Source organism: Ictidomys tridecemlineatus, chromosome 6 (genome assembly GCF_052094955.1).
Source record: "Ictidomys tridecemlineatus isolate mIctTri1 chromosome 6, mIctTri1.hap1, whole genome shotgun sequence".
Taxonomy (NCBI): Eukaryota; Metazoa; Chordata; class Mammalia; order Rodentia; family Sciuridae; genus Ictidomys; species Ictidomys tridecemlineatus.
In genome coordinates this window covers 159,732,372-159,876,550 of record NC_135482.1, presented here as the reverse complement: position 1 = coordinate 159,876,550, position 144,179 = coordinate 159,732,372, and the positions used below count along the sequence as shown (strand labels likewise).

Here is a 144,179-nt window from a genome sequence, read left to right as displayed (position 1 = left end):
ATGGATTAATGCCATTATCAAGAGAGGGGGTCCAGATAAAAGGATGGGTTAGGTCCCATCCCCCACTTTGCCCATCCTTGCCGGGTGAAAACCCTCAAACTTGGACTTCCCAGACTACCAAACTAAGAAAGAAACTTCTGTTCTTTTAAATTACACAACCACAGGTATTCTGTTATAGTAGCAAAAACAGAGCAAGACAATTCCCCTCCACCCATGCGCCCCACACAGCATATAGGTCAGTGCTGTCCAGTAGAAATACTATTGGAGCCGCAGATGTGATTTTAGATATTTTAGTAGCTACATTTAAGAAGTCCAGAAGCAATAAAAAAATTAATAACATATTTGATCCAATGTATTAAAAATATCATCACATCAACATATTATCAATATAAAAAGCAATCAATCAGATGTTATACAGTTTTTTTTTTCATGCTAAGTCTTTGAAATTCAACGTCTCTTTACACTTACAGTGCTTTTTTTAAAAAATTTTTTTTAGTTGTAGTTGGACACAATACCTTTATTTATTTACTTTTATGTGGTGCTGAGGATCGAACCCAGGGCCTCGCATATGCTAGGCAAGCACTCTGCCGCTGAGCCACAACCCCAGCCCCTACAGTGCTTTTTAATCCAGACACTAACAACAGAGAAAATAAAATGTGGTCTGAACAAAACAATTAGGATGCGTTCAATAAAAAATATTTTCTATTGGTTCGGTTTTTAAATTTATTAAAAAAATTAATTTAAATGAAAGCTTCAGACCTTCTTTTGATGTAGCTGCATTTCACGTGTAACTTGAGGATGAAAGAAACTGACAGCCTGGGCCTTGGGGGGGGGGTGTTAATTCACACAGAGTGATGTGTCCCTGCAGTGGTGGTAGTAATGGTAGTAGCTGTCTACAGACATCACAGGAAAGATGAGGGAGGGATTTGGAACTTGGAGAAAAGCAAGAAGAGAAAGTCCAAGGTGGCTGGTACTCCTGTCATAGAAATTCATGCCTCAGGAAAAACTCCTTTCAGACAGACATGTTATAGACTCAGCGCCTTCTGTGCGTGATCAGCTGTTTAGAGTCTGGTCCTCTGCTGAGCCGTTGGCTCCAGGAGGGTAGGAAGTGTGTCTCTCCTTCTCTACTGTGTGTGTTGAGTCTAGTGCCTGCAATTGGAGGGCTCAATTACTGTTGAAAGAATAAATGAGAAAGTCACTTTAAATCCCTCAAGGCCAAGGTGGAGCAAAGTACCTGGGATCCTGCCCATGTGTACAAATTGGTTCCAACCCAGACTGACATCTGAGCAAGAGGGCAAGGTCAGCTAGAGGCCTGCTGCTTAGCTAAAAACAGGGAACTACCAAACTGGGCAGGATGACCCCATTTTACAGGTGAAGTACAAGAGGCTCAGTGGATGATATTACCTCGAGGAGTCCTGGTCCCCTACAGAGCCTCACAGCTTCCACTGACACTGAGGCAGCTCTCCTGCAAAGGCAGGCCCTGTTTTCTGGGTCTCTCCTCTTTTCTTTCCTCCAGGTACAGGGAAATCATGGCCAAGCAGGTCAAACTCTTACTGGGCAATGGGGAAGTGCCCCTCACCGGGGGAGCTGCTTGGTGCCTAAGGAATCCTGCTTCTTCAGGGGACAGGGCAACTCATCACAAAAGCAGTAACTCTGGATGAGAGCAGGACAAGGGCAGGCACAGCCAGAGCCGGGTCCTGCACCCGCCTCCTCTTTCTGTCTCTGAGCTCTGTTCATCCCCCTCCCTGCAGGATCCACAGACCACGGTAGGTATGTAGGTGGTTATTTCCTGCTTTTTCTCCCACCCCAGCCCCTCTCCAGGTGGAGGAAGGACTCCAGCCCTTTTCTTCTCTGCTGGGGTCCACAAGGTCATGGAGGTGACAGTCAGAGCTGTGGAATCAGGAGGCCGCCTCAGAGGCTGGTGGGAGCTGCAGAGACCTGGCGTCATTCTCCTGCCTCCACACACCACTGGGTCTATTTTGAGTAACTTTCAGAGTGAGCTTTTCCTGGCTTGATCTTTCTCCCTTGGGATTTTTTTTTTAATTTTAATTGTGGCAAAATATACCTAACAAAAGATCCATCATTTCAACCATTTTTTTGAGGGCACAGTTTGGTGGCATTAAGCAAGTTCACATTGTTGTACAATTGTCACCTACACCCATCCCCAGCACCTCAACAGGAACTCTGGACCAAGGAACAGTAACTTCCCATTCTCTCCTCCCCAGCCCACGGCAACCTTTATTCCACCTTCTATCTCCATGAATCTGCCATTCTAGGCTCCTATGTAAGTAGAGTCAAAAGACATTCGCCCTTGAGTGTTGGGCTTATCTCATTCAGCGTAACATCTTCAAGCTCCTTGTATGTTATACCTTGTGCCAGAATTTTGTTCCTTCCTTTTTTTTTTTTTTTCTTTTGGTACCAAGATTGAACCCAGGGGCACTTAGCCACTGAGCCACATCCCACCCCCCACCCCCACCCCACCCCCGCCTTTTAAAAAATATTTTGAGATTGCTCAGGGCCTCTGCAATTTGCTGAGACTAACTTTGAACTTGTGATCCTCCTGTGAGAGCCTCCCAAGCCACTGGGATTCCAGGTGTGCACCATCACACCCAGCTAGAATTTTGTTCTTTCTTAAGGCTGATTGATATTCCATTAAATATATATATATACACACACCACATTTTGATGATCTGATGGACGTTTAGGTTTGCTCCACCTCTTGGTTTTTGTGACCAGTGCTGACACAAACACTGGTGTGGGTCTATTTGTGTCACTGCTTTCAATTCTTTTGGGGTTATACCCAGAAGTGGGATTGCTAGCGCATGGGTAATTCTATGCTTAATTCTTTAAGGAAACATTAAATTGTTTCCCAAAGATTTTAAATCTTATTGATCACCTAAGAATTGTTTAACAGAACCGAATCTCCTCAAAACCTCAACAGTATCCTCCAAAAGAGATTTGATACAGGTCTCTGCCTTGGCGCTTATTATTCTGAAGCCACCAGTGGAAGAGGCCAAAGTCACCTCCTTCCCTACATGTGTGGAAATCCAACACCCGAAGAGCTGAAAGGACCAGTCCCCTTCACTTCACAGGATGAGGAGGTTGTAGTAGAGAGAGGGGAGGAGGCTGCGAAGCTTGGCTGGCTTCTCACCCGAAGCCACCTACCCAGAGAGCCTGGCCACCTGTATGTAGTGGCTCTTCCCTCCCACAGTCACTCTTCCACCTTGTCGTGTTTTCTGCATGTAATAGTCTAAATTGATCTTCCTCATTTATGTCCTTGTTCATTTGATCTCTTCTCAGTCTATGTAAGCAGGGCTGGCACCTTTTCTGCCCCAGCATCTAGAACTGTCTGTGGCACATTGTTGGCACTCAAGTATTTTTTTTTGAATCAATGAATAAAATATAAATACCTTATTAAAATATATAAAGAGTCATAAAGCTGAGGCAGGAGGATTGTGAGTTCAAAGCCAGCCTCAGCAACGGTGAGGCACTAAGCAACTCAGTGAGACCCTGTCTCTACATAAAATACACAATAGGGCTGGGGAGTGGCTCAGTGGTTGAGTGACTCTGGGTTTAATCCCCAGTACCAAAAAAAAAATGTATATAGAGGCTGGATACAGTGACACACACTTGCAGTCCCAGGCACTCCAGAGGCTGAGGCAGGAGGATCTCAAATTTAAGGTCAATCATGCAACTTAGTGAGACTGTCTCAAAATAAAATCTGTCTCAAAAAAGGGCTGGGGATGTGGCTCAGAGGTACAGCCCCCCGGGTTCAATCCCCAGTAATGCCAAAAACCAAAGCAGAACAAAATCTACATACATATAGCTCTCATATTTGTGAGAGAGCTATCCTGAGACCTTCACAATTCTCCCAAGCATATAATCCTTCCAGTAAAAACAGCCACTTGTTAAGAGGCAGAGGAAGCACACCACCATGCTCACTCCAGATGGACTTCAGCTCCCAGTTCTTGCAGTGGGTCCAGGGCACAAACACCAGCTCCACAAGTACCAGGTTTCACCATTTCTGCCACCCTGGCACAGATGCAGAAGGGTTAATATCCCACCCCCCACCGCAGGGCTGTGCCCTCAGATTGAGATCACACCCATAACTTTTTTTTTCATTAAGATGTTGAGTCCTCTTGTTTGTTCTAAGGATGACAGTAACTGCTTTCCAAGCCATGGTCTCTTCTGGCATAAAATGCTGCAGGTCATGGGAAGAAGGAAAAGACCTCAGAGGTGAAGTCATCATCCATGAAACATGAAAACCAGTTCCAGACTCTTTCTGAGTTGCCTGTGGTCTTGCTGTGTCCTCTGCCAGGCTACCCTGTCTCCTTTTGCTGCGGTGACAGTGGGATTGGAAGGGACCAGGCAGGAGCAAGTGATCCAGCCCAGAGGGCATCAGTGGTCAGCACCAGTGTGTGGCCTCTCAGGGGTCCAATCAAGGTGACTCCTAAGACTGAGCCAGCCCTGGAGCCCTGGGGAAGGATGTCACATCTTCTTTCTTCATCTTGTGCATCTCGTCGCCTTGGCCAAGCCCACTCCTCCCTCCAAAGCAGCCCCCTAGGTCACTGTACTCCTCCATGATTCTACTGACCTCTGTAGAACCCATGTGCTTATTTATGATGGGCCTGACTCCTGCAGGGCAGCAGAAGCCTCTTCTGCCTCTTGGTGAGCCATTCATGCATTCAGTAAAGAACAGGAGTGGGACTCAGCAGAGGGTGTCCACAAGGAGCTCAGGTGGGGAGAGGAGTGATAAGAGAAGTTGTAGGGGAAGAGGAGCAATGGAGAGTCGTGGACACTAAGGAAGCGGAGGGCTTTGGGGGCAGGGGAGGCCACCAGACACAGCAGAGACCAGAAGGCAGCAAAGGGGGGTTTTCAGATTCAAGAATTAGGAAATCATCTGAGAACTTGGAGAGGAGCAATTCTACTGTAGTCAAAAAGAGAAAAGATTGATTGATAAGAGTTAAGACGGGAATGAAGGGTGATAACCAGGCTTGGTAGGATGTCCTTCAAAACAGCTCAGAGTAAAGTCAGCCCTCTGCATCTGTGGCCTCCTCATCATCTGTGGATTCTTATATAAGATATTCTGAGATATAAAATATTCTAAAAATCAAGTACTGAATATGCACGGACTTTCTTCCTTGTCATTATTCCCTGAACAGTATACTATAACAACTAATTATAAAGCATTTACAATGTATCAGATATTATAAGGAATCTAGACATGATTTAACACATCCGGGACAGTGTGCATAGTTATATATAAATATAACATCATAAAGACAGTAGAATGAATAGGACATAACTTTCCCATGTTCTTATATGAATACACGACCAGTGTAACTCCACGTCATGTACAACCACAAGAATGGGAAGTTATACTCCATGTATGTATGATATGTCAAAATACATTCCACTGTGATGTATAACTAAAAAGAACAAATAAAAAAATTAAAATATGGCATCGTGTTACATGAAGGACTTGGGTACATGCAGTTTGTGATCCAAGGTGTCCTGGAACAAAACCCCCTAGGATACCAACAGATGACTGCATAAACTAAAGCACTTTAGCGACCACGTATTGTAAACTTTAAAAATATTCATGCTTTTTGTCTCAGGGTTTTATTTCTACCCGCATGGCATATAGACAAAGTTGTAGGCATACGGCTGTTTATATCACTATTTATAATCTCAAGAAAATAAGAACACCTAAATATCCAACATAGGATATCAAATATGAATGATTATTTAGCCGTTACCATTGTCCATTATTATGAATATTTAATCACCTAGGATCAAAATATCATGTTAAACTAAATTTCGGAGTATAAAACATTCTACTCAGGATGAGCCAAAATTTGCAAAATAAAAATTGGGTAGAGTAGGTAGGTCTATCCCAATTTTTTTATTTTGCAAATTTTGGCTCATCCATTCATCCATCCAACCATCATTCATCCATCCATCCGTCCATCCGCCTACCTACCGTCTATCTGTCCCATCCCACAGATATAAAGACCGAAAGGGAAACCAACTAAGACATCAGTAGTCAGTGGTTTTATCTGCATTGTGGGCTTACAGGTAATTCAAAAAATATTTTTCTGTGTTTACCAAAATGTCTGGAGTATTTATGAGTCACGCTTATAATCATGGAACCAGAAAAAGTTGCTTTTAAAAAGGGGATGAGCCAAGGGTGAGGAAGCAGGAGTAAGGGATAACATCTTTTAAGACATTCAGACGTAAAAGGGTGAGGAGAGAGAGAACGGCAACTCAAGGAGTGGTGGGTTTGGGAAGGCTTGCTTTGGTTTGTTGTTGTTGTTTTGGGGGAGATTTGTTTGTTTGTTCATTCTTATTGCTCTTGTAGTGCTGGGCATCAAACCCAGGGTCTCACTCATGCCAGGCCAGTGCTCTATCACTGAGTTTCATCCCCAGCCAGGACTTCGTGCTATTTTTAAAGGTAGAGTACTATAGATCATTCTTTCCTGCAGAGAAGAAAGCAAGAATGAGGGTGAAACCCAAGACCCCAGGCAGAGTGAAACCCAAGACCTCCCGCCAAGTCAGATCAGCAGGTCCTGGGGAGGAGAGGTAGGCTCTGAGCACAGTGGGCAGGCTCATCTTTCCTGAGAGGAGCTGGGAGTGGCCCGGTGCCTAGCAGAAGCCAGGGTGGAGCTGCACTTGGGCTCAGCCAGGAGGGAGGCGCCTCACTCTGCCTGCATACCCGCACCTGGTACACCTGGGACAGAGCCTTCCTGTCCTCCTTAAAGCACATTCAAGCACCCCACCTCTGTGCTCCCACTTTTCTCCCTTGCACATAATCTTGTACGAGCAAGAAGCATGGATGTAGCACATGACAGGTTGCAGACCCGTCCTACCCAGAGGGAGCCTGGTGTCCCTCTTGGAAGTCCCTGCAAACCCCCAGCTGGTCTAAAGGTCAGACCATGATCACCTGCCCAAGGTGGCTCTCCTCACAGCTCCTATTCTGTTAAAGACTTGTCTCCAGGAACAGGGCTGAGACCAGACGCATCTCTGACTTCAAGCATCTTGTCTCCTCTCCTTTTGTTGGCTCCTGTGCCATTTCTTTCTCCCTCCTTTCTTCCACTGGTGACCTTGGGTCCTAACCATCTCTCTAGGAGATGATGAAAATCCCTCCCAGTTGGTCCCTGCCCCTGGCCATCCACACTGCCCTGCTTTCCTTGGCTTCTGGCCTCTGGCTGTGTTGTGCCCTCTCTTGAAATGCCCTCTGCCTCCTCTCAGCCAATTCCTGTCCTCCAGAGGAGACACAAATGCCCCCTCCCCAGGACGCTTCTCTGACCCTCCACTTGGGTTCAGCCTGGTCCTTAAGGTCCTGTCCTGATGTCTGTCCCCACATTGAGCAGGCCATGAGAGTTTACTTCTCTGGGTGACCTACAGAACTGTGTGGATGGGAGCACAGCTCCATTTGTTGGCTTATCCCTAACATCTGACCAGCGCTTGGCAAGTGTTCCATGTGTGATGCTCACAACTTATTTCACTCAAGAAGATCCCCAGGGGATGGGAACTAACACTTGCCTTATGTCCTCCCCTCTGGGCACTGTACAAAGAGAGGTAGCCTAAGAGCTTTGATACTCTATTTCCATAAATTTCAGATCTACACAGGGAGGAGGTGTTTAACACCCTTTTGCCGAGAAGGAAACAAACTTAGAGTGTGAATTAGCAGTGTTCATTGGAAGGTGCCCAGTCGGCAAGCATACAGCTAGCACCCCGGGCTGTCCCCACAGGCTTGGAGGATTTCCTTACACTCTCTAGTAATCGCAAGCAAGCTGCTTTGCACAGAAGTGAGGGCTTCTAACAAATAACCTTGTATCACCCACACATCTTTAAATATCTGTTTCCTATCTTTACACCAGGCTGAGAGGTCCTTGCAGGCAGGAACTGTGTCATTCATCTCTGCAGAATCCACAGTTCTTGGCATATTGTAAGTATTTTGTAAATATTTACTGACTTGGATTATCCATCAAATTATTTGTTGATTTATGAAGTGAAACTCTGATGGTGAATGTTCTGGAGTTAGGGCAGAAAGTATTTTTGAGCAGATGGTCCATTCCTGCACCCATCAAATTATACTAGATGGGTCATTTTCTAAGCACAGGGGCTAGCCCAGAGGCTATAGATAGAACAAATTTAAATTCATGATGAATTCATTAAAAATTCCAGGACAAGAAATCTTTCAGGAGCGGTAATGACATCCCCATTTAAAACTAAATTAATTCTGTATGGTTTAAATGTTATTATAGTGAAGTGCCAACGAACATAATTGTGATGAGGCCCTGCTTTTGAAAGGAATCCATTAAGACAGTCAATCACCATAGCTGAGCTATTCATTAGTACTGCTTGACATCTCCTATGTGGCGTCACTTCTCTCAGTGACTTTTGTCAACTCAGTTTTACGGAGCACTTGTTCAAAGGACGCAAGGGGCTGGATGCTTAGGAAAATGCATGACCCCTGATGGGTAGACCCTCAACTATTAGTGACCAGCAAATTCCCTTGGAGCTTGTTAGGTATACAGGGATTCAGTCCCACCCAGCCCTCCTGCACCAGAATCTCCAGTTTAACAACACCCTGGGGATCTGTGTGGTCATAAAAACTTGAGAAACACTGTGGAAATTACCATCATGAAGGTGGCAAAGCAGGACAGTCCTATGAGTTAAGGCTTAATGACATAAAATTCTCTCACTGAGGCCTCCCTACCACCTGGTTGACTCCTTGATCCTGAATCTCTCCAACCGACCATCCTCATCGTCTCCTGATTTTTCTTTAATTTTCCATGAAATTTATCACCTTCTAATATACAATGCATGCTTACTTAATATATCTTGTTCATTCTCTACCTCCTCCTGCTAAATCCATGAGGGGAGGAATCTTTGTCTATTTTGCTTTCAAGTGTAGGCCCCAAGCATCACAGATTTGGGGCCTTCAAGGGCTGGATGCATCTGATGCTCCTCCAGCCCCCAGCACAGTGCAAGGCTTTCTAGATGCAGAACACATGTTTCTTCATAATCGGATGAAGATGTGGCCAGCTGCTTTCAGGACCCAAGATCCTTTCTTCACCAAGCCTTCCAGCTTGTGCCTGGTTCTGAATCAGTGGAGAATAACCTAAGGTCTACAGGTTGTATGGGGACCATGCCATCCACACTGGGACACTTTTGAGATGATTGTGTGTGTGTGTGGGGGGGGAGGGTCATGAATAATTAATTCTGCAGCAGGTTTAAATGAAAACCATCTCCATCAATTGTGACCTTACATATGGGGCCCACTGAGCTCTATCATAGTCTACCATCCAGTTCATGGTGGAAGCATTGGGAAGTTGTCTCCATAATGGTTCTTCTCATGTAGGCTCAGATTTTCATGACAAAACAGTGCCTATTTTCTCACCTGATGTTCTTCTATGAAATAGAGCTAAAGCTTTATTTCATAAAGATCATCTAGGTTGTAAACTCATGTTATTGTTTGTAGGGTATATTATAATGCTATTTTTATTGGATAGGAGGGGATGATGAAAACATACTTGTTTTTCCAGAAAGAGCTGCACATCCAAGGAGCCATCAAATGTAAGAGCGGGAACAGCAGAGGGGTAAGGTGTACCTATAGTGTTTTAGCATTGGGTTTGCCTCTTACCTAGGCATAACTTGGGCCTGTGTCTCAGAACCCAAACCAAACAATACAAACAGTTCCCAACCTATCTTTCCTTCTTTCTATCATGAGTCCCATATTTTAGGGGAGCATTTTATTTTATTTTATTTTGTTTAACAAAACACAGTGGAGGAGATGTCCTTACAAGGCTACCTTTAGGAAAGCACAGACCGACAATGAACCCTGTGGCTGGAACCCACCACCTTTGTCAAGGTAGGTTGTGCTAATGCTTGGTTTTGTTCACCTGCTGTCCTGCCTCCCAGCTGAGTTCTAAGGTCATCAGAGAAGAGGTCGTGGTCTCCGTTTTTGATAATCTGTCACTGAAAGAGGTGGGAGGATTTCCTGGAGCAGGGTACTGCCCAACTCAGACAAGTGAAGTCCCTGACAAAGATTTCAGAAATGAATTTAAGAACAAGTCAGCTGAGACACAGGGGTTTATTTAGGATTTTTTTTTTTTAATTTAGGAAAGCAGATAATACATTCAAGGGAGAATGCAGGGCATCTCGAGAGTGAGACTTTTCGGGTCTCAGGCTCTTCTTTTAAGGGAAATTTGGTGAGGGGTCAGCAAGGGAAGGCATGTGGGGAGGATATTAGTCTAGTGATCACAAGATGGTTTGTGGTGATGTGATTGTTCCGGGGTTCTTAGGCAGATACAGCCTTCATTATCTAAAAATTCCTTAAATTATAGGTTTCTTAAAATGTCTTAAAAATCTCTTTGCTTAAGTCTATTTCTTGCATGGGCTAATTAACAAGTACAAGGTGAATTTACAGTAACTCTAAGATTTACAGATTTCCCAGATATTTGAAAGTGTCAGAGTCTGGGAAAGAGAACTGGCTTGGGAAGTGAGAAGTCTGTAGGAAAGGTATGTGGAGCTTTAGTAGAAGACTTCCAGACTAGTGTTATTTTTCTTGTCCTTCCTTTCACCTTCTTTTATATTTCTCCTGGACTTATTTAGTTGCAGGAAACAGAATCCAAATCAAACCAGATCAAGGTAGACGAAAGTGTCCTGCTGGAATGTCATAGGGACATCTCACAGAAGCAAGAGTCGGAGGTGTCACCAGGCCTGCAGATATCTGCAGAAGGGTGCACAGAACGGTTTCATCCCTCAGAGACATGGGGTGGCCCTCATTTTTGTGTCACTCTCTCTTCTTTCTCTCCATACCTGTGTCCCCAACACAAAACCAATCCTCCCTTAGAGTTTATGTATTCCAGTGGGAGCAGATTGGTTGCTTGGTTTGAATGATTCTTTGCAGAGTTTATGGCCCTGTGCATTGCTGGATATTTCGCTACCCCTGGCCCTGCCCAGAGAATGCCAGGACAACCTCCGTCCTTGTGCTTCCCAGTGGACTGGGCTCAGTTATGACGATCCACAGGTTTGGTGCTCTGTGTGCCTGTCAGTGTTTTCAATGGATGGTGGATTTATGGGGTCATGACTCCAACATAAGTTGAGAAGTATCCGTACTCCATGCATTTCCAAATGACCCCAACTATGGGATGCAGGTCCAGCACCCACTTTCAACAGACTTTCAGTGTCTCTTATTTCAAATTCTTAGGATAGAAACTGATCATCTGCCACCATCAAATTGGACATCGTTCCACTCTGCCATGACTAAAAGTCTGGATGGTCATGAAACACACGCAGGTCACCACACCTGCCCCTCATAGGAGCTGAGGGCAGGGATCATTCCTGGAGAGGAAATTGCAACTGGGCAGTTACCCCAAAACAGTTTTACCCCATTTGTTCCTCTTCATTCCTAGATGTCTGGCATTGGGTCAGTGCCTATGAATATGTATGGATTGTCCACTGATTAAAAGATGGAACTAGCAGTCGGAGATCTCAGGGAGAGGTCTATTTCCCTCTCCCTTTTTCTTAGATTGCTAACCTCGCTCCTACCTTTTATTTTCTGAATTTCCACTTTCCCTCATCTTGCAATTTCCTACGCCTCCTCTAATCTTTTGTCTGTGAACATGTGATCTTAGTGGTTCCTCTTGCCTACCGGATAATATTAATTCACTAAAACTTGGATGGACTACTTCATCACAAGAACGTATAAAATTGCCCTAATGTACCCCTAGAATTAACATACTTTTTGCTTATGCGTTTGCCTTACACAGCTGTTCACCATTTGAAGAGGCCATCCCAATGCTCAGAAGATAATCAAAGAAGCTACTTAAGAACAACATGCTGCCTTTTTTGAAAAGGAAAAAAGAAAAAAGAAACCCAGTGCCCATGCTGAACTCAAATGATAATGAGCTCAGGCAAGAGCCTAATAACCAAGGCCTCCCGGGCCAGCCCACCCAGCTGGGAAATTTGCATTTTATACAAACCATTTTATGAGGCTATAAATTTCACAATTTTACCGTTACAGGTCTTAATCATGGTGCAGTCCATTTCTGTGTGTACCTTTGGTAAACAGAATTAAAATTTCCACAGGATCTGAAAATGGCAAAGTGTCAATGGCTCCTCTAGGTGTTGGTGGCTTGCTCTGACCTTTGATGAGTCCATCATTTTTTTAGGCATAAAAATCACAGTTTGGGCTGATGAGCCTAATTTCAGTCTCCAGGCAGTTTTCAGTCTGCTTTCACTGCTTTTTGATATTCATCAAGGTAAAAAAAAAGTTATTTGACAAGCAACCTGAGTATAAAAATAACTGAGATACCAATTAATAAATCCAGTATGTATTATAACACCTCCGTATCTATTGCCACTTCCTTTCACCCCTGGCACTGAGAATGGATCTCAGGGGTGCTTTGCCACTGAGCTATGTCCCCAGCCACTCCCCTTTTTGAGAGAGGATCTCTTATGTTGTGGAGGCTGACCTGGAACTTGCAATCCTCCTGCCTCAGTGCCCTGCCTCAGTAGCTTAGATTACAGGCATGTGCCACCAAGCCCTATTCTGTTGCCCCTCTTGAAGCATTCATGCATAATCTTCAATCACAACATGTAATCCATAGCATATTAGTTGCTTTGTTCTGTAGCTGGCTTTTAAACAAATCTGCTTTTCCATTTGAATCTTTTTCATAGAGATTGCTTTTATCTCATTCATTTGAAGTTTTGAACTTATTCTTTCTTATATTTGCTTATTTTTTAGGTCACACAGCTTTCTGAAGCACAGTCAAGCAGATTTCTTGGATCTAGGTAAGCATTGGACTCGAACATTATCTTCCAACTGTTCAATAACTACACTCAGGAACAACGCGTGCTCTCCTATGAGAATTCTTCTCAGTTTTTCTTTCCGTCGTATTTTCTGGATCAATCCTGTATGTTCAGGGGGTAAAGAACATAAAGTAAGGGATGTGTTACAAGACAAGACAATTTAACGGGCTGTTCTTGATTTAACCATGAAATGAAAGTTTGTGCTCCTTTGAAAACATCTTCTGCATGAAGTGAAGGCACTGATTGTTTCTATTGCTATTACCTGACAGAATTGATCAACAAATGCTCGGTGAATGCTAAACAGGAAATGAGGCAGCGGGCAGGCTCAGGGAACCGGCCTCTGTGCTGTCATCCTGTCTGCTGAGATCTTCAGGAGCTGGCGTTAGAAATCAGGGAGCACTCGGCTAAGGCTTAAAGACCCCTTTCTCACATCAAGAGCCTGTGGTTGATGGAGTAACGGGGCGATAGAAAAGGACAGTTAACTACATTTCCATGAGAACACCAGGAAATTGAAGAACTAGGGCACATTTGCAAAGGGTCTGACAAATCCTGCCTGAGTGAACTACAAAGCCATCTTGTCCTTACAATTAGGGCCAGAGGAGATGCTGAGTCTGTCTTTGAATTAATGTCCCTAGCTGATGTCACTTGCTTCATCTCCTAACGTGGGCCCTGCCCCGAGTTTATTCTCAAATGTAGACGTGATTTTACATGCTCTCTTTCAAACTCTTCAACATTGTCTTATGGTTTGCAGGAAAAACGTACAAATAAGTTGGCAAGACCCACTAGAGCTAGTATCGTTTTGGCCCTGGCCACCCCTCTGGCCATGCCTCAAAGCACTCCCTGTGGCTCATTCATCCCACTGTGCAGAGCTGCAGGGAGTCTCTGCTAGGTGGTTTTCTTTTCCTGTGTACATATCTGTCTAGAGGACTCTCCTATCTCATCCAGCTTCCACCTGGATATAACCCTGCAGCAAACTCCTATTGATCCTTCAAGACCCGGTTTAATCATTATCCTATGACCTTTCCCCCCCCTGACCACCAACCCACTCCCAACAACTGAATTAGCAGTTCCTTCCTTGCTGACATAGAGATGTATTTATACCCTGCACTTTATCATGGACTGTTGTAACTATTTCTCTCTTCAACAGGAGGGTAGTCATATAACAAAGCCACATGGAAGATTTTTTTTTTTCTTTTTCAAAATACCTATTCTTAGGCTGCACCCTTGAAAATTCTAATAGAGCATGTCTGGATGGGACCCAGGACTCTTATTTTTAAGTGCTCTAGGTGACTGATGTGTGTGTCTGGTCAAGAACTCTCCAACTGGTAGGCCAGCACCTCATTCAATGCTGAACCCCTGCACTTCACAGGGTGGTATTTGGTAGACTCCCAGCTGATGTGGGAAAGGGGGGTGAGAGGGGAGGAGGGAGGGAGAGGGAGAGGGACTGAGGAAAGAAGAAAGAAAGGAATGAGGAAAGAAGTGGGGAGACAGAGAAGAGTTTGAGGCTTATTGATAGAATCTTATTCTCTAGAGAAAATTCTAGAGAGAGCTTTGTAAATAGAAAGCCTCCTTGTTTAGCTGTAAGGACTGGCTCTGTCTTCCAAGATGTGAACCAGAGATAGATATACTTAGAAAGTCCCATGGGCTCCTGGCGAGTGTGTGGGTACCGATGACCATGGAGTCATTTCTGGTCTCCTCATGGTCTTACCAGCCCCTGTCTGCACTTCATGGAAAACACGTCACCAGCCTCCTCACTGGGCCTTTTCTGGTAGTTTAACACCCGGCTTCTACCTCTGTAGGCCATAAATGATTCCTAAGCCCAGACAAACACCTCCCCCCCTCTTCAAGCAATCTTTCAGCATTCAGGGGTCCTTTGACCACTCAGCAGAACACACGGATTTCCTCCTGGTCCTATTGGCCAGCCCCGTCCCTCATCAAGAGCCATGGTCAAGCTGACTTGCTCTGATGTCAGGGGTCTGAGCAGGGCCAGCATCCTGGGGGATCAAGCAGATGAGAGAAGACCCCTGAGGAGAATGGGAAAGAGCCCTTTTCCATCTTGGGAGGGGTTTTCCAGTCACAGAAAAAGTGGCATCATTTTCATCTACACTGAGTACTAGGACTAGGGCTAAGTACCAGGACTAGGGCTAAGTACCAGGACTAGGGCTAGGTACCAGGACTAGGGCTAAGTACCAGGACTAGGGCTAGGTACCAGGACTAGGGCTAGGTACCATGAACATCAGCTTCTTTCTTTGTGTGCTTTTTACTCTTCAGCTAAATAGGAACTATTTCTTATTGATATGTCCTTCTCATCAGCTTTCAAATGTTACCCCAAGAAGCCCCACCAGGTTGCCAGAGTTGGCCCCAAACAGGTCTTTCCCATCCTCTAAGGTAACTCTTCTGCACATCTGTTTTCCCCAATCATGGGAAAATAGACCTCAAGATTTTAGTAGCAAAGACGCCCCTATGACGAGCCTGTTCAGAGCCGTCTTGAATCGCTGAGGACTGTGGATTTTTGATTTTTAAATATATGCTCCGGTTGGGGAAGAAGAACTCATTGGGCAGGGCCCTGCATTTTAAGCACGAAACAAGATCTGAGGAAGAATTATGATTGTGGCAGCCGCAGCACAGCTCCACTTTGGGCCTCTGCCAGAGTGCCCGCCCCGAGCCCTCTTTGGGAGTCCATGCCATGCCTTCTTAGGTAATCAGTGTAAGAGGCTTTTATGAGATGGCAGAGCACGTTACTTAAAGCATTCCCATTTATTTTGCCTTACTTTATGTTTTTATTACATAGAATTTGAATTAAATCCATTTGGCAATGTTTTACCGTGGAGGGGGGCAGGAAGAAAAAGGAGTTAGTCATGGAGGGGAAGCGCAGGTGGTGGGGCTACTCAGACCCCAGTGGAAGGAACAGAGGCACCCCAGGCTGCCTCGGGTGGGGAAGCTGTGACCCCCAGCTCAGCTCAGCGAGAGAGGGAGCTTTACATTCCACTAGGACATCCTCCCTGCTGTAGTTTTTAATGATTCTTCTAAGGGCTGGCTCTGCTTTCCATTGTCCTTTTCAAAACCTCCATTGGTAACACTTGCCTTCCGAGTAGAGCCCCAATTCTGCTTCAGTGCGTCTTTCACCACCTGATTCGCCTTTCGTCTCTCTCTACACCTTGACTTGGGTCCTTGCTTTTTACTCTTCAGCTAAACAGCAACTGCTAGTTGCCTCCTGTTCACCAGCCTTTAAATCCTACCCGGCGATCAAGGCCCAAACAAAATGTCATCTCAGGACTGGGGGTGGGGTGCTCAGTGGCATAGTGCTTGCCTAGCAGGTGCAAGGCCCTTGATTCCATTCCCAGCACCCTAAGAACAAAGCAAATCCTCAAGTCATCTTAGCCTTAACATTTCCCTTAATCCTTCCACAAAGAAGTAGTTGGGCTGGGTGCAATGGTGCCTGCCTATAATTCCAGCAGCTTGGGAGGCTGAGGCAGGAGGATTATGTGTTCAAAGCCAGCCTCAGCAGGCTTTGAGCAACTCAGGAGACCTTGTCTCTAAATAAAATATAAAAAAGAGGTGGGGATGTGGCTCAGTGGTTATGTGTCCCTGGTTTAATCCCCTATACCAAAAGAAGAAGAAGAAGAAGAAGAAGAAGAAGGAGAAGGAGAAGGAGAAGGAGAAGAAGAAGAAGAAATTAGTTCTTGCTCTGAATGCTCATGGCATTTTATTTTTACTCTTTTGTGTGACTGTTATCACCATTTATTTTGATTTCTAGTACATATATATGTAATTTTTTTTTTCAGAATTATAAATCTAGAGCAAAAGTTGCCTGAATATTTTATCTTGAATTCACACTCAGCCTCTAGTCCAATGACTTGTGCATTGGAAGGACTCAATAAATATCTGCTGATGGCTATATAGATGCCAGCCCCAGTGAGCAATTTTAGAACTAACTGGTCCCAGACTGACAGCCTCTCTCTCTCTCTCTCTCTCTCTCTCTCTCTCTCTCTCTCTCTCTCTCTCTCACACACACACACACACACACACACACACACACACACCCCTGAGAGCCGGCCTGACAATCATCAGCCCCACCTCAAGCCCAGGGTCCAGGCCAGGCTGACTTACTGCAACGACAGGACCTGAACTTGTAAGGCATCTTGAAGAAGAGCACCAGGCAGACAAGACAAGACTCCACAGAGGGTTGGGAGGGCCATCTTCTCACCTGCAGAGTTTTCTAGATGTAGGAATGACGATACCACTTTCCCCTGTGCTGCAGTGAGTATTGGGATGAGGCTCATTTGGCTGTAGTAGACAAGGTCCATTCAGCCAGGATTGTCACATCAGGGCTTGTCCTGAGGGGTCACATGGAGCCGTAATTGAGCAAAGTGCATTTGGACTCACCTGGAACTGTACTGGACTCTCTGCAGCCTTCGGTGGAGCTGATGCTGCATTCTGGCCACCCACCTCACCTCTGGTTCTTTCCACCAGGTCACCAGCAGGAGCCTTCCCCCACCAAGGGTCTCCCCAACCTGCCTTCACTAGAGGACCTTTCAGCCATTGCTCTTGCTCCAGGTGGGTAAATGTGTGGTTTCTATCTTTCTTAGTTTCAGTTTCTGAGCAAAGGAATTAGACCAGGGCAGCCCACCTCTATAGGCCAGATGGCTGTAGTCAGCGCCTTCCTTTGGTCCAATCAGCAGAGGCCAAGATGCAAGGATACCTGGGAAGCCACTGGTCAGGTTGGCACCATATTGGACAGTATCACAGTGACCTTGCAGTGGGATAAGGAGGGAGGAGGGCATTCTGCCCCCAAAAGAGAGCAGCAAGAGAAACCTGGCAGCTAATTTCCCCAGATGTCTAGGCTCTAAAATAACTGCAAGGGATCCTAGAATTGTTGGTGCTTTTGTCTGAATATTTGTATCTCTCCAAAATTTCCAAGTTGAAATCTTATCCTCAATGTGATGGTATTAAAAGGTCAGACCTTTGAGAATAATTAGGTCACGAGGATACAGCCCTTGCTAATGGGGTTAGTACCTAAGAAAAGAAACTTGAAGGCGCCTGTTAGTCCTTTTCTCCATGTGAGGACACAAAGAATATGCCTTCTCCAAGGAACAGACCCTCACCAGACACTGAATCTGCTGGTTTCCAGCCTCCAGATCTAGGAGCAATGCATTTCTGGTGTTTATCAATTACCCAGTATATGGCAGTTTGTTATAGCAGCCCCAACAGACCAGGACAAGAGGGAAAATAAAAACTGACAAAATGCACACCTGTGATTCCAGCGGTTCAGGAAGCTGAGGCGGGAGGATCAAGAGTTCAAAGCCAGCCTCAGCAAAAAACAAGACACTAAGCAACTCAGTGAGACCCTGTCTCTAAATAAAATACAAAATAGGGCTGAGGATGTGGCTCAGTGGTTGAGTGCCCCTGAGCTCAATCCCTGGTACAAAAAAAAAAAAAAAACCAAGTGAAAATATACAAAAGAGACTGAGACAGAGAGATTTAGTCACTGAATTAGCAGCTAAAATCACAGGATAGTCTTCTGAACTGAGTGATAACTTTAATGCCTCATCAGAACCTCCAAGAGAGTTCATTGGCTGTACCTCTGTTTTAGACTTGTATTCTATCCTGGATCCTTGTTTTTAGAAAATTTGAGGTTTGGCCTTGAACACTTAAAAAAAAAAAAATCTCAGTTGCCTGATTCATGCCTGAGGCACAGCAGTTTGTAATGTCCCTTGCAAGCATTTGTGGCTAATGCTTGTTCCATTTTTACCTAAGAAGCTCTCTGTTCTTAGCATCTCTCTCCACTTGATCATCACAGATGGAGAGCCATGATTAGCTGTTCAGTCTGGTGACCACAGGCACTAGTTTCACTTCTTTTAGCAGAGTCAAGCCACCGCTCTCATGTATCTCTGAAAAACAGTGGCTAAGATCTGATAACCCAGTGCTTAGGATCATGGGGGCCTCTTGTCCTCCCCCCTCCTGCTTCCCCCATTGCTCCTTTCTCTCTCTCTCCCTTCAGGAATGCTCCGGTTGAAAGGACGAATCCCATAATGATCATAAGAGCCAACATCTATTGAAGGCTTAATCCATGCCCGGCTGGCGTGTAAGCACATTCTGTAATTAGCTCATTTAATCCTCATGACACCCCTACCAAGTGGGCACGAATCGTAGTATCTCTGTTTTACAGATGGGGCCTTAGAAGCAGAGAGTAGTTCGGTCACTTCCCCAGGATCACAGCCCAGGTGGGAGGATGTGAGCCAGGGGGGCCAGCCCCTGAGGTCCCTGCTGTCTCCACAGGCTCTCCTCTTACCGCTGTGCAGTCCTCAGTCAGGCTGGGAATGCAGTCAGGGTATGGAGGGAGAAAGCACATAAAGACAGTGCATGCTCCTGGCAGGGCCAGACTTGACCAAACTCACTAGGTATGTGACATGAAGCCAGTTACATAACCCTCTGGGCCTCAGATTGCTCCTGTGCAAAGAGAGAAATATAACAATATATCTATCTCAGAAGATTGTTGGGAGGATTAACTTGTGCCTGGAATACAAAATAACTCAATTAACTGGAAACAGCCAACCAAGTATTACCATGGTATTAGGTTACCAGTTTCCACCCCAGGGTTACCTGTGTCCCATCACAGAAGGGGCCTGCCTTCTGGGATAGATAGGACACTAGGAAACAATCCATGCTATTATCTTGATGCTTAGGGCTTTCTGAATTTTCTCTTCCAAAGGGATGCATACATCTTGAACGAGAGGGAAAAGATGAAATTTCCAGACTCACCACAAGGTGACAAAATGTTCTCAGGTTGTGGCATATTGTATTTATTTATTTAATTTGCACCACAATTGATGAGACAATGGACCCTATTATCCTCATTTTACAAACAGGAAAACTGAGGCATTTGCTCAACATTGAAACCTGGTAAGGTGGCTCACACTCGTGACCCAGAAACTTGGGTGTCTGAGGCAGGAGGATTGCAAATTCAAGGCCAACCTCAGCAACTTAGTGAGACCCTGTCTCAAAAAGGGAGTGCGGCTGGGGAATGTGACTCAGTGGTAGAGCATCCGTGTGTGGGAATTTTGTAGAATTCCTAGTACAAAAAAGAAAATCTTGGAGGTGGGACAAATGTTGATAAAAAGCTGAATTGGAGGGCATGGCTTAGATGCTGAGTCCCCAGTCATTAGCTATTCTACCTCTCAAATCACTAGGTTGCAACAACAAGAGCAGGAAGCCACAGGAATGTAGCCTAATAGCCACACTTACTCAGTGGGACTTCAATTTTGTGGACTTTTTTTTTCCCAATGAAGCAGCCTACCACCTCCAGCTCCCGGACCCTGGTGTGCCTGACACCGGCAGTGAAACTCAGCTCTGCTTGCCCATGGGCACCCTTCCTCCAAGGTCACCCCACATCACATAATGGGAAAAAGTCCAAATCGTGGCAGGGAAAAAGGAAAAATATTCTTTGCATGGACTGGAAGATTTAAATTGTTAATCCCACTACAGCACCAAGACAAGAAAAATGTGCAATTATTATGGGATATTCTGTCAGCTGATTGTTAATTTCATGCTATTTGCTATTTATGTTCTTGGAAAATTTTTCACATTCTGCTCCTCCACCCCATGAGTGGGTCATCTTGAGATGTCTATCACATTCCCCTTATTATTTTCATTTTTATGCCTTAAAGAACATCTCTCCTGGGGCTTGCATTAAGCTGTTCAGCCTCAATTATCACCTCTCTCTGGGCAGCAAAAATGTACACCTGAGCTCCCACCCTCAAATGATATTTGCCACAGGATTTCTCCTCTCTTTACAGCAAGGGCTGGGAATGGCTCCTCTTATTTCTCTTTTCTCTATTCTGTTGATGACAGAGGAGGACAAAATGAGGAGTCTCATGTTCTAAGGTCTGGTCACAGTCCTGTGTTCAACATCAGCTGCTATTTAGACAGAGAGGGACTATTTAAAACCAATCAACCAACCAACCAACCAACCAACATAAAACGTGAACAGTTATTTCCATCCCTGAAATAAGAATTAAACTTCCACAAATTCACGTAGAATTTTGTGTGGTTTTTTTTTTTAATAGAAATATGCTTAGAGGTCTTTGCCTGGGCATTGCAAGGTAGAATAAGTAGTGCACGTCACACCTAATCTTTCCAAAGATAGGAGACCCTCAGCCAATGGAGCTTGGGGCTTCACCTGGCCTATCCCAGCCTTCTCCTGCCTGGGAAGGGTTGCAATAACAATGGGCTGGGAGCTTTGCACATTTCCAAAGTAAGGGAGGAAAGTAGGGCCTCCCATCCCGGAATATTTGACAAATTCACTATTCAACTGATAATTAGCACCTACTGTCTACCTGACACTCTGCTAGTCAAGTCATGCAGATAGAACCAATAAAGAGACCCTTCTAGGATCCTAGAGAAGGAAAAAAAAATCACATTTCTGACTCCATTCTCAGAGTACAAAACCAGTAAAGAGATATATTCCTGAGCTTGATTATTGATAAAAAGCTGAATTGGGGGCTGGGGTTGTGGCTCAGCAGTAGAGTGTAAGGCCCTGGGTTCCATCCTCAGCACCACATAAAAATAAATTAATAAAATAAAGTTATTGTGTCCAACTATAGCAAAAATATAAATTTTTTTTTAAAAAAGAAGTTTAATTGCAAGTCATAGCCTAGATGCTCAGTCTCCTCTTACATCATGAACCTGCCCAACACATTAGCATAGAGCTAGACCACTGTGGCTTTCCATAAAGGGCCAGGCAGTTTGCTGGGATTATAGGCATGCTCCACCGAACCTGGCCCATGCTCAGTCTCTTATTCCTTGGCTGCAAAAGAGATGGAGAAGGTGGATTGACATGAACAAGTGAGTGAGGCTGAGAGCAGAGAGGCATGTGCCGGAACCTCCATAGGCAGCCTGGTCTGAAGGAGAGAGAAGGGCAGAGCCCAGTCCACTGGGCAGTATGTCAGAGCTCACACTGAGATAGCACACTAAGTGCTCTGCAAAGAATCAATCATTGAGGGTTGGGGGGGGGCGGCTGGAATGCTATTACACAGGGTCAGGAAAATAGAGATGTCCCTAACAAAAGCATTCCTTCCTCCATTGGAGGGGGCTGCCCAATAGGGAGAGAGGACTGGCTCTGTCAAACAATAATAAATTGCTTTACAGAGCAGGTGGTCTCTGGGTGAAGGGAGAAGGATGAGCAGGACGGGGCTTCTGGTGTCTGTTGCACGTGGGTGCTCTGCAAAGACTTTTTTTGTTGAATTGACATTGTAAGACTTTGATGCTAGGAGCCCCGCCTAAGGCAGGCTGATTTTTCTTTATGCCTGTTTCTTTTACCTGTGGAGACCCCGTCTGAGTCACCTTTTTGCTTCCCCAAGTCTCAGTTGTGAGCATTCCCCAGTCATGTTTGCACAAAGCCTGGTGCTCTCTGAAGCACGGCTCTCTGTAAATACAGTTTTATTATTAGAAGACGATGAATTTTTAAAATGCCAATTCTGGCCTTTTCATCACAGAACTTGAGTCTGCATATAATTTGCTTCTTCTTCATCAAACACCTTGCAGGCCTCAGCTGTGGGCTGAGGACGCTGCTTCAGGCAGTGGTCAAGGCCATAGGGAGCCAGGCAGGGCCTGAGTGTAGAGCCTGCCCAGCTAGAGTGCTGCAGCCCCCCTCCTGGTGAATGTTCAGGAACATAGTGTGACGTGTCAAGAGGAGGCAGAAATCTTTCTTTTATGCGAAGTCTCCTGAGTTTTAAATATTGTTCTGAAATTAACCTTTTTTTTTTAATTGAAAAAAAAAATTACAGAGCCAAACATGGCATGCCTATGGACTGGGTTTGACCTCTTTTATCTGCCCCTGACAATCGGCTTCTGATCCAAAGCAACTTTGCCGTGGTGTGTTTTAGTAGTTGGATCCTATGGCAGGCAGGTGAACTGAGGTCTCAAGTAAGTCAGCCTGGGTTGCCCAGGGGGCACTATGCATGCTATTGTACCTATTGTCCTTCAAGTTTTCAGCTTGGTACCAAGTTTTCCTTGTATGTTCGCAGTCAGAGGGCCTGTCCGCCTGTTCTTATTAAAGTTTAAGTGTGTGATTAGCATTGGTCCCTAGTCAAAGAGGGAGGTTGTTGGGTGAGGTACTCAGAGCTGAGCATATGCTGTTGAATGGTGCCTGTTTCAAATTCTGAGCTGACTGTGGATTGGGACGAATCTCATAACCTTCCTGGACCTCACCTGCAGAGGAAGGATGATCCAATCCCTGTTTCAAAGGATAACTGCAAGAGATACTGTAGGTAAAGCTTCTTCCTCGGTACAGAGTCAGAACCCAGAAAAAAAGGTTTCCCTCTCCCTAGTGCCTCCCCCCACCCAACAGGCAACCTCAGGGAGTGTGGAAGCCAGATGGGCAACTCCTGGGGAGGGAAAAGCAAGAGGCCAGACCAGCCAGCACTTTGAACATGGCCTTAATCCTCAGCAGATTGCTGATCTAACTGGAAAACAATTTGCCACATGCCTAACTGGCCTCTTTTACTGATGGGATCCCATTACACTTACCTTCTAATGGGGGAAAGAGATCTGTCCCCTTTAGGGACAAAGCATGGGGCATGGAGTCCTGCACAATTACCCTAGGATCAGATAGGAGTGGACCGCAACTCCTCCTTCTGAAAGGAGACGATTCCCCTCCTGCTCCTGGACTTGCGCAGAGCTGATGTGGCCCTCCTCGGGGCTTCTCTTGTTCTACTACATTTTTCAGTTGTTTTGGGACAAGTCTCTTTCCCCCATGGGAAGATAAGCCAGAAGAGAGTGGGAGTGGGGGGCCGGTGCTGGTCTGCATCTCATTCATCTTGTGTCTCTCTGCTCTGCCCTCAACATGCCTGTGACTACAGAGTCAGAATATTTAATATATATATATATATATATATATATATATATGTGTGTGTGTGTGTGTGTGTGTGTGTGTTATACATATATAAGCACATGTAAGTGTATATATACACAGGGTGGCACATCAAGAACAATCACAACATAAGAAGAAACATTTGTCATGCTGTGACCTTTCCAGTGACACCTGAACAAATGGCCAGTAACTATGTGAATATAATATATCATATTATAAATGTGTATGTGTGTGTGTGTGTGTATTTAAGTTTAAGAGAAAAAAGGGGGAAATCCTATTAAAGATGAGGCCACAATGTATTTCCACCACCGGGCCTAAGTTCTCCGCTATTCCCACTCTAGCTCTTACCTGTTGGTCCTTTCCATGTGCTATTCTACTTGGACATTCTCAGCAGTGTGAACTACTGTCCCTGTCCCTAGACTGGTGTCTGTCTCCCTCTAAACATTATAGATTCTTTGGGTGCTGTACAACTTGAGAAACTTAGGAAATATGGAACGTGTAGAAAAAGAACTGGGTATTTTTTTAAAATAAAATTTATTTAGGTAAAATTTAAAAATGTAAAAATGACTATTTTAAAGTGCACATTCAGTGTCCTTTTAGCACTTCCTGTTGTTGGGCCACCACCACCTCTGCCTAGATCCAAAAAGTTTTCAGCACCTTTACCTGCTAATCCAATCACTTGCTAGGTCCCCCGCTTCCCGACTCTGTATTCTGACTCCAGGGATTTCCTATGCTGGATATTTCACATAAATGGAATCCTACAGCCTGTGACTTTTTGTGAATGGCCTTTTCTAAGTTCATCCATGTTGAGGCATGTATCAGGATTTGACCCCCCTTTATGGCTGAGTGACATTCTATGGCATGCACGTGCCACGACTTGATGATTTATTCATCTGTGATGGACACTTGGGTTGTTTTCACCTTTTGTCTCTTGTAAATAAAGCCACTGTGGATATTCCTGGGGAACTGAGTCTTGTGCTACTATATTCTCAGGGCAAGTATCCTGCAATCAATATTTACTAAATCGTTGTTGAATGTTAAAAAAAAATGATGTGAAAAAATATATACTTTTTGTAAAAGATTTGAAGTTGTAAGCTTAAAAGTTTCTGTTACTTCATCTCCAGATCCAAGGAAAATTACTCCTAAGGTTCTACGTGTAAAAGGCACAAACGCTGTAGGTGTGGACAGCAATGCTAATACGGGTAATCGTAACGAAGAGGAAATTGAGGGTGACATTCCTTTTGTGGAGCTGGTAGTAGCACTGAACTTCGTAGACCCACTGATGAATTCATGATGGGAAGATTGGGCAATGAGACCCTCCAGTGTTTCAGATATTCCTCAGTTTCTGCAGAAATCCAGAAAAAGGGAACAAAAGGTCTATCATCGGAAAAGAACGTCACCCTTCTCCTATTCTTGCCCCAAGGGGCACTGGGACGGTGGCCCACAGAGCTGTCGTGTGCGGGATGCTGGAGCCACAGAAAGACTGCCATGGGATGGCGGTGTCACGCTGGCTCTTTGGAGAGAGGCAGGGAGCCAACCTGGAGCACCAGCGATCACATTCATTCTTTCATTCATATATTTACTTATTCACTCGTCAAACATTTATGGGCTCATGACTTCATGCCAGGCGCCGGGCGGGCGGCAGGAGGCAAACTAAGAGACACTCGGGGGAGGTGTGATTTTTTTTGTCTCAAAGATTAAATGGGAATTTAGCAGGATGGGAGGGGGGAGGGGGTTGGCAAAGAACTGAAAATCAAACTGGAGGGAGATGGAAAGGTAGAACACAGGGACAAGATGATTATTTAACTTGTCCTCAGGTAACACCATTCCCGATTTTAAAATAGCTGTGACTCTCTAGAGCTGGGACACATTGGAAGAAAATGATTTTGAAATAAAATATCCTTTTCACTCAAAATGTCTCAAGTCGTTATCTGACAAATGTTTGAAAAGGAGTTGAGATGATTTACGATTAATCTCTCTTATTCTCAACCCCAAAGAAAGCCCCGTTAATTCGAGGACGTAGCAGACACTTGGCCCTTGTCATCCCCTTGTGCCGAGCTTCCGCTAGCTCCCACCTGTAGCTCTGTCCCAAGGGCATTGTTAGGTAGTTCAGCTCAGTTTCCTGTCCAGGCTGGAAACTCGGGAGGTGACTCCAGCAGCCTTCAGCCATTGACAGAAAACAAATGCCCAACTTGCCCAGGTGGGGCGACTCTGAGATGCATTCTATACTTACTGGCTCTGGGGGACCCAGAGGGATGAGCCCAATTGCCCACATGGGTACCTTGCTCATGGCCCTCTCTGTCCTAGCTTTCTTTTATATTCTTGATCATTTTCTGTTATGGTTTGGATCTCAAAGGCTCATGTGCTGAAGGCTTGGTCCCCAGCGCAGCAATGTTCAGAGGTGGTACATTTGGGAAGATCAGTGAATTAACCCACAGCAGGATTAATAATTTGAATGGAAGCTGTAGAAAGAAGGACCTACTTAAAGGGGATGGGTTCTTGGGGGCCTGCCCTTGGGGACTCTGTCTTGTCCCTGACTCCTTCCTCCCCCTCTTTCTCTCTCTCCTTTCTTAGTTCCATGAGCTAACAGCTTCCTCTGTCATAGACTCCCACCACCATGATGTTCTGCCTCACCTCAGGCCCAAAACAATCAAGTCAGCTGACCATGGACCGAAACCTCTGAAACCATGAGCCAAAAATAAATCTTTCCTCATTTAAGATGTTTTCCTCAGGTATTTTGTCACACTGAAGAAAATCTAGCACTTTCCTCAATGACTTCTCCGTGTTTCCTCGGATCACCTCACAAGGAAATGATTTGCATTTAAATATTTGTCTCAGGGCCTGTTTCAGGAGGAATCCAAATGTTGGGGTTTGATTTGTGTCTCCCCAAAATGATATGACAAGAGTCCTAACCTCCCTTCCTCCCCACATGTGCCTGTGACCTGATTTAGAAATAGGATCTTTACAATGTGATCAAGTTAAAATGAGGTCGTCCTGGCTTAGGGTAGCCCCTAACCCAGTAGGACTAGTGTCCTTATGAGAAGAGGAGACACACAGACACACCCAGGGAGAAGACCACGTGACGAGGAGGCAGGGACCAGAACCCTACACCAGCAAGGTGAAGACTGTCATAGACGCCAGGAGCCACTGGAATCGAGGAGAGACAGATGGACGGGACCCTGGGTCAGAGCCTCCAGAAGGGACCCATCCTGGCTACCCTGGCTTTTGGACTTCTGGACCTGAGGACTGTAAGAGAACACATTTTTGTTCTGTTAAGTCACCGAGTGTGTGGCTCTTTGTCAGGGCTGCCCGAAGAACCCAATGCACCAGCTTTAGCCTGAATTTCCAAGAGGTTGGGGGTCCGTGGCCATGAGCTTCCTGAGCTTCTTAGTGAAGGAATCCACATTATTTCCGCTCTGCCAGACTGTGATGACCAGAGAGATCAGGCAGAAGGGAGGGACGAAGGAGGCGAGTGGACTTTTCAGGAATCTTCCTGTGGATGTGACCAATGAAGATAACGATGGGACCAGATCTTCCAGATAGGACAAGAAAAGATCAATCCTGTTGGGATATTTTCAGATCTTTTCTATACACATTCACAAAAGCCTGTGTGCACACGTAACTAGGCTTGAACATCTTTTAAAAGTACGTTGCTTGTCACCTTGCTGGCACAGGATTGACTTGCGGGAGTGGATCTGACTTTAAAACTTGCTTATGTCAAATTTTACATGGCAAACCTCTCTGCCTTCCACTTCCATTCCATTCCTGAGGAAAACAAAACAAAACAAAACAAAATCCCACACACAATCATTGAACGCTCTGAAAAATGGTCTCAAAACCAGTTTTCAAACCTTCAAATGTCTCTGTCACATTTTATTTGCCTTTATTGAGGCAGTTCCCTGGTCGGTAACTTGCATGTTCGTCTGTTTCTATAAAAAGTAAGTCTACGTTTCAATGTCTGACCTTGAGCCTGGAAGATAGAGGAAAGACAGAAGAAAATCAGCGCAACCTGATGAAGACACGGCACACCCGCTCCTGAGCTGGGGGAGAAGCTTCTCTCGTCCTCAGGACCTTCCGGGCTTCCTCCTGGATCCTCAGGGTAGGGACCCAGAGCAACACCCAGTGTGGGCCTGTGGCTGAAAGTGGCCACACAACTTGGAAGTCTCTTTTAAGGATCTGATCCTGCCATTCTGCAGACAGGGGTTGCCATGGTAACTCCCCAGGGAAGCATTCCGATACTTGGAGATGGTTGGTTAAGAAAATCTGTCCTGACAAATAGTTGGCATTTTAATTTAAGGCAGAATCAGAAACTCTGCCTACAGCTCTGAGCAACTGTGTGAGCAGGATAATGCGAGTGATCAAATTAATCCGTAATGTCTGTAATTAGATTCCCAAGGCAGAAAAGCAGGGGCCAACGCGGAGAGCCTTTGGTGGGAGTTCTCTCTTTAAGAACACAGAGTGGCCAACCCCCTCTAAGCACTGTTAGGGGCAGAGTTGATGTTGATTCCTCCTGGACAGGGAGACTGCTCTCTCTTCCTCACCCATTTACCCTCCCATCACCCTCCTTGACCCTCCCCATTTTTCCAAGTTCCCCTTCTCTCAGGCGATGTACCATATTGGATTCTGCATTCATCTGAACTTAGAGTTGGATCCCAGCTGCGGGCCCTGGTTACCCTGTCTGGGCCACAGTTTCCTCATCTATTACATAGAGATAAAGCACTATGGGGAGGATACTTGTAAACAGTAAATGAGCGACATCTACAAATTGCTTAGAACTGGAGGAGCACAGTGCTGCCCCTTTCATAGCTTTTCTTCTTTGTAGTCTTTGTGTAAAGAAGAGTGACTGTGAACTACATAAAAAATACTACCTACGTATCTGTGGGTATTGGCTAAAATAAAAGAGTTTTATAGTAATTACTTTTTAAGTTTATTTTATTGGTTTTTCTTAGTTTTTTATGACAGAAGAATCAATTTTGATAAAATTATGCAAGCGTAGGATATATCTTATTCTAATAAGGACCCCATTCTTCTGAGTGGGCCTGGTTGGGGTTCACTTAGGTATTTTCATATGTGTACATAGGCAAATTATGTTAGATTTATAATACTGTATTTCCTATTCCTACCCCCTCTCTTCTTTTCATTCCCCTTTGTCTAATCTACTGAACTTCTCTTCTCCCCTCCCCTCTGTTTTGTGGTTTAGCTTCCACATATCAGCAAAAATATTCAACCTTTGGTTTTTAGGGACTGATTTATTTCACTTAGCATGATGCTCTCCAGATTCAACCATTTACTGGTAAATATCATAAAGTCGTTCTTCTTTATGTCTGAATAATATTCCATTGTGTGTGTGTGTGTGTGTGTGTATAAAACAATTTCTTCATCATTTTATCTGTTGAATAGCAACTAAGTTACTTTCATTGCTTAACTAACTATTGTAAATTGTGCTGCTATAAACATTGATGTGGCTGTGTCGTTGTAGTATGCTTATTTAAAATCTTTGGGGTATATGGTGAGGATTGGGATAACTGGGTCAAATGGTGGTTCCATTCCTAGTTCTTTGACGAATCTTCATGACAGTAATTACTTTGAATGGAGGAGAAACTCCCGAGAGATAAAGGTGCAATATCCTGATAGAATTGGAATGGGCAGAACAGTCCTATCAATTAGCCAACAAGATCTTGCTATGACCCTTTGTGTGACTCCAGGCTTGGGGTGTGATAGGATGAAGTAAAAGTCTCACAAATAGCACAATAAGGTGTGCCTAGTGCTGATGAACTGTACACACAAAAAATGGTCAAAATGGTAAATTTTAGGTATTATGTATTTTACCATAACTTTTTAAGAACATGTCAAGATGTTTCCTGAAGATTTAATGTCCGATGAAATAGTAGTAGCAGTCACAGAAATACAGAATGCAATTAATGCATCCCAGTAAGAACAATGTCCACTTAATTTCTTTGTTGATAACAATAGCAACATGCTTAACCCAAACTCTGCAAAGAAATAATGATGCTGCAAATTTTGGAAAGCCAATGAGGGAACGAAAAGTCATTAAATCCCACAGATCACAAACTCCTCTTCAAATTCCCTTGAACTAGAATCTTATGCACACACAGCATTGCTAAGGCTTCAGGCTACCTTTAAAACAGAGACATTTGGTTTTTGCTCTGAATGTCTCTGTATTTTACCCCTAAAGGTAAATTGATCTCCATGGAGTTTCAAAGTCATTAGACCACTGTGTCTCTACTATTGGTTTTTGTCTGGGCCAGAAAATATTCAAGAGCTTGTGGCTTCTCCTGTCACACAGACACCATCTTCCAGAGACATAGCACCACTCTCTTCCCAGGAGGGGTGGCTTCTCACAGGTTCATGGGCTCTGGTGAGGTGCCGGGAAAATTTTTGTCATAAGAGTGACTTGCATGGTGGTCGTATTAAATTACCACTTAAAATGGCAAGTGCAGTAAATTATTTAATGAATCTTTCACTGTAGGGTTTAGGCTTCTGTTTTCTTTAAATTCAAAAATGGAAAAAAAAAATAAGAAAGCAATTTAAACAAGACACTGTTTTCCGAGGCTGTGACATTGCCGTCCCAGATCCGCTTCCAGAGAAACGCTTGTCAATCACATCACAGGAAGGAGCTGAAGGGAGGAAGAAAATTCCAGGGGAGCTCTGACCTAAGGCCTGAGGACAGGTGCCAGCCCTCACGGTGCAGCTCTGTGGTTTGGGAAGTGAATGAGGCCCGGGCACTGTGCGCCAGAGGTGTGAGGCCACTCATCCCTGAATAAGGGGGCACTAAATGTTGACCCTGCAGGGCGAGAATTACCCTGTTCCTATCACCTGGGTCCCTTGAAAGGAGGAGGGGTAGTACTTCTGGAGCTCCTTATGCATGACAAGTGGCCATGCGCCTTCTCTTTCTGAGTCCTCCCACCGACCTTGAGCCATGGGCACAGTTTGACTCTCTCCTGCAAGTGGAGGTGGCTCAGAGTGCATGAATGAAGTCCACCCAGATGGTCAACCAGGGACACTAGAACTCCAGAGCTTTCCTATTTCCATCCCACCTTCAAAGAGGGACCTCAGCAGCACCTGTTGGGGTGGAATCCAGGGACCTGGGGAGCAGCCATGAAATCTAATGCTACCAAACCAACCAATCCACTAGAAGGTTGAGTCCTGGGTGGGGGCAGGGGTGGGGGGTTGCTCTAGGATGAGACTTATGGCCAATGCTGGGCTGCCAGCTGCAGGGCACCGAGTATCCAGGAGGAGGGCAGCATTGGTGCAGATCTTGAGAAAGGTTCCTCCTGCAGAGATCTGGGACAAGCCAAAAATGGAAGGGCTTTGAGTGTCTGTGGTTTGGTATCCATAAAAGGCTGCAGGCTTTGCACTTTCTGTTTTCTGAAGTTATATTTTTTGTCTTTTGAACACATCCACTCATGGGAGGGGCACTACAGTGGGCCACAATATATATATATGTCTGCCTCCCCATAGTGATCCCCACCAAGCTCTGCCTCCTTGAAGCTGTGTGATTTAGGGCAAATTACTTTCCATCTCTGTGTTCAGTCTCCTCTTGTGTAAGATGGGCATAATAATACATACCTCATATGGTAACTGTGAAAGATACATGAGAAAGAAAGTTACTTAACTCTTGGCAGAATGTTACACATCTATTAAAAAACAGCTATTATTATCACTATTAGGAATGGATAAAAGCAATTCGCTTTTTCAATATGCCTTGGCAAACAGGCCTGGCTAGAAGCAAAACTATGAAGTAAATGAAATTAATTTTTGGTTTCCTTCCACTCCTAATCCTTATCCCCAAGCTCCAAAAACCAATGATTCTTTTACAAACTCATTTGATGGCAAAACCTGACATGAAATCAAGGGAGGCTAATGACAGACTTCATCTTGTGTGGGGTGAGGATCCACATGTGTGGCTGCTGAAGGCTTCCCGTGTTTGCCACTGGGGACAGGGTTAGGCCAGGGGACCCAGCTATTGGGACCAACACAGGTGAGAAGTTGTTGTGAAGGTGTTTTTAAGAGGTGGCTAACATCTGCCATCTGCCTGAAAGGTAAATAGAGGAGACCCCCTCCATGCCCTGGGAGGTCTCTACCTGGCTTTGCTAAGACTGTCACACAAAATACCCCAGACAGGGAGGTTTAAACAGCAGAAATCTATTTCTCACCGTTCTGGAGGCTGGAAGTCCAAGGCCAGATTTTCAACAGAGTTGATTTCTCCCGAGTCCTCTTTCTTCAACGTGTAGGTGGCTGTCCTCTCTCCATTCTCCTGCGTCCTTCCTCTGGTGTCTACGGTCCTACAAGGTCAGTCTCTGTCCTTATGCTCTCATTTAACCTTGATTAACTCTTTAAGGGACCTATCTCCAAACACAGTCACCTCAGGGGTTGGGTTTGCCACATAGGAATTTTGAGAAGATGCAATTCAGTCCGTAATAGTCTCGTCCAGTTGAAGTCTTTATAAGCAAAAGCAGGTTTTCTGGAGAAGGAATTCTGCCCCAGACTGTGACACAGAAATCCTGCCCGAGTGTCCAGCCTGTCCCATAAACTTGCCAGCTTCAGGTTTTGCTAGCAAATGGGAGTTCAGTCTTTAAGTCCGATCTTCACATGTGCACAGATGTGGGATAAAGTGTGTATGGGAGGCAGGGAGACACTGGTTATAGAGTTGGATTTTCTCCAGAGAACTTTGGTGGATGCACAATGTATTGGCAGTTACCTCAGTTTCCCTCAAGAACCCTATGACAGGAGGGGGACATTCATACGCCCTTATTTTCAGTTCAGATTTTGGCACGTCAAAGTGACTCTGTGACTCTCAGGGACTGCAAAGCTAGATGAATTACTGCCGTGAGCCTCTCACTTGGGGCTCTGCAGGGCTGTGCTGCCTGAAGGGTCAGGGTTCAGTCCTGGAGTAGATTGGCTCAAAGAGAAAAGTGATGGGAAGGTGGGCCCTGCAAGTAGCACCTTGAACATAAGCCCTGTCCCAAGGGACCTGGCCTTTGAAAGTGAGCCCTGATTGAGTAAATGGAAACTAATTTTGTTTCCCTAGATGACACATTTTCCCCATCTTTGCTGATCAGTGCTTCCTTTGACTTTTTGTTGTCCATTGGCCTTACAAATGATCTCAGTATGTGACTGTGAGCTACTAATTAAGTCTGTTAACCCTGATGAGTTTTCTCTGCCTCCAGCAGTGCTACAGAAATCAAGGATCTTGCTGGTAAGTGGCTAATCTGCCTGAATATGTTCATTATTGCGTGGGTTGTTAGGCTTTTAGAACATTCCAAGAATACCCCGATAATGAAACCTCTTCTTCACCATTGGTTTCTTCATGGTCAGGAGAGTGTCTCACACCAGAAGCAAACCTCCTTCTATGTTAGACATATGGAAATAAGCACTCACAAACTTAGAGTGGATAAATACATTTGCATGTTTGTATCAGTGAGGACTGGTTAAGTTATGCCACAGTAACAAGCAGCTCTCCAAATTTGGTAGCTGAAATCTTTTTAGCTGTGCTGGAGTTTGAACCCAGGGCCTCATGCATGCTAGGTGAGAGCTCTACCACTGACTCCCAGTCCTCAAAAGTCTCTTATATTCCATACTTATAGGACTCTCTTCTAGGTCATCCTCATTTCGGGACCCAGGATGACAAAACAGTAACTCTCTGTGCTTCTCTCACTACTGTGGCAGGGGGAAAAGAGCATCCTGGGGTCACTGAGACGAGAAATCGAATGCTCAACCCCTCAGTGAAGCACAGTCCTACTTTTTCAACTCATTGGCCAGAACAGGCCTCATGGTCCCACCCAATCCCACAGAGGCCAAGAAATAAATTCTTTCTGAGAAAGCCATGAGTGTGAAGCTTCGATAACTATAACAACACTGTGTTATCCTTTGTAATTTATGTATCTCCCTCTCAAACCAGACTGCAACTCTTCAAGACAAAGAGCTGTGCGTGATTCCCTTATTCTCATGCTACCAATCTTCCATGATTCCCAAAGGTGGTAGTAAAATGGTTGAAGACAGGCTGGAGGTGTGGCTCAGTGGTAGGGTGACTGCCTCGCATGAACAAGGCCCTGGGTTCTATCCCCAACACTGTGGAAGGAAGGAAGGAAGGAAGGAAGGAAGGAAGGAAGGAAGGAAGGAAGGAAGGAAGGAAGGAAGGAAGGAAGGAAGGAAGGAAGGAAGAAATGGTTGATGGATGAATAAATGTCCTTTTCTCTGGTTTCTTGGGTTTTATTTCAAAGGAAGGGGATAGTTCCCTGGCCACAATAGCCACCTTAGATCTTGTCAGAGAAGTTTTTAGGAGAGGCTATTTAATGTAGAACCCCAAAGAGCTCCTACAGAGGTATAAATGGCAAACCTTGCGGTCAAGTGTCACTCAAGGCATGATTTTGACAACTGCGTGTCTCAGGCCTGCCAAGTTTGGATCAGGATTCCTGTTTTACACACAGTTCTCTCTGGTGGGCCAGTTCAAGTGGCTGAAACATCACCATTGGAGAACCACTTGGTGGAGTCAAGGAGTGACCCCCTTTCAATGCTCAGCTTCCTGTGGGAGGATTAGAATTTTCAGAGGAGGAGAGTTGATCAAGTCCTCTCCACTGAGACTGCTCCCAGGTCAAGAGTGAGAGACTGGGAATCGGTGCAAAGCCCATGAATGGGAAGAGCTGTCCAAGCTCAGGCCGGGGTGGAAGAACAGGTGGACGGCATGGGCCCGCTAGGAGGGAGCGCTTGGAGGAACTGTGCCTCTCTCACTGTGATGTCCAGGGCAGCAGCAGGCCAAGGACATGCCCCAGGAAGGCAGAGGACCACAGCCTGCAGGTGCCAGGGCACCTGGAAGAAGACTCAAGGGAGGCTCTGGAGATAGAGGGGTCTGGCTCAGATTCCAGCTGCAGCACATTCCTGGCTACCTGACTTTGGGTGTGTTCTTAATTTTGTCTTCCAACAAATGGGCTAATACCTCCTCTCTGAGGCTGGTGTGGAGACTGAGATGGTGTGCATGAAGCTCATGGCAGGCGACACGTACTCCAAAAATGGAAGCAGCTTTTATTTTTTTCCTGCTCCATCTCCCTCCTGGCCCAGCCCCTCTCACGCACACAGATGCACACACAGACACACAAAGGCAAGGAGAAGATTCTGCTATCGAGATGTACCATTCTTTCTTAGGAGACTTTAGGAATTAGTGTTTTGGTCTATCCCCAGCACTGAAAGGAAGGAAGGAAAAAAATGGTTGATGAATGAATAAATGTCCTTTTCTCTGGTTTCTTGGGTTTTATTTCAAATGAAGGGGATAGTTCCTTAGCCACAGTAGCCAATATTATTCTAAAATAATAGAATGATAAAACTTAGGTTTCCAACTTCTCAATTCCAACATTTTTCTTTCAACTTTTTTGACCACAACCACAGTCAGAAATACATTTTAACAAAACCACGTGTGGGCTAGGGCAGGGGCAAGCCCTCAGCTCCACCTCATTGGACTGAAAATACCGGAACCACAAACCAACATCTCTCTCCTATATATCCAGAGGGTCTCATCCAAAGGCATACCAAGGAAACCAAGAAGAAGGTTTGTAAACGCTCAATCTAGAATGAAGTCTGTGGTCCATCAGCCATGGAACAGTGTGTAAATCAAGGTGCAGTTCCAGCCAGGTGTGGTGGTGCACACCTGTGATCCCAGTAGCTCAGGAGGCTGAGGTAGGAGGATCAAGAGTTCAAAGACAGCCTCAGCAACTTAGTGAGGCTCTAAGCAACTGAATGAGACTCCTCTCTAAATAAAATACAAACTAGGGCTGGGGATGTGGCTCAGTGGCTAAGCACTCCTGGATTTAATCCCTGGTACAAGAAAGAAAGAAAGAAAGAAAGAAAGAAAGAAAGAAAGAAAGAAAGAAAGAAAGAAAGAAAGAAAGAAAGAAAGAGAGAGAAAGAGAGGCACAGTTCCAGAAAGGGTCACTGTATTGTGGTGACACAAATAACCACAGCTGAACACATCAGGGGACAAATCTCACACACACCATGACTACAGGAAGAGGCACCTCTCAGATGGAGCTACAGAGAGCTCAAAGACAGGACAAACTAAACATCTGTCCTGAGATGTACATGGGGGAGGGGTGTAAAATGATAAAGAGAAAGCAGAGGATGATTATTCTCAAGATCAGGACTGTGTTGCCTCTGGAGGGAGAGAGAGAGGGAGGGGAAAAGGTGAGGAGGTGACTTCCGGGTGACAGGCTCTGTTTTGGTTCTCCCCTGGAGTGGTGGAAATTCAGGTTTCTGTTTTATTAGTCTCAAAAATATATAAACCGTATATCTGTAGCTGGGAGTTTAATATATTTCACAATAAAAGTAAAGGTTAAAAAATAAACAAATACATTTTACGTCTCACCTCAATACTCACGTTCATATTTCGGTGCATGTGTACACCATAGAATAAAAATGCCACAGAGCAACTGACCTTTATTACATGAAGTGCAGTTATGTTTTTATTCGATTCTATTTGGTTCAATTCTATATATATATTTTAAATGCCCGTTGTAAACAACTAAACTGATTTCAGAACCCACTAATGGATTACAACCGAGAGTTTAAAGAACACTGCATCCCACTAATGAAAAATACCAACGTTCCCCTTTGCCTGGATCAGAAAAGCTCTTCCAAGTATTTGGCAAAGCCCAGCTTGGCACTGTGATCTCAGGAGGGATTTACCTCTGTATTGGCCGTTTGCATTTCAACAGCTGAGCTTCTCCTCTGGGAAGCCCAGTCAATAAGAGACTGAGGGAAGTGTGGCAGAACCCCTAGAATCCTCATCCTCTGATTCCAACAGCTCAGGAAAACAGCAACAACAACAATAACAGACTACATGCAACAGTTTGGGGCTTTGTTTCTGGGATGAAATAACAGTATTTCCAAGACACAAACCCAAGTGTATCCTTAGGAAATCACTATTTCCAGATGCAGTAAGGAGCGGGAGCTGCAGCCGGGGCTCCAGAGGATGAAAAGGGCGGACAACGGCAAAGGAGCTGTCAACAGAGCATCCCACGGAAGAGCCCTGTGTTCAGGGGCTGTCTGTTGTGGTCAGATTATGAGGAGGGAGCTGCTGGTGGGTGAAAGAGCCACTCACTGGCCGGATAACAGCGGCTGTAGAATCAATAGACAGCTCTGAACACCCCTTTAGTGTCTAAATGACTCACAACCTTCCTCTCCTGTGCTTCAGCGTTAGCAGTGCTTTTAAGATGAGCATGACCCCGCAGAACAAGCCACCTCCCTCCACTCCATTCCCCATCAGTCACTCTGTGGATCTGGGGTGATGGAACCTGCTTGGATTGTCTCTCACGCCTTTCAGGATCCTTGGGGTAGAGCCTGCTGACCTCTGATTTCCTTGCAAAATCCCAGGTTCAGCAAACAGTGACTCCAGAACCCGGACAGGCCAGAGTGGAAGTGAATGCCTGGGGGTGCTCTTTCCAGGTCCCCTAAACCTCTAACCAAACCAAACATGGGCTATTGTTGTAGGCGGCCTCTGCCTTGGGCTGGTCGCAGACTCTTCTCCACGGAATGAGCAGAAGATGGTGGGCCCTGTGCTTCTAAGTACTTGGGGACATCTCTACTCTATTCAAGCTTTGGAAAGGTAAGCAGAGGGAGCAGCCACGTGTCACTCTCCAGGGGAGGTCCTCGAGCATCCAGACTCATATACTCTGTTCCTGTCCCATCCTCCAGGAGGCCTAGCACCAGGTGTCATTCTGATAAACACCTGGCTAGCAGATAGGGTCACAACCTTCTGTGTGAGTTGCCACAGGGAAGAAAATCTGCCAGGCTCCCAATGGTTTCTGGAGTGATTTGGGGCTAATCTCGGGGTGGGGTGGGTGGGACAAAGGCAGGAATGAGAAGACACGAGAAAGAAGAAATGACAGAACTCCCCATTTACCAGATTCCCTTCATGATCAACTAAACATTTCTAGCCAGAATAATAAAACTTAGATTTCCAACTTCTCAATTCCAGCATTCCTCTTTCTAAATAGGGAGGAGAAATGTCCTGAAGCACTGTGAGTCCTCTGTCACCTCACACGTACAGAGGACCATCCCCAGGTACTCAGTCCATATATACACAGGGCCTTCATTTTGCATCAGAGTATATGAGAGATACAGAGAGTTGGTACCTTCTGTCCTCCAGAGGTGGCCACAAGGGAAGGTCCACTGAGATGATATACAGATGTTCCTGCAGGAAACTGCCTGAGCTTCCAGGCTTGTGCTATGGGGAGGAGGTTGTGAAGTTACAGCCACGAACGTGTGTGCATGCATGCAGGTGTGTGCTTCCTTTTATCCATAAATCAGAGAGAGAACAAGTGTCAGAAAGACCCAGAAGGAAAAGAGACCTGTCTGTGAAACTAAGTGCATAATGGGGAGAGAGGTTACCCCTTTCAGGGAAGGGCTGAACCCCTGGGTCTCTCCTGTAAGTGTTCTCTGGCCAGTCTCCTGATGGGCAATGCCTGCTTCTTACCTACTTCATTGGGAGGGCTCATATAGACATTTTCCGTAGCCCCTAAGAGGAAAATGTGAGCTTGAGGAGAAGAGTATGTCATAAAATCTTTATTCAATAGACGTCACAGTAGGTGCACACTTCATGGAAAAAACGGAAATTAAGCTGCTGTGGCTTTTTCCTATCCTACTTGTAAATGTATCCAGAGGGTAATAAGCCATAAACACATCCAATAACTCTAATAATTGAATAATAAATAAGCACCGCGTCAGGGCAGGCTGCGTGAGAGAGCATTGCCGACAAGCTGGGGCAGCGCCTCTCTGGGGCAGCGCGAAGGCAGGTTGAGACAGATCGGAGGGAAATGTTGGGATAACCCTCTATAGATTTCTCGACCTGGGCATCTGGCCAGGACAAGCAGGCACAAGCACACGAACTCCTAGATGCACAATTAGCACACACCATCAGCCTTTCTAAAGCCCCCAAATAACCTGCTGTAAACGTGGGGGCTGTTTCAGCGTGGGCCTGTGACAGCCACCGGCTGCTTCGGGACAATCGCCTTGAGTATTCAGACCATCACAAAATTGGATGGATTCTGACTTCAGCATCAATCAGCTCCTTCATCAGGAAAAAGAAAAATGTGTGTGGTGGGGGGGGGAGGGAATTAGGTTATTGAGATGGAAGAATTAACATAATGGAACGGAATGAGGAGCTCCCTCCAGTGTATGAATTCACTGCCATCTCTAACTCACTCCCAGCCTCTTTCCTCTTTATGATCCAGGGGGGTTTGGCCTGATGATTTGGGCAACATGGGAGACTCCATTTAGATTCAAGGTAAGGGAGGGTGGAACATTCTACTGAAGAAGGAACTCCCGGCAACTGGGTGGAGAGGCGGGGGCGTGTGGTGAAGGGCACAGCTCTGGCTTCTGAGGGAGGGGCTTGAGGAGGAGTGCCACCTAATTAGAGGGGCAGGCAGCATGCCCCTCACTGGAGCGTCTATCAGGGAGGGGACCGCTGTTTGTAGAAACACCCTGAGCTTGCCTCTGGCCATCCTAGGCCCTGGGAGAGGGAGAGGGGCCATGGTGCCAGTAAATTATGGTGCATCCTATTAATGTTATTAGATGTCCTGCAGAGCAGCAGCCACAGGCCAGAGTGTCATTTAGAAATGGAAGCCACAGTCTCTGTTCCAGCCCACAGTGTAAAAGTGTTCCAAGGCCCCACCCGCATTCATCTAACAGTTCTCGGTATTTATTTTTACACACTCAGCACAGTACCCTGAATACAGGGCTTTGGTAAAGGTTGTAGTTGGTGCCAGAAGGAGAGAGAGGGAGGAAAAGAAGATGGGGAGGAGAAAGGAGAGAAAGAGGAGAGGGAGGAAATGAAGATGGTGAGGTCTGGGATCTTTCAGTTTAATACAATCTTTTTTTCTTTATTTTTTGGTACTGGGGATTGAACTCAGGGGCACTCGACCACTGAGACACATTTCCAGTCCTATTTTGTATTTTATTTAGAGACACAGTCTTGCGAGTTGCTTAGTGCCTCACTTTTGCTGAGGCTGGCTTTGAACTCTCAATCCTCCTGTGTCAGCCTCCCGAGCCACTGGGATTACAGGCATGCACCACTGTGCCCAGCTACAATCTTTTTGCAGAAAGGGGTAAATTAAATAAACTACATACTATTTTTTTGTAACCTATAAAACACTACTTTCTTCCTCAGCTCAAAGCTTCTAAAAATATGAATTTTACTTCTCAGTGTTGAACATACAATAGTTGGATGATGAACACCAGTTGGCTGATTTTATGAATCCATTTGATAGATTGTAAATGGAAAGACTAAGTCTGCTCCATCACCAGGGAGCTCGTTAGCCGTGGAGTGCAGAGAAATTGTCTAGGCAGAGTCTCAGAGGGAGAACAGGTCTTTGAGTAATGAGCCTTTCGATTGAATTGCTAAATCCACCTCTTCAGCTGGGAGGGGTAGAATAAGAAGAAATCAAAGCCATGAGGTCAGAGGCAACTCCTTTCTTGAGAAGGGAGAATGACGCACAACCATTGAACCATTAGGAGCTTGAAAAATGAGCTTTTGTTTTCTTAAAGGGCTCCAACTTCCTGTTGTCTTTGTCAGTGGAAGTGAGTAAATTTCGAGAGCTAAATGTTCATCATTCAGTGACTTTTTTCTTTCTTTTTCCTTTTTGTTTTTCTTTTTTTTGTAGTTGTTGTTGGACATCTGCTAGGTACCGTACATTGTCAATGCCAAGACAATTTAGGATGTTGGCACCCTCAGAGAGCTTGCAATCTAGTAAAAGTCCAAAAATGTATTCAGATATTTCTAAAACACAAAGCAGGGTAAGGCAAAATGCCTTTAGAGAAATACAAATAGAGGCTAGCAGGTGCTGAGGAGGAAGAGAAAAGAATGTGCCTCTCCATTTTTTACATCAAATGGGAGGAGGGGAGGGGTGTCAGGTCGCTGATGCCCTCTCCTGAAGCCATCTGGCACCGCAGGTGTGTGAGCAGTGTGTCCACCTCCTGCTCCAACCCCTCTGGCCCGTGTGCACTGCTATTTGCTACCCTTTAAGAAATGGAGTGACTATGGGCCTTGTGCTTTGTGTTTTAGGGCCTAAAAGTCTGAAACCACCTCAAGGTCTCTTAACATTTGTGTAGTCAGGAGACTCAATCTCTGACTAAAAGTCAACAGTCGAAGAGAGGAACAGGGTAACTTGATGATAAACCACATTTCTGCAGTGTCTGGCCTGGAAGTGCAGGCTGCTCATCCATACATGAGCACTCAGGGTGAATTCTCCCAGAACCATGGAGAAATAGCCTCATTTCAAGTTCTGCCATTACACACACAGAAAATATCAGAATTTAGGGTTCACTAATAGGAAAAGAAACAAGCCTCCCTTGCTGAAATACACACATGCATACGTATGTGTGCAGAGGCAGCCTCAAGGATTCTCAGTTCTGCCTTCAGCGATGTCTCGGACTTCTGGATTTTGCCATCAGCCCCAGAATCTTCTTGATGAAGTTAGGTTAACAAACCTCAAAGAAATATTGCCTTTATGATAATTAAAGTTTCCAGGGTCCCTGATGGAATTACCTGACTGCTTTACTGCATTCACGGCAGCCTGGGATCCAGATTCCTTACAAAGAGCTACCCGTGTTAGTGGCTGCAAGGATTTTGTTTTACACAAGAGAGAGAGAAAATCAATCTGCAAGGTCACCATCAACACTGATGTTTAAATGCCAGTGGAGGGCAAAAATAACAGAAAATGCTGGGAACAATTTTCCTTCCTGGACACGCCTGGGGGCCTCAAGCATACCCAGCAAAACCCTCCCAATCAGGGCTGGGCAGATTAGAGGGCAGCCAATACTAATATCTAAGAAAGCACTTTTCTCCTTATTTTTAAACCCAGAAGTAATCATGTGCTCACTGTAGAAAAACAGAAATACAGATGGTAAAACAAGACAAAGCAAGCAACCAAAATTCTACTACCTAGAGAAAAATCTCTGAATATTTTGCTGTACAAAACTTTGCATATATGTGTAGTTTTCATAGAATTAATTCCACATATATTCTGTGATCTATATCCCTCTCTCAATATGTTGATGAATATCTTTGCCTGTATGCACATGCCGATATTCATTCTACACACACACAAGCATATCCTAGTTTTATATTTTAATGGTTCAATAACAGTCTATTCTCGAGGTGGACTGCAGTTCATTCATTGGATCTTATGTTTTGTGGGGCATTTGGGTTCTTACAGCTTTTGACTAGTAGAGGAATACCCTAAGGAGTTTCCTCATGCAGATATTTGCATATTTCTGTTAGATAAGTTCCTTAGAATGGAACTTCTAGGTACCTCTGCCTCTTTGAGACATTTGCTACTTATTTCCAAACTCTGTTCCAGGAATACCATTCTGACAGCCACTGTCAGCAGCTGAATCTGAGAGTACCTGTTTCTCCAGACTCGGAAGGGGCACCTTCTATAACCCCCGCACATGGTCTTTGCCCTTGGCTTCTCATCCAGGACGTGCTCCTTTTCTGACAGCAGATTACAGAAAAGGCTCTGTACCGCTCTGTGTGTACCACACAAAGAAAGATGGGCAGGCAGCCATAGCTGGAGGAAAAACTGAGATGGGCCATTAGGACCTGGTGAGATTTTGCTCAAGAGAAAAGAGAGGGAGGTGGGGACGGAAAAAAAACAAAAAAAAACCAAGGTGTCATCCTCAGAGACATGTGGCTCAGTTCCCCTGCCCTCCTTTCTGTTTGGAAGCAGTCCTACCTTGCGTTTATGTAGCTTCGCTTTTCTGAGAAAGCTGAATCACTCCAGCAAGGTTTCGGCTTTCAAGTCTTTTCCAGGTTCGAGCATAATTGGCCCTGGCTGCACTTTTACACAGATGACTGTAGCAAATCTTCCCCACTCCTTTGTCGGCACCGGAAGGATGACCTGCTTTACTACAGTGTGGAACCTCCTGCCCCCAATCCAGGGCTCCCTTTAAATATCTTCCTCTTTCGCTTTTTGTAAGAGATAGGAATAAAAATACAAAGTCACCCCAGGATCTGCAGTAGAAATTACCTTTTGAGATGCTTCTTGGTGTAGTTGTTGTTGTCCTTTGTTTTATTTCCTGAACAAGCACAAATAAGGGGCTGGGGTTGTGGCTCAGTGGTAGAGAGCACTTGCCTAGCTCTGGATTCGATCCTCAGCACTGCATATAAAAAATAAAGGTCCATCATCAACAACAGCAAAGCACAAGTAAAAGAGACTTAAGATCTAGTCCTAGCTACTCAGCAGAAGCCATGCCCCAGACTGCATCAGTAGGACCCCAACCACTGTACAAGTGAATCTTTGGGGTCATGGCTACTGACTTGTCAGGAATTTCCCAGGAGAAGACTGACCAGGCTTTGGACGGTGCTTTAAGGTGGTTAATTGTATGTGTCCACTTGGATAAGCCATAGTATTCAGATATTTGGTCAAACACTAGATGCTTCCGTGAAAGTATTTTATTTTGTGGTGCTGGGGATTGAACCCAGGGTCTTGTGCATATGAGGCAAGTACTCTACCAACTGAGCTAGATCCCCAGCCCACCCCTGAAAGTTTTTTTTTTTTTTAATAAGATTCACATGTAAAAGTGGATTCCCTTGTCATAATGTGGGTGGGCCTCATCTATTCAGTTGAAGTCCTTAAGAGATAAGGACTGGCTCCCCAAAGAGGAGGGGACTCTGTCTGCAGATGACATTTTGGACTTGAACTGCAGCATCAGTTCTTCCCTGGTCTCAGCCTGCCTTGGTCTCAGTGTACCCACTCAGCCTTCCCTGGTCTCAGCCTGCCTTGCAGAGTTTGAACTTGCCAGCTGGCTCAATCTCATCAGTCAATTCCCTAAAATAAATCTCTCTCACTTTCTCTCTCTTTTTCCTGTGTCCTTTCTGTTCTCTTTCTCTGGTGACCGCTGGCTAACAGGTCCCTTGCCAACATGGTCAAACAAGAGTGACGATAATAGTGCTGTTCTCGACGCTGTGCTTCATCAAAAGCCCAACCTTAGGAAGCTGGCCTGTGTGCTCCTCTTCACAGACATGGGAGCTGGGGTCCCAGAGGCTGGTCTCCTGGCTTCCAGCCTCCCTGGTGCCACTCCAGGGAAATAGCACCGAGGAGGGAGCCTGGCCTTCAGACCTAGGTTGCCCTGACTTGCCTCACCCTCATGTTCAGGTCACCCTGTCTTGATGTCAAAGTGGTTTAGCATTTAAAAAAAAAAACCACAAAAAAACATTCAGTCCCAGATGGATACAAGCAGGGCTCTAAATTTTTCTACTTTGGGGCAGGTGAAAACCACACAAGATGACTACAGGTCCTGAACACAGTCAATGGGGTTTGGATGGAGAAAGAGTCTTCCCCTGAGCCAATGTGTTAGATCTTTATGCAGCTTGAGAATGATTTAGAAACTCAACCTCTGCACACCATTGCTTCAATTCTCTCCCTTCATCTCCTACCTTTCTCTAAGGCCCATCACAAGTGGAGCAGGGCTCTGCCCAGCATGGGAGGCCTTCCTCCCTTCCTCCTCTTCCTCTGCCAGAAAAAAAAAAAAAAGATTTGGAGGTGGGAGTCTCAGGGAGGAGAGGAGGAGGAGGAAGATCAATGTTCTCCTCTCTTCTCTCCTTCCCCCTTAGGTTCAGACACAGTGAAAACATAATAAGCGTCTTTCAGCTCTGTGAATAGATGCTTCGGTAACTCACAGGAAAACATCAATGTGTTTTAACACTCAAGGGGATAAAGCTGTTTGGAGACATGGAAGGGAAAATGACAATATGACAAGAGACACTGGGCTCCCATTTGGTTCTAGGCAGATCGTAATGTGAAAAACACCATTTGCCTTGCGTTGCTGACACCTTAAGTGCTGTGGACTTAGGCACCCCCAGATAATGTTTGCTATTTTGCAATCTTCCTTCCTATTTTCCTAGGAAAGATTTACGGAATCATCCGGCCTCTTTATTTCCACCATTCTCCCCTCCCCCCACCCTCCTCGATGCCAGAAGCAGCTGCTGTTGCCTTGGCAACGTTACAGAATAAACTTGTTGCTTTTGGACCATCTGTACCCAACCTGTACTATGTGGAGGCTGATTGCTTCCTTTTCCTGTGTGTCATCTACCAAAAGTCAGGATTCCTAGTCCAGATGCTGACCGGCCTGAGCACTTCTGAGGGCCAGCCGGACTGCTCTCAGCCTCTCCGAGCCCAGGGCAGCGCTGATCCATTCCTTTGCATTTGGGTCTTTCCCATAAGACCCCTCACAAAATACACACCTGTTACTAGAGAGACGAGACCCATCGTCACACTACAGTCCAGGGGGATCAGTTAGTTTTCTTGTAGAAAACAGAATCTCAGTGAATGGAAGGACAGAACCTGTATAAAACAAGAAACAAAAAACCGCGAGTAAATTGTATGATTTTTCACTGTTATTTTTGTTAACTAATTTTAAAAAATTTGTTCCCTCTCATCCAAAAGACATATAATGTAGTGATTATAAATATATGCTTCTTGAAAGAGATCTAGAAACCACAAAAGAAATTTTTTTTAGATGACCAACAGTCCTGCTACCCAGAGACAAATGCTGCTACTTTTCATATGTTTTAAATCCAATTTTATATTCTGATTTTCCTAATTTAATGGATGTTGGACACTTTTGCATATTATTTGAAATATGATTCTCTCCCCACCCTCTGCCTGATTGGTCCCTCTCTGTCTTTGCAATATATTTTTGTTCATTCAAGAACCCAGTCTTTTCTCCTATAGTTTCCTACGATTTGGATTTTACTAGTTGGATTCCCAGGTTGTTGTTGATCATGTTCCTCTGTTTCCTATAGTTCCTAAAACTTGGTAGCTGAACCTAGAGGTTTGCTGGGTGCACATGGGTCACTTAGGTGAGCCTGCTTCATAAGCCATGTTTTTCCCTTCCGGAGGGAAGGGTTCCCTGGTTTTCTCTGTTCTGTGAGGGCAGCAGCCATTGATGATCACTGCCCAGACCCATTCCTTCATTCAATTTTTAAAAAAATTCTTGTTTTCCCTTTATTTATTTGTTTACAGCTGGAATGCTTCTACAAAGAGAAACTTCTCCTCAATCACTAATTATATGGAGGTACAGCTCACACAGGAAAGACAGGATATATGCTGAATTTATTTCCTTTATTAGCCAGTTACCAAACTAACGAATTCAATGCCAAACATGATCCAAAAGGAACTAATTAGTTTTTTAATGTCATTATGGATTAGAACATTTTGATATATTTTAATCCACTGCAGCTATGATTTTAATGATGCTCCAATTGTCCCATCTTCAGCAATGACAGCCTCTTCACGTTTGGCTTCTGAGTCTTTAACAAGACTCTACCATTTTTTTCCTAGTTTTTTTTTTTTTAATTTTTAAATTGCTTCCTTACTTTCCGTGTTGAGAAGATGTTTCCAGGCTTATCCCACACATTTTCTGCTCCAGATAGAGAACTATCCATTTCTTGATCTCTAGTTTGTTGGGTTGTTGTTTTAAGTGGGAAAAGGTATATGCAAACCATGGTCTGGCTCCGATGATACTCATTGTTGAAGGTCTTTTCAGTGGATCAGACTAAGTAACATCCTTTCTCCTTCCTTACCTTAATCTCTTCTTCCCTTCCCCTTTCCCTACTTCTCCTCCTCCTTCTCTGCCTCATCTCCTCTCTTCTTTAACATAAAAGGTGTACACTATAATCATTGCAATCAAGTTTAACCTCGTTGACCTTATACCTGTAGCTCCTTTCACACCAATGACACCCACTTAATTACACATTTGCTTCATCAACCATATTCACACATCAAATTATCCCCAAACCTGGTGTCTCCTAGCAATGATAACACTAATAATATCACAGTTTCTACAGAGAGCAAATCTTACGCAGTTTAGCTTACAGTCTGGATCAAAGTCTTCCATGAGATTGCAGACAAAATGTTGGCCAGGACTGAAGTTATGGAAGGCTTGGCTGAGGCTGGGAGATCTGTTTCCACTGGGACTTGCTCCCAAGGCTGGCAAGCTGATACGGGCTGTTGATAGAAGACCTCTGTTATTCTTCACAGGGACGTCTCACACAGTTGCTGGAGGGTCCTTGCAATATGAGTTCTGGTTTTACCCAAAGCAGGTGATGCTAGAGAGCAAGGTGTAAGCAGCTTTGCTTTTGTGATCTATCTTCAGAATCTCTGGCTGCTGCTCTAAGTCACTATGTTACATTGTCTCCAACTGTTCAAAGAGGATTGTGGAAGAATTTGCAGGCATATTTCTTTTTACTTTGACTAACAACTTACATTCCTCCCACATGCAAAATTACTCACCCCTTCTGAAGACTCCCCAAAATTTCCTCCCTTCAAGCATCAACTGGAAGTCCAGGTCTTGTCACCTAAATCAGGTCCAGATACGGAAGACGCGCGTCAGGTGTGGTTCGTTGAATTCAGCTCCCTAAGCACAATTCCTCATGATCTGAAGAATTGGGATCTAAAAAGAGAAGTTATTTTTCACTCCTTGCCCACAGGTACACTTAACATGGATGGTGGGAGAAGCATAAGATAAACCATAAACCCCACCAACAGTATTTGAAACAGAAAAACAGGAGACACACAAGAGCCCTGATCCATAGCAATTTGGAAATCCATCAGGGCAAATGAAGCTCCTTGATTGGCACTCGAAGCCTGAGATTACGTTTCTACAGCTTCCACCTCTGGTGTCTGACCATTAGCCCTACCCTCCAGGATATCCATTCTTTTCCATGAAAGGCCACCAATCTTTTCTCTGGAACAATTTTCTCAGCTTGCTTCTTACTGACAGAAACTTGTGTTTCCAAAAGCCTCTTTCTGTTTTATATATTCTGCTTCTTTCAGCTTAAGTTTGTAAATATCTTTGCCAATGTACTCCTTTTAAAGACTTCATGGATCTCTTATGATTTTTTACAGTAGCCCATTCAATCCAATCATCACCCCTGCAAATAAGTCCTTCTCAACCTTGGACTTCTACCAACAATCTTTTCAAGGCCCCTTCATTTTTAATTAACAAACTCATCTTCTATCCACTGTCTAATTTGAAAGCCACTCCTAAATTTTAGGGTTTGTTATGGCATACCCTACCTCTGGTACAAATTCTGTACTAGATATCTATGGCTGTGTAACAAGTTACCCTAAAATTTAGTGTCTTAGAATGATGATTAACATTTATTGAGTCACAGTTTCTGTAAGTTAGAAATATGAGAGCTGCTCTGAGCTGGGCTATTCTAGAGGAGAGTTTCTGGTTGAGGATGGATGAAGGAGTTTGGCTAGGGCTGCAGTCATCTGGCGGTTTGACCAACACTGAGGGATCTGTGTCCAAGGACAGTCATTTCCATGGCTGGAAAGTGGCTGCTGGCTGTGGGTGGGGAGAGAGAGCTTCTTTTCCACATGGACCTCTCTAGATTGGTGGCAGAGTGTCCTTATGGTATGAAATGGGCTTAAGAGCAAGCCATCCAGGAGAACAGTGGGGAAACTTCAATTCCATTGATAACCAAGGCTTACAGATCACACATTACCACTTTTTATGCTTTTTAGTACCGTCAACTCAGTAAATCTTGCTCCCACTCAAAAAAGGAAAATTAGGTTGTACATCTTGAAGGTGGAGGTGTATTTTTAAACCACATAAACACTATTGCCAATGATAAAATTATTGACAGTAGTTACATTTTCCACAACTTTTTTTTTTTTTTAATAGAGTGCTTCTTACTGAGGATACGGTCAAATTACTATGTTCTGAATTCACATAAAGTTGTCCCCTGTGTGCATGTGCCACCAACTTAAAAAACAGTTGACTTGTTTTCTTTTGCTTTTGACTTTTAGGAATTCCTTCTTTTTTTGTTTTATAATTTTATAAAATAACTTAAATGTGTTGAAGTCAAACTAATCAAGCCAGATTCAGAAAATCTAGCTTTATTTCTTTATACTCTGTACCCTTCTCTCCTCTAGGTTAACTTTTAAAAAAAAACTTTTTATGTATACTTCCTTTTAAAAACAACTCCTTAAATAAATACATACTTCTAATTCTAAAATATTTTCATGTTATTCATGCTACTCTTCATATTTCTTTTTTCAGACACGGATATACATGGAATTCATTTCAGTATTTGAAGTCCAGTATTCTCAGATAATGGCCATTTCTATGGCTAATGGTTACCATTATGTAAATGTATGTAGTTTATTCAACCAGTCCTCCATGCAGAGATAATCTGGTGGTTTCTACTCTTTAACTAATGATTTATTTATCCCTATTCTTTTATTTTAGTCTCTTACTATTATAAATAGTATTGCAACAAATAGTTTTATGCATGTGTCTTTCTGAAATTTTTTCCACATAATTTTATGGCTACAATTTACTCCATTTTGTGGATTGCTTAAAAATGAAAAGTATCAATTTGACAGATAAAAGATATTATCTTGTTTGAATTTTTATTTCTCTGATTTCTAGTTCTATTGAGTATTCTTCACTTGCTTATTAATCTTTGTTTTAAAACTTCTTTTTTGAAGTATGAGATACAAAAAGCTATACATATTTAATGTGTACAAGTGGATTCTGAAAAATTCCTAGAGGTATTTTCATCTGTGGATGGTTGTTAAATTGATGTTTCTATTGGATCAGAAGGTGAGAACTGGGACTTCTGCCTTCTTGGTAACTTTGCGTTCTGCTTGTTCATCTTTTTATTTCTTCCATGTGCTCTGTCTGTATCTTTTGTCAATTTTTTTCTATGTGACTTTAAATTCTTTCAAGTGCAAAGAGAAGAGTTCTTTAATAGGAATGGAAATCTTTTGTCACTGTTCCTGTAAAATATCTCTAATTGTTTCTTTTCTTTTCAATTTTATTTGTTAGAAATTATTTTGACAAAGTTTAATGTTTTATATAATTGGGTTTTTTTTCCCTTTGTGATTACTTTAGTAGATTTAAAAAAATCTTTAGAAGTACTTCACCATTTCAAAATTCAATGACAAGTTCATCCACATGTTACTTTAGTATTACTGAGGACATATATCTTTCATACAGAAAATCCAGTCTGATAGATTTCCAAAGTTATTGCACTAGTTGGCTAGGGCTGCTATAACAAAGTGCCACAACCCAGGCAGCTGGAACAACAGAAAATTAGCCTCCCACTTCTGGAGGCTAGAGGTCTAATATCCAAGTGTCAGCTAGACTGGTTCTCCCTGAGGGTTATGAGGGAGATTGTGTTCCATGCTTCTCTTTCTGGTCATATTTGGCATTCCTTACTTATAGATATATCACCCCAATCTGTGCCTCAGGATGTGGAATATCAAGAAATTATTTATTGTTGGTGGAAATGCAAAATGGTGCAACTTCCTTGGAATACAGTTTGGTGGTTTCTTAGAGAACCAAATATACTCTTACCATGCAATCCTGCAATGTGGCTCCCTGGTATATAACCAGAGGTGTTGGTAACATGTCCACACAGAGACCTGCACATGGATGTTTACAGCAGCTTAATTCATAATCACCAAAACTTGGAAGCAACCAGGATGTCCCTCAGTTGGAGAATGGATAAACTGTGGTACATCCAGAAAAAAAGAATATTAATCAACACTGAAAACAAATGAGCTATCAAGCCCTGAAAAGATACAGAGAGACGTGGATGCACATTATTAAGTGAAAAGATCACTCTAAAAGATTATATAACACATAGTCCTAACCATGACATCTGGAAAAGGCAAATCTATGGAGATGGTGAAAAGGCCCATGGCTGTCAGGGATTTGAGGAGAAGGAGCAAAGAATAAAGGGCACAGAAGATTTTTAGAGCAGTGAAACCCTCCTGGGTGATTCTACAATGGTAGATATTTGCCATTATAAGTCTGTGCATACCCATAGTATATCCAGTGTACTGTGCACCCTGATGTAAATTGTGGACTCTGGATTAGGATGATACACCAGTGGAAGTTTACCAATTGCAACCAATGCACTGCATTGCTGGGGAGAGGATGTTGACAGTGCAGGGAGCTATGCATGTGCTGGGGTAAGGGGCACACGGGAACTCACTGTGCCTTCCTCTCAATTTGAGAGAATCTAATATTAATCTGAAAATAATCTTTAATAAAATTTTAAATATACAAGGAGCATTTATTTCTATATCTTAAACAAACACGAGATTATCAATCAAATAATAGACCTTTGTTCTATTTGATGGTTTCCTTACTTTCCTTATAATCATTTTATTTAAAATAGATTTGAAAAGAAACAAAACTAGATGACAGCAAAAAAAAAAAAAAAACAAAACTTCACCCTCAGGGGACTTATTCTAGAGGGTGACAAAAGCAATAAACAAATGAACAAAAAAAATTAAATGTAAACAAAACAAACAAACAAAATATCCATTGCATAAAGATTATAAAAGAGGAAGTCTGAACCTTTCTGAATTATGAAGTGTGTCTTTAAGGAATCCATGGGAGTCTGTGTTCACTTTTTTTTTTTAAGACAATAAAAACACACCAAAATGGTTTCCTGCTGAATTGCTGAAAGCTTTTTCCAGAAAATGTAAACTTCAGAAAGCAAATTCTAATAGTGTAGACCAACAACCTTTATTTACAACCATGTAATAAATGGGTCCAGGAATTCATATTCTATAAAAACGGCACATTGAAAAAGGTCTAATCAATTTGAACGCTGTCATCTAGTTTTATGCCAGAACAATTATTTTTAAAAGCACAATTTTTCGATTTTATTTGGTGTTGAGCTTGTCCCTTAAAATATGGGTTTGGTTTTAAATTTAGGTTAAAATTAACCTGGGCTCTGTTCCCATGTCATTAAACATATGCATATTTTTCTTCCTATATTTTATTCTATTTTAGTTTATTGCCTGATTAAGAAACAGCCAGATATTTCAGCATATGCTTTTTTTTGTGTGTGTGGGGATACTAGGGATTAAACTTAGGTGCGCTCAGCCACCGAGCCATGTCCCCAGCCCTTTTTAAAATATTGTATTTAGAGACAGGGTCTTGCTGAGTTGCTTAGTGCCTTGCTGTTGTTGAGGTTGGCTTTAAACTCATGGTTCTCCTACCTCAGCCTCCCAATCAGCATATGCTGTTGATGCTTTGCAACCTGAGCACTGTAGTGGGGCAGAGTGAAGGAGTAATGAGCTTACACTCAATGGCTGCAATTCACTAATGAGACTGATTGTGCCCCAAGCAGCACTAGATTTGGTCTGACTGCTCCATAGAGAAATAGCCAAGAAGTGTGAAAATATAATACACCTGGCTTTAGTTACAAAGACCTCATACACTATCAGAGCTCATCCCTAGAAATCCTAACTCTCTATGTACTGCTTGGGAGCGCTTCTTTAAGAACTACCTGGTGGCCTGGTCCCACCAGCCCATTTTGGGAGAGCAAGGTGAGTTTGTGTTACAGTGTGAGCACCCAAATGCTCTCTGCCTGCTCCAGCACAGAAACAGTGCTACTAGCATTCCCCAAGCAAGTAAGTGATGTGGTGTGTGTGTTTCTTAATCTCTATTTTAATGTCTCCTACCAGCTAGTGGTTAATTAGCAATTTGCTGCCCACCAATATGCAAATGAATGACAAGCAAAGGGTCTCTGCCTCTGTAATTATTTTGCTGATTTACAAGCCACTTTCTTCTCTGTGTAGGTTTTTCTGTGTGTGCATTCATGCATCAGGGATTTCATTATTTTTAGAAGTGTACTCTGTGCATTTTTATGCTTTAATAAAAAAGATTTCAGTAATTACAGTGTTTTGAAAAAAAATGTCTATATATACATATTTTCCCCCCTCGGCTCCAAATGAGTTTGTCAGTTTTTTGGTTTTTTTTTTTTTAAAAAAATATATAAAAAGTGGAGAGTTAGATTTATCAAGGGGCTGTAATCCAAATTGCAGAGAGTCAGAGGCGCAAGATTGAAAGATACACATCTCTGCTGCTGCCAAATCCTTATCTGGAATCGGAGTCTTGTAATATTTGATTTTCTCCCAAGCAGCTTTGGTGAGTCGAGCCACGGTCTGCGTTATCCATCTGCCTACTTTGGAGCAGGGTGTTTTACTATTTGGCGGTTTAAACGCTTTACATTATTATTTTTTTGGGGGGGGGCAGGGCATTAAGAAAGGCTCTCATGTTAAATTAAGTCAATTAATAAATGGAGACACATTAAGCAATCAATTTTGTCAGCCTATCTCCCCAGCATTATGTATGGTTGGCTGTAATCACAAGATAAATGCAATGTGCTGATCTATGGTAATGTTCAATAATACATTCTCCGCCAGGCTCAATTCATCAGGGAGTTTCGGTAGGGGAGGCATTTGTTATTGGCTGTCTCTGCACCTCAAGGATAACATTTCTGTCCTTTTGATTGGCTGCCCCACTGCTGCAAGATTCTAACCGTCTTATTTTGATGATGAATATGAAGGCACGCTAAGCCGGGCTGGAGCGGAGTGTCTCAGAGGCTGCGCTCCTTCCAGAGCCCAAGGACCTACAGCTCCCTCCTCTGCCTTCCTGTGCCAACAACCCCCCAAAAGTTGTGATGCTTTTCTTTACCCAGTGCTTTGGGGCTGTGTTAGATCTCATTCACCTCCGGTTTCAGCACTACAAAGCTAAACGGGTTTTCTCTGCTGCTGGGCAACTTGTCTGCGTTGTCAATCCCACGCACAACCTAAAGGTGAGTCGCTGTCTCTCAGCATTGTGCATGCATTCTGCTCTGGGACTCGTCCCTCCTCTTGGCGACCGGCCGCGGTGAGCCTCCCGCGTGCCCCGAGCCCCTTCCAAATCCCGGTTCGCAGGTGCTGGGACCCTGTGGTCCTGGAGGTGATTGCCTGGGCTCATTCTCGCTCTCTAGCTGGCTGGGTGCTTGTGCTGACGGTGTGCTGTTTCCCTAAAACACTGGAGCGAAGGTCTGGCGTCTTCCCCACGCCGGCAACAGGAGCAGGATGGGGGGGCAGGTGGATGAAGGTGGTGGAGAGAGTATGTGTGTGGAGCAGGGCGTGGGTGGAAGAGGGGTGTACCCACCACTCTTTCAAATGTTTGTGGGCAAGTGCTCAGAGATAGGATTTGAAAAGTTACCCAGATCGCTGTCTGTCCCATGTGTTGGGAAAGACAGTTAAGTACAGGGATTTTGGAAGCCTCTGCTGGCTAGGGGGCTACAGATCCAGCAAAAAGTACCTGCAGGACTGAGCAGCCCCGAGACAGGGAATTGGTGAGGGGGCTCCTTCTGCAAAGTATTGGCCCTTGTCCTTGGACTTGGTGTGTTCCTGCCAGCTAGATGGGCACCTTTCTCCTGAGTACAGGAGGAGCGGGAGGAGGGCTTTGCTTCAGTTGTGTAATAATGAAACCAGCTTGGAGCCTCTGCTGCCTCAAGCTCTGCTGGCAGCTGGGTGCTGAGCTGCTGGTGGCTGCCTGGCTACTCCTCTGACGTCCTTGCCTCTGCTTTTGTGCCTTCTGTCAAGGCCCTTTAAGAGAGAGTCAAAACACGGGCTCTAGAAGGATCACTACACCTCACAGCCAGGGCTGAGGGGGAAATGAATCAAGAGCCACTGGCCAGGGGTGATGGAGAGGAGGGGCAGAAAATGGGGTGAGGCATGGTGGGAGGACTCAGCTGAACTCCCCACATGAGAAACTCTGAGCCACTTTGGCTCTGTCCTGAAATAAAAGGTGGGACTCTTTCTCTGAGAGTTGCTTTTGGGTGCTCCCCACTGTACTGGAGGATTGAGGGCAGGGGGAGGGGCCAGTCTGTAGCAGGAGTGCTGGACAGATCTGTCCTTCTGACCACTGCTGCTGGGTGGAGTGTTGGATGTTGCCTATCACTTTATGAACTCTCACCTGGCAGCTGTCCTTAGCTGCCACCCTACAAGCCCGTGCTGATCATCCCTCCAAACCCCATTCCTGGAAGTCCCTAGGAAGGACAGCTGCCTGGAGAGCCTGAGGCCACATGCCAAGGCCAGCCCCAAGTGCAGGAGCCATGGACTGCACTGGAACCAGCACACTTGACCCGACCTAGGAACCGACTTCCTGGGACCTTAGCTGTGACTAATACCATCTCACTAACATTTCCTGCTCTCTCTCCCTCTCTCCCTCTGGGTCTGGCTTATGCGTGCTCTCTCTCTCTCCTCTCATTCCTTTCTTCCTTTATAGCTTAGTTTTATAAATGAGAACTCTCTACCAGTCATCCCTGACAAAGCAAGTGGATAGCATGCATATTAAAATATAATTCTGAATTCTATTTTATGGTTGCTTTTGAGACCACATTTGAACTCCCATTATTTTGTCACTTTACATTAGTTAGTTCCCTGTGGCAAGAAATTTTGTTTACTCCTGTTTTGCATTTTAATACCTTTAAAAATTGTTTACGAGACTTAGCATTTCTGAGGTTTGAATTTATATGGTTCATTGACCGTAGCTGATGATGGAGGAGAGAGGGGTGCGGAGGTCTTGGTGTGGGGTGAGGGGAAGCCATCTGTGGATATTTTTGGGTGACATCTGTTTGGATATGGGCACTTATTCCTGCTGCAAAACCCAGGGGTTCAGAGTCAGGACTGGAAACCTTGAGTTAGCTCTGACCAACTGTGTGACCTTGAATGACTGAACCTCTCTGAGACTCCCCTTCATCACCTTCAACAGGAGCATAAGAATAATTGTCCTGGCTCCTTCACAGCATTGTGAGGCTGCCAAGAGATATGAGGGGCAAATGTGCTTTGTAATACTCTCCTCTAAAATAAAAAAAAGTATGTTTTTGCATACAATTTGTACGAACTTCAAAAGTTGTCACTTGGAGCCTTCAGGCAACTTGGAAATCCTATAAGCAGGAACATAAAAATAGGTGACATATGCTTTGAGGGGCTATTTTGCACGGCTCACTTTTTCACATACACTCTCATTTGATTTTTCATTTCCCATTTTAAAAAAATCCATTTAGGGAGTTTGCTTATAAAAGAATCACCACTGGTGTGTGTGTGTGGGGAAGCATGTGGAGTGTAAGAATGCTGTCAGGCTTGGGGCACAGCATAGAGTTCAGAGGGGTCTCCATAAGCACCCCATGCTCATCCAGGGTCTGGGTGGCCCAGCATTTGAGTTTACCTACTCCTCACACCTGAGGCCTAACAGTCATTGGCAGAGTTTCTAAAGGAACAACCCTCTAGAAGTATCACCGCCCCACTGCTTAGATTAAAAAGTGCACAAAGGCTGAAAAAAAGGTTCTCTTTGTAAACGTTAATTTCCATAAATAGACCACAGGAGTATGCCTTCAATGTAATAAGCTGTGATCTACATAAATAAATATCCCTCTTTCTTAAAGGAGAGAGAGAGAGAGAGAGAGAGAGAGAGAGAGAGAGAGAGAGAGAGAGAACGAACTGTGGCAATATAACCCAGAATAGCTATTGATCTGTGGTGCTTCCCCACACTTTGTATGACAGGCTGGAACATGAAATTGTGACCAAGGACAGAGAGACTGCAACCTTGTTTTCAATGTTGTATGTAGCTACAAAGAAGGCTGGGAAGCCTGCATTTTTCTTTGTGGAAGTACTTTTACACTCTTTATCTTTGTCTGGGTTTTCCTGGGAATTCTCACAACATCCAAGAACCTGAGGCAAATGCTAGATTATAATCCAAATTCACTTACTGAGAAGAGCAACTCGTATTTACTGTGCTTTTATAGGTCACCTTCATTCTCAATCTTATTATGGTGATTACTCAGTAACCTGGGATTCCTTCAAGCCTCATGCCTCTTCTTTTAAGTGGAAGGCAAAGGCTTCCTGGGGCTGCAGACACCATGGTGAGAGCCTTTACACCACTAAGCCTTCCCTAATTAAAAGGGTCCTTTGGAGTAAATGGCATTGTGCTAGAGAGACTTCAGCTCTAAGAGAATGCCAGGCAATACAGCAAATAAGATTGTGTCCCTGTGTCTGTCTCTGTCTGTAGGGATGACTTCTTGCAAAGATAAGGGTTTCAAATGAGACCCCCACTTTTCCTTCCCGCTTCATGAGAGACAGCCCCCAAGGGGCCAGCTTTCTTGGCTCGCTGCCCTCTGCTTCCCAGGTCACAGAGTTATTGCAATGCGGCGAGAAAGCTGCAGGCGGCGCTCTTGAGGCTGCCGCGCCTGGGTCTGATTCAGCATTCCTTCCTTCCGCGCGTCCTTTGCTGGTTTCCGACCCAAGAAGCCTTTCTCCCCTGGCTCCTCTCCCGTTGGCACTGGCTGCCCTGCGCAGCACTGCCTTCTGCCCCGCCTGCAGACCGTACCCTTTGAGGGTGGGCGGGATGGCCAGTTCCTGCAGCCAGGTTTCTCCCAGGGAAGGGTCTGCAGCCGCAGCCAGAGCCCTTCTGCGGTCTGTCTTCAGCACTCCGCTAGCGGACAGTGACTGAGAAGAGATGTCTGTGCGACTTCCTCCTTTTAACCACAGGCCTTGAAAGCCAGTTCCTGAAAAAAAAAAAAAAAAAATGCTTTCTGCAAAAATACGCGAAATGCGAAATGCTTTCTGGCAAACTTCCAAAAGGCCCTCTCTGATACCTCCACGCAGTGCCCTCCTCTGCGTCCTGACCTGGGAACATAAGTCTTCCCACCTCCCTGGGAGGGAAGGCTATTCCTATCTCCAGCCAGCCAGATCCCTGCTGCTCTTGTCTGTGGTAACCCATTAACCTTGGGCTTACAGACAGAAACATGGAATGGGACAATGATGGGTTTAAGTGCCTGGCAGATTTGAGACCTGTAACTGGGGCATTTCAGTACCATTCCTGTAGTATCCCTGTGCCTTTCATTCTAAGACCAGCCTATGGGGGAAATGTATTCTGAGTAGTGGGGCGGGGGAGGGAAGAGGAGGTGATCCTCCAAGGAGAGAAACAGGAGAGATGTGAGATGTATGGCAAAGCCAAACATCACCTCTAACTGTTTATTGGGGTAATCTTTGGAAATCCCTGGCTGCCCTGGGGCTTTGCTAACTGCCTGACACAGCACAGCAGGGAGCAGCAGGGATGTGAGCTGAAGACCCAGCAAAACCTGAGCTTTGTTTTTAGAGATTTAGAAATGGCCTTTGGAGCGTACAGTGTGAATACCTACTGTAAAGCTGTTAAGGGTTTCTGACAGGATTGTTTAAGAGCTGGGATGTGGGTTACCCAGTTCTTATTTATTCACACAGCCACCTCTGAGGGCTCTGTTCCCAGTCCTCTGACCAATTTCCCCATCTTCTTTCTCTGCCTAGACTGGAGCCACCTCCTGCTCATTAGCACTTGTCAGGGGCTGGGGAGAGGTACTGGCGAAGGAGTAGGTCGAGGCTGGTGGTCTGCATCTCTGAGCTTTATCCTAGAGGCTGTCTGTAGCCTCTTCCAGCCCCTTGGTATTGTATGACACTCTACTCGATGGGCACGGAGCAGTCGAGCAGCTTTTCTGGTTAATGGTGATTGCAAATGAGGCTCCCGAGTCACATAACAGGAGGCCCAGAGCCCTGAGCAGTAATTTGGTTAGCTGTGTGCTAGTGCTTGAGTTGCAGGGAAGGCTGAAGCAGGTGACTTGCAGAGGGGAGCAGATTACTTCTGTACTGCATTTATCCAGCAGCCCCCAAGCAAATTCTGTGCTATCCCTTAACCATGGTCCCTCCATATGTAGAGACTATTTGGGAAAATTAGAAAACTGAGACTGAGCTCTTTCTTTGAAATCCACAGAGAGGTCAGAGTTATTTGAATGGCATCCCTGGGATAAGACAGAATATTTTTTGAGGAATTAACAATATGGAGAAAGGGCACAGGGGCGCACACCTATAATCTCAGTGACTCGGGAGCTGAGGCAGGAGGGTCATAAGTATAAGGCCAGCCTCAGCAACTTAGTGAGACCCTAAGCAACTTAGGGAGACCCTGTCTCAATAAATAAATAGGGCTGGGGTGTGGTTCAGTGGTTAAGCACCCCTGGGTTCAATCCTGGTATAAAAGAAATTATAAGGGAAAAATGTAACTCTCAGTAAAGGTATTTTACCCTTAAAAAGTCAGCTTCACTCCATCAGCTCTGCTCCCCAAGGGATCAGTGAACCTGTTTAGATGTGAAATGACTCAGAAGAGGGGTCAACCTGGAGAATGGAGACCCACCCTCCCATGGGGTCTGTGGCTCAGGAAATGTGGGTGGAATGTCAAAGCTGGGAGATTAAACCTTATTTTATAATCAAGGACACTATTTATGCTGGTTTCCTGTGGCTGCTGTAACAAATTGCTACAAACTGGGCAGCTTAAAAACACAATAAAGCACAGAAATGCATTATCTGTCTCACAGTCCCGGAGACCAGGCACTGGCAGGGCCAGGCTCCCTCAGAACTCGCTAGGGCAGAATCCCTGAAGGCTCCATGCACCCCTTGGCTTGTGGCGACATCTCTCCTATCTCTGCTTCCACACGCCTCCTTCTCTGCTCTGTGTTGTCTCCTCTGTGTGTTTATCTTTTGAGGACACAGGTGACTGCACTTTGGGCCTGCCTGGATAACACCGGATGAGCTTCCTCTCCCATTATCCTTAGTTTATTCACACCTTTGACAATATGACAGTCACTCTTTTGGTGTATAAGATAATATTCACAGGTTCGGGGCATTAGGATGTGGACATATCTTTGAAGACTACCATTTGACCTCCTGCATGACTTTTGCAAAGTCTGCCTATTTAGGGACAGAAGTTAGGTCTCCTTTTGCCAGATCTGTATCACTAAACTACTTCAAGCTGCCTTCAAATTACCCAAGCTAAATGTCCTAGGTACATACTATAGGGGCAGAAACTTGCCCTTATTGTTCCTTATCACTCCACTTGGGGCCAGCAACCTGGCCTCATGGGCTGCACCACACACCCTACCATCCCCCTTCACCAAACCCACATTTCTTAGCAAATCACAGCCTCTACATCCTCCTCCTCCTTTATTCCTCCATCCTTCTTCAAATTTTCTGTCCTTCTCTATTTCAAATTACTTGGGGGGGGGTGGCAATGAGGATGGGGATCAGTACTGAGGATTGAATCCAAGGCCTTGTGCATGCTAGGCAAGTGCTCTATCACTGAGCTACATCCCCAGCTCTTTTAAAATTTTATTTGGGACAGGGTCTCATTTAGTTGCTCAGGCTGGCCTTGAACTTGTGATCCTCCTGCCTCGGCCTCCTGAGTAGCTGGAATTATCAGCATGTGTCACCGCACCTTTCTTCTTTTTCAAATTCTTTTACAAATAGTATAATTCATACACATGCATACATAACATATTTGAAAAATCAGATGCTAATAAGGTACACAGTAAAAGGGTAGAGCTTTCTATTTTATCCTTGGTGCCTATGTTATAAGTCCACAAGATCAATATGGGGAGAAGGAACGAATTTGCCGGGGGGAGGGGGGGGATCATGAGCACTGGGCGAGTGAGTTTAAATCCCAAATGTGCCACTTGCTGACACCTGGCCTTGAACTTAGCCTCTTAGAGGCTCCAGATCCTCACCTATAAAGAAAACAATGTTCCCCATCTCTGATGGCTATGAGAATTGAAGGAGCTCACATCTGGCAAATGCCCACTGTGGAGGAGAGTCCCAGCAGCAGCTTCTGTCAGCATGCTTATTAGAGTAACAGTGGTTCCCCACACCTCCAACCTGGCAGTTGCCCTTGGCCTTCCCTCTCTCTCTCTGCCAGGCAGTACTCACGATTTCTTTCTAGTATTTATTTGCACATTGCCTTTAGCCTTGAAGGGAATTTTAATAAAATAATTTCTTGCCATACACAGATTTAATGTATAGCTTCAAAGTGCTGAAGCTAGAAGTCCAGAGGGAGAGGAGCTGGGTCTTGGCAGGACATATGTGCCCACCATGGGACAGGGGTTGAGTGAGCGGGTGCCCTGTCATTCACAGAGCCAGGAGCCGTGCAGTGCAGATAAATCTCCTTCTCCACCCATCCTGAACACTTGCCCCTTATGACTTATTCATGGCTTCTTTCCACTAGCAGCAGCTGGGGGAAGCACACGGGTAGGCGGCTCTGGGAGAGGCACATACTCTCGCACACACAAATGATGGCCACCCTGAGATGTCCACGTGGGTGGACCCTGAGTGGCCTCTGAATAGCAGTGATATTCAGGTCACAGGTGCTGATCCCAGTCGGTGGGGTCAATGCAATAGAAGGAAAAATGGAGATGAACAGGATCCTCCCCTGACCCACCTGTGACTGATCACTCCAGGCTCGGGAGAGAGGGGAGGGGACAGAGTAGTGCTGAGAAAGAAAGAGTAATGTTTCAGCTAAGTACGGGTTTGGGAGTCAGACAGATCTGGGTTTAAACTGAATCCTGCTTTTCTTTTCTTTTTTATTTATATGTGACAGTAGAATGTATTTATATATATATATATATATATATATATATATATATATATATATGGAGTATAACTTCCCATTCTTGCGGTTGTACATGATGTGGAGTTACACTGGTCATATATTCATATATGAACATAGGAAAGGTATGTCCGATTCATTCTACTATCTTTCCTATGTCCAGCCCCCCTTTTGTTCCCCTTTGGCTAACCTCCATCATGTTATTTTTATTTTTAAATTTTATCTAATAATATCTTTCAAATTCTTTATTTTTAATTGACACAGCAAATGTACAAATATACAGGGTACAATATGATAATTCAATACAAGTACATTATCAAATCAAGGTAATCCGCATTTCCACATCATTGAGCATTTATCATTCCTATGTGTCCGGAACCTTTGACATCTTTGACCTCCTTGAGTCTTGCTTCCTCACCTGTAAAAGGGTTGGTGTAGAGAATACCAACATGCTCAGGACCTGGCACATTATAATTACTCCATCCACAGTAGTTATATTATCATTGCTATTGAGTCCATGTCCTCAGACATATTACCCGGTGCACACGGTGTGACTCAGTTTGCCTAACTTGAAAGGGTGAGCAAACTTCTGCAACCGGAAGTAGAAGGTCCCACCTGTTGAGGAACCAAGTTTCAGAGTATTGTGTGTTCAAGCAAAGAAAACCAGAATGATATTCTATGCAAGGCTTGAGTCTCACAAATGAGGCTCAAAGGGATAAGGTGACATGTTCAAGGTCACAGCTGGATGGGCTGCAGTAGGGCCAGTCCAACCCTCATGCTCTGCATTCAGCCACTGCTCTGCCTCTGCCACCACCCCATGAGGGGTGGGCAGCTTGGTTAAGGTCACTGCCTCTGTGATGTGTCCCCACAGCTGTGCTGGACATTTTTCCAGAGGGCCCTCATTCTCAGGACATGGCTAAGGTATGAACCTGCTGGGCAGCTGTGGGGCAATAAAACCGCAAGTATTTCTTGTGTCTCTAGTGCTGGGTTATAATGAGGGCTAGGGTCAAGACTCCATGGGATGTCACCAGAGCCTCACAGCTATAACCCCCAGACATAGCCTGATGGATCAAGTTCTACCAGCAAAGGTTACATTTTCATCTTGACCATGGGCCCAGTATGAAAGGACCATCAGAAAACAGGGCGGAAAGCAGCCTAGTGTTTTCAGCCAAAGAACAGGGTCTTTGTGGCTAATTTAGAATTGTGGTCTAACTGGAAATGTCAGTTGTACTTGCACAACGCTGTATCTCTTAATAATTTCTTAGACCTTTAATGTATTTTTAATCACAAATCCACAATGAGGCGGGAGCTGTGTGCTGCAGGGCTGCCTGCAGCTGCCTGCGGTTGGACTCCACAAGGAGAGAATGGCCTGAGAAAGGAGGGGCTGGCCTGGCAGGAGAACAGGGCCCTCTGCAGAAGAGCTCTGCAAACCACAGCTGAGGAGGGAAGATGGGGATAGGTTGGCCTCAGAGATGGAACCAAAGTCAGATCAATAAGTGCAGATTTTACAAGAGATTGGTGAGCAAGCCCGGCCACCTCTGGCTTTGTAGCCAGACTTCATGGCGACCTCAGATCTGACTCACAGAACTTGGCCAAGATGTGCCGAGAAGTCTAAGGTTAGTAGCCACTCAGAACCTCTTCTGCCAGTTAGGACTATATTGTGGTTTTAACCTAGGATGAGCCGGCCACCCATCCTCAACCCTTCAGATGATAGTTTCTACTGTCTCAGTTATGCACACGATAATAACAGTAACAACAATAGCAATCAGAAGGAGCTGCCATATATTGAAAGCGTGCTACATCCAGGAACTCTGTTAAATCTTATGCATCTGCCACTGGGAAATAGTATTTCGTAAATTCATATCCTGTGCTTTAAAGCACTTCTTGACATGTCATCCCTAAGAGTTCACTTTTCACAACAAACAACGAGGCCAACTTACTTGATCCTAGGACTCATATTGGATATATTAATTTTCATTTTAAAATACTTAGCAGGGACCTCATCTCACTCATCCTCATGTATAAACACAGGTGCAGATGCTCCAGCTCTTGGTGGTGATCCTGGGCTGTATTCTCTGTGTTTCTGTAGGCTGCCCCATGGAATTGAGCCCCTGTGGCCTGTAGCAGTGACTCTGTGCTCTTCCACCGCTTGCTAGAATCACCTTCCAAATAAACTATCATATCCACGGCCTTATCTCAGGCTCTGCTTTAACCCAGATTAAGACTCTCTCTCTCTCTCTCTCTCTCTGTGTGTGTGTGTGTGTGTGTGTGTGTGTGTGTGTTACTGCATAACATTTATTGAGCACTTACTAAATGCCAAACACTTAAATAAGTGATTTACTTGAATTAAGAAAAGCCTCAAGATAATGCCCCAAGTGTGTGCCAAAATCACACACGAGGAAGCTGAGGCCCAGGAGACAAAGTGACTTGCCCAAGGCTCCATCCCATGCATGAAAAAGTCTCCTGCATGCTTTCAACCTCTGTGTTACCTCTTTCTCTCTCTTTCCTGATTTCAGAATAGATTGTCTCGAAGCTTCTGCAAACAGCACAGTATTCCAAATTCAAGCTCTCTAGAAATGATGATTTGCTTAAATACCTTTAGGGACATCTTTGCCACAACTTTACCTAAATGCCCAACTCAAAATTATCCTATAGCAGAGGAAGTTTATGCTCCAGGACCTTTTTTTTTTTAATGGGTTACCTGGTTTGGCAGGTGGACAGCATGTCTGAAACTAAGACTGACCCCTGATCCGGGAGGTGTGGTTGCCTTGTCAACATCTGACTTGCTGTTCATTGACATGGGAGCTAGGGACACATTAGAAATGCACATGCTCTCTCAGCATTGGGATAACATTACCAAGATAACATTTCTCTTTTCTCTGAGAAAGAAACAAAGAAAGAGAGATCTTTTTATACAAAAAGAAAAAGGCCTCTTTAAGAGAACATGGCTCTTCCCATGCAGCACCTGTTCTGTAAGAACCACAGGCCTTTGAAACATCCTTTCTCATTAGCAACCACATTCTATTACTGAATCTTTTTTTTCCCTTGAAATCAAAGAAGAACGAAATTTTAATGACCAGCTCTTACCTAATTTAGCTCAGCTTTTACCTTGGTTTCTGGTGAGGCCTTCCCCTAATATTCTACAAACATTTTTTCTTTGCAAAAGTGCCAGGAGAAGAACTGAGCTAAGAGGCGCCAGGGTGGGAGTGGGGAGGCCGTCCCAGGGGCAAGGAATGGGGCTGGCAGGCTGCTCCAGGGCTGTGCTGGAGGAAGGACGGTCAGTGCTCCTGCTCCCGTTAGTGGCTGGAGGAAAATGCTCAGGCAAGAGCCAAGCAGGGGAATCACCAGAAGATCGGCAGGACACACGCAGAAGCTACCAAGGACTGCAGAAGGTTCACAGGTGACACAGAAGTGGGAAGAATGACCAGGACACCTGAGGAAGGCGGCTGAGACCTATGTGATATGCCTTCACTCCCCTGCGGGTCCCCCAGGGTGCCTGTTTATGACAGTACCCTTCAGGGTGGTGGCATGGGGTGAAAGGGCTGGCGCTGGCACCGTAAGGGCCAGACTGTCCCCTACCCGTGTCTTGCACAAGGCCTCCTTGTAGGCAGACGAACTGCTGAGCACATCAAGAAGTTGTCTCCCTGAAGCCAAAGTGATACATCTGTTTACGGTAATTAAATAAATGCCAGTTGGACCCCTCTCAGCATGCTTACTGAAGGAAGAGCCAGAAACACCGTGCTCTCCAAGAATCCGAGAGGGATTGGAAACAGAGAGGCGAGCTCCCAGGCACTTCCGCCCACTCTCGAAAGTACTTGGCCAAGGAAGTCTACTTCAGATCCCAAGGCAAAGCCGCATTTGTGTCCTGGCTTAGTCTCCTGTGTCAAGTCACTCAGCCTCAGCCTCTCCATCTGCCAGACCAGAGGGTGACACTTGCTCTCAGCCTCCCTCTAAGGTGACCTTGATGTGCAGAGATGGGTATTCACAATTAGATTTATTTACACGCAGCTTTTCCATAGAAGCCACTCTTTAAAAGAAGTTTGAGATGGTCAGGAGTGATGGCACACACCTATGATCCCAGTGACTCAGGAGGCTGAGGCAGGAGGATCACATGATGGAGGCCAGCCTTAGCAATTTAGCCAGACTAAAAAGTCCCAGGGTCATAGCTCAGTCAGTGGTGCAGCGACCCTGGGTATGGGTTTATTATTAGTTATTATTGCTGTTATTATCTTGCCAGATGTGAGGAGGGTCTTCAGTTGCCGTGCTTGGTCCATGGTTTCTAAGGGTGACTCAGTAAAAGGAGAGAAAAAAAAAATCCATGGGGTCGGGCTCCCGTCTGCTGAATTATAGTTGTTTTGACCTCAGGTCAAATGATCTGAAGACTGGTTCTCTCTCTACGTTCTGAAGCTCACTTTTTAATAGCCGGGGGGAAGAGGCCCTGTCACTGTAGTGCCAGAGGTGGTCTGCAGGTTCTCTAATAAATGAGGGGCATTGGGGGCTTTGTGGGTGGGGGGATCAGTTTTTCTCTTTCTGCCCTTCTAATCTTTCTTGTGGGCTCTCAGATCTCATGAGGATGAGAGAACATTAAAAGGATCCTTTAATTGTGAAAGCAAAGTTCTTTTTTCACTTAGTTTTAAACACACTCACTTATATAAAGTACAAACTATGTGCCAGACACACTGTTCTAATTATGCATATTGCCTCATTTAATCGTCGAAATAACCCTGTGGAGTAGAGCTATTATTACCACTTCATAAATGAGGAAACTAAGGTGCAGAGAGGGAAAGCAATATGTCCAAGGCCACAGAGCAGCGAGGGATGGGGCCAGGATCATGAAATCAGGAGCCTGCCTGTGTCTTCTACCCTGCCATCCTTCAGAAGGTCTACATTTGGGTAAATGCATGAGGAGGTGAGTGAGCCTCATGTAGCCCAGGGTGGGTTGGGCTGCTGTCTGTTCCCTGAATGCCCTGCTTGAAGCCTCCTGCCTCTCTTGTTGGAAGGAAGGGTAATCTCCTGGACCGACTGAGATTTCCAGGGATAATTCCCAGCCTCCCATTTTTGGACCTGAGCTCACTAAAAGCTGTCCAATAACCCGAGAATCCTCTGATACATGCTCCCTTTGGTTTTGGTCTCAAAATATGCTAAATCCTGATTTTCAGTGGGATTTGAGGCCCAGGAGATTTTTCTCTCTCTCCTCCCAGCAAGCAGAGGAAGCCCAGGAGCAGGCTACTTGATTATGGGGCCTTCACAATTGAATGGCCTTTTCTTTCCCCTGATAGAGATAGATGCTGATAACTCAGTGATGACGAAAACACTGTAAAGTGTCAAGCGCAGCATGTTTAGTTACAAAAGCTAGGAATAATTGCTTCAGCCTTGCTGCTAAGAAAACCAGTTGTTGAGTCCAGGATAATTCTAGTAAGAAATTGGCATTCGGGGATTAATTGTTTAGAATGTAATGACTGCCACAACCCAAACTAATGAGAACAAAAGGCTGTTTCCAATTTGAATTTTGGAAGTGAAACAGTCTTTTCCAAGCTGACTGATCCAGAATGGAAGGGTGGCTATTGCTGGTTTGTTGTTGTTGTTGTTTGTTTGTTTTGTTTTTGACCTCAGCATTGGTTGGACAAAAAAATAAGAAAGCATTTTGCAACAGCAGCTTCTGAGACCACTAGGTAAAAGTTTGTGCAAAGACCTCAGGAACATTCTTGATTGATTGCTAAAAGTCAGGCTGAGCTCTTCCCAAGGCTCTGAGCGGCTTGGGGCCAACAAGGCTGCAGGGAGTCACCTTGCTAGGGAAGGAGCTGGCGACTCTGAGCATCAGTCAGATCCATCCCTGGCACTTACATCTCTGACCTTCAGTAGGTTACCACTTGCTGGATCTGTTCCCTCCTATAAAAGTGGGGTGGATAGCAGCATGTGCCTTGCCAGCCTCCATGGCTCATCCTGAGGATCAAATGAGGAAGTATCTGACAAAGTGCTCAGCAGTCTTCATCTCACAACGTGGTAGAGGGGAACATTTGGAGAAATTCCCCCCTTTCTGGTTCTTAGCCTTGATTATTCTAAGAAGGACTCCTCATTTCTTCCCCCCCCCCCCTTTTTCCTTTCTTGTAACTTCTTGCAAAGCTATGAGAGCCATGTGAAATAACTGTCATGGCAAACAGTAGTAGCTCAGTACCTAAAAGGACTCAGGGTGGTTTGCTGAGTCCAGATGTACAGTAGCCTGAGAACCCTTCAAGGGACTTGACCTGTTCCAAAGGAGCTAGGGGAGTGGGCCTGAAGCTCTGCCCTTGCCAGGTCTTCAGAGAGCTGAAAGTGCTCTGGATTATGAACCATGGAGGAGACGTGGAAGAATAAAGGTGGAATAGCTCACTAGTTTACTGAGCACCTGCTATGAACATATATTTATAGGTTGGGCTCTACCATGGGGTGGTGGTGCTATAATGGAGAGACATTAGAGTCCTTGGAAGATATCAGCATTCTCATGGGAAAGTCCTAAATTCTTCTCTGTTTTCCTAATTCTTAACCTCCCATCTCCATCTCTATTTTCTAGCTGTTCATTGGTAATTAGATTCCCCTGAATTTTTTCAACCAAACAGAAGACACACTCATTAAAGTCCCACCAAGACTTGAGGACTCTTCTGACACATACATCTCAATCTTTATATATCTGTATCTCTCTATATAGATAGAGATATAGATGTACATATGCTACATCCCCAACTCTCTCTCTCTCTTTCTTTGTGTATAATATGTGCATGTATGACAAAAATCCATAAGAGACAGTTTGTATATCTCATATATACATAACTATATACATGAAATTTATTAGCAAGTATGAGAGAAAAACCACCTCTTAGTTTTCTTTGAGGAAAAATGATTATAGAAAGGGAAACAAGCAAGACTGTTTTACCTCAAATGAATTGCTGGGGATAATGTCAGAAGTGGAGTGAGCACTGGTCATGAGAACATTCCAGAATGTAGCAAGTTCCTGACGCTGTGATCTGGCTGGCAGCTGCTGGGGCTCGTGTGTGTTAAAATTCACCAAGCTGCACACTCGAGATTCATGCACTTCACGCACAGGCAGTTTTGGTGTCAGTCAGCTTGGGCTTGCCAGCTACCTGCCCTTGAGCAAGTTACTGATCCTTGGAAACCTCAATTTACTCCATTGCGAAGCAAGTGAGACCAACACATCCACCTCGCGGCGCTGAAGGAGTTAGCATCCGTCATTGGGAGTTCCACATTAACTACTATCAAATTAGCTCTGTAAGCCATTGCTTATTAAAATGCTTTGAAGTGGACAAGGAAGGGGGGATATTTCTTTTTGTGCACTTTTTCTAAATATTAAAAAATGAGTTAGTTCTGTCCAAAACTCTCCTCCCTTCTAACTACTCTATCAATCCCACTCATTTCACAGACTGATTCCTTTTAAGCCACACTTGAGGATAGATGCTGCCACTTCTGCCTGGTAAACGGGTTTCAGCTTCCCCTCGGACATCACAATGCAACCAGAATCCAGTCCTCAAGGAGGCTAGAGTTGCTACTGAAAGTGGCTCACTGAAAAAGACTTTTGTAGCCAGATGCCGTGGCGCACACCTGTAATCCCAGTGCTTCAAGAGGCTGAGGTAGGAGGATCACAAGTTCAAGATCAGCCTAGGCAGTTTAGCAAGACCCTCTTTCAAAATAAAAAATTAAAAGGATCTAGGGTTATAGCTCAGGGATAGGGTGCCCCCGTGTTCAAAACCCAGTAACCCCAAATAAAAAAGAAAAGTTTTTGTGGCTCCCATCATGGACCTTGCCTTCTGCCCTGAAAAGGGGTGAATCCTGGCTGCATTCGATTCCTTATGGTAATGTTCTGGCTCTAATCTAATTCCATATGGAGGCTGAGATGAGAGGAAATTTTGACTGCTCTTCCATTGGTAAATAGGAGTAGCAATTTTTGAACTTCAGAATCCTGAATATACCATTTTTATCATACTGCTGTTAAATTATGCTATTCCCCGAAGGGATCTTCAGAAGGAGAAGTGGGCTTTGATGCAGATTCTCAGGAACCATTACGGGCATCACGAGGGGAAGATGAGCACAACTCTCAAAGAGCTTGACTGCCACTATTTTAGACCAGGCCCAAGGGCCATGGACTTTGGCTAAGAAGACGGACTCCTAACCTCACACAGGATTAGTCCATCATGGACAGACAGACACTCCAGGGGAGAGGAGCAGGAGAAGGAAGCTGTTCAGAGCAGGCCAGGTGCAGTGGGGAATGCCATGCCTCTATCTCATTTAGTCCTCCCCTGAAGAGCAAAGGAATTAGTTATTCTTATTTTACAGATGAGGAAACCGAGGTTTAGAGAGGCTAAGACATGGCCCAAAGTCACAAAACCTGTAAGTGGGAACTGCACCGACTTCATACTTTTTGGAGTGCAGTACAAAAGAAAAACATGGGGCCGCTAGTTAAAAATGAACAATTTCACAGTGACAGCATTACATCAAGAGGAGGGTCCTTGTCAGCTCAGGGACCCATGGGACCACACAGGTCGGATGTCTATAAAGCCACATCAAGTGTAGACAGTACCAAGAGCTGTGAAAGTAGAGGGAGGGAAGGACTCCCGCTGGTTGGAAATACTGATAAAATGAAAGCTTTACATAGAAGTAGCAGTAAATTAGGAGGAAAACGTCACTCATTTTCCTATAGTCTGATCACAAGGCCACCCCGGTGACTGTTTTTACTGACATAATCAGGGCAAGCTGTACCCAGGAGCTTAGAAGTCTCCTGAGCCTATGGGATTAATGAGTCTGTCCTGAGAGTGAGCCACCTAGACTGATGCTGGGAAGAAATCCAGTTCTGGGTTTATTCTCTGCCATCTAGAACTTTCCCAATCCCTCTGAGGACTGTGACCAACTGGCCCAGGATCGACATGTCTGTATAATTTCATATCCATTAAGAATAAGATCACCTGTAAATAACAACATCAAGCCATGGTGGCTTGGACAAATAAAGGTATATTTTTCTTACAAAACAGGCCAGGAGTAAATGCTTTTTACCATTATTAGCTCAGGTGCTCGAAATGTCAGTATGGGTCCCTCTGAGATTCTCTTGCTCTTTCCCTCAAATGATTACCATATGGTTACAATATACTTGCTGCAGCTCTAACCCTGTGACTGCACGCAAGACAAATACAAGGGGAAAGGATGATATAGTTCCCTTTAATGAAGAAACCAAAGCTTTCTCAGAATTCCCTCCTCCAAAACATAGCCTCTCAGTTCACACACAGAACCAGGTCACATGGCCACCAGAACTGCCAAGATCTTCTGAGAGAACAAAGAACAGTGATTGGCTCAAACGTGGGAGTGGCCACCAAATTGCCATCAACCAAACTGAAGCATTGTTAACCACAAATAAAGGGAGGACAATTTACGCTATTGGTTACTCTATAGACTGCTCTAGTTCTTGTATTCAACCCCATGGATCCCAAGGTCGTGGCTTGTCTGGGTTTAATTTGAGGGCCTCTGTCACCCAAGAATTGTAGGAAGCTGGTATCCTCTGCATCACGTGGCCTGCTGGCCCCATGTCACTTCTCCTCTTCCTTTTAGGGTATTTATAACTCAAAGAGTTTAGGTCTCTCTAAATATGCCTTATCTTTCCTTCAGTTCCATAAACTCCTAAAGAGCAAATTTGTATTCAATTTGAAAAAATATATATATATTTAACAATGTCCATTGTGCTAGGAATTGTGATTATGTGACTGCCCAGTAAACATGGTAAAAGCAGCAACATGGACGAGGGGTAAGCTGGGAAGATCAAGGAGGGCTTGCAGAGAAGGCTACTTATTCATCCATCTCATCCATCCTTCCATCCATCCACCCCCCCATCCATCCATCCACCTACCATCTACCTATCATCTATCCATTCATCCATCCAAATAGTTATTTAGTACCTAATGTGTGCCCAGCACTGTCCTGGGCTTTGGGGACGTACTTGTGAAAGACAGAAACAGGTTCCTGATCTCATAGCATTTATTGTCCAGTCCAAGAAGGAACTGAAATAAATAAATAAATAAATAAATAAATAAATAAATAAATTTAAATGTTTTATAAAGAATGAAAACAAGCAAGGTTCTACAGACTGGCTCATCCAGGAAACCCGTCTCTAGAACAGTGACACATTCGCTTGAATCGGAATGAAAAGAATTATCCCTGGAAGAACCTAGCTGAGGCCCAGTGGGAAACACCTTCTAGGCACAGTCTAAGGAGAAACTAAGAAACAAAGACATGGGGTGAGTGTTGGCTTCAGGGGAGGAAGACGGAGTCCTCTAGGTGCTGGGGGACCTGGGTGGAGTCTACCAAGGTCTGGAGGAAAGCTGGATCTTGGAGGATGCAGCCAGGAAACACAGGAGCAGGGAGTAGAGTTGTCCAGGGGACAGGGCAGGGCCAGACACAAAGATCTTTGAGAAGGGACCTCGCCTTGGACGCTCCTCAACTCCCTGGTGGGGAAGTGAGCAGGGAGAAGAGCTCCCTGGCGGCCAGGACATCCTGGCGGGAAGGTGGCGGGAGACCTGTTAGAGGTTGCAACAACATCCAGAAAAGAAAAGTACTTGGGCCCACACCATAGAGAAAGTGGGACACACGGCTGAGTGAAAAAGACCTGGGAAGCAGAAGTGTAATGGAATTGTCATCTCTGGGTGCTTCCTTCCTGGGACCCGACCTCTGACAGGTGTGCACTGATGCTCAGAAGCTCAGAAATGCAGCAGAGGACAGAAGAGCTGCAGCAGAGAAAACGCTGCCTCCTAAGTCACCTCTTACTTAGGGATGTTCCCTAAAAGACACTGACTTGTTCATTTTCCCTACCTGTAGCAGGAGAGGGAGATGGGAGAGGTGGGTCCTTGGAGGATGATTGTACAGAGAAGGAGAAGGGTCAGCTCAAATGGGCCCCAGGCTGGACTGGGAGCTGTGCTCCTGGGTGGGCTGAAATTGATCTCCCTCCCCTCTATGGAGAGGAGTGCGGGGTGAAGCTGTGGCGTCGTGGTCGCCAACGCGTCTGCCCGTAGGTCCCTGCCTTGTCTCTATAATCCACATTCCCATTTATTAACGTGATGCTCCCAGAGTTGAGATAATGATTTAAAAGCTCTAATTTTGTTACATTCTGAAGCCTGACTGCCATCAAGGCTGATTGTAATGAGATTTGGGAAGGAGCCTGGCTCTTAGCTGGGGTCAATTCATCTTTGGGAGAAAGTGCTACCATCAAAACGCCCAGGAATTATTAGCACTTAGAGGAAAGCTGCAGAGACCTATTAATGCAAGATGTCTAGGGAGTCCTGAAGTGTGAGCTGCAATTATATTTCTTATTTATTTCCCCCAGCTTCATATTTAAGGGTGAAGAAAAGATGGGTAGGTAAGACCTCGTGAAGATCAATAAATATTTATTAAGCACCTATAATACTGTCACACTGCCTTCCCTCTGCATAACGTGTCACTTCACGAGCATGGACGCGTGAGCACATCACGTTGGTCCCTGTCGCTTCTTAGCACAGCCCTGGAGATAGTAGAGGACAAACATTTTGTTTTGTTTTTATTTTTTGATAAACGAGGGCTCTGAGGCTCAAAGAGATTAAGTCCCTTTCTCTAATAAGTGGTAAAGCTGAATTTTAACCTGGATTTTTTTTTCAACTCTGGTGCATCATTATTCTAAGGATATTCTTTATGTGCCAGCCTGATTGAGTCTGGGGCTTCAAAAACACATGGTCTCTTTCCAACAGTGTTTTTCAATCTGTGTGAATAATAGACTCATGTAGGAAGCTTTAAACAAAGACAAAATGCTGAAGTCTGGATCCCACCCTCTAGAGGTTCTGCTTTAATTAGATGAGATCGGGTTCAGATGCTTTGAGCTTGTAGAATCTAGGAGAGGGAAAAATTTCATGACAGGTCATGGAGTGGAATGTATCCTACTCCACTTTGGTCATTCTTTGCTCTTATTTTTGGTATCAATAAAACAATGCTTTATTGATAGCCACAGCAGATAGGTCCCCTGCCTGCAACAGGGCCTCATCACAGTAAGTCTTTCCAACAGCCCTTTGATGCAGGGAACCTGGTCGACACTTATAGAAAGAACCTCATATGGCACAGAGGGACAAAGGGCTTGGAACAAACAGGAACTGACTTCAAACCAAGTTTGGCCAGTTACTACTCATGTGATTTTGAAACTTAAGTTCACTTAAACCTCTAAATCTAAATTGTATGTAAAATGGGATGTAAAAATTCCCCCTAAGTAATTAGCATTGTGAAGACCAAAGAGCTGAAACACATAGTTGAGCTTTGTAGGACTTACTATAGAGATTATTATTATGATTATTTATTTTTTGGTACCAAGAATTGATCCCAGTGGTGCTTAAACACTGAGCCACATCCTCAGTCTATTTTTGATTTTGAGACAGGGTCTTGCTAAGTTGCTTAGGGCCTCCCTAAAGTTGCTCAGTTTGGTCTTGAACTTGTGATCCTCCTGCCTCAGCCTCCGGAGCCACTGGGATTACAGGGTGCACCACTGCACCCAGCTACTATGGAGAGTACTAAAAATGTGATTTCAATGGTACCACGGAGGTGAGAGCTGGTAGGTAATTTTCCCAAGGTTACAATCACAGCTCAGGCCTTTGATCCACACCTCATGATTCCACTGGATTGAACAATTGGATTCATACTTTCACAAAGCATTTAATGCTGGTTCTAAAGAGGAAGGAAAGGCTTCCCGGTGTCTTGGGATATCAAAAGTCGAGACCAAAATGCTTCCAGTGCTTGGGGAATCACAGAATAGATGGAGCTCTCAAGGGCTGAGAGTTTATGTTCAGGTACCTGGAGAATTTTCAAGCTGGAAGGCATATCCATTGTAGATTTCACGAAAGAAAAAGAAATTGGAAAAAAAACTCCAGAAGTGGAATGTGACTTAAGGTTTTAAAGTAGTAGCTATAAAAAGACCTGCCTGGGGAAATAGGGCAGACTCGCCTTGCCTATAGCAGTTCCAAGGATTAGCAGAAATAGTGGACAAGTGCTCTAAACACGAAGTGGCAGTTGTTGGCACCAGCTGCATATTAGAATCGCCTGGGGACTTCTCACAGGGCTCTGGCTGCAGGGGCTCTGATCCACACTCTGGGGTGTGCCAGGCAGTGGCTTTGGTAAAAGCTCCCCAGGCAGTTGAATTGAGCAACCAGAGTTAAGAGGCCACAACGGTTCAGCAACATGTAAATATTAGTTGTAATAATTTACTGTTCAAATTGACCCAGGACTATTGTGCAATGGGTGTCCTCCTTCTACTGAGGTATAAATAAGAGCCAGTAGCTTTAATCTCTAGCAGAAGGGACGGGTTTAACTGAAGGAGGAGCACTGTGTCTGGCAGGGGATTAAGAGTCCCTAAATTGGTGGTGCACGCTTGTAATCCCAGCAGCTCAGGAGGCTGAGGCAGGAGGATTGCAAGTTCAAAGCCAGCCTCAGCAAAAGTGAGGCGCTAAGCAACTCAGTGAGACAGTCTCTAAATAATGTACCTAAAGTAGGGCTGGGGATGTGGTTCAGTGGTCGAGTGTCCCCAAGATCAATCCCCAGTACCAAAAAAATATTTAAAAAAATAGAAGAGTCCCTGAGTGTTTGTTTCTCTATAGAGTGACCCAAGGAGAATCGACCTCTGTGGATGACTTGGTGGCCTCTGGACTTCATTTGCTCTTTAATAAAGGAAATAAAGAGAGCCTCATGGAGATATATCTAAGGCAGGGGCTGCAGGTTATGGGGGTTGGAGGAGGGGTATGAGAACACAGCTACTTTAAAATCTGCTTCAGAATGAGCATGAGGCTCTGACTGTGTACCCAGCTTCGATGCAGTAAACAGCTGTCATATATACTGACATCTATACTATATTATCCACTGTTGGAAAAGGAACATCCCTGCCCTCCACATGTATGTATGTACATTTTCAAAATTAAAAAAATTAGAAATATAAACAATTAAAATCACCAAACATCCTACTGCCCAGAGGTGATCATTATTAATATCATTTTTTTGCTTTTTCCCCTACTCTGTATGTTTATTTGATAATGAAAACTGTAGCTCACTTATTCAGAGTATTGATCACTCTTGAGTAATAATTTGGAGCTGAGATGAAATCAGAAAAGATTCAAATTCAAATGCAGTTTATTTAGCTGCAAAATAAGTACTCTTAGCTCAGTCTGTTTTCAAATGGTAATATGCTGCCTACTATACTTGGAAATGAATGATTACTGGGGAGATATGTTCACCTCTAAGAAAATTATATCAGAGCTGAAGAACAAGTCCCCAAATCACATACCAGAAAGACTGCAATTTTTCTGCTCATTATTCCTGAATTATGGAAGCAGGATATTATGCAGGTCACAGTTGAGACCTGATGTCTTTAGAAAAGTGTCAAATCTCAGCAACCGGTCAGATCTCAAGGCTAGTGCTGGGGAGCTGGGACCCGTGACTCCAGAAGCCTAGTTTCTGGGTACACATGTCACTTGCAGCAGAGGACATGTGACATAAGAGCAAAGGCATGTAGTCCCAGCTAGGAACACACAGATGTGAGCATGCCCCGTGCTGGCCGCAGATGACCCTCATAAATCATGCCCAGCTGGTATCCAGTCCCTCATTTGTGCTCCACAAAAGGTGGTTCTGAAAGATAAGAACCAGAAATCAATTCAGCATGAGAAAAAGAACCTCCAGATAGTTCTCAGTGAACACCTGTTCTCGTTTCTCCCTACCTCATTGCTGGGCGACAAACCATCTCTTCACTGCCTTTTTGTCCCACACTCATTGATTATCAACTCAATAATTGAGAACAGTTATTAGTATTTTCCTGGGGGGGGATGCACATAATAATTAAGAGGAGCACAGAATCATTTGCATAATATTTGCTCATAGTTAGTACCTTTTTGTAGTTAATTAGGACAATGGTTAAAATTCTTCCTGGTGATTTTCCACCTTGAAATCTGATTCTTGTTATGGCACCAACATTTTTTAACCGTGTCAGGTGTTGTACTAGGTCCTGGGCCAATATGGTCCAGGCCTTTAAGAAACTGATGATTTCGTTGTGGAGACAAAGTTTCAGATAAATATAACATACTCTGATGCAGCTGTTAGTACAGCCATGTGTTCCTTAATAAGATACAGAGCTATGTTCTGAGAGATGCATTGCTAGGTGATTTCATTATGTGACCATCATAGCATGTGTTCACGCAGACCTAGATGGAACAGGTAAGTCACTCAGTGTGGTCTCTTGATGCATCAAGAGACTTGGTAAACAAGAAATATGAGACTGCTGCCAGCAGAATACAGCATACAATTTACAGTAAACTTGTTTTTATAAGTAGAAGAAGTGTACTTTAACAATAATAAAAAATGTAGGATGATAAGTACATAAACCAGTAACACTGTCATCTATGATCATTGTTGGGTATTTTGTGCCATACATAGTTATATGTGCTGTATTTTCCTGTTACCATAGCTACTGCATCACTAGGTGATAGCAAGTTTTCAGCTCCGGTATAACCCTGGGGGACCACTGTCCTACAAATGTGTGTGTGATGGGCCTTTGATTTAAATGCTACATGGGCAAGAGGTACCTGTATCAAAATGCTACAGATTGGGCTGGGGTTGTGGCTCAGAGGTAGAACGCTTGCCTAACATGTGTGAGACACTGAATTGGATTCTCAGCACCCCATAAAAGTAAATATATTAAATAAAGGTCCATCAACAACTAAAACACAATTTTTTAAAAATACTACAAATTAAGACACTAAACAGAAATGTATTAGGGTTCTGGAGGCTGGTGGTCTGTAACCAAGGTGACAGCAGGTTAGTTCCCTTTACGGGCTGTGAGGGAAAGTCTGTGCATGCCGCTCTCCCAGCTTCTGGTGGCCTCAGAGTTCTCAGCTGATAGATGGCATTCTCCCTCTGTCCTCACATCACCTTCCTATGCATGTGTGTCTGTCCCTGTGTCTGAATTTTCCTATTCTGTAAGGACACCGGTCCTATTGGATCGAGGCCCACCCAGTTGTCTTCAGGTACAATGGATCATTGGCAAGGACCCTGTCTCCAAGTAGTGTTACAACTAGGGGGTTAGGACCTGAACATCTTTGGGGGGGATATAATCCATCCCATAATGGCATGGATCATATGTACAAAGTGCAGAGGGGAAAACAGAGAACTTGGTAAGAAAGTCTGGGGAGGAGGGGAGGAGGGGGGGGAGAGAACGTTACATGCAGAGGACCAGTGGAGGGATCAGCCTCCTAGACAAGGGGAAAGGCCGGGACTCAACAGAAACGGCCCAGCCGCCGACTGGCTCCCTGCTATTCCAATCCATTCTATGGGATCAATATCAGAGTATCTCAGACTGGGTAAGTGATAAAGCAAAGAGGTTTGGGCTCCTAAGTCCAAGGACTTCTTCCTGGCAGAATTCCAGGGTGACGCAGGGTATCACATGATAGAGACAAGGAGTCTGAGACCCAGCCAAACTACCTTTTATAGCAGATCCTTTCTCTAAATAACCCATTAAAAAAAAGGCTATCAATCTACTAATCTCATGAATTGACCAATTCATTCAGAGAGCTGAGTGAGCTCCAATCACCATTTAAAAGCCCCACCTCTTCATATTTCACAAGGGGATTGTGTTTCAATGTGAGTTTTGGAGAGGACACACCATATTCGAACTGCAGCACCTGGTAAAGCTAACTGGTAAAACCTGGATCTCTGAGAGCCCCAGAACCTGAAGCAAAAGGGAGAGGGAAGCCCCAGGTAACCCAGAGACGCCTGCAGAAGCAGTTCAGGGCAGACAGGGGATGGGTGTGGGAGCTTGGTGAAGGAGAGAGGGGTGGTGAGAAGGGGGCTAGCACTCTGGAGTTGCTGTCACTGCCACCCATTCCATTCCAGTCGTCTCACACTTCAGTGATAGATCAAGCTAAGAAACACAAAATACACTCTCTTCTACCTTTTATAAGCACAGCCTGTGACAACCTGGAAGACCAAGTTCAAATCGCAATTCCTAGGATTCTGAGTTGCTCCTCAGTAGATGTGGCCGTGTAAGGACAGCAAGCCCCTTGCCCAGAGCCCACCCTTCTCAGCCAACTCCTGGCTCCATGCCACACCCTGAGAGACTCCCCAACATGGGGGTGAGCACCCCAGACCACACTTCAAAGCTTCCTCCATCCCCTGAGTCAATACAGCCTCTTGACTTCTCCTGGCTCAGGGGCGGCACAGTGGGGTATAACCCATCCTCAAGAGGTGCTGTGGTAGAACGTGTCTTTCCAAGTTCAAGTGTTGAAACTTAATGACCAATGGGACGGGATTAAGAGGCAGGACCTTTAAGAAGGAAATAGGTGGTAAATGTCCCTCCTTTAGTGAAGGCCTTTATAAAAGAGGTTTCCCCAATGACGTGTGGCTCGCTTGCCCTTCTGTGGTGTGAGGATGTACCATGCACACCCCTCTGAGGGGTGCAGCCATCTCAGAAGCAGTGAGCAGCCCCCACCAGACAACTGAACCCGCAGGCACCATGGTCTTGGGCTTCTCAGCCTCTCGTGTGGAGATAGAATACATTTCTGATCTTTATAGATCACTCAGTCTATGATGGCACGAATACGGCAGCACAAACCAACTAACACAGGAGGGTAGAGGCTCTGCCAGCTCCGGAAGTGGGTTTGGGGCTTTGGGAACAAGGACTAGGTCTGTGGAGCAAGATCTAGCAGGTCACAGTGGACCGTGCCCCTGAGGTGGACACAGTAAAGGCAGGCCAGAGCAGGTCCTCTGACGTGCAGGGTCTGTGACAACAGAGCAGCTGAAAAACTGTTTCCATACCACATTGCTTGGTCACCCAGTAAATAGGTTTCTCCTAAATCCCAGCTTTTTCTAATTCCTTTGTCTACTCCTCCAAAGTCTGACTTCCTCTTTGCAAATAGATCTCTATTTTTTAATGTGGAGTTACTGGTTTCCTGCAGAGGCCCTTGATGATCTTCCAAGCACCCCAGTGAGCCCTGCTCTGCCTGCAGGCCATCTACCCCGTCAGACCATCCACCCAGTCAGGCCCAACGGTGTGCAGCTCCCAGGCACACTGTGGCCTCTCATGTCTGTGAACTGGTGCCCACGGTTCTTTTTTTTTTCACACTCGAATGTTCTTGCCATCTTGTATTTGCTGGAAGTGAAGCCCGGCAGCAAACACGACCCAACAGAACCATCCAAGCAATGGCCGATGGGAGGTTTACTGGGCTGCCATGTTAAAACAACCTGGTGCAAGCAGTTCCCAGAGAGTATGATGACCACAGAGGGCTCCTGGGGCCCATGATCCTTTGATTTTCTACAGTGGCCTTTCTAGCACAGGGATTCCTTGCTCCGTGTCTTTGAGTCAAATGCTGACCTGACAATGCAAATCATCACGTCCATGATGCAGCAGGAGGAAGGAGGAAGGGCAAAGGCTAAAGGGCATGTGGCCTGAGGCTGCTGCCCATTGAAGAGCTTTCTAGAAATTTCATCCAGTGACCTCCACTACCTCTCCATAGCCACCCCCTCTGAATGGAAGGCAGGGCCATGTAGTGTCTAGCCCTGCTCAGATCCCCAACCGACTCAGGCTGTCTTCTGGAGAAAGTGGGGAAAATGGATGCAGAGTGGTCACTGGCAGTGTCTGCTGTGTTGAATATTAACTTCTGTCACATTCTCCATCAGGGTTGGCAGGAGGTCACTTCCTCCAAGAAGCCCTCCATGCCTTGCCCAGGCTCAGTCGTGGGCCCTTCAATTGCTCAGCACCTTCCTCATGGCTCTGGTTCAGCCTTTAGCCAGCACCTTATAGAGGTGATGTTTCTTGCCCATCTCTCCATTAGAGTATGAGCAGCTGGGGGACAAGGACTGTGTTTCATGAGCTCACATGTCCCTAGCACCCTAGTACATGTCCAGGAAGCAAGATTGAAGCAATGAGGCCATAGGCCAAGGAATGCTGGCAGCCCCCAGCAGCTGGGAAAGGCAAGGAATGGAGTGTGACCTAGAACTTCCAGAGGGAGTGCAGTCTGCCAGCACCTTGATTTTGGCCCAATGATACTGAAACCAGATTTCTGGCCTCCAGAAATGTGAGTATACATTTCTGTTGTTTTAAGCCATCAACCTTGTAAAAATTTGTTATAGTACCATAGGAAACAAATGCACTTAATTATCTCTTTAAGTCATTATCTAACCTAACTACATGCAAAAACATAGCAAATGCATAAGTTTGTGTGTCTTAATTTGGGTTCGCCCAGAAGTAGACCCTGAGATGAGGACATGAACGCAAATAGGTTACTTGGCAAGAGATTTCAGGAAATGTTGGTAGGGAAATGGGAACCTGAGACAGAGACACAAAGGAAGCCACATAAGGTACATGCACAAGAGGGTACCACTGTGTGCAACTGGGATGAAGACACCTGAGACCCATGGGAATGGACATCAGGCATGCTTCAGAGTTGTCTCACCCCTGGACATCCGGGGATTTCCCCAATTTCTGCCATCATTTGTCAGTACCTGTTCCTGGAGCAGAGTTGGGGGAATTTGCTGAAGGAAGGCATTTCAGTGTTGGGGGATGGAGTGACCAGGGATGCAGGTGGGAACCTGCAGCCTCCACTGAACACACCGTCTTCTCACACACAGCAAACTGGAGCCCCTGGGTGAGTGGATGGGTGCCCAGCTCCAGCAGACTCAGATTCTATTCTCACTTCTAAAATGGGAGTAATGATGATATCCACTTCGTAGGACTATCGCGGGAGGAGCAAAAACACATACATAAATACAAACTTGTCACACATGTATACAATTGTCCATCAGTATCCCCCAAGAATTGGTTCCAGGACCCCCCTACAGATACCAAAATACCCGTAAGCCCAAGTCTCTTACATAAAATGATTTGCACTTGCATATAATCTACATATATTCTCCCATATACTTTAAATCATCTCTAGATTACGTAAAATACACAATTCAATGTAAATGCTATGGAAATAGCCACAATATTGATTTTTGGAGAATAATGACAAGAATAAAAGTTCATATGTGTTTAGCATGGACAATTTTTTTCAGTATTTTTGACTTATGATTGGATGTGGAAGCCACAGATATGGAGGGCCAACTACATACATGTGCATGTGCAAACGTGCACTTACAAGGATCCAGATGCTATTGTAAATGCTTTTGATAAATTAACTCACTTAGTCCTTACCATCATACTGAAAGGCCACTATTTGACTCATGAGGAAATTAAGTAGATAGTAGATAGTAAGTAGTAGCAATGGGATTTCGGTGGCCTCGTTTGGATTCCTAGTCATTGCATAGGATTGCCCCTTTCCAATTAAATGACGTTGCCAGATCCAACAGAATAATTATCTGATTGGTAATAAGCACTCAGCATCTTGTTGTCGCTGTCACCACTGTAACTGCTGCTACCTGAAGGCACATGCGTTACAGTAGTACTCTCCCCCACAGCTGCTGCACTCTGAGCGTCACACTGGCTCGGCTGTCCCCGGGCAGGTGAGAAGCAGTTAAATGCTGCCTGTGTGAAGAGAAGCCCTCGCTGAACATCCCTGATGTCAGGATGGGTGGAGCGCCGTGACATTCTACCTAGAGGAAGCATAATTATAGGCTGCGGCCTGCGAGGGCTGCCGTCGAGAGGGTTATGCTGACATTTACATTCGGATGAATGCCCTTCCTCAAGGGCTTTAAAACTCAGCTGTTCTAATTTATAACAGGATTTTTAAAAATAGATGCACATTATTTTCAGTCTACATGTTAGCCGGAATACACAGTGGGTTGTACGCACCTCTTCTTCTTTGGTTGGGATTTACCGTATTTCACCCAATAAATCATCCATCATTGTCTTGATTTCAGTCCAATCCTTCTCTGTGGTCTTTGTGAACAGAGGAGAGGATCCCTAGAACAGGGTGACAGAGTGGCATGGGACAGAAACCCCAGTTAGACTGCTGCTGTGAATTTAGCTTGTCTCGTCTCCATCAAGGTGCAGGAGAGCCATGAAGTAGAGAAGGGCCTGACCTAGCTGCCCTGGTTTCAGTCCTGCCTCCAACTACCTGTGTGAGCCAGGGCATGGCAGCTAAGCGACCCTGTGACTCAGTTTCCTCACCTCTAGAATGGGCTGATGATGCCTACCTAACTCATGGCTTTGCTGTGAGAATAAACGAGATTGTGCCTGAATGTGGGGTGTGGCTCCTGGCAAATACTGCATAAATGATATCTGTTGTCATTCTTATTAAATGGACCCCCCACCACTGCCATGTCACCTGAAGCTCTGTCAGCTGTGTGACCGAAGAAGACACCAATCCCAGAAAACTGATGGACTTGTATGGATTCTGGAGTCTCATTATGAGGCTGAGGCAAGAATCCAGTTCAGGTTTTTTATTTGTCTGTTTATTTGTTTGTTTGTTTTGTCTTTCCACAAAGCCTTCTTGGATCATAGTGTGAACACTTGTCGTCATCAGGAAAAGCCAGGCAGTGTGGCCTTTCCCAGGGGTGAGATGGAGCCATTTCAACCTAGAGTGCTTAGCCTTGTGCAGTGATTAGCCAGAGTTCTCCAGAGAACAGTCTGTGGGCAGGTGCAGTCAACTGCCCCTCTGCAGTTGAAGGCCGTGGTTCCAGAACCTCTGTGGATACTAAACTCTGAAGATGCCCAAGTCCCTCACTTAAAATGGCATAGTATTTGCATAGAAACGACACATATCTTCCCTGTACTTTAAATTATTTCCAAATTACTTACATACAATATGATGTTAATACTTAGTTGATATACTGTGGTATTGAGGGAATTAACGACAAGAAAATGTCTCTTTGTGTTCAATACAGTCACAAACGTTGTTGTCCTGTAGTAACTACAGTTCCAGCCTATGGTTGGCAGGAACCATGGATATGGTACTCATAGATATGGAGGACTGACTGGACATATGTACACATGTATACACACACACGGTCATGGTCTGAATGCTGGTGTTCCCACAGATTCATATGTGTGACAGTATTAAGATGTGGGTCTTGTGGAAAGTGATTAAGACAGGGATGTTCTGCCCTCATGATTGGGATTCATGTTCTTAGGGATTGAAGGAAGTTGTCTGGCCCTAGTCTACTGATGTCTTGATCATGGAATTGCCAGTCTACAGAATTATAAAAAAAGATGTCTGTGATTTATAAATTTCTTCATCTAAGATATTTTGTTATAGCAGCAGGAAGGAACTAAGACCCACACACATATACACATATATACTGTAAATATAGATGAGGGAGAAGATTGATTGACTGACATTAAGAATTAGCTCATGCAATTATGAAGGCTGGTCAGTTCAAATCTGTAAGGGGGCAGGGAGGGAGGGACACTGTGGACCCTGGAAAGAATTAATGCCACAGTTTGACTCTGAAGACAAACTGGAGGCGGAATTCCCATTTCCTTGATGGACTTCAATCTGTCTGTCTTCTCTTGAGGCCCTCAACTGGCCCTCACCTTGTAAAGGGTCATCTACTTCAGTCAAAGCTTACTGATTTAAATGCTTATCTCATCTAAGAAATTATGTTCACAGCATATTTAGATCAGTCTTTGAACAAATATCTGGTGTGGTAGCCCAGCCAAGTTGACACATAAAATTCTCCACCCCTTCCAGGAAGTTAAAATGCCCTTCCCCAGAAAGAACCCACCATGATCAAATTTTTCATTTCTGTTGGATCTTTGGAGACAAACTTGTGACTCCCCCAGCATCCAAGGAGGCTCTGAGCAGTGTGGGGTTGTGGGAAGGGACTGAGAATCTGGGTTAGAGAGAGATGAAGCCTATGCAGGTGGCGTCACCTTTTTGCATGGGTTATCACTACTCTTTCAAGCCTGATCCCCTGCCTTATCTTTGCTAATGCTCCCAGAAGCCTTCCCGATGCCCCGAGATGGCGTTGGTTTTTCTATTAAACGTCCCCATGGCACCCAGTGCCTGTCCCTTGATCTGGCACTTCCACATAATTGCCAGTTTACCTATCAATGAAGTGAACTGTAGCTCCTTGGGGACTGTGCTCCAAAAACACTTCTTGAACAGATGCACAAGGGTCATGGGCCACATGTCCGCATTTCTTCAAAATTCAGACATTGAAACCCTAACCTTCAGTGAGATGGGGCTTTGGGGGTGACAGGTAGGTAGGTGTGAATAAAAGCATGGGGATGGAGTCCTCACGGTGATATGGTGTCCTGAAAAGAAGAGAAACAGAGAAGATCTCTCTTTCCACCATGTGGAGATGCAGCAATGAGATGCCATCTGCACACCAGGACGCAGGTCCTAACCAGGCACCATTCTGTCCACACCTTGATCTTGGAGTTCCAGGCACCAGAACTGTGTAAAATAAATGCCTGGTGAGGACCTGACCCAACAGCTCTGCCATCATCTCAGGAACACAGAAGGCACCCCCGCCCCGCTAGGCTTCCATGTGCTGGCTTCTTTCCCTCTCCTGGGAAGGGATCCACCTCACATTTCCAACCCAGGGGATACTCACAACCTCTATTTGCTCCCTGCACTGGAGCCTGTGAAGATACCCCAGCCCTGCCCTAGCTGGGTTAATTCTTCCCATGTGTGTCATCTGCAAGACTTTTGTGCCACAGGCACAGCAGAAAATCCTGGGAAATTTTCTGGTGGGAAAGAGGCTGTTTGGTTTCCAAGCCCAGGAAGCAAAAAGAGATCCCAGGAAACAAATTTCCTGGGTCTCAGGTCCCATCCTAACATTGAGTAAGAGTATCCTCATCTGGTTGTCGTTGTTGTTGTTGTTGGTGGTGGTGGTGGTGGTGGTGATGGTGGTGTGTGTGTGTGTGTGTGTGTGTGTGTGTGTGTATACACACATATATATGAACCCCATATGCATCACAGGAAAGCACGGCATTAAGGCAGCTGTACCCCAGGCCCCTAGTGATTCCACGTCATGATAATGATCATTATAATCATTATAATGTTAGCCACCTGCTGCTCCCCAGTGAACGTGAGGATTAATGGGATATCTTTAATATAATGCCTCGAGTCTTTGGGAGAAAGCTCTTTAGCAGGCACTATTTTTAGCCTCTTCCTGTTGGAAATTTAAAAAAAAAAGGTACACTAGGAATCGGGCCACATCTGTTCCCTGCCTGTCAAGTCCTAGCCTTAGGACCAGGGGCCTGTCCTGTAACCTCTCTGTCTCCTTGTCTAAATGGACTCAGAGGGCTTTTCTGTCCTCTCTTGGGGTGTGGGTGAGAGCAAGATGAGATGTGAAAACCAGAAAGCTTGGTGCGTGTTCCCAAGCTCGGTCCTGCATTGCCAACCTCAGGCCAAGTGTCTGTATCAAAGAGCCTGGGGACCCCCTGGTAGCTCTTCTTCAGAGTCCCTGGCTCTGCTCCCAGTGTGGCTGGCTTGTTCCTTCCTCATGTTCATTGCTTCCTGGAGGTGCCCTTTTGGTGATGGCGAGAAGGAACGTGTCAGGGAGAGTCCAGTGGGACTCTCTGAGAGTTCAGACAGCCCCTTCCCACCCGATTGAAGGACAGGGCCCCGCTCAGGCAGACCCCTTCTCATAACTGGAGCAGGCCAGAGGCTTTGTGGTTCCCCAGAGACAGAACGGCCTTCCCTTCACAAGACCGTTTCTCAAAATGACCTCAGATCCCTAGATCAGCAGAGGTGATAGGGGTGGCCCTCAAAGCCCAGAACAGCAAACTCCTGGCGCTTGGAAAGAGAAATTGGAGGGATTAAGAGTGGAAGCCGTCACCTCCAGGCCTATGCCATGACTTCATTGCACCGGGATCCAAAAACGGCCTCCTGAGTAGCAAAGACATTGTCACCCTTTTTCATTTAGAAGTCGTTAAAAGTTCATTTTCAGAACAGCCTATTCCCTATCAATGAAGCCTAATTACAGAGCTTTCAAAACCTAGTTAGGCTGAATACATTCATTTCTCTTGGGAAATGTTCTCTTTCCCCGCTGTGGCCTGAGTCCCAATTATCATCACCTTTCATCCCAACCAACCCATCCTACCTTGTCAAGAAAAGAATCCTCATCACCACCAACAACAGCAACGCCAACCCTTATGTCCCAGGTAGTGTCCTTGGGTTTTATATGAAGTTTTTTTTAATTCTTGAAATCACCCTGTGACAGAAGTTCTACCTTTGTTCTAACTTTGTAGATAAAACCCAGAGAGGGTAAACACCTTTTCCCAGGTTGCACAGTGAATGAATGACTAACTAGGGACTCAAATCCAGCCTTCCTAACTCATTCTCTTACCTGCTTCCTTATTTCGCCTCTCTCAGGTCTATTAGAACAATCTTTCAACCATATTTTCATGGAATCCAACAAATAGATATGAGCATGCAAGCTGTACATGCTCTTTTTATCTCTCTATCTTGATTTCTGAAAAGTCCATACCAGGCCCTTTCTGGAAAGGCACACTGTGAGCCAGAGGACCAGGGGAAGTTTACTTATTCGTTTCTCCAGAATTGTGAGTACCTGATTGGCAGCAACAAAAGAGCAAGATTTGATCTGTAGAATTTGTTCAAATTGATCATTTTTTGTAGAATATCAATTCCAGGTTCCCACTGGTTACATAGTATAGCAGCATATTATTTCTCTAAGGCTATGTCCCTGACTGCAAGCCCAGCAGTGGAAAAGCCAACCAGTCTCAGGCAAATGCACTGGGCTAAAATTCCAGTCTCAGAATTGGTCCTTGTCTCAGCATTTTTTTTTTAACCTCCCAGAGTGTGATTTGCTCTGATTCCAGGACACACCGATACCCCCATGCCTAAGTCACCAAAACCAGCTCTAGTTACAGAGTTTGAAAAATGCCTCCTGGATTTTAAGTATCCAGAGAAGTTTGCAGGGGCACTATATCAGCCAGTGGACACACACAAAAGTCAAGATATATGGAGGCTCCTGATACAAACAATTCCTCACCCAGGCCTGGTGCTAAGCAGAAGCTCATCCATCCATTCAGCTGACTAGCCTGGGTTGGAATGTCCAGGTAGGGCTGAGCATCCAGAGGAATCTCTCAGGGGACGGCAGAGAGCTCAGGGTCCAGGATGTTGCTATTGTCTGAGCTCAGCTACCCTTGCTGAACTGTGCCTTTAGCTTTCTGCCCCAGCACTCTGGGATGGGGAGTGAGGGATTCTGGGTCAGAGTTAACTTCAACAAGGAGCCCATGGCAAAGTGACAGTCCTCATCATGAACGGCTGAGGATTTCTTTTGTTTTGATTTTGTTTTGCTTTGTTTTACATCTACACTCAATTACATTATTTTAAAAATAATGTTTTGGGTTTTTAAAAAATTATTAAAGTAATAATCTATACAGACACTTGTGAAACATGGAAATACACTAAGAAAAAAATTGCCTAGAAGCATTCCCAGAGTTAGTTACCGTTATCTGATGTTGTTGCATTCAATAATTTTTATTGCAATGAGTTTGATGATTTTTTATAAGTGTGTTCACATCATGCATGTACAGTTTTATCCTGATTTTTTAAAAAAGCAATTCATTGTAAACATTTAGGGTCAGTATAAAGGTAGGGCTTGTTGGGTAAGCAGTTTGGGAATTTCAGCACAGTAGTCCCTGATTTGAGTGTTGGCCAGACTAGAAGATGGTCCAAATTACTGATACCCTCAACTAAAACTTTCCTTATAGCAGCAAAGCAAATGATTCTGCCTGTTATCAGAGGCCATCCCTCCATGAGACACAGCTTCTTGGTGTCTAGTGGGCACACACAATTTATCTGGGACATCTGTTGCAATGTCCAGATATTCTTATTTCATTGTTCTGTGGACACAAAAAAGCACATCTAGTACTTGTAATGATTTCCAACCCGTAGTCTATAAATTCTGGTGTAGCCATAAGTGTGGAGCAAAAATTATGGAGTCTATTTAAAGGTCTCAGTTCTATGGAGCCCCCAACATCCTCATTCCCCCCACCCTAACTCCCAGCAGCTCAGCCAATTACCTTAAGGCAGCAACTGCTAAAAGGTCAGAGGTTAGGCAAGGCAGTCCAGGATTTACGTCCACCTCAGGACTCATTGACCCACATCAGCTTCTTTTATGAGTTAGGACTGGGCAGGGATCATCAATATTGTTACAACAGGATTGGAAGCCTGCTCATTCCCAGGTGAGTAATTCTGCCTAAAGCATAAACACTGGCCTCAGGGTCTCCTTACCCAATTCATCTCTTTCAGATGTAAAATGGGTACAAATTCTAAACATATTCATAATTGAAGATGGGCAATAAAAGTAGCATTCTTTTCTCTAAAACAGAATTGAATATGTATTTTGAGTTCCCATTCCATCAAGAGTGGAAACAATCTTACCCAAGTTGGAGATTCCCTACTTTTCCCAGAGTTGGATCCAAGTCTTGAAAGCCTATGAACAGATGATTGACACATGCTTAGCAACTGGCTGTTTGAGAGAAAGGTATGCATGCATACATGTACATAAGTTATTATAAATTTTACTGATACAAAGGATGTGCAACACAATTTACTAATAATAATCAAATATATTATACTCTTTATTTTAAATTCCACATACCCACACAGAATGTCTTCAATTAGGTTTACTGAACTCTTGTATCTATAACCAACCTACAGATGCAATTCAATCATCATTTGACAAAATCAGACAGCGATGACTGTCCAGGGCAGTAAAGAAGTCACCGATTGCCAATGAACACGTGTGACTTCAATATATGTTGGTTGATATTCTCTTTTGAAAAAAATGAAAGTGAAACATCAAAGATTCATGTCAACTTATCTTTATTACTTAAAAATATGGTTGTTTTTTTTACCGAATCAAATGACAGATTTAGAATATTTTCTCAAGTTTCTGTGCTGTTCAACAACAACACATACAGCACACTTTCAAGTTGATTTTGCCTTATTAACATTTTCCCTATCACTTTTTTTTTTATTCTACTCAAGGTAATCAAAACAGAAAATCATGCCCTGATTTGTAGCAGTTGCCAATTTCCACGGTATAAATTTTCCTGCCATGGCTAACTCCAAGCTACCCATGTGACATCATTGAACATAAAATTGGGAGTCAATGCTTATTATTATTTAGTATTTCCACCATACAGATACAGATACAGGCTTACACATATGTAAAAAAATATCAAGATCATATGTAATGGCAAAATGTAGCAAGCTGATTAAAAAGTAAAGAATATTGTGTGTTTGCTGTATTCTTAACTTACAATTAATAAGTTATTTGACTAAATAAATTCACAATTTAATTGTAAGTCCACATCATTAATTTTAACGATTAATGGGTGTGTTTAGCAGTTGGACTCACAAAATCCCTAAACAATAGCTCTTGTGAGCTGAAACAGTACTGGGCATATGCATTGTCAATGGTTGGATTTGGTGGGCATTCTTTCTAGCTTTTGTCCATATTGACACCAACTCAGAATGCCATCGTCTCTAGTCATTGGATCCCGCAGGTTAGGGCTGTGTCCTGACTTAAACTTTATGCACTCTGAGTCTTCTCTAGGTCCCTAAGTTGTCTCCATTCACTTCTCTGTCACTCTCAATGCAGATTTTCAAGCTGGTGGGAGGGTCAGGAGATTCTCTTCTCTAATAATATTCATTGCTAATTCTACTCTGCTTCACCTACTGAATAGACTCATGAATGTTTGCATCTGTTTTTTGGACTCTGCTATTCTATCAATTTGCTTTTGTTTTTCATGTACCAGAACCACACTGTTTTAAATATGGTAGCTTTAGTCTATGTTTTACAGTTTGAATAGTCTCCTTCACTATTTTTCAATAACATTATGACTACATTTGTTTTTCATTTAAACTTTTAAAATCTATTTAATTGAGTTTAAAAAAATCTTTTGGTATATTTAATATAATTTTATTAAATTTAGAGAATGTCAACATATTTATAGTGAACCATCCATCCTATTGAATAGGTTACACTTTTATTTACTCAATTTGTTCTTTGTGTTTATCAGTAGCATTTTAAACATTTTTTTTTCTTGTAGACTTCAGCTGTTTCCTGTAAAATTTATCCCTAGATATGTTTTTTAAATTTGCATAACTAATTTTTATTTAACTACATAAAATTATTGATTTATAGATATTAAATCTGTGCTCCATTGAATTCTTCCATATTTATAATAATTTTCTCAGTAGATTCTCTCCTTTCCAAATTTCTATGTCTTTCTTTTTTCCTATCAAATTGCTTTGGTTACTTTTTGTAGAATGGTAAACTTAGTATAGTGAACATTCTTGATTTGTTCCAGATTTCAGTAATGTTTCCAGAATTTTCCCACTAAACATGATGCCAGACTACTTATTAAGGAAGTTTCTGTCTGATACTATCTTTTATAACACTTTTATAAGATTTAATTCACATATCTTCTAAAGTGTGTAATTCAGGGTTTTTTTAGTGTATTCAGAGCTGTACAAACATCACCACTCTCTAATTGTGAAACGTTTTCATCACTCCAGAAGAAACTCATATTCATTAGCAACTAATTTCATTCTTCCCTCGTCCCAGCCCCTGTCAATCAATCTACTTTGTGTCTGTATGGTTTTTTGTATTCTGGACATTTCATATACCATTGTAGGCTGTGTGACGTTTTACTCAACAAACCACATTGTGCACATCAATGGTCCATAAAATCACGTAGCCTCATGATAGCATAGCATCTCAGTTAATCCAGGTGCCCTCTGTGATAATCTCACAATGGTAAAATTGCCTAGTGATGCATTTCTCAGAATATATCCGGTCATTAAGTGATTCAGGACAGTATATGGTCTTTTGTAACTCTCTTCTTTTACTTAGCATATTGTTTTTAAGGTTTATCCCTGTGGTTTCTAATCATACTACTGCATTAATATTAATGCTCAATAGTAATTCATCTCAATAATAAACTCACAAAATATAGAGCAGTTATATTTTAAAATGATATGTAAAATCATTCTATTTGTAAAATTTCCAACCACAGTTTACTGTTTAGGAACCATTCTGTTTTCAGTGTAGAGCCATCTGTATCTCTACAAAGGGGTTATAATGGGATAAAAATATGCATTTTTGCAACTGCTATTGCCTTAAATCTATCTTGTCTCACTCCACTTATTTGGCATTTTTTTATATAAAAAAATCGGTTCTTATCAAATTCCTCTCCACCCTCCTTAAAATCCTTGAGTGGCCCACCAAAGCCTTCATGTTAAGACCTAAACTCCTAATTAGGACATACTTAGCTCAGTGGCCTCTTCTCTGCCGTTTCTTATCACTCCCTCCCACCTTGACCTTGAACACATGGACCCAGGATTGCGAGCTGTTTGTAGTTTTCAATAGTGCTGATTTGTATGGGTCCTTGCTTGATGTCTACCTGAATAACCTTTCTTCCACCTGCAACCTGCTCTTTGCCAAGACAATCTCATTCATCTTTGAAGGCCCAGCTCAGTTGGCACCTAATCTGTGAGATTTTTTCTCTTTCTGCATCCACAGCCTGGCAGGCTTATGTCTCCCATAGAACTGATCACATGTGTCTTATAGTTGTCTATTTTCCAGCCTACCCTCCCTTAGACAGTGTACTCTTTAGGGGACAGACATTGGGTCTTATTTATCATTTAATCACCAGGATCTCAGTTTCTGCCACATGGAAGATGATTGATAAAGTGATGAATGAATGAATAAAATTAAATCCATACACTCCAACTTGAAGCATATCAGTAGATACTACTGGACAACTTGCCGTGTACCCACCAGTGACCTGAGAAAGACAATGTACAAAATGCAACCCTCTCTATGAAACTACTTAGAAGATAAGTCACTCTTTCTTACACCCTACCAAGCAGGATTTATGATCCTTGACTGATTCAATACAGACTCCTTGTTCTGCCTTCTTGAGCTTGTCTAATGCATATTAATTTGGGATGGCGACATGCTGAATGCAGATCTGGAACTAGCCAAGGGGTTCATGAGCCACACCCAGGCCTCTGATCTCTGTTTTGGAATCCTGCATTACCCTACTGTACTGCTCTATCACTGTTTATCCCAAGACACAAGCTGTAGCTCTTAGACACAGCAAATGTGCTACCCAGTCTGGTGCATGAATACCTGCTCTGGGAATTTGTTCCAATAAATCCAAAAGTTTTTCTCACTCTCTTTCTTCCCAGAGACCATATCCCATAATCCAAAGGAAGGACTAATTCAATTGTTCCTTCTTTGCCTCAACCAACCTCACCCCATAATATCACCACCCTCAGCGTTAAGTCAGGGCCCCATGACTGGAAAAAACTTATTGTCATCCTGTCATTTTATTGAATTATCTTACTCTGTTAGAATTTTCTAGTCCATTCTTTTGTGGAATGTCACTATTTCTGTGAGAAACATTTGCCATGCCTGTTGCTTATATCTTCCCATGTGTGAGCATGGATTGGACAGCCTCCTTCAAAACTAAGTCTCCATCAAAACTAAGTATCTTCACCTGCTGGCCTAGACATAGGGAGTGCCAGTTAGCAAAATTTCCCACCTGAATAACCAAGGTACTTGACCTTGCTTGTATTTGAGATCACATAAGACCCTAGGTATGAAAACACTTTAAATTGGTGAAATGATGGTTTGAAGTAATAATAGTCTCTGACTACAGAGGTGGCATAGAAGTAAATAATGTAAAGAGTCATTAAATATAGGTTGATCCTCAGCTCTGTACACATATTTCCATGGTGATTTTTAGTCACTAGGCATATCGTCTTCAATGTATCCTGAGTATCACAGCCATACATCTAGAATATGAAAGCAATCAAAAGGACTATAAAATCCCCCTCCAACATTACCCCCTTCCTCTTGCTTCCAAAGTTCTCTGAGCAGATGGTACCCAACTTATGACTCCTTACCTGTACAGTGCTGTGAAAGCAAGACACGTTCAGTAGAGCCTGTTCATTCAGTTTTGAAATCTGGTCTTTCTCTGGGCTACCAACATGCAGGATGATGCTGGGCAGCAGCAGCAGCCACAGGTCCCAGGCAGCCCCAAGATCACGAGAGAGTAAGTCCCCTACAGATAGAGGAGGACTCTGGGCTGAGCTATGATGTTTGGTAGGTGAGGCGTGTCAAATGGATTTTTTGACTTAGGATATCTTCAACTCATGATGGGTGTATCAGGGTGGAGTTCCATTGTGAATTAAGGAGCATCTATAACCTGCCCACACCTTTTCTACTCTAAGAAAAACTTATTTCTCCTGGTTTTCCTGGGGTCTCCCCAGACCACGAAAGACCAGCTCCTTTCGGTGTTCGAGATGTTCTCCATCCATTGGAAGAGCTTTTCTCTCCTCCCAGATCTCCTCCATTGTTTCTGGCCCATTTCAAGAGTCAGGTTCTACAAGTCAAGCCACTTGATCCTGAAGAGAATGCAGGCTGCATCTCTCCATGCATTGGACATTACAGAAACTAATGGCATCACAGTCAGGAACAGGGGAGTTTCTGGTGGCCAAAATAACAATGTCAATAATGGTCTGTGTAGTGTCCAACATATTCCAGTCACTCTGTAAGCATATGCTGATTGATAAGGACCTTGGGGGAAAGGACCCAGAACGTAACATCTAAACGGACCCAGGCAGTCTGTCCTTCCCCGGGGATAGTTGTCAGTGTGGCTCCAGGAGAGGTCACCCACAGAGACAGCAGTGTTCTGTCTCATTACCGATTCTGTTCCCATGGAAGTCCTTGCCGGAGCCCTTAATTTCTTGTGTTAAAACAACAAACGAGGTGACCCCGGCACCATCTCTAATAGGTAGCACGGGTCAACAATTATTCATTTGTACTAGTGCTTTTCGCATGACGGGCTGAGATTAAAATTTGTCCTCTTCCTGGCAAGAGCTATAAATTAGTTTTATGCCACTGTTAAACCCAGAGGCGAAAAATAAAAAGGGGGAAGGGATTGGAAGTGGGGGAGGGCCAATGAGCACGGCCTGGCTGCCTCCAACAACAAAGCCAGCTCCTTTTTGGGCCATGGGGACAAGGGAGGAGGGGGCAAAGGAGATCAGTGAGATTGAGCCCAAGAAAAAATGAGACAGTTCCTCTGAGACAAGACCATAGCTTCTTTGAGGATCTGAGTTAAATCTTATTTTTTTTTAATCTTTATTTTGTTTATTTATTTTTATGGAGTGCTGAGGATGGAATCCAGGGCCTCGCACGCCCTAGGCGAGCGCTCTGCCACTGAGCCACAACCCCAGCCGCTTGGTTTTCTTTTTATGACTGATGTCTGGCAGGTTTTGCCAAATGAATGAAAAAATACACAATTGGATGCAAGCAGCAGTTGTGTTTCTGAGCCAGCTTTGAATAAAACCAATTATGCCACCTCCATATGAGTTCTCCATGGCCAAAAGAGCCACTGAAAGGAGAGCACTCATCTACATTTTTTGACACGTATTGTCCCACAAGCTATCAAGCAGGGGGAAAGTGGCTCATAAGGCTGTACATGCAACATTTAGGCACTTATGTCAACAAGGCACCAAAAAAAGTATACACCCAAATGTCAACCATGATACTGTCAGGATGGGGGCACCCAGAGGGTCTTCTATTCTCTTCTTAGCACAATTCAGAGTTTTCTAGAATTCTTGTGATGAGCATACATTATCTCCCGATCAGAAAAAAATAAAATTAAATTTAAAAACCATCCACCATTCACCCCGAGTTATCTGAGGTAGAAAAAGAGAAGGTTGATGTAGATCATCAAGAGGATGCAGAAAATCACCCAGGCTTGACTTTGGAATGTGTTACATACATTTTCTCCCTCAGAAGATTTATCTTCCTAATTATGCTTTGCTCTTTACTTAATATTAGGATTAGTTCTAAGTCCCTGAGCTCCCCTGCCAACTAATGAGCTAAGCTGAATGGGAGGAAGAATCAGCTCAGAAGGAAATGAAATATGAGCTGCACATAATCCACACGGCGACAATTGAGCTTTGGTGACTGGCACGGAGCGGGGCAGGAGGCACCCACGCTCTGCAGTCAGACACTGCCACTGACCCCCAGGCCTTGGGAAGGACCCTTTTCTATGCTACAGTGTTCCTGTCTGCAAGCTGCCGTGGTAACAGTCTCCACTTCCTGGAGGGGTCAGCAGGCATCTGTGAGATGACACTGGCGACGCGCTTAGCATGTAGGACTCAGCAGGGGTCAGCCTGGTCAGTGTGTGTTCCAGGCATGTCCTTCCATGATTGGCATCATATAATTTTTTCCTCCCAACTGGATTGTACCCTTTAAGACCCAAGTTAACGTATTTGTTCTTGTCATCCAGGAGGGAAGCAGGTGTCATTCAAAGAAGTGACTGCCTAGGGAAATGAGAGGAGCCGCCCTTCTATCTACCAAGGAGTGGAGGAACCCATCACCCAGTTCTCCACGCATCCTTCTCCCATGTGTCGCTGTCCCCCACCCCATCGGCCACTGCTGGATTCTCTTCTCCATGACTTCATTCCCTTTCTGAGTCAACACAGGGAAATTTAAGCTTCAACCTGAGGCCTACCCATACAGACCTGTGAAATTTAGACAGTGAATTACTGTTAAGTGCTTGGGCTCAGATCAAATGTCATGGTAACACAGAGTTCCAGAGACGGGGACATTGTAGAGGCTGAGGTTCATCCTGACTCCTTGTCACGAGGCTGGTGCATTAGCAGAGCTGGACTGGAGACATGTCATTCCTGTTTTATGGAGGAAGGCTTGAGTGCCATTATCAACTTGCCCTCTGTCAGAAATAGTCTCCAATATGTGCATCATTGGAAGAATTGAGGGGCAGCAGTGGAATGGGGGGAGGGACAGAGGAGGAATAAAATCCTTCTAAATCCCTTCTCCTCTATGCATAATGTATACACAGGTCAATTGTTTCAAGATGACTTAAAGTGGATCCTAGTTCCTTCTTCCTCTGCCATCTGGGACAACTAAGCAAGGTTCTATCTTCTCCCCCTCCATTCCCCCTGGGTCCAGCATTAAGAGAGAGGGAGAAAGCAGAAAAGAGGATCCGGTCTGCACTCAGGATAAAAGATAAAGTTTGAACTATTCAATTTTGTTAAAAAGTTTATTTGACCAGACAGAGAATAAGGCAGCTCCAAACCTAAAGTGGTTCAGGGCTCCTCTGGAGGTGTAGAAGGATAAGCCTTTGCAGAGCAAATGCAGAAATGGAACAAAGAAATCATGTGATGGGTTAAAGTTTGAGCCATTGCCTTCTTTGAATGATTCCAGAGGGACGTTCAGGACTGTGTTAACTAATGCCCAGGGGACCATCTGTGATTGGCTGAGCTTCAGTTTCATTTTGCTTATGTAAGAATCCAGGGTGTCAGAGCCACCTCCGTCTAAATGGCCTCCTATTTAATTATCATTATTTATTTATTTTCTTTTATTGGTGCTAGAGATTGAACCCAGGGGTGCTTAACCACTGAGCCACATCCCCAGCCTCTTTTTTATTTATTTAGAGACAGGGTCTCACTGAGTCACTAAGTGCTTCACTGGCTTGCTGAGGCTGGCTTTGAACTCCTGATTCTCCTGCCCCAGCCTCCCAGTTGGTTGCTGGGATTATAGGCGTGTGTGCCACCGTGCCCAGACTATTTAATTATTTTGACAGACCTCTACAAGAAACTGGGAAGGATCCTACCCTAGCCCTTCCACAAATATCTTCCTGACCTGAAAGCATTTTTTTCTCCCTCCTGGAAAAGTAAGTTCTCTGAGGAGAGGGACCATGTTCCTGTATTCACACTTGCATCCCCAGCACCTCCCCCAGCATGTGCCAAATGCTCAATACACGATTGATTGATTGATTGAATGAATGAATGAATTCAGCAAAAGGGTGTGGAAATCAGTGGTCCCTGCAGAAAAGCATATATTTATATACATTATTACTTAAAAGGAGGAGGCTGCTTCTAAACCCTGAGTGAGAATACCCAATTAAACTAAATAGTAGGAAATTAAGGCAACCATAAAATATGGTGAATTTACTAATAAAACTAAATTCTCTCCTAAAACCTGACTCTAAATACTGTGCTAAGAACGATGACAAAGGAACTCTCCGTTCTCTGCTTAAGAATTACAGCCGAGCTTCTCCTCCACCCCCCTGTGAAGTCTGCCTGCAGGACTGTGTGTGACTAACAAATCACAGTTATCTGCCCCAACAGGGCGGCCCTATTATCTCCATTGTGAAGGTAACAATGGAACCTGAGGGGACTTGGAGGTTGCTCAAGATTCAAAGACTTTGAGAGGAGGGTCTGAGGTCATTAAGAAGCTTCGATTTGATTCCCAAAGGAAACAGGGATGCCAGCCTGATGCTCCATGAACCAGCAAGAGTGAGTCCAGCCTCTAGGTCTTCAAAGTGTGGTCTGTGACCCCACAGCTTTGACATCCCTGGGAGCTGACCCAACCCTGCAGAACTAGAGTCTGCATGTTAGTAAGATGCCCAGGTAATTCCTGTGCATGCAAACCGGGGGGTATGGAAAATCCTTGGTTTAACTATCAGCAGAGTAGTGAAAGGAAAGTTTTGCTGTCTGTGAAACTTCTGGGAAAGTTATAGATGTATACAAGTGCAGGCCGCAAAGCCAGGGCTTTGCATTGGTAGAACTTCCCATGTTCCCTCTCTTCTGTGACATTCCCTCGGATGGGGAAGAGCAGGGAGAGGAAGAGAGCCAGCCTCCCACGAGGGCCCAGGAGGTGACCCGAGCTGCAGGATTACACAGGCTGAAGCTACCCTTGCCTGCAGGAAGACTGAGCTAGAGACTGGAGACTTCATCTTCAATTCAGAGACGGGGTCAATTGGAGAGTTTTAGAACTCTTGTACAAAGTGAGCACTCTCCGGTGGGGAAAATGTGACTAAGATTGAACCAATGCTGAACGGTAGCCATGGTGAATTCTGGGAAGAAATACATTTATGGGGGCAACTGAATTGCCTTGAAGTAGAATAGGCTAATTATCTTAGCAACACTAATAAACTTGTTCCTTAGAGACACACGGTGCCTGTAATAACTGAAAGATGAATATTAGATGAATGAATGGCTTGGCCGGTCTGTAACCTCCCAAGCCCAGGGGGCACCAATTCTCCCTTCTGCCTTCTCATGCCTCTCCCCCAAGCCTAAGAATTTTTATTAAATATGGACCCAGCTACCGGCAAAGATTTAGAGTCAATAAGACACCTGCCCCCTCCTCGCTTATGGGGATTTACTTGGAGCCGTCAGTGGGTTCTCGTGACTGTGCTGTCCCTCAGATGGGGGTGAGGGCGCTCACACCACAGAGAGGAATGGAGCCATTTGTTTGGAGAGGCATTTGCTCAGTCAGGGGTGAGCCTGTCCCCCTGACACTCATGCTGAGGCCCCGGTTTCAGTGCTTAAGTCCTGTGTCTAAGAGTCTCAGAAAAAAAAGTCTACTGTCCCTAGGACCAAAGGCCAAGTTCTGTGCCTCTCCAGGCATGCTGGGGACACCTTCAGGGCCTTTCCTCTGGTTTCCAGGCCCTTTGTCTCCCTGGGACACAAAGGTCAGGAGCCTGCTTTTCTTACTCTCCCTTTTCCCATCTCTGGCCTGATTCTTATCCTTATCCTCCAATCCCCTGAGCTGTTAGCATCAAGGGAAACCAGATGCGGCCTCCAGCACAGGGGCCAAAGGAGCAAATGAGAAGGTGAAAGAAAAGGCCCTGTAAGGTTCACAGCCCTGTGAGATGTGCCCAGTTATCAGTGACATGGAGACAATGACCAGACACACCCATCCTCTTTCTCTCTCTCCTTCCGTTACTATAGTCCTAGGCCAGAGGCCTGGGGGTCCCCATAAATCAGGTCCAGCCACAACCCCAAAAGCCAAATGGAAAAACAATGGCAAAAGCAGGAAAAGGAACTTTAATCCATAGAGCTCTATTGGAAAGGCAAAGCTAGGCTGGTATCTCAGCCTATCTCTCGGGAACTGAGGTGAGCTCTAGGTTTAAATGGAGGAAGATTAGGGGCAGGAGTGAGAGGTCTGTTTAGTCAAACAGTCTTAGTCAAGATGGTCTGGGTGATCAGCATCTGAGTTCTGGTTCCGGGAAGTCCTTATCACTAGAGGGGGCAATCTCCACTGCTCCTCAGGATGTTTATCCATCAGACCTTTGATCTTGGAAGGAGGCAACTTGAGTTCCCATGAGATGATCACTCTTGCTTAGAGCTGGTAGCTCATCATGGGGGTGATCTGCCTGCCAGGCTCTGCTGTTCCTGAAAGGTGCAGAGCAAAGACGAGAGACTTGTAGGTACCTGTCTATGGGATCTGAAACAGGATGTTGTAAACGCTGGAAGTTAAATGTCTTTGAAAATACCTTAGTTACTCTTACAGTGGTGTCCTCAGTCTTGAAGCGGGCACATGGCCAGTTTTACAGGAACATTCCTGAAATGATTAAAATGCCCCTGTGCAGAGTTGAACAAGAATCTGACCCAAAGTTTAAAGAAAAAAGGAGACAGATACAAAATGAAGGTAGAGATGCTGAGCATTTATCCTGCTTTTAGTTACCCACTGGGCATCTGCAGACCAAGAGTCAGTACTTTTAGCAAAGGCAGAATTCGTCCCCGCTATCCATTCTTCCTTCCTCCCTTCTTCCAGACCTTTCTCCTCCTTCCTCCTTCTCTCCTTCCCTTCCTGCCTCCCTCCAATCTTTCATTTTCTGTTCTTTGATGTATAGCACACAGTGAAGTACACAGGTGTTAAGTATATATTTTAATGGCTCTTAACATATGTCCCCACATAAGATAACCACTGTTCAAATATTTATCACCACAGAGTGGCTTTGTACATTTTTAAACTTCATACAAATGGAATCCTTAAATACGTACTCTTCAGTGACTACTTTTTTATTCATCATGTCTTTGAAATCCACCCCTGTTGTTGCAGGTAGCAGCCGTTCATTCTTTTGTCGTAGTTGTGCGGTAGTGTGTCATGTGAGTATATCACAATTTATTCATTTAAAGGACATTTAGGTGTTTTGAGATTTAGGCTAGGATGTATTAATGCTGCTATAAACATTCACGTGCATGGTTCTTGATCACATAACACTCATATCTATCAGGTGTTGAATGCAACAGTGAGGTCCAGCCACAACCCCAACAGATTTTACACTACTTTCAGGCTCACAAGCTTGCCAGTCACAACTTGATGGATGTGGGTAGGAGACATGAGATTCCTGGGTCAGAGATGAAAGACAGTCTCTGACTAACAGCAATTGCAGTGGCCAGAGTATTCATACTTTTGCACCAGGTCCCTAAGACCTGGTTCCCATGATGTAATACAATTATGGCCAAACGATGCTTGTACCCACAAGTAGATTGCCTTACAAAAACTTAGAAAACCTGATCTTCAACAGTGGACTGTGAGCTTTCCTGCCCTTAGCTCCTAAGACAGATATCATCTGTTTCTCCCAAGGCTGTAAGCAAATTTGTCCTTTGCTCCCAGAAGAGATGCTACCTTTTTTAGGTTGTTCAGTATCCAAATATCTTTGAAACAATAGTTTGGGATAAGAGACAATTAAGTTCTTACATAATAAGAATTTAATTGTCTCTTATCCCAAACTATTGGGAAATTTTCCCTATGCCCTATGCCCTTTGAAGTTTCACTATAAAAACTTGACAAAGACAGATAGAAGTTATACAAATGTATTAACATAAAAGGGGAAAAATCCCAGGATGAGCAAAGATAACACAAGGTGACTACCTACCAGCCCAGTATCATTCAGAAATCCATACACCTTTTTTCCATAGGGAAGTATGAGAGAGGGAAATGTAGACAAACCCGAAGGGTCATAATTGAACCTGGGGGTGCTTAACCACTGAGCCCCATCCTCAGCCCACTTATTTTCTATTTTGAAACAGTATCTCTCTAAGTTGCTTAGCAGCTTGCTGAGTAAGTTGATTAGGGTCTTGCTAAGTTGCTGAAGCTGGCTTTAAACTCAGATCCTCCTGCCTCAGCCTCCCAAGCCTATGGGCTTACAGGCATGAGCTACTGCACCTAGCTTTTATAAGTGATTTTGAAGGGAGCTCAAAATCACTTATAAAAGCTAGGTAGAATATAGGGTGGCCTGGGACAAACTATCTAGTTGGCAAAGGAGACTGTGATTTGTAAAAGATTCCCTTTAGTCTTGAAATAGAAGACAATGGTGTGTGACAAAAGTCTGTCCAGGTGTGTTAACAGAGTTTTATCTCTTGCTGGCAATATAAGTTTAGTTAATGGAAACTTGGGGAAGAGACCAGAGGTACTGTTTCTTCTTTATGGGTCCAGATGTTAGACTGATAAGGAAACTTTGCAGAAAGCCTCTCCATGAGCTGGGAGGGGGAGAAATAGGGACAGTCAGAGGAAACCAGATTCTGGGGTGAGTTCTAAGGTCTCTCCACATGTCAAAGTACCAGATGTGCAGAAATGCATGAGAATGGAGAACGTTGTCTCCCAACAGGTGCATGCCTGGGAGTGGAGCTGCCGGGTCTAAGGTCTGGCTTTTGTAGATATTGAATTTCCCAAAGTGATTATTCCATCAGCAGTGCCCAGGAGTTTCGAGTGTTCCACATCCTTGTCAACCCTTGATACTGTCATTGGTTTCACTGTAGCCATCCTGCTGTGGCCATGCCTCCTTCCCACCTCAGGGTGTCTTCCACATAGAGCTGCTTAGATGTCCTTTATAATTATGGTTCAAGTCAACATGAATATTATTTTCATTACATGTTCTCAGAAACACATTTCATGATACAGAAAGTAGGTGCTGTGTCCTCAGCAGCAATCAATTAGCTGTTCAATAATAATAATAATTATGTGATGATGATGATGATGATGATGATAGCATCTACCACTTACTGCTTTCTTACTCTGGGCTAGAGGGTATTAGATAGTGTTCTTTTTGTCTCATTCAATTCTTACTTCAACCCTAGGAGATATTATTATACTTGCTTTATAAATGAAGAAACTAGAGCATAAAGAGGTTAATTAATGAGTACAGGATTTGTACCCAAGTGGGTCTGACTTCAAACTATAGTTTTTTTCATTTTTTTCTACTGCGCAATTCTGTCTTTCTATCTCCCTTGGTTAGATGACACATGCCCTATTTTAAGGGCAGACTTATATGAAAGCCTAATTTTCTAAAGATGGTTCTGCGGTTGGAAGACAGCCCTTTGTGTGAAATAGTATGTCTCCGTGCTCCAGATTTGCATATCTTTGATATTAGCACATGGGTGGGAAAGACCTATGGACTACATCCACACTTGGGTGTAAGCACTATGTCTCCTGCACCCAGAACATTCCTAGTCTGAGTTATTCAGGCAAGAGGCAAGTTTTAAGGAAACCAAAATTTTCAGTGGAGAGAGTGAACCCCTGCTTCTCCCACAGTCCTACTGTCAGAGTCTGGAAGACTTGAGTACAGATGTGGAGGTATGAATCCATCCGTGTGGGAGATTTGGAGAGTCTGGAGCCAGCAGGGATCCGGCTTGAAATTATACTCCAGGAGGCTACACTTGACCCCAAGCACTGGCCCAGTTTTAAAGCCTGTTGAGAACATGAGCATTGCCTCAGCTTCAGTTGAATCCACAAAGTAGAATTCAAAGATACACCCAGTAAATGGGCATGAACGTGAGCAAATGTTGGGCTCTGGTGACCCTCTAGGTCCCCTACAGACAGGAACTTCCTGGTCTCAGCAGTCAGCAGCTATGAGAATCCAGCAGGTCAGAGTTGCATGGAGCTGAGATTTTCTAACTTTAGAGATCCAGGAATGGGAGAAAGCAGGAGCAGGAACAAGTCCACCCTCCAGGGACATGTGCCCTTACTTGAGTCTTCTAAGATGGAAAAGGTTAAAAGATGCAAAGGAGTTTGTCCATTCATTTAAAAATACACTAAGCCCCTTCAGTTTCCAATTAATCTTCCAGAGACACATCAATGAATAGAACCAGGTTGTTATTCCCAAGAAACTTAATGTTGCAGTAGGGAAGACAAACAGTACACAGATAAATATATGACCTACAGTCTCTCTGTCCTCTAATATACCTTATCATGGTATTGATAAGTGCTGTGAAGTTAAATAGGGGGATTCAAGTGGGTTTTTAACAGGTAAGAAAGGACAGCCTCAGAGTTGACATAACTGTGAATGAAGTGAAGGGGTGAGCCACATGGGTATATGGTAAGTGTTCCAGGCAGAGGGAATGGAGAGTACAAAGGCCCTGTGGCAGGCATGTGGCCAGCATGTCCAAACAACTGCAAGAGGCCAGTGTGCTTCAAGTAGAGGGAGTGAGGTAGGTATGGGAGAAAGGATCATGAGACCAGAGAGTCAGATAGGTGGCAGAGTATGTTGGTTCTTGATGACCCTTCCTGGAAACCATTAGAATATTTAGTGAGAAAAGTTATAGTCAGTAAGGGGGCAAGAGTGGATGCAGGAAGACTCATGTATCCATTTTCTAAGGCTGCCATAACAAATTACTACAAACCTGGTGGCTTAACACAATACACACTTCTTCTGTCACAGCCTGGACACCAGAAATCTGAAATCAAAGTGTCACCAGGGTCACGCTCCTTCTGAGCTCTAAGGGAGCACCTACCCTTGCCTCTTCCAGTCCTGATGGCCCAGGCCTCCCTTGGCTTGTGGCCACATCACTCCATCTCTACCTCCCTCTTCCCATGGCCATCTCCTCTGCTTCTGGGTCTTCGATGTCTCTTCTAAGAATATTTGTCCCTGGACTCAGGGCTCACTCGGATGATCCAAGAAGACCTCATCTCAAGTCTTCATCACATCTAAATCCCATGTGCAAAGAGCCGTTTTTTGAAGAAGGTCTCTTTCACAGCTTCCAGGTCAGTGTGTGAGCACATCTTTGTGGGAGGAGCCTTCCAACTCCCTCCAAGTAGGAGGCTCCTGAGAGGCAAAGTGGGTGACTTGCCTTTGAGTGGTGATGGGCAGATGGTGAACGGGGTTAGAGGGTGATGGAGTCATCCTCTCCACTAAGGGGGCACCTCCCGTGTCCCAGCTCTCTGCTGGTCCTGGACAAACAATGGGGAAGAAACAGACCATGTTCCCCACCTGGAGCTCACCTCATGGTCCAGCAGGAAGATCAGATGTTCAATAAGTTTGTTGCGTGTTAGAAAGGAGCACACGACAGCTAGACCTGACCTAATCAGAATAAGGAACCCCTTAAGGATGGATAAAAGTTAACTGAATAGAGCAGGTAGGGAATGGAGAGGGTGGAGAGCTCAGACAGAGTGAGCTGAATTTGTGGAGTTTCTGGACAAGATGAATAATTGAGGAAAACAACTTTGATATGTGGCCTAGGGACATCCTAGCCATCAAATTTTCTCAGATCACTCAGGACACGCCTCTGCCCACACATAACTTAATATATTTGCTTCCAAAATTTGCATTTGCTGTTTCTAGTTTCTAACCTCCTCTCGAAGGTTAGTACATTCGTCAGCTTTCCATGACTGTGACAAAATACCTGAGATAATCAACTTAAAGGATGAAAGTTTTTTTTATGATTTTTTTTCAGTTGTTGATGGACCTTTACTTTATTCATTTATTTATATGTGGTGCTGAGAATCAAACTCAGTGCCTCACACATGTGAGGCAAGTGCTCAACCTCTGAGCCACAACCCCAGCCATGAAAGAGTTATTTTGACTGATGGCTTCAGAGGTTTTAGTCCATGGTTACTTGGCTCTGCTGCTTCTGGCCTGTGGGGACACAGTACATTATGGAGACAGGAGTGTGGTGGTAGAGCTGATCACTTCCTGGTGGTTGGGAAGCAAAAAGAAAGAGAGAAGGAGTTGGGGTCTCAGTATCTCAGGACTTCCAGGGCACATTTCCAACCACCTAACTTCCTTCCACTAGGTCCCTCCTCTTGAAGATTCCACCATCTCCCAGTAGCACCATCAAGTGGGGACCAAAACTTGAACATATGGGCCTTTGGGAGACATTCCAGATCCAAACCATAATAGTTAGGAGACTAAGCTGGGCCACAGCAACCTGTTATGTTGTGACTGTTGTCAACAAGCTAAGGGTAGGTTAGGACACTAAGGGTGTCCAGATGGGCGGAGGTTGTGCTGTCAGCAAACTCATCACACCTCCCTTGTTACCTTGGGGTCCTCATGTCAATCTACAGAGATGCTTTCAGTAAATGGAGCTTAAGGTATTTAAATTTAAACCTTTAAATTCCTCTTGCAGGCTCAGGTTTCCCTTTCCAATTGCAGATACAAAAATCTGACTATATGAAAAGGTGCTTTCAAGACAAAGTCTTTCATCTACAGGACTCATTAGCATGCTCCAAGCCTAGCAGTTGAAAAGCAGAACCAAAGAATAAACGGAAAGGGAGCTGCCTTGCTCAACTATTTGCTTTGACTACAGACTTGCTCCAAATGCTTGCAGGATCCAAGCAAAAGTACCAGTGAAGGCCCACACTCTGTAAATCTAAATACTTAAAAGTAAAAATCAAGGCATGAGACTCTTCAAACATGTTCTATCCTCTTGCCTTTCTTAATTACACCTTCATAACGAGCTGTGTACACAGCCAGCCACCTGTCTCACTTTCTCCCATTTCTGGCTTCCTCCTATCCTATGATGGGCCTCATGCAAAATCAAATGGACACCCCAATTCACACACCCAAGCTCTGTGCATACCCCCTAGAATAGCCGCTCAATGGCCATTGATAACAGAAAATGCGTAAGGAGATTGATTAGGCGGTCTCCGGGCTTTTGTTAAGGCCTCAGCCCTGCTGAGGCGTGGGAGGGAGAGTGGTCTGGATCCATCCAGGAGGCAGACAGACTTCCTGGGTCAAGCCAGCAGACTATGCCTCCCCATCCCATGTGAGAAGCAATTCGTGATCCATAAAGGAATGCCTGAGACTTTGAGTCAACTCTGTAACAAGTAGAGGCAAAGAAAGTGCCTCTCTGACTTGAGAAGTTTCTTCTTTGAAGTTTTTACTTCACATCCGTGCTGGCAACTGGGCCGCCTCTCAGTCAGGTTCAAATGCAGCTTCTGGGTCCCATCCCTGTCAGTTTTAGGGTGAGGAACTGCCAGGACACCATCCTGATGAGCTTACAGCTGTGGACTCCTTGTACACACACACACACACACACACACACACACTTGTCCAGCAGCTGAGAAACCAAGGTAGAGGATAGAGCCTCCACTGCAGGTGGTCCCCAGGGTTCTGTTTATGAATCATCCACCCATTCATACATTCAAGCAGAAATATACTTACCAAGAGTCTATCAGATGCCAGGCACTGTAAAGTGTTGGATTTGCCCATTACTGGACCAGACACTGTCCCCCTAAATGACTTCCAGCTCGAGGAGAGAAGCCACCAGCTAGTGATTTTCAGTGCAGGTTGAAATGAGTAGTGAGTTGAATGTGAAGATCTTTTTTCTTTTCTTTTTCTTTTGGTTCCAGGGATCAAACTCAGGGGCACTCAACCACTGAGCCACCTCCCCTGGCTTATTTTGTGTTTTATTTAGAGACAGGGTCCCACTGAGCTGCTCAGCATCTCTCTGTTGCTGAGACTGGCTTTGAACTCAGATCCTCCTGCCTCAGCTTCCCGAGCTGCTGGGATTACAGGTGTGTGCCACCGCGCCCCGTGTACGTGAAGATCTTAACTGCTACACGACTGCTCCAGAGGCCAGGGAGGGAGACAGCATCGCCATCTTAGAGCAATTGATTGTCTCAAATAGACAACCCCAGTTAGATGGATGCTGACACACTTGAATGATATAAAGGACAGAACCAGTGTGAGCCTCATGGAGGAAGCTATGATTAATGCATCCATGTGTGCTACAAAGAGGGGTCAAGCATCTGACTGTGGCATACTGGCGCTGTGCTAGCCTGAGCAAAGAGTCCCTGTCCTGAAGGCACCCAACAAACAGGAAATATTCTGGTCAGCCAAGAGCTGGGATCTAGAAAGACGGGCCCTGCAATCCTAGCTTGGGGACTCAGAGAAGTGGGTTCTGTTTTCACAGTGTAACCCCCATTTCCTTACCAGACCCTCATGTAGCCGGGACGGCATTAATAAGAGGGCTGGCACAGGAGGCTTTTGAGAACACAGACCAGTGTTTGTGAGGTCATCTGTACGGACCTCCTCTCTATTTTCCACCTGTAGGTCTTGGTTTTAAATAGATTTGTCCACCAAGTTGTCATTTTCCTCTATTCAAAGTAATGTCCCATATCCCTCTTATCTCAAGAGTCAATGACTTAGAGGCTCCTGTGTGTGCTCATCAGTCTCCACACTCAATTTACATAATTTTGGTCACTAGGAAAGAAATTTTGCATGTGATGGTATTTCAGAGTGAGATCCCAATACTCCAATACTCCTGAGAGATGGCATCAGACCATCAGAAGCCCTGACCCAGGGTTGGACATAGAGCAATTAGGGAACAAGCTTTTAAAACCCTTTTGTAAAGTAAGAAATCTCCCTGAAATTACCGGGTCCTCATTCCCTTCCTCGCCATCCATTATGCTGATTGACAAACCACTAACGTCGCCAATGAAGACCCAGGCGGAAGTGTTAATTAGCAGCATCTGGTGTGAATCAGAAATATGGCTGGGAATTGAAGCAATTGTACTCATTATTTCTGGGGTGTGGGCTTTTCCAATAAAATGTTAGGTGATAACCTTGAAGTGAGAATTCCTGATCCAGGAATTGGCAGCCCCTGGAGTATGGTTTTTTAAAGATTATATATTATAAATATATAAGTATTATGCATCTATATATCTTATGTATGTATATCTCATATTATTTATACTAAAGTATTCTGAAGAAAGGTGCAGACACGATATAACGTAGGCCCCCAATATGACCGAAGTCTGACTCTGGTATGGGGGAAAGAGCATGAGATACATTCATTAAGAAGTCCTACCCCAGGGCTGCATTTTCTAGCTCACTTTGTGTTATTCCTTCACTGTTTTGAAGCATTCCAATGTCCTCCTGGGTTCTGTGTACACATACAGAGTTGTACTCGGTTCTGATGGAGAGAATGGAGAGCCAGGAATTCCAAATGGACAACATTTAGCCTCCACCTCTGACTATCCTTCCCAGAAACAAAATACCATGTCATGTAGGCACGAGTACGCTCCCCTTCTTAGCCGACCTGGCTTTGAACTTGGCTCAGGCCTTGACTTTATCCCCATACTCTAATGCCTATTTTTTAACTCAGCTTTGCATTGCTGAGACCCAAAGACCCAACCAGCACAACTTAGAGGAGGAGAAGTTTGTGTTGGCTCACAGTTTCAGAGGTTCAGTGTGTGGTCGCCGTGACTCCATTGACCTGGGACTGGGGTGAGACAGAACATCATGTGACGGAGGGAGGAATAGTGTGATGAAGGAAGCTGACAGTTCATGACAGCCAGGAAGAGGAGAGAGAGGAAGAAAGAGAGAGAGAGAGAGAGAGAGAGAGAGAGAGAGAGAGAGAGTGAGTTTCACCCACCAGGGACAAAACTTAAACCTCGAAGCCACACCCCACCTGCCTAAGTCACCACCCAGTACAGTACTCTTTTCAAATTATTAATCCATCAAATGGATTAATATACTGATTAGGTTTCAGCTCTCACAATGTAATCATCTCACTTCTGAACATTCCTGCCTTGGCTCACACCTGAGCTTTGGGGAACATCTCATATCCAAACCCTAACCCTGCCCTGGTGTTATGTTACCCCATCCTCTCTCCACCTGCTCTTCCTCGGTGTGAAATGCATTCATAGAATCACTTCCTTTTCCCTCTTCACCCAGGTTGAAAAAAACCTCGGTTAATTAATACAAATAAGAGCATGGACAAACTCAAAGCAAGAGCCTGTCATTTAAAATTGGGTGCAGAATCCTCTTTCTGCCGAAATGCATTAGCATGGCCGTGTTCTGGAAGCAAGTGGAAAGGAAAATCAATCCTGTAAGTGAGCTTGCTGACCACAGGGAGTTCAGGCTGGAGAAAGGGTCATGTCATAATTCCAAGGGCAGGTTTTCCCTTTGAAAGCCAGGATTTGGAGGTATAGCCATTACCAACCATGGGAGTGTGGCTGATCAAATTAAAGAATGCGTTTTTAAATTCAATTACACCCTCAGTGGAAATAGCCTCACAAATGCTTGGGGGGAAAGAATCATACCCAGTCTATAAAGCCTAACATTTCTAAACCCGATTCTGCACATTATTCTAAAGGTTAATTCAAAATCTCTCTTCCAAATGGGAAGTTAAATACAGCCAATGGAAGGAAGGCATCCTCTGACTGACTGAGGCGTTTATCAGTCTGTAAGAGTTCATTAGTTTTAATTAGTGTAATCACTAATGTTGCATTAACAGTTTAGTGAAGGAAAGTAATTACTCACACATCCACTGTATTAGATGGGAAGATTAGAATTCATTTTCCAAAAACGATTAGCATTTTGCCAATTAAAAGCATCCCTTCTCCCTGCCAGAAGACCTGTGACCTCCGTCACCCAAGGATCGTTTAAATGAAACATATTTTGCATCAGAAGATGGAGTAGGGAGACATGAGGAATTAAGACTGCATTTATTCTTAGCGCCTTCTTGGAGCACAGCAAGTGCCCCCGGTCTCCGTGAGTTCATAATGCCCCACTCTATTTGCATAGTCATTCAATTCGGTCTCTTTGGATTATATCCTTGGCTGCTTTGTGATACAGCAGCAATTAAAAAACAAGACATAAAAAGGCTGGCAGATGAAGAAGCCCAAAGGAAGCAACAGGAGCGCTTAGGTGGAAGAGCACTGTTGGTTCCACTGGATGGACAGGGTGGGGACTGGCTGCTGGCCCCACTCTGAGTGCTAGTTTGGAGCAGGCTCTGCTTGTGGGCCTGGGCACATGGTGCCACCCTCAAGAACACTGTAAAGTGCACAACTGAGTCCTGGGCCTTCCTGCTGGTTTCCCACTGGGCACTGAAGGCCATCTCAGCCTCCCCTTGATTTGGCAATAAGGCCCAACCCCTCTCCATCTCCACCAGATGGTCCATCTGCCAGGTCTGTTGGAAACTTCTTGTCGCTTCTTAAACATCTTGCCTTCTATCGCATCTGGCCCTTTCAAACTTGTTGTTCTCCCTGTCGGCAAGACCTTTACCTAATTTGTTAGAGAACTCACCCTTCATGCTTCACACAGAATAAATGTCCCTCACACTCGATAGAATAGCCTCCCCTACTTTCTGCTATGAGAGCCCTTCATGCCTGAAATCCTCCCTCAGTGTCTGCTGGGATTGGTTCCGGAAACTTCTGTGGTACTCAAATCCATGGGTATTCAAGCCCCTCATGTAAAATGACCTAGTGTTTACATATAACTCATGGACATCCTCCCAAATTCTTTAAACCATCAGTAGATTATTTATAAAACCTACTACGATGCAAATGCTGTACATTTTGTTTAGAACATAGTGTCAAGAAAAAAAGTCTGTACATGTTCTGTACAGATATGATTTTCGAAAATATTTTCAATGTGTGGTTGACAGAAAGCACAGATACAGAGGACCTGCTACACTGCATTTTTGCATTGTGTTATAACATACATGATCCTAGGGGCCAATGAGCCAGGAACAAGGGTGCTCTTCTGTATTCTCAACCCTTTGCACTGTTAGGTGACTACCTTGAGTTGTGGTCATGTTTCTCTCTCCTCCCCACCCGAAGCCTCATCAGAGCTCACCTACCACATCACATAGGAGGGAACAGAGATATGTGCATACAGATAGGCATCCTCCTCCTCCTTCGCCTACCTGCCTCGCTCAGTACCATTTCCAAAGGGAGTCAACACTTGCTTGGTGCACTGGTGACTCCCTTTGCTGACAGGTTCCTGGTTGCATTGTCTGATGGGGGGCACTGGCAGATTGGAGAGAGGGAAAAGGGAGCTCAGGGTATCCCCCCTCCTTCCCTACTGTGACTTCACATGTCTGACATTGGCTGCACAGCACAACACAGAAGAAGGAGAGTGGGCTGGGGAAGGGTTTGTGGAGGTTAACTAGCCCAGAGGCCACTTCTGAGACGGGAATCCCAGGACATTCTGTCGTCATGCATTAGGCCAAGGGCAAAATCAGGTTCTCCAGGCTCTCGTGGTAGCCTGTGTTCAACCAAATTGCCACCCACGTGTGAAGGTCAAGTGACCAGGTTGGAGAGAGGAAAGCATGGACCAAGGCAGAAGGTCACCAAAGTCTTCACCCCCAACACCATCTAAATGGAAAGATCATCTTCGTATGAACACTTGACTTCCTTTTTAATGCCATCTTAAGGCATTATTTTATTGCTTCTTAAACATCTTGCCTTCTTTCGCATCTGGCCCTTTCAAACTTGTTGTTCTCCCAGTCAGCAAGACCTTTGGGGTTAATTATTTTTGCCCAGTAAGAAAACTTCCTTCATTTACTTGCTGGACAAGTAAACAGGGAAGTAGACAAAAGTCTTTTGAGATCCAGACTGTGTTCTTCCCAGACTATGATCCTTGTCCCCTTTAGCTATTCTGGGCTCCATTTCCAGCCTCATCTTTTATGTGCTGTGTGACTTTGAGCAAGTGACTCAGTCCCTCTGTGTCTTAGTTTCTTCATCAATAAGACAAGCATAACATATTTCTCTCATGATTATTGTAAAGCCCATGTGAGAAAGGGGTCTTCTCAGAGACTGGGTAGGGGCAGCGTTTGGGGCTTCCCACCAGAGCACAAGACTAGGCTTTCTTGAGCACAGCGGAAGAGGCAGACCACCTTTCAGGAAGGTGCAGACTTCTGGAAAGACCTAGCTAATGTTGGGGACCGCGTATCAAGTCAAGATGGCGCCTGGCAGTTTGCCAGGAGGAGTGGTTTGTAAGGCAACGTCACCGAGCCACTTAGATGTAGGGATTCCTTATTGGCTGATTGCTGTAACTGGATGATGCTAATTGAGTCAAGCTGTGTGTAGCCAGTTAGGTATATATACCTCTGCTGTCCCGCAATAAGGTGGCTCCTGCTACCTTGGGTGCCCGCTACCTTGAGTTCCCGCTCAGTTCCTGCTGAGTTTCCCGCAATAAAGCAGTTCCCGCTTCAACCTTCAATGTTGAGAGCCACAACCAAGTCAAGATGGCGCCTGGCATTTTGCCAGAAGGAGTGGTTGAGGGGTAATGCCAGCGAGCCATTAAGATGATGATAATTAAGTTAAGCTGTGTGTAATTATTAAGATAATGACTGATTGCTGTAACTGGATGATGCTGGATTGGGGCAGGCTGTGTATTCAATTGTGTGTATGGACCTCTGCTGTCCGGCAATAAGGAGGCTCCTGCTACCTCGGGTGCCTGCTACTTTTGAGTTCTCGCGGAGTTCCCGTTGGTTCTCGCGGAATTGCCGTGGAGTTCCCGTTGAGTTCTCTCGGAGTTCCCGTGGGTTCTCGAATAAAGTTCGTTCCTGCTTGAATCTACAAGAGGCTCGTGACCTCCTGGTTATTGTGCCCAGCCGGACTGCGGCAAGCTGGAGCCTAGCTGATGGAGATACCGCCCTGGATTTCTTGGGAGGAACCCTCCCTTTACCCAGTGAGTAAATGGTCCAGGCTGCCGGCAGGCAGATGGCAACTCAACAAGGTTTAATTTATCTGTAAACAAACAAAAAAACCCAAACTGATCTTTACTGTGAGAGAATTAATGAAATAATTATTTTCTAAAATCTACTTTTCGTGGTGCTGAACACTTAGTAGATGCTACATACTAGGTAACTCCCTTCTCTGTGTTTAATACTAAAGGGAAACTGATCACTAGCAGAATTCTGGAACATAGTCTGTTGTCTCGCGGCTGAAGGCGCGATGTATCCCTTAGGGGTGAGGATGGGTGACAGCAGGCGGCCCAGTAGCTACCATCAGAGGCAGGAAGGCGCTGCTGGAGGGACTTCCATAGCTTACACTGCTTCTGCCAGAACCCAGACCCCGGAAGCTAGAGTTAACAACTCCAGAGCAGACCTCATCTATGCCCACCTGCCTCTAGGTCACCTCCACCACCAGGTGGCCGTCTCTGCATAGCACGTGTATGAATGTGTGCGTGTGCTCATGCTCTAAAGAGGGGACACCAGTTAGCCATAGTGAGCTAGAAGAGAGAAAAATTCTTGTAACCATAGTGGTGAGTGTAAAAGGCAGACTTTCACCCTATTTTCTATACTTTGGGAACAAACTGAAGCAAGGAGAAAAGGCAGGTGCCCAGAGGCACTTCAAGTCTGGAAAGCATTTGGAGAACTAGGGCAGACGGGTCTTTCACGACCTGAGGGTAGCCTAGGAGACCACTACCAGGTGAGGGCCCCGTGCCTGGGGGGATGGGGGCGCTATAAGGCTGCCACCTCCACCCAATGGCCCAGAACCTTCAGTAGCTAATTAAAGACAAGAGAAACTCGGGAGTGAGAGTGGGGAGCTGGAGGCAGGCAGAACTGGGGTGGGGTACGTGCTGTGTGTTCTGAGTCAGGAGGTGTGAAAATGAATCCCTGTCTGCAGCTTTCCCGCGTGGTAACCTCAGGCACATGGCAACTGAAGCCTGTATCTTCAACTGAAAAATATGAATCATAGTCCTCATGTCACAAGGAGGACCCCTGTCAAATGTGTGATTAATTATAAGCATATTAATGTCTGTACCACCCACACCAAGAGACACGGTGTCTATTGCTAACGCCTGCAGGGCCTGGCCATAGCGGGTGCTCCATACATGCTTACAGATGCCTGATCAGAAGGTGCCATCACAGGTCTGACTGTTATTAAGGACATTTGTGGGCACACTGCCCTGAGGAACAAAGGGTCAGGAGACGGTCACAATGGAAGTGCCTGGAAGTGAGCCCCTGAGAAGTTGCTCTGGAGCAGAGAGCGAGGAATAGGGTAGAAGCGTCCATGGTGGGGGACAGTGCCCGGAGTCAAGGGTGGGGCTTCCTCCCTGGTGACTGGGGTCAACTGCACACAATTGCCTCTGTGTCCCAATGGTTGCCTTAGGACCTGGGAGCAGGATACACAAAACCGTATGACCCCGGATAACCCTGGAAGGACAAATAGATATTATTGAGTTTTTATTCTAAAAATAACAGCAATAATAAAATAGAAAAAAAAATCCATGGACTTCTATTGTCTGCACAAAAATATCAACAGAATCAAGCAAGCAAAAACAAAAACAACCAGGGTGGGGGGGTATTCTTCATGATTGATGACCGTTACAATACAATGTTATTTGAGGGGCAAAATTGGCTATTTGCTATTTGCTTGGATATCTTATTAAAGAATCACAAAGACATAAATATTGCATTTTCTTGGCCCAGGTTTCCAGAATCTTAACCCCCCATCTCCCCAGGTACCCACAATGTCCCTCATTTTTAAAAGAAATGAACCTTTCTCTGTTGGCACTAAATAATTTGCTTTAAATTTTTTTTTAAATTGTAATTAATCCCTTAATTTTATTTATTTAGTTTTATGTGGTGCTGAGGATCGAACCCAGCGACTCATCCTTAAGTAGGCAAGTGCTCCATCACGGAGCTACAACCCCAGCCCGACAATCAGCTTTTAATGTTTTGGTCACCAGGGGAGTCGCAGCCAGGGACAGACACAGGTCTCACACCCCACTAATACTACTCTCTTTCCTTCTAGTATGTGTCCAGTAGACACGCCATCACTCAGAGCACTGCAGAGCAAGGCGGCTTCCACCCTCACCATTTCCCCCACCACCACCGCCACCACCGCCACCACCACCACCTGCGCCACCACGCCCACCCCCACCACCTCCACCACCAGGAGGCAGGGCTGCACGCTGCCCAGGTGACACCCTGCCTGTGCCCCTTGTTCTCCTGCCAGTGGGAAGGCCACCTGGAGGTGGTTGTCCCCCATCTGCGTCAGACCCACAGGGTTGACATCCTTCAGGGAGCGGAAATAGTCTTCCTGGCCACAGACATGCACCTGCCGGCGCCGGCCGACTGGATCATCATGCACTCCTGCCTCGGCCACCACTTTCTGCTGGTGCTCAGGAAGCAGGAGAGGCACGAAGGGCACCCCCAGTTCTTTGCCACCATGATGCTGATCGGGACCCCCACCCAGGCCGACTGTTTCACCTATCGCCTGGAGCTCAACAGAAACCATCGGCGTCTCAAATGGGAGGCCACCCCCCGGTCTGTCCTCGAGTGCGTGGACTCGGTCATCACAGATGGGGACTGCCTTGTCCTCAACACCTCCCTGGCCCAGCTCTTCTCTGACAATGGCAGCCTTGCCATCGGAATTGCTATCACTGCGACGGAAGTCCACTCCGCAGAAGCTGAGATGTGAGGCCAGGGGCCACCAGAAGCCCACACACGGCCTGTGAGCCCCGGGCCTCTGGATGTCAGGACACTAGACTCCTTTTTATTCTTCTCCTTCTTTCCTTCTTTTTTTTTTTTTTTCCTTTTAATTTTGTCTCAGGTACTTTGTGGTATTTAGTATTTGTCTGCCGCGGGCATTAATGTCATGTAAACATCCTGTGATTCCAGATCTTGGCGTGATGTCTGTCCTGCTTTGTTGACATAGTTTTATAGAAGGTTTGTAAGATTCGATCAGAGTAGTTATTTCCTGCCACCCTCAGTTCCTTTCTCCACTATTTCCAAAAGGAAAAGACTGTTGGAGTTGAAAGATGTACTGTCCAAATCGTTTCTTCTTTCTTTCTTCAGTCTGTTTCAGAGGGAGTCCTGCCTCTTTAGGTTGAGTCTGCTTCTCCCCTCTGCCACACTTCAGGCACTGGGGAAGCATTACTCCCAAACCCCAAGAAGTGCTCACTGGGGCCCAGTGGGCCTTTGGCCAGCCCATTCTGTCACCTCAGCTGGATCCTGGCAGGCCTCCAAGCGAGTGCTTAGTTTCAGGCAGAGTCCTGGCTGCCCATCAGCCATCTTTTCTTCATCAAAAATAATTTGTCCTGAAACCCAGCACCCTCCCCCTAAACAACCCGAGTAATTCTCCACTTTTGCTGCCACCTCACACCCCAAGTACCAGAAAGAGGTCCTTGGAAGATTTGACAGCACAATCCTCTGGAGTCAAACAATAATTGCTAGAGCCCTGGGGCTAGGGCTTCATTTTTTCAGAGCCCTGAGTGGGTGACAAACTTTAGGTTGCATCCTGCTTGCTCTTAGAGCTACGGGGCATACTCCCCCCCGGGGCACTGGCACTAGCTTCCCACCTCCACCCACAAGAATGGTCCAGGAATGACTTGAGGCTGGTTGGTCAGTGCCAGAAAAAAATAGGCTTGTCTGACTGTCTACGTAGTCCCCAGTCCCTTTCTGTAATCCAAGACCTGCTTGGCTGTAAGTCTGGTAACGGTAGAAGCCGCAGTTCCTCTCCTGACTTCTGATGCTCAACCATTTTGAAAACATTTGTGTAGCATCCCAGGTGCCCCAGACAAACAAACCAACCTCATGAGGAATACAACTAACATTCACAGGGCCTCGGGGCGCCTGGGGACATCACCTTTGCCTTCTTGTGCCAAGTCACCTGAGCCAACCTGGGAATAACTTCAGGTCGCTGCTATTGCATACAAGACTGTGTGATGAGTAAGTGATCTTGGATAGGATCTTCTTGCATGTTGGTTTCTAGAAATCCTTAGAATAAGGAGGAGGACATGTGCTATGTTCTTCCATCTATGGTACTTCCAAGGAGGCCTTTCTCTCCATATCTACATGTAAGGAATTAAAGAAAAAGGAGCAAACTAACAACAAATGAGAAATAGAAAATAATATCCAAAAAGTGTGTTTGAGCTTTAGTGTTCTTCAAGGGCTCTCTCTCTCTCTCATTTGAGTCTCAGGTTAATCCTCAACAGTATCCTCAATATACTAAAAACAATAAAAATGCCCAGGCAGGACATTACCTTCTCCAGGTCACACATGGAGTGATCAGACCACAGGTAGAACTCAGATTAACCAGCTTCACACTTAGGGTTCTCAAAATAAGAAGACTGCCCAAAATATTTAGCAATGTTCCCACATCAGCAGTGGATCAACTGGGTCTTTGCCCTAGGACAGATGGGAGAACAGGAAGAGGAAGACTCAAGTGGAGTTGCTTTTAGGGGCATCTGGTCAACCTGGGAATAGGCCAGCCCCAGGGAGATGATGTGGGGACAGGTATGTGGAGGTCTCAGTGCCCTTTCTTGTCTCTCTTCACCTACTGCTAGGCTTTTTAGATTCCCAAGAACCCCTACACAGCCCTGGGTTTTGGTTGTCTCATTCACACTGAGGTGCTAGACTTACTGACATCCTCTGAGGAACATGTACATTCTAAGAAGACCTAGAGAGACAGCAGCACTTAATGGTGAGAAAGGAGTTACCCATATTTGAATCACAGCTTTTTCTGTAGGTATGGAGAAAGAACCATCCCTCTCCTTGAGCCAACATGAATGATTATTGGTGAAATGGATGTCAGGCCATACAAGGAAGGTTGTTTTTAACAATCAGTATTCACATGAATCACTTTATCTTCAGATAGAAGTCATAATAGCACACATGGCTACCATTTATTGAGAGTCTACTACATGACCCAGTGGACTAAGTATTTGAATATACTATCTCATATAATCTCCCTAACAACTTTATGAAATGAATACTGTTTATTATACCCACTTTGTAGGTGAGAAGCATCTACATGTCTGCCTCCACAGTCCAGGCCTCTGACCAACATCAACCACGTCATTCCTTTGAACTCAAGACCCAAGGCTCAGAAGGACCTAGCCACAAAGTCCGAATGGCTTAGGAGCCTTTTAGTACTGTGGTACTAAATGTGCTCTTTCATTTCTCCTTTTTCTTCCTTTTTTTTTGCCAACTTAAAACCCAGTGGTACCCTAGAGCTGCCATGTGTTCTGGTTGTTAAATTCTTAGCAATTTTGCAAGCTGATTATTAAGTACAGCCATTATTAAAAATTAAATTGTATAAATTTTCAATTAAATAAATTATATTTAATGCACAGGTAATAAGTACCCAACCTAATCACTTCTTAATTATTTCATCACTCTTTGCTTTCTGGGCTCCTGACATTATTTGTATCAGTCAGATCCAAAAGATGAACTTGCTGCACAAGGATGTTCTACAGCTCATCTTCCAACTCCACATTTAGTGACTTCATGGTGATAACTCAAAATTGGCCATGGTGGGAGAATTTGCACCATGGAAATTAGCAAACACAAGCCAGGGGTTCCCCTTCTCTCCCTAAGAAACCATTTGTTAAACATTTACCTGTAGAGCATTACCTTGATGTTGCTAATGCACACAGCAAGGTAGGACTATTGCAGACAGTGGACTTTGGGAGAAAGCAAGTCCTTGGTGGCCATATTGATAGGGGTAGAGATGACAGTCAAAGAGCAAATTCTCAGAAAACCCAAACCATCCTGGAGAAGAGATTCTGAGGCTTATAAGCAGCTACAAGAGCATTCCCTGCCAGAGGATACCCTCCTCCTCCCCATCAGCATCCCTCTCTATCTCTGTGAGTACATAGAGTTGTATTGGATGGCTTTCATGGAGAATCATGGCCCATAACTAGTCTGTTGGCAATTCCAACCCAAAAGCAAAACCAAGCTCTATAAATAGAGCTTGAATCTCCTATCACTTAGGTGCCCCTCCCTAGTTCTAGATCCTGACACATAGGCCAAAACCTAATCTAAAGAAATGTTCTATTTTGAAATTAGAGATTTAAAATATCCAAAATCTGAGAAGTCACAGTAAGCAGTAGTTTCAGACATCACATAAAATGAGTTCCCATGAAACTGGGACCCTCGGCAGGAATCTAAGGGACAGAAAAGGTAGTCAGTCAAGAGATGTCACACGAAGAACAGTGCTTAGCATTTTCCTTTCCTGCTTTGGCTACTTCACTTCATTGCAACCCAACAAGGACCCTGCAAGGGTAGACGGTTTCCCCTAGGGCAAAACTCATGGGACAGAACAGGCTAAGTCCCTGGAAAATGGCAGAATCTCCAAAGTCAACTGTGAATCAATGACTCTGATCCCAGTGATTTCCATGTAAGGGATGGCAGAAGTGAGGTTCTCTGAGGTTCCACCTGGAGCCAGGTTCTGGTGGGAGGGGGGTATCACAACTGGGCATCAAAGAGTTAGGCTTTGATTGACATTCAGCTCCAAATTGCATCAAGTGGAGTCTCCTAGTCAGATTGTCAAATTTGTTCTGAAGATTTCCTTTAAGAATTGGTTTGCTGTCCTTTGTGTTAACCTAGAGGATGGCCAGCTGAAGAAAACCTCCACTGAAGAAAGATCCCAGAGATCTATTGCAGATAAGCATTGATTTCCTCCAATATCAGGTCATCATATGAGTTATCTACAGGGGTTAGAGTTTGTTTTTTCCAATACTGTGAAAAAAATTTCACCTTGATTATACTATAAACGTTTCTTATCCTTTTTTAACCTTGGTTTAAGGTATGGAGATAAGAAAGAGAAAGGAAATTGAGAGGCATTTTACTTATCCTGAAACTGATGTGTATATAGAATTTTCTAGGCTTTCTAATGTTAAAGAAGAAGTAGCAAACGTAGAATGCTACTTTACTCTGTCTCAAATGGAAAATGTCATTAAATCACATTTGATATTGTTTCCTGGAACCCTTTGGAGTTGTTTTGTTGATGGTGGTGGTCCCCCCCCCCCCACACACACACACATACACACACACACTCACTCACACACTAGTAAGCAACATGAAGGAAGTGCTGTTATCAGAGATTCGCCAGCTGTCACGTTTGACTTAGGTGTCATTATCTCCCCCTCTCATTTCATATTTAAAAGTCATAATTAGATTCACAGAATAAATCACTACCAGAGGTAAATAGAAGCCCTGGCAACTAACTTGCCCCCAGTCCTATTTCAGTCTAGTGCTGCCCTGAGAAGAGAGACCAAAGCCCTTCTCCCCACATGGTAAAGAAAGACTTGCTTCACTCCCCTTCTCTGGTCTCCCAAGTCCCTTATCTTAGCTGTCCCCTGCCTCTGCCTAACAACACTGTCCCTGAAATTTACTTCTGGGCCTATCAGATCAGTTGTCAAAGAAGCCTTCATGGTTTAATTCTTTAATTTCAGGCCACTGTTAGTTACTCGCAAGATCAGAATTGAGCAAGAGTTCTAATCCTATTGCCTGTCAATTCACTTTAACCTCAATCTTCTTCCCTTCCTCCTTATTCCCTGAACCTGTTTCCTGCTCTCACAAAGGCTTAGAGACAGTGCCTTGAATGGATCTGAGTGATCAAAACTGACCACATGGCCATCATGAATATTCATGAGCCAGGGCACTTTTCAGGCCCTGTCCTCTCCGGGGACCACTCTGTACCCCACAGTGGCCGGGTTATTTGCCCTTTGCCTCACAATCCCACACTAACGCTGCTGATGTTCATGCTGGAGAAAGACTCCCCCGAGAGAGAACTCGGTCCTCCAGAAGCCCAGCAGAGGGAGAAGCCCCAGCCTGATCCCGCCGTGACAGCCAGAATTTGGGTTCTCAAACTTCAGTGGGCTTAAGAGTTACCCGTAGAACCCAGCTTTTGAATCCTAGAACCAGACATTCTGATTCAGGGGTCTAGAGTGGAGCCCAGGATTCTGATTTTTAACTCTCTTCCCCCATGGGATTCTGCTGAGGCTATTTGGCTGAACATTAGGTTCTCAAATCCAGAGCCAGAGATCTGGTGAGAAAACAGGTCACCAAAAACAAAGAAGCAGGTGAAGTCACCTGGGGAAGATAGCTGGTAGTTCTTTAAAAGAGGCAGGAGAGCAGGAAAGAGGTGACTGGAAACGGTCATACTTGCATTCAATGGAGAAGCAAGAAAAAACTAAACAGAGTCTAAAAAGAGCACAGAGGAGTATTAGGCAGGAGTCCTCTGCAACCCAGTGTGAGAGGGAACACAGCTCTGTCATCTGGGGCTGGCAAGAGAAGGCAGAGAGGACAGAGGAGCAAGAAAGGGGGTTGGCAGGCAGATGAGGATGTGGGAGCTCCTCAGCCATGACGGATGAACCAGCCCAGCGTGGAGTGCCGAGTGCCACACAGTGCAAATCCCCACGCCTGGTGCTGATAAAGGGACTACAACCCTATAAATCTTCCTTTGAGCACCGAAGTAAACCCCTGTCTGGTCCTAATTTATATTTAAATCTCTGCCCTCAGCCCTGACACGGAGTCACCTCACAAATCCCTAGAGAGGCTTTTATTCATCGCGCAGGTCTCCCCTGGCTGCCTGGGTAGGGGTCACCATTTCACGACCTTCCGACCTTCCTGGGGAATGTGAAATATCAGATCTTATTCTCCTGCAGCTCTGAACTAAGCCCCCTGTAAGCTTCGCCTGCAGGGTGAGAAAGAAGGAAAGCCTTGAACTGGTTCCCTATTGGTCCTGGGGTAGACAAGGCAGACTTTGCATTTGCTGTGCAAGGACCAGCGGGAAAAGCATCTATTAAGTATCAAAGTTGGGAGCTTTGATTACCACCCAGCTAGAAGGTAATTGAATCTTCCATTCTGTCTCTTCCTCGGTTTCAATTCTATTTCCAGTAATACACAAGGGGTAGACACATCTTGATTTTTAGATCAGACTTTACAGTGTTAACTTTAAAAAAGATTGACACGGAGGTCAAAGGAAATAGCATTTATTTGAGAAACAAAGAATTGCAATTCTAGTACACAGAATCAGGGTACTCAGAGCAGTGTCCCATGGGGGCATGTACGGGGAGGTTTCTTTAACAATATTTCCACAAAAGTTGTTTTCAGAGGCAATTTGTTAGCTGGACAGAAATTCTAAATCACAAACCTGTTCTGATTGGTTTATTAATTAAGTTAATTAGGTCAGCGGCTGCCCGATTTCACCTGTTGAAGTGTATTGGAGCAGGTTTGAATACAATCTTCTTGAGGTCTCCCTATTCCATTTAAAAAAAAAAAAAAAAACTTAGTCTCAGTGACTTCATTTTCTTTCCCAACAGGCAATTCTGGGAATTAAAGATTTAAAAAATAAAACACAATCAAACCAGAAATCAAGGGTCTCAAAATGTCATAGAGTGTCCCAGTTACTCAAACGCAAACCACTGCCTACCTCAAGGTCCCCATGGTCCCGCTTCCTGCAAACAAAATCTGGGTTAATCAGGGAAATGCAATGGAATTCTCCTGAAAGGTGTGTGCATTCCTTAACATCCAGCTCCACAGCATCACCATCCCAGGAAGAGTGCTTTAAGGAAAGAAGAATAAAAAAATTAAAATAAAAAAAAAACATTTCTGGAGGGAATTTAGAGAGGATGGAGCTCAGGTGGGAAATGGGCTTAGAGGAGAAAGGGCAAAGAATAGTCCTGCTTAATAAGATACTGGACACCCAGTTAAATTTTAATTTCAAATGAGCGACCAAAACAAAATTTGGCATACATATATCCTTTGTAATCTTTGGGACTTATTTATACTAAAATAATATTTATATCTGATTCAAGTTTAACTGGGAATCCTGTGCTTCTTATTTGTTAAATCTGGCAAAAGTAGGAAGGAAGAATCCATCAAATGCATTCACTGTTCTGAGAGAACAGGTTGCTGTCTGAAGCAAGCACGCAGGAGGGAGAACCTCATTCTCTAGGGAGCCGCTGTGTGGCCTGTTGCCTCTGGCCACAAGTCTATTAGGTTCACTGGTTGAACAGTCTTCGGGTGGAGCTTGTCTCTGCACCTTAACAAGATCACTGGGCTGTGGACCCGAGTCTCAGATAACATCGGCACTTGGGCGGAAGCCGTCAATTTAGAAAATAATCCAAAGTTTTTGTGCTCCGTGAAGAAAAGCATTAAAGAACAGAAGGTATGACTGAGTGACTAAACATTATTGAATGCCTATTGTATGTTGGGAAGGAAAGATCTAGTCTCAGCCCTCAAGGAACTTCTCGGTGTGCTTGAAACTAAACAAATGCACTTAGACCTGCATCAGGCAACTATGGAGTGGGCCAGGTGTTCCCACTATCAGCTATTGGTTTGGTTGATTGCTTCTGCAGATTTGACCCATAAGTAGACAATAAGCCCAAATGTAATTGGCACTAATTATTTACAGCAATAGGAACACTTTTGTGCAGGTTCCCTGAGCCCCATTTCCAATAGGATAACAAAGCACCAAGGGCTAGGTGTTGCCTGCACACACAGAAGATGTGTGTTAAAGGAAAAGAACCTGGGATTAGGACAGGAACTCTCATTTTATATAAGACTACAAGCAAACATACCTATCCTCTCCTCTGGAGAGAGGGAAAATATTTTATTACCCTGAAATGTAAGCAAATCTCTCTGAAGATGGATCTATCTTCACCATCCAGCAATGTAATTTGGTCCAGAAGAGTCACTGTCGCCATGTTTATATACACATTTCAGAAGAGAATTCTGGAACAATTGGCCATTCATGCCTAGACATGTAGAAACACGAGTGATCTGTGTACATTTGTGTGCCAACAGCAAAATGTGGCCCGACACAATGAAAGTTAATGGAAGACTTTAACCGGTATGGTTTCAAGGGGAGCTTGGTAGCAGCTCTTTTGGTTAAAGAATGATGTATCCACCACGAAGAATTTGAGGTGGCCCCTGAAGACCATGTAAATAATGTCCCCAGACTACCAGCCCATTTTACCCCCTAGAGCAGGGGTCCACAATTTTTTTTTTTCTGTAAAGGGTCTGAAGATAAACGTTCCAGATTTTGCTGACTACCTGGCCTCCATCACAACTCTTGTTTCTGCCATTGTGATATGAAAGCTTGACAATATGTAAATGAATAGTTGTAGCTGTGTTCCAATAAAACTTTATTTATAAAGAATAAGAAGTAGGCTGAATTTGTCCCAGGAGATAAATTTTGTCAACTCCTGCTCAAGAACACGACAGCGAACATCCTAACAGAAACAATAAGGTGATCTATTATTAGAAGTGGTAGAAGGAATTTATTCAAGTGAAAGAAACCTAGATGGAAAAACAGTGAAAGGAGTGAGAAGAAAAAGAGAGGAAATATTTTCATGAGGTAATGCTTGGGGTCTTTTACCACTCAACAATTTCATAATTGTTTAGGATCTTGGTAAAGTAACCATAAACTGTTCAGGTATTCTGAGATTTCCCTCCTAAACGTAAGAATGAAGTCATAACCCTGCTAGAATCTTCATGTTAGTCCGTGCATTCACCTGGAAGATTCTGTGGGAATAGAGCAGGCCACAGAGAGCCTTTACTGTATGATAGGTCCCGAAATAAATGATGAATGGGACCTGGAGTCTGAGGGTCAGGGACCCGGCCCTAATACCAGGATGACACTATAACAGGGAAGGGGATGCATTGAGGGGGAGTCCTGCATGTACGTTCCTGAGGCAGAAGACATTTAAACTCCAGGGCTCTGTCTTGGGAAATCCAGCTCATTTCAGGAGTTGGTCTTTGGAACAAGACACTGCGTGAAGCTGCTCAACTCTTTTCTTTCCCGGTGTTTTAAGAAGTGCCCAGGATTTGTTTGAATTGGGTTCAGTAAGACATCAAGCCTGGACACAACTGCCTTTAGAGAAAGGCTTATTCCTTAGTTCCCAAGAGGAGGGCACACACACACCATCCAGGACCACACATGAAAGTACCAGGGTCCCTCAGGAGGCAGAGGGATGGGGGGGGGAGCCTGGGCAAAAGCTTTCATTTTTACTTTCATGGAAGGACTGGGGGAGGCAGAGTAAGCAGCTGAGTCGGAGTAGGATTGGCTAGTTTGAACAGTTCTGGGGGAATCTAAGTTATAGGACTAACCTCTAGTTGTACATGGAGGGATTTAGGACAGAGGGTAATGGCTAGTCTATAAGAACTTAATTAAGGATTGCCCCTGGACCTGTGTGGAGGCGGTATGAGAGCGGGAATAAAGAATTGCTGTTTGAACCTAAAAAAAAAAAAAAAAGAACTTAATTAAAGGGGTAAGGTATGGACTTAGGTTGGGTTAGATGGCATATCAAAGGTGTGTTCTCATATAAGTTGTCTGGTATGTCTAGAAATTAGATAACTCTAGAAGAGACAGTATGTCCCCCAGGTCTGCAAAGCCCAAAGATGGCAAAACTTTATCATTTATTTTTCATTTATGGAAAAATGAAAGCCATGACTAATACACCCCACCTGTGGAAAATTTTGTTATAAGTGCTTGGACCAAAGAAACTATACCCTAAATAAAAGAATGCTAATCTCTTGGAGAAGGCTCTGGGGTCTGAAAGAATGGTAATCTTTATAGAAGATTGCACCTTCACACTTGGCTGCCAGACAGCACAGGCTGTAGAGTGAGGCCCAGACTGTGGCAGTGGGAGCAGCAGAGCTTAGAGAGAACCACACAGCCGTTCACAAAGCAAGGCTGGTCAGCCTGTGTGGATGGTGTACTCTGGGTTGTACAGTGTAGTAGCTGCACAGCTGTACACAGGAGCCCAAATTCCCCAAGACACACAGGGAGAGGTTTTTTGGTTGAAGACAACAAAATCTACATTAGCGAGTTCAATCAGACCACAATTGGTCATCTCTAGGAAGGTTAGAGAGTCACACAGCTAGGGACAGAGCGAATAGAAAAAACACCCAGCTGCCTCACAGAGCTCTTCTAACAAGAATTCCATTGCTGTTGGCTTCTGGTGCATGGCACTGTGGTGCCAGAGATAGGACACTAGGGTCAGAAGCTCTGCCCCTACTGCCCCAGAGAAGCCAGTGATGCCTGCCATCATGCTTGACAGAAGGTTAAATTCCTAAATCCTTTGAGAAGTCCCAGATGCCAAGGAAACCTGGGAATATAGGTCTGCTCAGAAAAGCAAACTCAAAGGGGATCAGAATCCAGGTAAAATGAGCCAATGTGCTCAGTACTCGGGGGTCCCAGTAAAGAGCCAGAGACGTGGAGCTCCAGAAGCAGTACCAGGGCTTAGAGGCGACTACCCCCCAGATAAACCCTACTTTCTTCATTGTCCCCATGTCCCTGTGAGCAGGGGAACAACGGTTGGCTAATCAGAAGCAGAAGCACCAAAGCCCTTTAAGTAGGCAGCCTTCTGCCCACAGACACAGTCCTGGAACAACAAACTAAATCACACGCTAAGTGCCACATATCATATTTATCACTTTAAGAATCCCACCATGAATCCCTTTGCAAAGTGAATAACCATCCTTCTGTGTTTCTTTCATGTGAAACTGGATTTAATATATTGAACTTTCTTAAATGAAGGCACACTATCCCATAGGAGCCTTTTAAAGGAACCGAACGTCACAAATCTCATGAAAGGAGGCCATAAAAAAATCAGTTTTGATGTAACAGGGCATCACATAAGTGCGAATGGAAGCTGGCACCTGTCCAAGCCTTCCTTCAATCTCTACCTTCCAGTTTAAGAGCTGGAACCCGTATGTCTGAACATGGAAGAAAGCAAGCTGAGTGATTCCCATACCTGGCTTTGGCCACTTACTTAGTAGTTAATGCTCCAGGGGTATTGAGTGGACCACTGTAGCCCGTGGGCTCCGGCATCCACACATGTGGCTGGATGGGAGGAACAGGTAATCAATGCTTTCATGAAAAGCAGTGCAGATGGTAATTAACACCTCACACCATCCCCAACACGCAGAGCAGAACTGCTCAGGCCGCACAGAGTGGGGGTGGACTTCCTGTCCAAGCTTGGCCTCTTATTTCTTACTATTTTAAAAAAAAATTTTTGCCCTGAGATCTGGAGACCAAAAGCTGAATATTATGAAAGATTTCTTTGCCAGCTCACTCAAATCTCAGCTCATAATGGAGATGGGTTCTCGTTAATAGATTCATGTACTCCTTCCCCGGTGCCTTGTCAAATAATAGCAGTCAAAGCAATAACAGAGGAGTCCACACTCCACATCTTCCACATCAAATAGGAGGAGGGGGCTTGTTTATTGCACTGTCTGGAGCAGAATCAAATTATTTATGGACCATTTAGATGCAAATGTATCATTCATTTAGCAAACAGGCTGCATATGCGGGCAATTTAGCCAAACAATGGATCCATAAGGACATCCCCCTTAATCTCCAAGTATCAACTGTGTGTTTTCAGAGGGGATTTGGATTTTTCTCTGAATTGATCAAACTTGACAAGTAATTTCTACCTAATGTTTAGGCTAGCCTCTTCTCTATTCTCCATCTGTAGGTGAGAAATCCTATTTTCTGCTAGTGCAGAGATAATGCGAAAGGCTACAAATGCAGGTTCAGGAAGAGGAGGAGATATTACGCCCAAGACTACATTTGCCACAGAAAAATAAAACCATTCTGAAGGATCTATTTTGTTGGGTTGCTCTGAAATTACAAAACATTTCCATTCGACACACACCCCCACCCCCCAACCAACCCGTTCATTTGTGCTCCTGGGCTGTGGCTGAAGACACCTAACCCGTCTTTGCACAGAGAGCCGGCGCTTCCCCACCCACCCAGGAGAATGTTTAAATTTCTTCCAGGAATTGTAAAAGAGCCACCGGATGTTCCAGCCACTCTCAAAATCAATGAAAACTACATTAGGGAGAAAGACACCAAATTTGAAAACTCGGCTCCTCGGCCTGGAGTTCATTATCAAAATGTCAGCTTGATTCAGTTGTTCTAAACAATTGGGCGAATGGGAGACAGGGAACTAATAAGCACAGCAGGTTGGAGAGGTAAAATGGAATTAGGTGGATTTTTCTGCTATGGCCGGGAGGGAGGGAGCAGCTGAGGGGCTGAGGGATGGTACTGCCTCTGAGATCCCCCTGTGAGCACGTACTCTGCTCTCACCACTGGAGCCTAGTGGGTTTTTGTCCTGGTGCCAGGCAGGAGGTGACTTTTAAAGAAAAAAAAAATCACAGTGTCCTTTGTCCCTATCCAGATGAAGAAGCCATAACTTGGCATCAGCCCATGGCCTCCTCTAAGAGTCTTAGTCTAATAGAAGCTTCCAGACACTGACCTGGTCATTGGGAAGCACTCATTGTATCCCAAAACTGTATCCCAAGTTGCCTGCTGCTTTACTGGAATGCCAACCAACATGTGGTTTCAACTCATAGTAATCGAGCTCCAGGACTAGGTTCCAAGAACAATAGGCTCCTAGGCTACTAGGCGCCTTTTAAATTTCTCAAGGAAAAAAAAATTCTTAATAGTGTCATCCAAAGAAGTTCAGGTGACCTGTGATGCAAAATTTTTTTTAAAAAATTTAAAAAATAAAGGAAAAAGCATTTATTTGGGGGTCTTAGAATTGCTTCTCGCGGGGATCACAGACTTCAAATAGAAACTAGAATGAATCCTGTTAGGGAAGAGTTTACAGGGTCATTTTAAGGGGGGGAAGAAAAATAAGGCTATGTAAGTGGGGCCTAATTCTCAGAATGACCAGTGGCTAAATTTACTTCTGTAGCTCCTAGATCCGGCACAGCTCAGCTCAGACCAGCTCCTTGATCTTGGAAAGTTGAATATGATCCTCTGGACATTCCTCCTCTGCAAGTAACTTTCCTCTGGCCTGTCAGTTCACAGAATGGTCACCACAGCCCAAGGTGGAGTTATTGTTGTAGACTCTCTTAGTCACAACTGCTTTTTCTTAGTTCAACAAACTTTGTAAACGGAACTCATGTCAAATGAATAGCAATTCATCCTCATCTACCTCAGCACTACCTTACCCAGCCACACACAACACACACACACACACACACACACACACACACTACTCAGTTTCTCACTCTGCTCTTTCCAACTGTTAGGAAAAAAAAAAACAGAGCCTGACACCAGTTAAAATGGTTAAAAGCGGGTTTTACTCGGGAACTATTGTAATGGGGGAAAGAGACCTCAGTATAGAGCTGAACTCAATTCAGAATACAAGGGAAGGGTCAGGTTGGGGAGGGGGCCAGTGGGTGGAAACTTACTAAAGAAGAGACGTGAAGGGTGGGGGGTTCTTGCTAAGCTGACCTGACAGGATTCTTGCTCACAGCTGGCCAGCTTGATCAGGTTATCAGCTGGAGGACGAGAAATTGGACTGGATACTGAGAGTGATCAGATGTCAAGGACGAGGGATTCTCTCTACATAGACTTGGTTTCAGCAGGACTCTTGCTAAGGATGGGTGGTGCAGACCCGACAAGGACGGCACGAAAACCCCAGGCGGGAGCCTCTTGAGAAGACCCCTAGCGAGGTCCAGAAAAGGGTGGACCTTTAAACAATCCAGATACCAGAACCCTTTGAAAAACCAGCCTCTATCTCAGAGCAAAGCCTGTCCAAGGAAGGGGCATAACCCTTGTCCTTAGAAAGACCCACAGAGGTACATACCCACCCTGCTGAGTTATTTATCTACAAATAACAGGAGATATCTGCAGCACCAGGTGTCCCTGACTCAGTCAGGCTAGGTGAGGACCCATAGCAACCCCCTAGCAGCCATCAATCAGCATGAGACAGGGAAATACCTGGGATGCCAGATGACCCTCCCAGTAGTTTATGGTGGTTGATAACATGTTGGGAAACCATGTAGTGTAGCACGCACACCCCTCGTGGCCTAAACCAATCAGTTCAAAGGAATCCCCATCTTGTAGTAACCATTCACCCCTACCCAACTTGTTCCCGCCAGTGAATGTGCTAATCATGTTTTAGAGTTGTTTTATGATTTTCCCACGGTGTGTGATGATTTGCTAAGAGATGCTATGATGTATGTGGGGGGTCCCTGCCTTCTCCAAAGAGTGTATAAAACTGCTGCAAACCCAGGGCTCAGGGCCTCTCAGCATCACCAGTTGCTGTGTGCGCGTGGAGGACCGAGCTAGCTCTCAATAAACACCTCTTTGCTGCTTACATCGATATTGGTCTCTGGTGGTCTTTGGGGGGTCCCGAATTTGAGCATAACACCTTCTGCTTCATTAGCCTCTAATGTCCCTGCTTTCTGAGTTCCAGCTTCATCCCTCGCAACTCCACTGCCTCAGCTCATTTCAAGGTCACGGCGGGACTGAGGGTGAAGCTCAGTGTAAGAGCACATGCTTCGTGCGCACGAGGGCCTGGGTTCGAGCCCCAGCCCCATGGAGTGAGGAGGAATAAAAAGAGCACGAGCTACTGCCTTATCCTACACTCGGTGGCTCAGTCTTCCTTTTACTCAGTCTCTGCCACCCCTGGTGTTGCAGATGCTCACAGATTTCCCTGAGCACTGCACAGAGAGGCCCAGTGGGCTCGCAAACTCCCACAGACCTGAAGTTGACATTTGCCTGCATCTGGCACCCCCAGGGACTCTCCCATCTTGAGCTCCCCGCCTCTGGTAAGGCAGCACTTTCCTCTCTGTGAGGAGCTAGAACCCCCAGAGGCATCCTAATCCCTCCCTTTTCCCCACCTCTCCTTTCCAGACACCTGGGCATCCCCTTGATTCTTCCTCCTCATCTCTGCTCCTCCAAGATGCATCCTTCAGAAGAAATCACATCACAGATGGAAGGATGTCTCCAGGTCCTCGAGTGGCCGCATGAGACCCCCCTCCCGCGGTCCCCCCCTTCATGATGATTTTCGGGTGGGTGACAATACCTGGCCGCCTCGGTGCATTGTGATTTCTGGAACCATGAGAGTACATGGGTTGTCATGATCATTTCTTATTTTTGGGAACCTCATTTCAGTTGGGGTTGATAAGCGTTGCCCTCTCTTATAAGTCGCATTTAATCTTTCCTTCCAGGCCCGCTGCTCCCTTACACATTCTTACCAAATCATCTCTGCTCCCTGACACTAATCCCTGTGTCCTCAACTTCTTGCCTCATCAATCCTCCCTTTGTACAGGTGAGAGATCATCTGTACACAGCACACAACACACCAGTCACTCCCTTCCCACAGAAATCTTCAGGGGCTCCCCACCGCCTCATGAGGCAACTCTTGAGCGTGATGTGTGAAGCCCCTGCCACGGTCCCCTATTGTCCCCCAGGCCTCTGTGGGTCTACCACACGCTCTGTGCTTCCATAGGAAGCCAGAATATGCTTCCCCAAATAGGAAGGATGGCTGAGCTGCAGGCAATTAAGAGGAAGCAGAGGCAGGAAAGCTCGCTGCCCTCCAGCCGGTTTGCCTAAAAGCAGGGCGTTGATTTATAAAGACAGAGCCACCCCCTCCCCCATTTCTATTGCTGAAGATGACCTTGGACCCTTATTGGCCTTGAGACGGTGCAGAGGAATCTACTTTAACAAGCTCTACCAACTAGCCTTTATCTGCCCACACTTTGCCACTCCTGGAGAATCAAGTCCTTTTCCCGTCTTGTGGCTCCTCTAAAAATGGACTACTCTCTTGTTGAAGGTGCTACGTAAGCTGGAATTCAAACCACCTCTCTAAGAACTGCTCATCTCTGGGTGTCTCCTACGTATATATGAAATGCATGGGTTCATAAGCTCGTTTGTTTCTCTCTTGTTGATCTGTCTTTTGTTACAGGGGTTGCTTCCAGCCAAGAACTTACGAAGGCTGAAGAGAAGAGGGTTTTCTTCCCCTACCCTTCAGTAACTGGGACTCGCTGCTCTGGACTTTGGCTTGCAAGGCTCCCTGAACTTGGGCTCCTTTTCTCTCCTAGCAGATTGATGCTAGCCTTCAAGTCTCTGTTTGTGCAGAGGCCAGTTCACAGAGGAAAGCTTCCTGACCCGGGTTTCTTCCCTGCATGCCCCCTGAGTGCCTTACTGAGCCCCATTGGAGTTCCAGTCCCTCCTCCTTGCACAGGAACACTGCTGTCCGTCTACATACCTCTGACCCTACCAGGTGCCAGTCCCCCAAGCTGGGACTATCTGGCCTTTCTTTGCATCCCTCTTACTAGCTAGCCCTTTGATATGGTGGGTGCTCAAGAACTGCTGACTGCATTGAGAGGCTAAGAGTCAACACATTTCTGGAAAAAGGCGAGGGAAGACAATGGAGGGCAGACAAAGCTTCTGTCTGACAGCCCTCTTAATGGAACTAAATTCAGGGATTAGGGCTCCCCCAGGAAAGGTCTCAGACATTTCCATCCCATTATTTTAATTGAAATTAAAAACACACATCGATAAGACCATGAGAAGTAAATGCAGTGCTTTCTTAAAAGGCTATAATACAATGCCCACTTGTGGAGACTTCTGGAACTCTGCCCCAAGTGGCCCCTCCACCCCCTCTCCACCCTGGGAGTTCTTCCCACTGGCACAGTTAGGGAACACTACTGCCAGAGTCCTTCCAGCTGCTTCCTCAGTGGAGGCTTGCAGCCTGTGTCAGCCCTAGCCACCGTGACACTAGAGCTCTGCACTGCCATCAGCCCCTTTGGGGGCCTCTTTGGTCCCCTGGATCCTGCCCTGTGCACATCCCAGCCTCCTCTCTCCTCCATGTTCATCGCGCTGTCTGCCCACTCCACTCCTCCCTTCCCCTCACCCTCTGTTCTTTTCCAACTCTGACCATCCCGCAGGCCCTGGGACCTGCCTAGCATCCTCTCTCTTCAGGAATTCATGCTCTTTCTCTAAGTCTGCCCACTGGCTGCCATTGGTCTGGATAATCCCCTCCTAGGCCATGCTGAGTAGCTTTGTTTTGGTGGTTGCTGCTTGTTTGTTTGGGGTGCTTGTTTGGCTATACCATAATTTCATTGATTATATTTATTTGGTGCGATGGTTTTGAGACAGGAGAGAAGAAATAAAAGATACGTTAGAAAAGAGGTAAGAGGAATGCTTTAGTCAGCTCTGACGCTGCTGTGACTAAAAGAACCGGACCAGGGCAACCGTAGAGGAGGAAGAGTTTATTTGAGGGCTCTCGGTTTCCATGGTCTCATTGGCTCCATTCTTTGGGGCTCAAGGTGGGGCTGAACATCAAGGCAGAAGAGTGTGGCAGAGGGAAGCAGCTCACATGATGATCAGAAAACACACATACACACAGAGAGAGAGAGAGAGAGAGAGAGAGAGAGAGAGAGAGAGAGAGAGAGAGAGAGACTCCACATTCCAGGTATAAAATGAGCACCCCAAAGGTACTCCCCAATTCCCACCTGCTCCAGCCACCCCCCACCACTTCAGTTACCACTCAGTTAATCCCATCAGGGGATTAATCACTGATTGGGTTAAGACTCTCACAGCCCTATCATTTCTCCTCTGAACCTTCTTGCATTGTCTCACACTTGAGCTTTTGGGGGAACACCTCACATCCAAACCATAACAAGGGAAACTAGAACTTCAACCTAAAGGCCTTCTGTTAAAATTCTGCATACCTTCCCTCCCCAGGACAGTTCTCTCTCCCAGGCCTGGCACTCCTAACTTTCTGGGAAATCTACAAATCTTCACTCATAATCTTAAAGTTACTGGAAATTCACTCACAGGTGGAAATTGCTCTCTGCACTGTTAGCACACTCGCTTGCGTTGTTGTAACAAAACACTTGAGCTGTGCGCGCAGCTGGCTCCCTTTCCATTTTTCTGCCATGGTGGAGCAGACAGGAGGCCCTTGTCGAGATGCCAGCCCCATGCTGCTCAGACCCTCTAGTCACTGAACCTGAGACAAATAAACCTCTGGATATTATAAAGTACTTCTATGGTACGATATGAAGCATCCCTCAAAAGCTCATGTGTTAAAGATTTGGTCCCTCCTACAGCTACATGCAGAGGTGACACTTTGGGAAAGTGATTGGATAATGAGGGCTTTAACCTTCGCAGTGGATTAATACACTGATGGAGTCATAGTGTGGTAGCACTAGTGGGAGATGGTAGAAGTTTTAGGGGGTGGGGCCTGACCTTGGGGACTATGTCTTGTCCCCAGCACCTGCTTCCTAGCTACCATGAGCTGAGCAGCTTTCTTCTACCACACCCCCCTGCCATGATGTTCTGCCTCACCTCAGGCCCAGCGCAATGGAGACAGTTGAGCATGAACTGAAACCTCTGAAATCATGAACCAAAATAAATCTTTTCTCCTTTAAATTGCTTTTCTCAGGTATTTTGTCCCAGCAATGAAAAACTGACTAATATAAGCATCCAGCTTCAAGTATTTTGATATAACCACCCAAGATAGACTAAGACTGGGCTATAATTATTTAAATGAAAATAACTAAAGGTAATTATAATCCATGAGGTCCAGATTGCAAATTTCTGTAGCTTCACTACTGTGTGAATAAATTATATATTCCTTAAAAAACAGCTGTACCACAGAATGGCAAAGATTTTTATTGTCAAACAAACTATCTGTGTTCGTTTCTTAGCTTTAGTCATTTTCTTGGTGTTGGTCAGTTTTCTGTCAATGTGACCGAAATACCTGACAAAAACAACTTAGAAGAGGAAAAGTTCATTGCAGCTCATGGTTTCAGAAATGTAAGTCCATAGTTGGCCAACTCCATTGCTCTGGGCCCAAGGTGAGGCAGGACATCATGGCAGAAGGCTGTGGCAGAGGAAGCTGCTCAGCTCATGGTAGCTAGGAATCAGGGGTGGGAGGAAAGTGCTGGGGACAAGATATTGTCACCAAGGTCATGCCCACTTCCTCCAACTAGGTGGCCAAGAAACACAGAGGGGGGAGGGGCCACAGGGAATGTGACTGCTTTCAGGGTACACCCCCAGTGACCCATCCCTTCCAGCCATGCCGCCACCTGCCTATAGTCACCACCCAATTAATCCATTTAAACTGGGATGGATTTATTAGGTTACAACTCTTGTACTCTAACTGCTCCGCTTCTGAGCATTCCTGAATTGACAAAGGAGATTTTGAGGGACACTTCATATCTAGATCATAATATTCCTTAATTCTGTTTATAGCAGAAAAGGCAGAAGTTTTACTTTCTGTTCAACTTTGCATTTTTGCTATATAACTTGCTGTGGCAGTGAATTTTGAGAGGATGATAAAATTTAAATCAGATCGATTTTATTGACATCAAATTTTATCAGTTTGTTGTTCAAATAAAAAGACACTGGGAAAAAATGATTAAAAGATATTTACAACTTGTTTTTGAAAGATCAGTTTTAGTGCCAGTGGAAATTCAGTGATCTCCATGTAAATTCTCTAGCTATTGCTACTGGCAATATCTACTCCAACAAGCTTTTAAATTTTTAATATTCTGGGTCTTAAACATATCGAAAAACATTTTTATGAATCATATAAAATGTGGAAATTTATTTGGAAATAAATGCATTTCTGAAAAGTAATCAGTCCTTGAAAAAATATACTTTTTTACTGTTATTAAAGTAACCATACCGGTAATAAGCATCCACGGAACTCAGGATCACTCAGACAGAAGACCCATGGGACAAGGCATGAGGAGTACGCGGAGGGCACCCTCTCTCTGCACATTACCTTTCTGACACCTTGATGTGCTCGGCAACCCTGAAGCTCCTGTGGTAACTTGTTTCGTGTTTGTCATCCCGAATCTGTATCACTGTACCATAGAGTCCTCAGGGCCCAGCACTGGGTCTGGCATGCCATGGAAAATCAATACCTATTTGCTGGATCTAAATGAGTGGCCTGGTTGGTCTGCATATTTCATGTGAGAGTCTACTACATGTCAGACATTGTTCCCAAAGGGGTGGGGGAACAGTCCTGACCAAGGTGGACAGAATCCCGGCTGTCAAGGATCTTGGAGGCCAATGGGAAGAGACACATTTCTAAAAGGCATGAATATATATATAAAGGAATAGTGATGTTGAAATCTTTCCTTCTTCCTTAACCAGTTCTGGTTGCCAAAATTATACAAGATCCAACTCCCTCGAAGCCATGGTCAAAGTGAGGATGATTTTGGTGGGGAAGAAGGGACACCAATAATGGGCTTTGGGTTGACATGTGGTATCTGCCACTTCTCCCATCTCTCTGGTCATTCTGTGTCTACACCACACTTCCATCTCAGGTTCTCTCAGATTAGAGTTATTCACAAATGGCTCACTTTCCTTTGGGGAACAGGAAGGCAGGAACCCTGAGCACAGCTCAGCACACAGAGGAGCTCAATAAACACTTGCCACTTTCAATAAAGCTGAATTTTAAGGTGAACTACAGAGAAATAGAGCAAAGAGCAACTTGACTTCTGCGTACTCTGGAAACAGACAATTCCACGTGATACAGCTCTGGGTCTTTCCATTAGTATCCATTAGTATCCTAAATCTGGGTCCCTGTCAGCAGATTTAGGGACTAGCTACAGTGACACCAGTCAAAGGCCCATTCTGTTATCACTCATCTATCCCACCTCTTTGGTGGACATCCTCATAGACATCCTTTCCATGCCTAACCCCCATTGTCAATATTGGTAACAGCCTCTTCTGGGCATCACCAGGAGCATGGCCTCTCCTCTAGCAGAATTTGGCTCCCACAAGCCATCACCATTTCTGTCCATGTCAGAGCTAAGCCAGGTGAACTGGGGATGCACAGAATATTAGTCAAAGCAGGAACGTCTTGAAATCCTGGGTTAAAAGTAGGACGTTTCAAAAGTGTGGCATCAAGGGATCCTATTCCTCTGCCCCAGGAAGTGACAGAGAGAGAGAGAGAGAAAGAAAAGAGTGAAAATGGCAGCACTCTAAGTGGGTGGGGGAAGATGGGAGAGGAGGAGGAGGGTGGATTAAGGAGGAGCAGAATTAGGTCAGCAGAGAATAAGGCCAGATCTGTGCTTCTCCAGTTTCAGGGTGCCCAGAATCATTAAATGCAGGTTCTGATTCTGTGGGGATAGCTAAGGCCTCAGATCCTGCACTTCTGACAATCCCCCAGGTGATGCCCGTGCCTCTGGGCCTCAAACTATACACTGTGCAATCAAGAAAGAGATGCCCAGGTCCCTCCTGTTCTGGGATGGGAAGTAGGTAGTCACACTTACTTGCAGGTGCAGGAAAAGGAAATCTTGATTTGGGTTAGCCATTTGCCTGGATGAAATGGAAGATTCTAGTACCATGTAATACAGAACAAATAACCACACCAACACCACCACACTAACACTGAATCCTCTTTGCTACTGCTGAGCACCAAGTTGCTATTTTATTTGCAAAGCACTACCTGTGAGTGCTGTCACTACTCCCACTTTACAACTAAGAAAACTGAGGAGAAGGGAGGCCTCTGTGTTTTGCCCAAAGTCCCTTAGCCTGAAATGGCCAAATTAGATTTTGAATGCAGTAGGCCAAACAAAGGACTGTAGTTTTGTTGTCATTCTGCCATGGCCAGGTAACTTGATTTTTAATGAAAACCATATCATTTCCTGTCTGTGTTCTCTTGAGTCCACAAGTGAGCACTCAGAAATAATGTCTATGATTATTATTATCATAATTAGTAGCACTAAATGAAAATTTCAAGCATTGAGACCATGAGGGAGGATGCCTGTAGGGTTTAGAAAGAGTAAGGAGGAAAGGTCAACGGGATGCTACTGATCTCCTGGCCAGAATTTAACCTTTGCCCACTCGAAGTCCTAAACCAAGAAGCATCATCCCATTCTTGCCCTCCATCAGTTCACCCCTCCACCCAAAGCATCAGATACTCAATAGGGAAGGAGCATGAACTAGACCTTGGAGTCATCATTTCTGTCACCAGCATCTGCAAGACGGGACACATTTCTGTTGTAGAAAGAGGACCAGAGATGCATGGTCAGCAACTTGGTTGCTGTTCAGCTCACCCAGGAAAACACGGGCAAGATTCTGGATCTCAGATGGCAGGGGACTAGGAAGGACCTTGAAGCTGCCACAGGACTAGGAAAAGAGTGAGGAGAGTGAGGCTTTGGGTACAAATTCAAGGTGGTACTGAAAACCTCAGTAATCAAGATGAGTAATATTTTGGTGCAAAATTTCACTAAGTTCCCTCTAAAATTAATTGATTGAAATCCTAACCCTCGAGATGATGGTATCAGGAGGTGGGAATTTAAGAGATGAAATCATGAAGGTGGTGCCCTCATGAGTAGTATGAGTGCCTTAGAAAAGAGACAAAGAGTCCTCCTTTGCCCCCATCTGCCACATGCAGACAAAGTGAGAAGACGGCAGTCAATGAGAAATGGGCTCTCAGCAAACATCAAATTCACCATTACCTTGACCTTAGACTTCTTAGCCTCAGAACCTTAAGAAATAAATTTTTGCTGTTTATAAACGACCAGTCTAAGGTATTTTGTTATAGCTGCCCAAACACACTGGCATAATATCTTTTAAAAAATGAAAATTGATGCAAAATCTTAAAAACCAACAATGAAAAAAAATATCAAAACTTTACATTTTAAAGAACACACCTGACCCAGCACTTTTCACAACCCTGGATGTAAGTTCTTCATTCACTTTACCTGGTCCCAAACTTGATTAGCCAAGAATGAACAAGAGATTTTGTCTCCAATTTGCATATGCAAGGAAGTGAAGAGGAAGGGCAGTTTCAACCCTTCAGGAACTTGAAGGTTTACCCTAGGGAGAGGTCACAAGAATATAATTGCTTGCTGAGCCATGGGGCATCAGAACAGTATTTATGGAGATTAAAATGGAAATATGAATCAAAAACCTTTCAAAACATGCATGCACTTTAACTCAGCAATTCAGTGACTGAATGCAATGGGTTTGTTTGAGTGCAGGAGCTAAAGGAGTAGAGAGATGATTATTATTTGCAGCAAATAAGGTGAGCACTGGAGTTAATTTGCAAAGCAAAGTTCTCCCCAAAGAAAGCAAACTTTCACTGGGAAGAGTTATATAAATAAAGAAATATAAGTATAAAAATAATTGTATTTATATAAATTTATATCATTTATTAAAAATATTATTTTTATTCATATAATTTTTTAACATAAAAGTACATATGTGTTTCCATCTGCACAAGGAAGATCATCACATGTAGAGGTTAGCACATTTCTGAGCATAGTCAGTTAGGGGTCTTAATCATTTGTTCAAAAAAATGGCAGACAGAAACATAGCTGGACAGAAAATTTAGTGTGATCTTGAGCAAAATATAATACAGGGCACCTAAAAATAGCGAATTAGAGTGACTTGGTGATTTTGCCTGGTTCTTGTAAGTTTTTCCAAAGAACCTTCGGTGAAACAAAAAGAAAAACAACTTTGAAGGTGCATTAACAATTGTTTAAAAGGATAGCAGCTTTCCCTCCATAAGTGTAAAGTGCTAACCTTTAAAAGTGCCTGTCTCACCCAGCGGTGGACAATTCCACTTCCAAGAATTTATCTTAAGGAAATAATAATAGATAGGTGCAAAGGTATTTAATATTGCATAGTTCATATGAGAGGAATACTGGAAGGCACTTAAATGACTAAAAGTAATTGCTTTTTAAAACAATAACAAAATACCCTCGTGTGTGAGTCAGCTTTGTGTCCCAGTGACCAAAATACCTGTAAGAACTTAGAGGTAGGAAAGTTTATTTGAGCTCATGGTTTCAGAAGTCTCAGTCCCTACAGACCCTTGCTGTGGGCCCAAGGTAAGGGAGAACACCATGGCCAAAGGAGAGTGTTGAGGAAAACAGTCTACCTGGTGGCGGCCAGGAAGCACAAAGAGGAAGAGAGGGGGAAGGGGCCGCAGGGGAGATGCACTCTTCCGGGGCAAGCCCACAGTGACCCACCTTCTCCAGCCTCTCCTACAGTCACCACCCAGCCAGCCCACTCAAACGAGGATGGACCCGATTATGTGCCACTTTCACCATCCAGCCATCTCACCTCTGAACATTACTGCAGTAGCACAGGAGCTTCCAGGGGACTCCCCACATTCAAACCATGACACCATGTGTAACGTTCTGTTCTGCCATCCAAAACTGTGCTGTCGACAAATTGTCAATAACACGAGAAAAAGCTCATGACACATTGTAAAGTGAAGAGAGTGACAATATCTATCTGAAACTATGGCTGAAGGGCGAAAAACGATTATCTTGGGGTCAATGGCATTATTATGGGGGTTTTATGTCATATTGTACCACCGACATTTTCTAAAATCAATGGCTTGTGAAATCAGATGTTAGCAGGCTGTAATGTTTAAGAAACAAGGGAAGGTCCTGTTTACAGACCTCTTGTATTCTGAGAGGACGGAGGTGTAGCAAGGGTGGCCCTGGAAGAGGGACAGAAGAACAGCCTGCCGGGAAAGGCAAGGGGCACGAACAGTGGGGGTGGCCAGGGTGGCTGGAGCTGAAGGACAGAGGGTCCCAGGGGCAGAGAAAAGGTTCTTGGAGCTCAAAGTGAGAAACAGCTGATCATGCAACTGCCAATTCCAGAAAACCCTGATAATCCTGAATCCTGTGAGAAGGATCCTGTGACCTGTTCCTTCAGGGGGTGGAAGGAGCAACGGGCATAATTTAGAGGCCATGATGAAAGTTCCAGCAGCTCCTCTGATTAAAACCGCAAATCCACAGCTCTCTACCTAATCCCTTGGTGAAAAGGGAAGATTAGCACAAGTCGCAGCCCTGATAACTCCTTCCATCTCTTTAAGTTGCATGTAAAATTTCAGGCATCTCCCTGGAGACTCCACGCTGGGCTATCGCCATTGCTCTCCCACTAATTGGAAAACTATAATAAGAAAGTAAACATCGCTGATTCTGTAATAACCTGAATAATGGAGCAGCCTGCCTTGTGCTCCTGATTACTCTATCCGTTTACTAAATATACTTGCAGGGTTTGAAAGGATGAATGATGGGGGCTATTGTAAGCCCTTGATGTCACTGCATTTTTCATTATATTAAAACAATAACATCTGCATTGAGAGAGATCATTTGTCCTGAAAAACCTTTGGACTCCTGTGGGCTGGGATAGAGGCTTTGCAAATTTGAATGACTCCCTTTGGGGACATAAAGACATCCAGCTTGCTTTGCCCACAATGGAATCATTAAACCACAGCAGGAGAAAGAGGCTGCAGGAACACAGGTGCCTGGGTAGGGCTATTGCTTCTTCCTCGCTTTTGTTCCACACCATTTCACATCTGGCATCCGCTGGATCTTAGGAGGCCATCGCTGTGTGAGGCAGAGGAGGCCAGGCAGAGTTCACAGGGGAGGGAAGGCCTGGAGCCCTTCTATGCAGAATGAACCCAGTGGAGCCCAGCTCTGCTCTACCCAGCCACTGCCTCCCTGGCTTCCAAGCTGGCCCTGGGGTCTGGAGATCAGTGCTGCTGGCCGCAGACTGCCCTGCAGCATCTGAGGAAGACTCAGCCACTCACCACCATGCCACAAAAAAAAATTTGCAGAGAAGATGAAATAAAAGAGATGTCATATATGCCCAGCCCTGGGTAGCCCTTATCAGTCAAATCACAGTGGGATCCAAAGACTTCTAATACAGAATCCATTGATTTCCTAACTGATGCTTTCCCAGGATTTTTTATTTTCTAAGCCTCTCCGGTTTTTATTGCTGGTTTCTGTAGTGTTAGTGAGGCATGGGCATGAGACAGGCGTTGCAAAATACTGTATTGGGATGTGTCCCCAGTTCCATCATTATATCTTGTTTTTGTTTTTTTTTTCTTGCATTAACTGAAAAGATATTAAAACATTCCAGGGTATTAAAAGAGTGGACAGCATTAGTGGAAATATAAGAGGGTGATATGTTTTTTAACGGATCAGACATAACATACTCAGGGAAGGCATTAATGAAATTTTAATGAGAAGTCAGCTTGCAATAATTTTATAAGTAATGATTCTCTTCATTCCAAAAACTGTCCAAACAAGTGTCACCACGGTGACGCACATGGTTAGCAGACGCATATATTACTAGGAAAAGCAGTCCACAAGTAGACCCAGATGGCTATTTTTGCACGAGAGTATCAGGAATACTAACTGGTGAAGCTGTCTACACTTTACACAAAGGAATTAAATTTTTCTTAATGGGCTTCTAGTTTGGGTTAAACTTACAGGTGAAGCAAAAAAGAACACTTCTGATAAATGCAGAGCAACTTTCCTTGGCATGGCACAGGATACTGTGGATGGCACCTTTACCTGGAGTAAGCCCTGGCAACACTTGACAGCAGAGAGTCTTGGGGCCCCCGCCTTTCTTCCTAGGTGCCACCTGGGAAGAAAGGCGGGGGAGGGTATGGCAAGGCACAAGAGAGGGAGTGCTGAAGGACAAAGCATAACAGGGAGGGAAGAAAAGGAGGCACTGGATACATTGTATGGTGGCCCTTGACATTATTTTTCCTTTGGCTTAATCTCCATGACCATACCGTTTTGTAAAACCCTGTACACAAAATTTCTAGGAAGATATTTTCCAAATGTATCTCAATTCTCTTTTATATCATAAGAATATCCCAGACTTATTAGAACAGTCTCTCTCAATTATTCATTTATTTTTATGTGGTGCTGAGAACCAAACCCAATGCCTCACACATGCTAGGCAGGTACTCTACCACTGAGACAAAACCTCGGCCCCATCCTGCATTTCTTAAAAAGTTCATCTATCAGTGTTGTAGTCCCCTGGCCCACGGACAACACTTTGAAGAGCAGTGTTGCACAGGGTGAGTTTTTATAGGTGCATGGTGTATAGTGCTTATCCCTCATCACAAACTGCTCAGGTAGTGTTACTTTCTCCCCTTTAGTAGGAAAGGAGACACAGGGGTTCTGTAATTAGCTTGGTATCATAGCCAATGAGGGATAGATAGAGCCAGGATTTGATCTCAGGCAGTTGGGTGCCAGAGTGTGGGTCTCTGAATAGCTAACTTAAAAAATTCAGGTTTAATTCTTACAAATACAACTGGTCATGCGCCCCTATCCCACTATGAAGTCATGTACACAGGCTCAACTTTCTGCTTACAGACATTTCTTAGCAAAATTTACCAAGCAACTATATTCAAAGAACAGATCCTATTGGAAATGTCACCGAAAGCTGGGTCCTTATCCCTGATGCCAATTTAATAAGGAGGACTCGGTTTTGAGAAAGAAAAAAAAAAAAAGGAAAAAGAAGCTTTATTGCTTTGCTAACAAAGGAGAAGGGGAGTCCTGTCCCAAAGGCTGTGATTCTCCTCATCCTGGGAGAACCCAGGGCTTTTAAAGAAGCTATTCAAAGGCTACAGCCCAGGTGTTCCCTGTGCTGGGGGTTGTGATTCACTTGTTAATTTGGAGCCGGGAATCCCTTAGATCTTCTGACAGCATCTCCTTCCTGTGATAGGTGTGTGCTTAAGGACAGAGAACAGGCCTAAAATGGGGGAAAAAAATAATCTTGTCTCCCTAAACCTGTTAGGGAGGGGGAGAGGGAGAAGAGAGAGAAAAAACATGTCCCTTTTAAAATAAGCCTCAGAGCAGAGCGGCAAGGGCTATGTACTCAAAGCACCAGGTAGATCACTGTGAGAGAAGGAGCTCACAGGTCTGGGGAGAGGGGTGCAGAAGAATAGAAATACAGGTCAACCAACAGTTCTACTGAAATGCGTCCCACTCTGGGACCACAAGTATGCATTAGATACACTTGTATTTCAAACCCAGACAGGGTTAGGTGAATCTTCCTTAAGTGGAAGGAAAGGGAAGACAAGAAGAGCTAAGCCTCCCCCCACCCCATCTCCCACTACATGTTTGACTTTGGACACATGTGGCCTCACTGAATCCTCAAGTCAACCCGAAATGCAGTAACATTATCCCTCCTTTAAAGCTAGATCAGACTCTGTCCAAGGTCGCAGAGCGAGCCAGGTAGAAGTTGGCCTAACTTTCTCCAAGGCTGGTTTTTGTCCCATACATCACTGTTCCAGCCATCGATTGCTTCAAAACTACCCTCAAAACCTAGCAGCATAAGATGACACCCATTTAAACTCAAGATTCTTAGGTCAGGAATTCAGGCCACAGTGGGGTATGTTTCTGCTTCATGATGTCTAGGACATTGGCTAGGATAACTCAAAGATGGATAGGGGACGCTTGGCTGAGGGATGGGGACATGAGAGTTGAGGTAGGAGGATCCACTCCCCAGGGGGCTTCCTCACTCAGTCTGGTGACAAGGATGGGAAGGTTTAAGGATGAATTAGTTCAACTAGGTCTGTCACTTGGAGTGCCTTCATGTGGCCCCTCTAGCAGGGAGCTCAGGTAGCCAGACTTTACCTATAGAGTCCTAGGAACTGCACAAGTGAGATGAAGATGACTGACACATAGCTTCATTTGACCTCACTCTAGTGATATATCGCTGGTCACAGAGCACCCTCAGATTCAAGGTTGGAACATAAGCCCTATCTGTCGATGAGATACGTGCCAGAGAACTTGTGACCATGTTTTAAAGCACAAGCACCTTCGCCCAGATGAACCGACCTCATTGGTAGCCCTTGCCTCTTGGAGCCACACAGAAGCCTTTGAATAACTCAGCCCAGGGTAATGAGGACATCAAACAGCACAGCATGTGTCTCCTTGGACCCCAACCAAGAGAGAGTTACGGAGTGACTGGGAGATGAGCTCACCTCTAATCCACCCTGTGGGAGGACCATGTTCATAACAAATCACAAAACTGACACTGACCGATTCTCCCATTATCACCCAGCGCTCCAGTGGAATGCTAATGCAGGAGATATTGCCAATGATCAAAGATTGCTTCTGACCCATTCACCTCCGTTTGTTGTTTGGTACTGGAGATTGAACTCAGGATCCCACACTTGCCA

General features: G+C 44.7%; 1 protein-coding gene across 2 annotated transcripts; it reads left to right on the top strand.

Annotated features, from left to right (window-relative positions):
• Nucleotides 1–52,939: 52,939 nt before the first annotated feature.
• Siah3 (siah E3 ubiquitin protein ligase family member 3) lies at nt 52,940–119,437 on the top strand. Of its 2 annotated transcripts, XR_005732102.2 has the most exons (3): nt 52,940–53,339; nt 114,479–116,397; nt 117,467–119,437. XR_005732102.2 is itself a non-coding variant. In XM_005341245.4 (2 exons), the coding sequence occupies exons 1-2, from the start codon at nt 53,205–53,207 to the stop codon at nt 115,145–115,147; spliced, it is 804 nt and encodes a 267-aa protein (XP_005341302.2). In that variant the 5' UTR covers nt 52,940–53,204; the 3' UTR covers nt 115,148–119,437. The 2 variants fall into 2 exon arrangements, 1 of the variants encoding a protein (XP_005341302.2); XM_005341245.4 differs by having other exon boundaries at nt 114,479–119,437.
• Nucleotides 119,438–144,179: the final 24,742 nt, after the last annotated feature.

Coding starts and splice junctions, on each gene's coding strand:
- Siah3 (XM_005341245.4), top strand. CDS start 53,205: ATGCTTTTCTTTACCCAGTGCTTTGGGGCTGTGTTAGATCTCATTCAC. Junction 53,340..114,478: donor ATCCCACGCACAACCTAAAG/GTGAGTCGCTGT, acceptor CTTTCCTTCTAG/TATGTGTCCAGTAGACACGC.